This window comes from Cygnus olor, chromosome Z (assembly GCF_009769625.2).
Source record: "Cygnus olor isolate bCygOlo1 chromosome Z, bCygOlo1.pri.v2, whole genome shotgun sequence".
NCBI lineage: Eukaryota > Metazoa > Chordata > Aves > Anseriformes > Anatidae > Cygnus > Cygnus olor.
This window is the reverse complement of record NC_049198.1, coordinates 23,723,376-23,867,204: the sequence shown is the minus strand read 5'-3', so window position 1 is coordinate 23,867,204 and position 143,829 is coordinate 23,723,376. Positions and strand designations below refer to the sequence as shown.

The 143,829-nt window shown below is 43.2% G+C and overlaps 3 protein-coding genes across 6 annotated transcripts; 1 reads left to right on the top strand and 2 right to left on the bottom strand.

The window, feature by feature from the left end:
- Positions 1-45,023: 45,023 nt before the first annotated feature.
- MTX3 (metaxin 3) lies at positions 45,024-55,140 on the bottom strand. Of its 4 annotated transcripts, none has more exons than XM_040541473.1 (9): positions 54,943-55,140; positions 54,403-54,472; positions 52,776-52,852; positions 51,124-51,216; positions 50,226-50,408; positions 50,000-50,076; positions 48,959-49,116; positions 48,455-48,543; positions 45,024-46,990 (listed from the first exon to the last, which is right to left on the bottom strand). In XM_040541473.1, the coding sequence occupies exons 1-9, from the start codon at positions 55,021-55,023 to the stop codon at positions 46,916-46,918; spliced, it is 903 nt and encodes a 300-aa protein (XP_040397407.1). In that variant the 5' UTR covers positions 55,024-55,140; the 3' UTR covers positions 45,024-46,915. The 4 variants fall into 4 exon arrangements, with proteins under 4 accessions (XP_040397407.1, XP_040397406.1, XP_040397408.1 ...); XM_040541472.1 differs by having other exon boundaries at positions 45,024-46,964; positions 54,943-55,138; XM_040541474.1 differs by lacking the exon at positions 48,455-48,543 and having other exon boundaries at positions 54,943-55,137.
- A 4,518-nt stretch (positions 55,141-59,658) lies between these two features.
- THBS4 (thrombospondin 4) lies at positions 59,659-98,594 on the top strand. The gene is made up of 22 exons (XM_040540644.1): positions 59,659-59,917; positions 64,419-64,622; positions 68,917-69,164; positions 70,200-70,305; positions 75,298-75,380; positions 75,827-75,878; positions 77,226-77,398; positions 80,399-80,536; positions 81,157-81,234; positions 84,018-84,170; positions 85,549-85,653; positions 85,866-85,973; positions 87,478-87,637; positions 88,313-88,431; positions 89,224-89,276; positions 91,406-91,599; positions 91,892-92,070; positions 92,979-93,027; positions 93,129-93,325; positions 93,835-94,007; positions 96,098-96,237; positions 98,380-98,594. Exons 1-22 carry the CDS (start codon positions 59,830-59,832, stop codon positions 98,439-98,441), a joined length of 2,862 nt encoding a protein of 953 aa, XP_040396578.1. The 5' UTR covers positions 59,659-59,829; the 3' UTR covers positions 98,442-98,594.
- Positions 98,595-101,077: 2,483 nt separating this feature from the next.
- Positions 101,078-141,565, bottom strand: SERINC5 (serine incorporator 5). The gene is made up of 12 exons (XM_040540643.1): positions 141,386-141,565; positions 128,703-128,870; positions 121,514-121,692; positions 121,154-121,236; positions 118,205-118,298; positions 116,880-117,091; positions 115,980-116,075; positions 113,024-113,150; positions 111,307-111,373; positions 108,767-108,806; positions 107,950-108,097; positions 101,078-107,653 (listed from the first exon to the last, which is right to left on the bottom strand). Exons 1-12 carry the CDS (start codon positions 141,410-141,412, stop codon positions 107,506-107,508), a joined length of 1,389 nt encoding a protein of 462 aa, XP_040396577.1. The 5' UTR covers positions 141,413-141,565; the 3' UTR covers positions 101,078-107,505.
- Between the last annotated feature and the right edge of the window lie 2,264 nt (positions 141,566-143,829).

Below are 143,829 nucleotides of genomic sequence, written 5' to 3'. Positions count from 1 at the left end.
TCTTAGGGTCCTTTCTGTAAATTTTAGGAAGTTACCTTGGAGTTCCTTCCATAAATATTAAGGCATTCTTAACCAGCATCCTATATGGTCTCTGTGGCAACATTTCAGAGCTATTTTTAGGCCCACAGTCTTGAAGATTAGTGTGCAGAATTCATCATCACTTTGCTCTGGGAGGTTCTCTTGTCCAATAGGATTTTAAATTCTGCAACCTTTCTGACAAGCAATCTAGTACTTGATGTTCCTTGTGGCTCCAGATTTTTAATTTGTGCCAAATGTAAATGTTTCTTGCTATGATATAAGCAGTGACCTTTCTCACAAGTGACATGCAGAAAGATCTATCTTCTTCTAGTTTGCAGATATTTTTTACATTACTGTGCTTCTGCTCAGTCTTTTCTTTGCATAAGTCCAGTTTTTATTCTATTTTCTCAAAAGTCATATTTTCCATACCTCTGAATAGTCTTCTATGCCTTTTCTGGGTGCTCTCCATGCTCTGTAACTAATCTGCTCTTTTTTTTTTTGTAACCTGACATCTATGGTCTAATACAAGAAATTAAGACCATCTAGCATTGAGTCAATAAGCCTTTTTTTTTTTTTTTTTTTTTTTTTTTTTTTTCCCCTTAGGTCTTGTTTCTGTTTATGTACTTCCAGAAAATATCTCCCTTTTCTGCAAAAGTGCAAACCTTCTCTGCTTACGATTCAGTAAAACCTACAGAGCCATTCTTGAAACACAGCTGCAAAAACAATTTTTCCAACCCTATGTGTAACTTTATTCTTGCCTAATTTCAGAGTATTTGTGCTTATTCTTCAGAGTTGCACCCTCTTCCTATTGTCAAGGTCATTTTAGGCTCTAATTCTATCTTCAAATAGCCTTGTGACTTCAAATAGCACTTCTGACTTAGTGTCATCAGGCTCTTGAGTAATTCCCGTTCCAGCACCCAAGACATTGAAGTTGCTCTGGAATAGCCATGAACTCATGAGTCTCCTGGCCTCCACGTCCTGGTTATTACAGGACTTCATGTTCCATCTAGGCACTATATAATACATTTATATAATAATAATAATATTAATAATAACAACGTAAGAATTTTTTTGAGAATCCCTTTTGTTGTCATTTCTGGTCACCTATTGTCCATAAGGGGGCAATATATGGCAAGAAGAACAGAACTGCTGAACTGTGGGAGGGCTTCTCAGGACCCCAGATTATGCCTGTCTTTGGTTTTCCTGCTGGAGCAGCTCCACTTCACTTCACCTAGAAGGTACGTGAAGGACCCCAACCCTGTAGTGCTATTGTTTTCAAAACCAACATTCTTTCTGCTGGCTGTTGAGAAGCTTGTTTCATTTTGCACAAATATGGCCTTTGATTAGGATGGCTATGCTATTTTTAACATTTTATTTCCTGTAGAGGATGAGAAGAAAATACTTTGAAGCAAACAGAGGGCAAGAGATCCTTCCATTCTGATATGCCACATCAAGAACCATTACATGATAGCTGCAGAAGGAAAGATCATGCAGAGCAGGTCTGTGCAGTCTCACTCTCTTTCCTGTTAGGCACAGACCTAAAGCTGTGAGGAATCAGTCCATACCCAGAGGGGTCACTAAGCTGAGGTCAAGGGCAGTGAACTGGAGGTCAGGAATTGTACTTATTAAGCAAATCTCTCAGACTTTTTGGTTAGCTCCATCTGCTGCCATCTGAAAGTCCACTCTGAGCAAATTGTACTTGTTAAGTATTTTGGTGGTATGGTAATGTTTCTGAACACCTGCCAGGAACAACAGCAAAAAATACCTTCACAATGCTAGTGACTAAAATCATTAGCTTTTATAGAGGCCAGCTTCCCAATATCATTCAAATGCCAGGCAGAGTCAGCCCTGAGCATCTCTTTCGGAAAATGAATCTGCTTGCTGAAAAATAGCACAAGAAAGGAGAGTAAACTCGCAATTATTCTGCCTTTCCATGGAGCTGGGGATCATGGTGTGGGTGATAGCACATATTCCTTAGGCTTGGGATGGGTCATCCAGCAGTTGTTGGGTTTATGCCCTGGTGCTACAGGGTTGTAAAAAAAAAAAATTTTAGTCTCTGCGATGGTGACCTTTCTGCTCTGCACTGCCTCAGCCTCTTCTTCTTTTGTGCCTGGCTTCCTCTCTAGGCAGCAGCAGTCACCACCAGTGGAACTCAGACTTATTTCTCTGTTTGACTTTTCTGTTATCACACTTACCATTGAGTGACCCAAGAAAAGCAAATTTTAGTCAGGGCAGGTTCTGTGCTGACAGAAATTGAGCCCTGTAGTGTTTTTGGCTGAGATAGAGTTAATTTTCTTGATAGCAGCTTCTATGGTGCTGTGGTTTAGGTTTGTAATGTAAGTAGTGGTGATAACACACCCATGTTTCAGTTGTTGCAGAGCAGTGCTTGCACAGAGCCAAGGCCTTTTCTGCTCCTCATGCTGCCCTGCCAGTGAGGAGGCTGGGGGTGCACAAGGAGCTGGGAGGGGACACAGCCAGGACTGCTGACCCTAGGGGGCCAGAGGGTCCTGTAACATATGGGGTGACAATCAGCAATAACAGCTGGGTAAAGGAGGGAAGGGGGGGATATATGGAGTGATGGCTTGTTTTCTTCCCAGCCCTTATGCAGTACAAGCCATGATTTCCTGGAAGTGGCTGAACACCTGCCTGCCGATGGGAGGTAGCAAATGGATTCCTCGTTTTGTTGTCCTTGCACACGCGGCCTTTGTTTTACCTGCTAAAGTACCTGTATCTCATCCCATGAGTTTTCACAGTTTTGTCTTTCTGATTCTCTGCCACGTCCTGCTGTGGGAGGGAGCGAGTGGCTGCACGGTGCTGAGCTGCCTGACGGGTTAAAGCACAACCAGCCCTCAGGAAGAGGTGGTATTAATGCCTGTGTGCCCAGCCCGAGCCATTAGCCCCAGTAAAATGCTGTGCAGGTGGCTGCTGCTTCTTGTTTGGTTTCACATCTGTCTGTACCTCCAAGCAGGCCCCGAGGCAGCAGGCCCCACTCGGCCTCTGTGTAGGGTTTTGTGTAGGGTTTTGTGAACGGCCCCCAGCACCCAGCCTCTGCTATGCCCAAAGCAAGACAAAGCAGAGCAAGAACAAAAGGACTCAGCTATGAATGTGTGTCCTCAAACTCTAATTGAAGTGTGTATGGTCCCCTAACTGGCTGTGCAACTCCTCATTTCAACATACTCTCTGACATTCAGGGTCAAGTGCAGGCTCTAAAATTAGAGCTAACAAGAAGATGAAGAACAGGGAGGAAGGACTAGAAGTGATTTAAAATTCTAAAACTGAAAAGATAAAATTTTTCCTTCATGAATTTGGTATGAACAACAGATGGTCCTCAAAAAAAAAATAATCCGTCAGAAGAAAGGAGTCTAGGATGAGTCTGCATCCTGCTTGTGCTGCAATGGGACCATGAGCAGCTGAGAGGATAATGCAATTGTTTGTTCTGTTGAATGGAAATGTCCATCCTACAGTGGTTCTGTCTGCAGAAAAATAAAAAAGCTCTGTTTTTTAATTCAGAGTTCCTTCCTTTTTTTTTTTTTTCCTCTGTAACTAGTGTGGCACACATTGCAGCCCTCCTTGTGCCACTCACATTATGTGATACTGAAAAACCCAGCCAGTTTGAAACCTTGGGTTGACTTCTCAGGGAACATCTTCATTAATAATCTATTTGTGCAAGAGCTAGACAATTTCTCTTTAATGATGTTTTTAACAGGATTGTTCCTCAAATAAAGCAGTGAAGAAGAAAAGGCAAATAGCAAGATCTTTTATTTTGTTGACCCTAAAATATATTTCCAGCCCTCCAGACATTTGCTTAGGCATACAGTGTGCTGTTAAACAGATGAATTGTTCTTCTACAGAGGTGTCTCTGTAAAGTTTAGCTGTTGTTAATGAAAACCTTAGCCTCCTGAATGTTAAACACATTGAAACCAATTGCATTTGACCTGTGAGAAATTATTTATCTGCTTAAAAAAAATAATATTTCTCTCTCCTGCTCTCTGACAATGCACAAGTGACATCTGATACAGTTTTTCCTTGAACTCTCTGCTAAACCTTTACTGAAGTCAGTGTTTTACCTGCTTTGGTGGGTACCCCAAAATTTGTCAACAATGAAAAACATCTTCTCCTCTTTTTCTTTTGTATTTATAGTCCTCTTAAGCTGCTTCCTAATCACCTGTGAATCATTTTGAAAGTGGAAGCCGAGCAAGTGGTTCTCTTGTGGTACATTTTTATATCGAGTAATAGGGTTATTAGCAATTTATGCCTCCTTTGATCTTTCTACATCCTTCTATGGCAGGTCTGTGACACTGTGTTTATATGGAAGGTTACTTCTAGATCTAACATACAAAACCTATGTCAGACTGGACTGGTTAAAAGCTTAATGTTTACCAGATGCCAAATGGAGAATATTTTGAGGCATTTCCTCCTAAATAAAGGTTTGGCCCCTCCATCCTGCAAATCAGAGGATGCTTCCTCAAAGCAAATTCTTTCTACTCTGGCTTTGATATTGTGTTTCGTATTCTCCCTTCAATTTGTTTCACTTGGCAGTACTGAAATTACAGGCCAGCCATGAACATGTGTTCAACTGAGACAAAGCACACAGAGTGCAAGAGTCTTGTTGAATTTCATGAAACATTTTTCGTGAATGATCATCCTGGTCTCTGGGCCTTGAAACTCAGTGAAATGACAAAGGTCTACTTTTTCCCATTGCTTCTGAGCCACTTGGACAGATCACTGTCATTTTGAGGGGAACAAAAGAGAACAAGTTAATTTCAAGCACGTGGGAAAGAGAAAGACCTCACAGTTTCATCCAGAGGTGCATGTGTCAAATTCAGACTGTAGCCATTAGAGAAATACTATTCAGAGACTATTCCCTCTCCTGCAGAGTCAGTCTTCTAATTGCTCGAATCTCCTTTATGCCATAGTAAGATCTTGACACTTACAGACTAGCTCCTGTTTTACCCCACTGTCAACACTATATTCCCACATTTTCAGGCATCCAATGTAGTGGGAACAGCAGGCAGCACAATAATATTAAACTAAGAACAATAATTAGGAAATATTCTATTAGCTAGAGCATTTCCCCAGAGGTAGAGGAATCTGGCTTTGATGAATAATAGCTTCTGCATGTTCTGTGGTTTTCACCCATTAGCTGCTCCAAGTACATGTGTGAAAAAGGGTCTTTGTGCTGGAAATGAAGTATTCAGAAACTGTATTTCAAAATGTTATCAGAAAATGTTTCTGTATACTATAAAAGTTTCCACCCTGTATACGTACTTGCTGCTGTTCCTGCTTTGCGGTAACTTCTGCATGAGGAAAGACCATTTTTGTAATTAAATAAAAATAACACTTGAATGTGAAAGATCTTTGCTGTTTTTTAGAACATTTTGATTTCTGGAAGCAGACCACCTGCTGCGTAGGACCCTCAAGTCTCCTAGCTAATAATCTCCTCTCCACTTGGGCTTATTTTAGCTATTGCCACTTGAAACTTTTAATGGTTTCAGACACCTACTGCCTTAACGCAAGTTTTCCAGCCCCTCTCTACCACTCTGCCTGTTCATATATCCGAGGATTATAAATAGTTTTATTTGTAAAATGGTCACTGGAGATGGAGGTGGAGAGACAGGAATAATCTGAGAGTAAATAGATTGTTAATTCCCTTCTGAGCACTGAGCTGCTGATTCACTCCCAATCAGTTCCCACACAGCCCAGGCTGAGTCAGCCCAGAGGGTGTTGAATAGTCAAGAGCAAAGACGATTCAGAGGATAATGGTTCTGCAAAGACCAAAACAGAAAAGTGATTCAGAAGAGGGAACTAAAAGAAGAAAAACATATACTGGAGGGAGGGGGAAAAAAAATCAAAGGGGAAATAAAAATAGACAAGCAGCCCCTGCACTGCCACCCCTGTGTGGGAAACAAAGGTGTTCATGGAGCTCAGAGAAGAAACAGAGGTGAATGAAAGGAAAGAAGTGGATGGAAGAGAAGATATTAAAAAAAAAAAAAAACAAAAAAACAAAAAAAAAAAACAGAAATAGTATCAGAGTGAAATCATCAGGGGAGAACCAAAAAGGAAAAGGAGTGTAGGCAGAAAATGGGTTCAGAGCAGGGAAAACTTCCAGGTGTCCTCAGCCAAGCCACTAACTTCCCATCCATGTAAGCATTCACACAAAAGCTTGCAGACAAAAATGTCATACTATGCATGTCCATGGAGAGGAAACAGCAAGTATGTGGCCCCTACGGTCAAGGACTTTCCATTCTTTGCCAATTAGAGAACATGAGATAGAAAAACAAAACAAAAGAAAAAAACAAGGTTTGTGTGAGAAATGGGCACTCCTGAAGCACACTCACCCAGATTAACATTAGGCTTCTCTTTGCATTTCCTGGGAATTCAAAGAGGGGTGCGAAGCTCCTGACTTGGATGCTCTGAATCAACCCGTGGGACATCGCCACAACCTTTGGTGGCTGTGTGACTTCTCTCCCTCCTCACACTTTGTTCATGTGAAAAGCAAGTAGCTGCTGCAGTGCTGTGCCTCCCACAGCAGTGAGCTCGCAGCTTGCATGGAGCACATCTCAAATACATTCTGCCACAGTAACACAGCCTCAAATTTCCTTCTCCCTAAAGCTTCCTGTTTTAAAATAGTCTTTGCATATTTAATCTGTGCTAGTTTAAGGAGACCATAGGGAAGGCTTGTCAACAAGAAGACAGAAGGAGAGTGTTAGTGAGAGAATATATTGCCTTTCACCTGGCATATTTAACACACAGTAATGGCTAAGATTTAGGCACAAACTAGTGGTGCTGATGCCATAGCTGGAGGACAAGCACTTAAAGTCACATCCCTGGATACATGACTCTTGTCTGTGCAGAGCTATATGGATGATGCAAGGCCCACTTGACCAAGGTGCCTACGTTAGAAGCATGTTTACCCTCAGATACACGTGGGGTGAGTGGACAGAGGAGGTAACCAAGAGGATAATTCAGCTTTCAGCTGGCCTGTTTTGTCTGCATGCTCCCCTCAGTCTCCTCAGTGAGTCTGCAAGGAGACAAGAGCACTCTTCCCCAGCCTTATCTCCTCAGCCAGATGATTAAAGGTAGGAGGGGTTAAGCCCAAGTCTACAAACCCAATTTAAGCACCAAAACAGGTGTTCAGGTTAGGTTGCCTAAGTTCCTCCAAGAGTATATTGACCATTCATGAAAGAATACAAATGGTAATTTTAAGTAATGGTGATATGAATTCTTGAGTAAAAATTAATCTCACCTCATTGCTCTAGGGATCTGGGATAGACTCAGCATCCACTTGAGCCTGCTGTGTACTGATTTAACACGCAATGCTTTCCAAAGCCGATGGAAAATAAAATAACAGTTCTGGAATATTGTTCATACCATCACCCTCTCTGCCAAAGGGACAGACTTGTATGATTGTGGTTTATTTTCTGGCAAGCTCTCTAGGCTTGTTTAGGGGAGGCTGTTTTACTTTATTTTTGATGTGTATTCCCATCAGATAAGGCAAACTCAGAGAAACACTCATCACACTTCGAGTGAAGAGCCTTGATCTTTGAGATACCCTCTCTCTCCTCACGGACGAGGAGCAGTTTCCAGGGTCTCAGAGCAGCTCTCTGAGAAAATCTTGTGGAATGGAGGTAGTTGTTATATCTCTGAGACTCCAAAAGAGGCATCCAGTGTTGTGACTGGTGACTTGAGGAGTTTACCACAAGGTGGCTGTAGCCACAGAGAATATGACTGTAATGAAGGACCCCAGAATGTCAATGCCCATCAGCCTCACAAAGCCTCTGACCAGCTGTAGATTTCATAAGCATTTAGTCTATTTTTGATTTTGTTGCCACAGAAGCAATCAATCTGGAACAAGCAAACATGGAACACCTATGAAAAGTTCTGTCATGGTAGTGGGAGAGGAAAATGGCGAGTTCTCCTGTGCCACCAGTACAGGCAATGGGCACTGCACCTGCCCTCACATGCCTCTGTGTTTCTGCAACATGCTACTCAGTGGAGGGAGTCAGCAGCAGGAACAAAGAAACACAGCTCTTCTGAGAAGATCCTTGTGTTAATGCTTGCATACTCATTTCATGGGACAGTCACACCAAAACAGTCCTCTGAAGAGAATTTTTGTTTGTTCTGCAAAAACAGAGGGTGCTGGTGACAGAAGAACAAAACCCAAACATTTTAAATAATGCGTCGCAGGTATGGCTGAGTTGAGGTGTGCTTTCATTGAAATATCGACATTGTCAATGGCATTTCTGGAGAGTGAGCGTTGGTGCAAAGAGATGAAATTGCATCATTTGGCAGACACAAGGTGACCATCAGCATCTCCACAACTCCTACATGACGTAGGTTCTCAGGAACTGTGTGAAGAGCTTCCTCCACCCAACACCACCTCCCATGCCCAAGGAAGCCCACACCTATACATGCTGCTGTTACTGTTCAGAAACTGCAGCCACAAGCCACTGCGGATCTGCAGCCAACCAGTCTGGGATCAGAAGGATGTATCTGAGGTGAGAGATACTGGAGCTGCACCATGAAGCTCATCCACCCTGTGGGTTATGGATAGGAAGACTGAAATTGAAGCTGAGTTTGAGAGAACATGGCATCCTGTGACTACTTCTGGCACACGTATGCCCATTGCTAACCCTACCATTGGAGGCACTGAGTGTGTTAACTGCAGGGAGCATTCCCCCTGTTCCAGCAGAGCTAAGGAACCATGGTGGAGAAAGAAGGTCTCCAGATGTTAGACACCGAGGTCCTGGGGGGCACAGGGACCTGCATGCTTCAGCCACTTTATATCCATGAAAAGCAGCATTATGCTCGAGTGCCTTCAGGAGCTTCACAGCCCAGCAAGGGGGAAACGCACAATTAACTTGGTGTTATCATGTTTTACTGAGTAAGTGGAGAAAAGAATGCCCACAGAATTCAGGGGACAGGGAGGTTTCTTCCTCTCCTCCCTCTTCTGAAAATGAGTGAGACAATAAAGAGTGCCTTTGGCGGCTCCACAGAGGAAATCGCTTTTGATTTTAGACATCCTATTTTTACCTCATCGTGAGAACACCAGCTAGGTCGCAAATTCTCCAAGGGATACAGTAGTGGAAGCAAATTCTCCCACCCCACAAATATCAAGGTGAGGAAATGGAGCTGACACAGACAAGACACAGAGAAAGTGCAGGTGCAGTGCAGACGTGTAACAATTTTTTTGTTCTCTGATAGGTACTACCTTCCACTGGCATATGAAAAACATGTTTAAAATGAGTTATTTGGTTATTCTGCTCATATGAGGATTTCTGGCAAGTTTGGGGCTTTTAAAGCAGTGAATTTACTGTACTTCATTAATCTGGTACCATTTACTAGGTCATTGATTGGTACAATAAAAGACAGCGCCAAGAAACAAAGGCAAGCAGTAAAAATCTAATAAAGCAAATGTTACCTATTTTTACATGACTGCTATTGCACACAGTCTGAAACCTGCCAGAATGAATCACTTCAGAGAGAAGATGAAATCTTTTGGCTCTTCTTTTTTGGAATAAAATAACAGTTGCTCGCTTCAGTCAGTTTTCACATGGAAAAGGCACACGCAAGTTGTACCGTCCTCCTCAGCTCTGGACGCCTGGCTGCTGGTGTGGTGGCACAGAAACCCTTCAGGCCATCATGCTGCCTGTGCCCACATGGACTAGGTTGCATGCCATGATAGCAGATATGTTGCTTGTCTCCAAATTCAGATGGAGCTCTGCCAGCTCTCTACAAGGTACCCTATTCACGCCTCACCATGCTACAGGCCCCAGGCAGTCCTTGCTCAGCTTGTACTCATACATGGGCAGCTCAGAGCCACAAGGGCAGAGCAAGGGGCTCCAGTTGTGCCTGGGCACCTCTCTCTCACCATCATGTTGGGTGCTTTGCTGTGCTACTTAACCCCTGCAGCAATTATCTTTGCTGCTCTCCTCACAAAGTTGCTCTGCGTTGACTTACCATCAAATCACAACTTCATAGTAGGGACAGGAAGAGAAATGGAGGTATCTACACCTTTTGAACAATGCTACAGCAATAGGAAACACGTCAGTTTGATTTTTTCTCTCTTTTCAGAGGTTTTATAGCTCTTAACCTGAATATGATATACATTTTATAACTTACATGCACGAACACATGCCTAACTTCAGTGGACTGTTCCCATTGGAGTTCAGTCTGTGCTTTAGTCAGTTGCTTAATCAGTGGCTGAAGGTTAATACAGAAACATTGATTCATTATATAAAAAGAATTACTAACACCTTAGCACACTAATAAACTGCTAATTGGTTTCTGCTTATTGCACTGATAGGATTTAAGACAAAATCAGTATATTTGCAAAACATTTTGGGATCCTTATTAAGCAGAAATGAGTGGACTTTCTCTGACTTATTATGTTTGACTGTAAAAATGATGTTTGTTTTTACTGATAGTGTAATTAATTGTGTCCAGGTTAGTTGGAAAGCTTTTTCTGTCAGCTAATGAGTTAACGCATTGAGAAAGTCATGCAAGCATGTTTTTTCAGTAGCTCACTGTTTGGTGACATAGTTCTGGTTTGTGTGTATGCTTGACAGATGTGGACCTGGAATCTTACTGGCATTTTCTTTTGAAAAAAAAAAATCTTAAGAAGGAATAATGATAAGCAGATTTTTATATATATATATTCTGCCTAGAAGGCAAAAAGATTTTGTCTGCTAAAAGCATTCATTTTCTGCTCAAAATGGGCCATCTCAAGAGAATGCAGATACCACGTGCAACTTGCGAAGCTTGCATCTTAACATGAAGACCAGTGGAGATCACAAGAAGACTGAGGGGAGAAAAAGACCCCTCGGGGAAAAAAAAAATAAATAAATAAAGTGAAACAGGAAATGAAGGCACACTCAAGATAACAAATTAATTTGTTGGGACAACCCCTTGTCTATTAGACAGCTTCATCTGGAAAAGACCAACTTCAAACTTGTCGTCCAAGAGTATCCGGCTTGCAATTTGTTTTAATTCTGTTGTTCTGATGAATTCCCTTACATAGGGATGGTGTCTTATGACCTGAGGTAATGCTTCCCAACCCTCTGGAAAGAAGATTGGCTTCAAGGAATTTGAATCCATTATGTGCAAGATGTTTGATTGTCTGAAAACTGATTTTACTTCATCAGAGGACAGAAAATCAGATTCCCTCCTTCTACAACATCGTACATCAGTTTGCTGGATACCTGAGGCTAGGTACTTGAGTTACCCAATGCCACACTGGGTTTAGGAAGTCAGTTAGACTACTATGGGGGTTTTGAAGCAGAAATATTTTTGCTTTATGTTCTCAGGTGTGTTAAAGACTTAGGACATTGGGCAGTTCAGAAGGGCAGAGAAACAGTAACTGAGAGCTGAGCTAAGCCTCCAAGTGAGAGCAATGGGTGCTCTGGGGAAGATCAGATCCTGACGTGAGCAACAGCATTTGGAAAACCTCATTACAGCTCCTCTGTCTTGGACATCTTCAGAAAACACCCTCAAACCCTGACTGAATCTGCAGCTAGATGGGCATCAGCATTTGAATAATGTTCCCTTTCCAAATGCTGAGAACCCCCCAAGCTTGTGCATACTGTACACCAGCACACCAATTAAACTATTGCATCATTTTTGGAAGATGAGAGGATGCTGACTTGAGTGGTAACATGGGAGCAAACCTATCCTTCCCTTGAACTGATACAGCAGAAAGCAGGACTTCAGAAAAAAAGGTCTTCTTTCAGAAAGCTGCTCTTCTGCACACAGGTTCGATTAAAGAAAAAAAAAAAGTGAATGCTCTCCATTGTACTTATCTACTTGTTGTTCTCCAGCTTAAATTACACATTTTATTTAATTTATTTTTTTTTCCTATTTGACTGTTGTCCAGACTGAACACTTCTTAACACCCCGCATTTCTCACTTAAATGGGAAAAGTTCCTAACTGGAATGCCTCCCAGAGGAAGATACTTGAGGTTGGTGTTATTTCTAGCAAAGAACACTGCTTAATAGGGCAGTGCTAAATGGGAACACCAACCACTCATGGCTTTTGCTTGCCTCCCATTCCGGCTGGTGCTGCTGGCTCCTGGAGGCTCTTGCTCTCTGCTCCTCAGATGCCAGATCTCCAGTGGGCCTCAACTCTGAGACCAGCACAAAAGCTGCCAGTGGCAGCTCTCTCTTGTGCTTTCAGCACTGGCTGTGAGTGCTGGGCCCCTGTGCTGGAGATGAGCGGGGGAAAGCCCCGACCCCATATCAGCTGGGGCCCCCTCAGAGCTTCACTACTACAGGGAACCACATGCCAGTCAGTGGAGCCAGAGGCCGCTCACAGGCTGCTCCTCCTGTGCCAGTCGCACAGATTACGAGCACTGCCACCTTTCCACGCTGCTTTTCTTCCCTGTGGGAGTGAGGATGTTTGGCGTAGGAAGCACTGTGAAGAATCTGCGTGGCTTTGGAACAGTTTCTTCTCGCAGCAATTTAACACTCCGTTCCAGCTCTCCCACTGAGATGAGCCAGCTACCCCACTGTAGCCCGGATCAGGTTCTAATCCTGCCACATCATCAGTCTAAATGGGGAGAAAACAACGTTTATTGGATTGGCTAAGCTTTCAATTAAAATAGATGGAATACTAGAACATTACAAACGCTTAAGCAGTAAAGTGAGGACAGGATAAAAATGAATGGTTTTAGAAATCAGCACTGAGAGAGAAAAGAAGCTCTTAAGGAAACCCAAGAGCACAATACATCATATCTACCAGGGAGAAAAATAAGCTCTAGGAAAGGAAACCATATTATTATGATGATAAAAAGAACTATGTTAGAGTGATTGTCTGCAGACTCCAGCATCAAAATTAGACTAAATCATTTCTTTTCCCAGAACTGTGAAAGAGCGGTTTCCTCAACAAGAATAATGTGTTTACCAAGTATTTTTTGTGCTGTTTATTACTGAGCCTTTGCAGAAAAGGGCTCTGATTCTTTTTTCTTGGAAGACAGCACTTGCTAAAGTAGCACCTGATGCTTCCCATGACCCATCATTCAGGAGGTCTGTACACTAGCAGAGAAATGATGTTCACAGTCTGGAAATACTCCTGGGTTTCCAGAAATCTACAAAGCATCTCCTCTTTGCATGTGTTCCCAAATGACTGACCTTCATAATATATGGTACAGGTTGCTGAGAGCTAGGAATTCATGCTGGGAACTAAAGCTGGATCCCCTTTAGTAGCATGGGGATGAAGCAGCCTCAAGCAGCTGTCTCATTATAGTTCAGGGGTTTGTAGTAGCCAGATGAGATCATTCAAAAGAAAGCACTTAAATAACTAGTTCTAGAGACCACTGAACAAACCCTGCCCAGTCGAACAGTCCTTGAAGTCTAGACATAAATAACCTGGATGGCTACACTATACTTGATATGACTGGATAATCATTGGTATGTGCATAGCAGCACAATGTGTGTGTGGCTTTTACTTTTGGAAAGCAGTTTGAATGTATCAGTGCTGTATCATATACCAAGCAGTGAACAGCTGAGGCCAGAAAGGCAGCAAGGACGGAGCAAATGTGCTTGAGCATGGTTAGCTCCTGCTATGGCCACCCAGAAAGACACACTAGAGGCTCTGTGTGGAATGAACAAGGAGAAGGTGCCCGATGAAGAAGTGGCAATGTCAGAGTAAGCATGCTTAGCACAACGTGGTTAATCTCAATAGTCTGTGAGTACTCTGCTTTAGCTAAATCCTTGGATTGTTGTTGTATTGAACTGGACTACCCCAGGCTCCTTGTTAAAACCCAGGACTGCTCATCTTTCTGCCCCTGTGGTCAAACAAAGCTTTGCAAATAAACATATATTCCTCTGAATATGAATCTCTCCCCACATATATGCAGTGGGGGGAGTATCCTCACTTCTCTCTCCTACTTCTACAAAAATGCATCTCCTTTGTGAGCTCTGATCTTTTCTTTCTTTCTTGGCTATGATTTGTGCAAAGAAAGATGTTCTCCTGCTGCAAATTCCATTCTGCCTTAGAACCTGCTGTGGATTAATTACCCTTCCTCTGTCACATCCACCTAAGCCAAGCAACAGCAGGAACAGAGGAAGGGGATCACGCAGACTTTCTCGGCAGAGTAAGCATGAAGCAATGGCATGATTCTTTTAGGTGTTACCCATCTGCTCCATCCAAGGGATTTGATTTTTGTTTTCAACTCAATTTCACCATCCATGGTATGGAAACATTCTGACCATAGTTTTCAATTGAGAGAAAAATAGAATTTTAGTTCCCCTTTTCAAACAGCCTGATCACCCGGATCACCTCTTGCTTCTGCCACCAGCCTAATGAAACCAAAATATTCAAATTGATGACCAGCTCTTCACCTGATCTCCTTCTCTGCAGCATGGCCAGCAGGTAATGTAGTCTGCTGGGAAGCCATCTTCTGAGCACAAGCAGGGAAGAGAACCTGAAAACTAAAAGTTCCTGCAAACCTTCATACCATGTAAAGTGCACCAGCCCAGACTCACAATACCTAGAATATGTATTATGTATTAGAATTGAACATACCTAAAAGTGTTAAGACCTTTTAGATCCTAACTGTTAAATCTTTTATTTTTTGTCCATTTAGCACAGACATAGATGTACATAGTATCTAAATTTCAACCTTTTCCCTCCGGTTTTTGAGAGCATGTTGACCAAACCTTCTCTTTAGAAATGCCACAGAAAACTCAAGCTCTGTGCTACCTTTTAGGTTGCTCCCTACAATAAAGTTCCCTGTTCTCAGTTGCTAACTGGCTGCTGATTGGATTTCCTTCCTTTGCCCTTTGCTTCCTACCACCTAGAATTCCACCTGGTTATACACCTCAAAAAATTAGTGCTCTCCTGTCAGCGTGCTAGCTGCCTTGTAAAACTCTCCACACAAAAGGTAAAAAACTTAGGAGAAAACAGTGACCTGGATTTACAAGCTGACAGACAAAGAAGATGAGCAGATATTGTAAAAAGATGAATGTCTAGAAAAATAGAAAGGGAGGGAGTTATGCTGGGACTAAAAGATAAATTGTTTTTATCTTCCATGCCAACTGATCACAATTTTCATTAAAGTAGTTTGAACTGATGCTGTGGAGAAAAAGTGGAAAGACAGAAAAAAATGATTTTTTTTTGTCAATTTGGATTTGTATGACCTGCATAGGATATCAGAATGGAGAAGGAACTTTTTGCACTTAATGTGTTCTGTAATCAGTTTTTGTACTAGACTTGGAGAACAGGCCAGAGTAGTGAAAAGAGTCTACATAACAAGAGTATGCAGGAATTCCCCAGGAGCTGAAATTTAACTGTGGCAGTCTGTCAGCAAATAAAGCATGCCCCACAAATGACTGTGCTAGAAAGAACACGAGCGAGAATTCCAGATACTACAATATGATAGAAAAAAATATGTATCACCTTTCAGGCTTAAAAAAAACAGAAGCTGCAATTTTAAACCTGAATAGCCTCTCAGATCCCCAGGCTTTACTGACAGAGACCTAGTAGAAAAATTGGGAGATTATCAAGAACGTGGTCTGGAATTTTGCTATGGAGCTTAGCCATAGAATGATGGCCACTTCTTAATATTGACTGCAGATGTCTGATATCCACAATGGGATTTCATTGCAAACTATGGGTGCAGTTAATTCAGTTCTGTTTGTTCCAGTTGTCAGTAGTCTTTGTGTTGTGGATGATAGAATATCTGCTGTTTTTAAAAACTTCCACTAGAGATTCAGTTCCTGTCATAGCACATAAATATTATTGCCTTTAAACAATTTTAACCCAAATGCAGTTCTGAGTCACAAAGACAAGAAATGACACTGGTAATCATAAGCAAACTCACAGCATCTCAAGGAAAGGATACTGAATGTTTTGGACACGCAGAATTGCTTCCACTTCTCTTGTGCAAGACAGTTCTTGAGAAGACTGTCTGAACACCATTCTGTGAGTTCCTCTGAGTCAGGCCTTCTCCCCTCGACAGAGGACTTATTCAGAAGAACGTGAACCTAGGAGGAATCTCTAGAAATGGATACAAGTGGGCTGTCCCACAGTGGGCTTGTGGACAAAAGAAAAGAAAAAAAAATGTTCTGGTGAAGGGCATGGGTCTTAGATGAGGTGTTGGTGTCCATGGGTTGCAGGACATTCTGTGGCAAGAGTGAGGGTACAGGCCTGAAAACTGACCTTGATGCTGCCTTATTTTCTTTGTTGGTACAATATCTGCTCCAAACAAAGCTCTGCTCCATGATGAGGGTATTTGAGTGCTCTCTGCAGTACAAACAGTGGTTATTTTTTGATGGTTCATTCTGAGATCTGTGAAGACAGTGAGCAGTCTTTAATAGGAACTGTTATTTTAAAACAGTACAGTGGTTCCCACGAACCATCAGCTTCACCCATTATTCAGAATTTATTGAATGGTTACTCAAGAGTTACCACAAGTATTTTTTTTTTCCTTATAACTATCAAATCCTGAGGTTGTCTGATTAAAGCCTATGAAAGTCGTCTCAAAATATTCTCTGCACTAGGATTATAACCCTGTTTCTGGGCTAGGTTTAGTTGCATTTTCATCCAAGTGAAGACTCAATTTGTTTCTATTAGACCTTGTGCTTCTGGGAAGACACTAGGGTTTTTTATCCCACAGATATTTTTAAAGGTTTCAGTGGTATTCCTCTTCCAAACCAGGATGAAACCAACATCTTCTGGCATGAAAAAATGATTGTCTCTTGTGCCCAGAGATAACCAATAGTTCATGAGCTCAGCCATATCTCTGAAGTTTCAGTCCCTGGTACTCTGATACTTAATTTTTCACAGAAATTTAAACAACATTAAGAAAAGATGATCAAGATGGTCAAGAGGACTGAACTGTTGGAGCTGTCAGAGATCTCATCAGACCAAGGTTTTGGGCCAAGTGAGCTCCAGCAGTTCTTTCTGGTTGACGCTGTTAGATGATACTACAGGTGTATGAAGAGGAGGCCACTGAATTCTTCTGTTGCGTCTCATACAGAAAAACTCAAACCAGCAAGATGCTGGCTACTCTGAAGTGGGCAGGTTTTGAGAGAAAATGTTTCTTCAGAAAATTCCTCTGCAGTTCTCATACTGCATGCTCAGCTGTGTTTCAGCTAGATGTGTTTCCTAGGGGCAGCTGTTACGAGTGTTGCCTAGTACTTTTTGTTGATCCAGGTTTACATCAGAATTTGTTGAAGTCTAGGTAGATCACAATCAGCTGTCTGACTGTTAAAAATTATCCTGCCTAAACCTTTGTAGATTTGGTGTGTCTGTGTCACAGACTTTAAGCAGAATTACCTATGGCAGGATGAGGATTTAACCCTAAGACCGTCAGTGCACTGTTCTGGTATTTTGCACCCATAGCTACTGAGCTGGCCCTGTAATGCTGTCTAGGGCAAAGGGATTGCTCTGGTGAGCAAGAGGAAGTCTCTGTATTGTTTATTTTTCCCTTTAATACGGACATGCATTGCTCTCTCTAGCAGTCCCTTTACTTGTAGGTTAGAAGAAAATAATACAAGACAAGAACAGCTTCTTGGATCTAAGCAGTAGCTTCCCTATGCTTCCTGTCTATTCAGTCTATACGGTGCTTGTGACCTGTTATGGAAGTGAAGATACAGAGAATCTACACTTGCTTAGCTTCTTACACGTAGCTAGCTGTATGTTCTCTAAGCATTCTTTGCCCAAGCTTTGATGCCTGATAATCAGCTGAACAGTTTGCTTCAGGCATCCATCTATCTCTGCATAACTTTTATTGCACCCATCAACAGAAAAATGCTCACATCTGCTGCAGTGACTTTAGGCTTGGAAATGACATCAAATACAGCTTGCAAAATGTGGTCAATTTCAAGAAATCATCCTGCAGTAAGGTTAGTCATGACATTCCTCTGCAAGTGTATCACATGGGGGACTTCACTGGTCCTGACATACTTCTAGTGGTGGCATCTCAGGTTTGTCCCATTTTGGGTCTGCTCTTCTCTTCATACATCAATCAGAGGCCCTAAAAATTGCAGCTGGCTTTTCTGGGTGATGTGCATTTCTTTCATGTAATTCTAGTCCTGCAGCCTCAACTGTTTTCAAACTACATGTTACAGATGGGATGGCTTCCCTTACCTAAACATCATACATACAGAGTTCCACTCCCTTCTTCTCTTTAGAGAATTGCACTTTCCTTTGAAGTATTTCTGAAGCCCATGTGATACACAGTAGGAGGTCATACACAGTATTTATTTCCTGTGTGCTTCTGTCACACACACACAGAAGCAGAGTTAGGCAGAGGCAGAATTTCCCTAAAGTTGTTGTCTCAGCAATACTGATACTGTACACCATGGTGGTGGTTTTACTTGGGTGGGCAGCTGAGCTCTACTACAGCCACTCTCTCACTTCCCCTTCTCAAAGGGAAAGGGGAGAAAATACGATGCAAAGGGCTGAAGGGTTGAGATAAGGATGGGGAGATCACTCAGCAATTATTTTGATGGGCAAAACAGACTCCAAGTAGGGAGATTAGTAAAATATATTGCCTATTACTAACAAGCTAGAGAAGTGAGAAACAAAGGAAAGAAACCAAAAACACCTTTCCCCTATCCACCCTCTTCCACCTCCTCTCCCCGAGCGGCACAGGGGAATGGGGAAAAGGGGCTGCGGTCAGGCCCTGATGCTTCGTCTCCACCACTCCTTCACGGTCACTCTCTGACTCTGCCCCTGCGTGGGCTCCTCTCCACGGGCTGCAGCTCCGGCCCGGGGCCTGCTCCTGCGGGGGCTCTCCATGGGCCGCAGCCTCTTCCAGGCCACATCCACCTGCTCCACCAGGGGCTCCTCCACGGGGGGGCTGCAGCGTGGAGATCTGCTCCATGTGGGACCCATGGGCTGCAGGGGGACAGCCTGCTCCACCAGGGGCCTCTCCACAGGCCGCAGGGGAACTGCTGCTGCCTGCCTGGAGCACCTCCTGCCCTGCTGCTGCACTCACCTGGGGGTCTGCAGGGCTGCTTCTTACTCCTTGCTCTCCCAGCTGCTGTGTAGCAGCATATTATATATATATATATATTTTTTTTTTTTTTTGCCCCTTTCTTAAATATGCTCTCCCAGAGGCACAAACAACATCGCTTATTGGCCTGGCTCTGGCCAGTGGTGGGCCCCTTATCTAACACGGGGCAGCTTCTAGATTCTTCTCACAGAAGCCACCCCTATGACCCCCGCTACCAAAACCTTGCCACGTAAACCCACGACAAGCACTGAGATTCATGCTGAATAGGAAATAGTAAACCTCCATTCACCTGTGCAGAGACTTCATGCAGGCATGCTTCTTGCCTTTACAGCTGTCATGGATTGTGAATCATCTTTGGTGAATTATCTGCCACTCCAGCTACTGAGGAAAGCAACCTTGACCCCTTTCAGCCACAGGCTGGGGATCTTCACTGGAAAGGTTTCCAAGTTTACTGTTATAATCTAACAGGCATAAGCTTTTCATCGAACATAAAAAGGGCATTGCAGATACTGGCCTATGGATGTCATCTCTCAAGAGGAGTTCTGACATTCAGTAATGATCTCAGGAATGAGGCACTGATCTCCTTTGCTTGGAATCTACTTCCTTTGCTTTGATTTACTCATTCTTCCAGTGAAGTTGTTCTTATTTTTGTGATGGTCTGTCAGACCTTACCTTTGTTGGGCTTTTCTTTCTCATAGCTGCCTCTTCCCTGCTCACAGATTTAGAGCACTTGCTCTGCATACATCTCAGTGCTAAGTGAGCCAGATCCCAGAGGTATGTCCTCTTGTTACTTCTGCTTGCTTACTTCAGACTACTTGCCTTACTGTCAGCAGAGACATTTGTCCTGGTTTCAGCTGGGGTAGAGTTAATTTTCTTCCTAGCAGCTGATGTGGTGCCGTGTTTTGTATTTAGGATGAGAAAAATGCTGCTAACACACTGATGTTTTAGTCGTTAAGCAGTGCTTACCTTGAGTCAAGGACTTTTCTGCATCTTGTGCTGCCCTGCCAGTGAGGAGGCTGGGGGTACACCAGGAGCTGGGAGGGGACACAGCCAGGACAGCTGGCCCAGGCTGGTCAAAGAGATGTCCCATACCACATGGTGTCATGCTGAAAAATAGAAGTGGGGGAGTTGGCCTGGGGGGCTTCCGCTACTCAGGGTCTGGCTGGGCATTGGTCGGTGGGTGCTGAGTGATTGCATTGTGCAACACTTGCTTTGTATATTCTTTTCTCATCATCACTATTATTATTGTTATTATTATTATTACATTTTCTGTCCTATTATACTGTCTTTATCTCAACCCGTGAGTTTTTGCCTTTTTTTTTTTCTGACTCTCTCCCTCATCCCACTGTGGTGGGGGAGAGTGAGGGAATGGCTGTGTGGTGCTTAGCTGCCTGCCAGGTTAAACCACAACACATTACTTTTTCTGAACTATGGCACTTTTCCCATTTCTTTATAAGCACTTTCTCTGTGTCTTTGTATCTACAAACTAGTAATGAGTTATATCAAGTGTAAAGCTTGATTTTTGGCATGTTATTTATTCTTACTTCATTCAGTAGCTGATTCCATTATCTACAGGAACATAACTCTCTGCTCTTCAGCCTTTTCTCTGCTGTTGCAGTAATCTATCCCATCCTGTCCCCTCTCCCACCCCTCTGTGCTGTGAAGTTGACTTTTCCCCCTAGCTGTTTGTGTTGGCGCCTCAGGCAATGGCATTTCAGCACCAGCATTCTTTCCAGGTCAGGAGCAGCAGGGACTTTTCCTTCTGACTGCTTCTGGTAATTTTGTACAAGGTGAAAAGAGATGAGTGTGTGCTTTGAGCTCCCAAACCCGCATTGATTTACATGTTTGGAGTTACAGGTCTAGACAACCATTTGACTAATGACATTTTGAAAGTGCAAATATGCATTTTTTTTAACTCATCTTCTGTCATCCTTCTCGAGCAACAGGCAATCAAAATGTCTCACAGGTGAGAGCTAGCTCCCATGGCCTCCGGATACAACAGGTTGTCAATTTTTATTTTCTGAGGTCTGCTGTTGAAATATTGGTGAGAGAAGCAACTACTTCTTAGTAAAGCATAAGGGGTGGACAACTTTAGCTGAGGTTCCCAGCTATAGATTAAAGTGTTATCTACTCCCTGTGTAGGAAAGTAGTGTAACAAGACAAAGCACAAGACCCTGTGAAAGGTGAGTGGTAAGTCTCTGCCTAAGCTGCTTAAACACCCTGAGACTCTCACACATATTTATTCCAAAACAGCAAGACATACAGGCAAATTTCCTTACTATTTTGTTTCCCAGTTTTAGGTATCTTTGCAGCTGTAGTCTGTTGCCCTGCTGGCAGAGCTGGAAGAACAGTGGCACACGAACCAGGCTGTACTTTCGTTGTATTCGCCCTGGTACCAGAGCACAGGACTTCTGCTGATGAGTAGCCTGCACTGCTGTAGCTTTATCAGAGCACAGACTCCCTGGTCTTGGCATAAACAACATATTCCTCTGTGTTTACCAGCTTTACAGCTTTTACAGTCATGTCCTCAGTTATGAATAGAGGCCATTCTTTTAACTCTTGCTCTGTTGCTTCTTCTTGTGCTTTCACAAGTGTATCTGCATTAACACTTACCTCAGAATTGTAATATTTCTGTTACAAATCTCTGCACCTGTCAGTAGGTGTCAGGATAGCTTGGGGGTGGTGATTTTCAAAGGCAACCATATGGTAGGTTTCCTCACTAACTAAACCTAGACCCACATCACACTAACGCCAGTATGGCCCTCTTCTGGGTATTTCACTGGTATCTGTTTTCACAAAATACGGAGTAGCATTTTATATTCTTTAAGAAGCCACAGATTCTTTATACCTATGGAAGGCACTAGGTCTGGAGGAGGAGGTCTCTTCTGAAAAGTGGCCAAAAATGAATTTGGAGGAGTGTGCCATTAGGAAACCATGCTTCTGGTCAGTCTATTTGCTGTGAAAATCCAGAACTGGCTTCTCTGCTGTGGCTTCAGCCGGGACGTGAAGCAGACATGACTGCCTTTGAGATGAGACCTGCCTGGATTGAGACCAACAAAACTCATTTCTCATACATAAGCCAATAGTCCCCAGAAGGGACTGTGCCATATGATGTCTCCAGTGCAACAGAGGAATGCAATCATTTTCAGCAAACAGAAATGTTGGAGTACTACAGTGAGTAGTAATACTTTCAATCTGTTAGCAGAGCTTTCTTCATTCTTTAAGAAGATTGTTTCAGTCTCCTGCCTTAAGCTTTTGGGAATTGTCACTGGCCCTGTCTTTATCTGAAAGCTGCTCCAGTTTCTGCTGGTATGTGTGTAAAAGCATATTTCTTGAACACAGAGCTCAAAAGATCTCTTTATAAGCTCCCAAGCTTCCAGAGAGTGTCATGAAGTCACTGTGAGACATACTCTCCAAAGATGTTACATGAAAAATACCTGTTTCCTTTTATTATGGATAGAGGTTATAGCAAAAAGACTCTGACACTAAGTATAGTGTAAGTAAATTGATTACAAGCAAAAAGTTTCTAGCAGTATACTTACTTTATGGTTTTATATAAAAGCATATTACCTTAATTAGCTATAAAAACAAAATTAGAATCATCTGCAGGATTTTGCAGTAATTCATTTAATTTCCTGTTTTCTGTGTTATTTGATTTCTGTAGTACGACTGTTAAGAGAGGGAAAAAGCATCAACTGCTTTTCTTTGAAGATGGTACAGGAAACTCAGGAAACTTAAATTTCAAATATTTGCCAGTTCATAAGAGGAATATATTTTACCAAATCCATCTACATTCCAAATAGTGAACTGACTCTGAAGAGAGCCATGGCGACCAGCAGCCCCCATCTGTTTTTTAAAAAAGGAAGAAATAATGTTCTTTCCATATGTTGAGGGCCAGGAAAAAAAGCAATATGCAGGATGGTTGTGTAACAGTGTCAGTAAATAGGCACCTACCACCTTTAGTGTATCAAAATAGTTGAGGTTTTCTCCTTCCCACTGCCTCCCAGTCCCACCTCCACCCCAATGTAAAGATCAGGCCTTCACCAACAAGTTCTTCCCTGTCTAAGCATTCCAACTGTTTTCCTTCCCACACCCCAAATCCAGAGCCAGAAAACTCCCCTTCAGGGAAGCACAAGGATGTTGTTAGGGAGCAGTGAGGCCATCGTGTCAGGTTCATCTACTGAAACATAGGTAAAGGGGTCTAGCTTTCCACCTCGAGGTCTTCAGCAGCAATGTACTGTCCCTATGGAAGACCTTATGTCTGTACAGACCACAGTCTCACCCCTGTTACTATAGGGATAATATGCCTTCCTCTGGCTTCTGGAGTGCTCCAAAAAGGAGGCAACGTAAATTCAGCAACATGAATAGGCCGTAAACTAATTCTCGAGGAAACATTCATATTGATTTTCCTTAAATGCTGATGCATTAGAAATAGTGGCATCCATAATACACATGGCTTTATTTTTGCATTACCTGCTCCCAGGGCCCCATAACACTCATGGTTTTGTGATACATCCAAGTTTCAAGGTTAGGAGGCAAGAGCTTGAGCACAATTTCACAAATGTGATTCAGCTCCCTTCCACCTGCAGAACAGTTTCAGCAACCACCCCCTCTAAGCAAAGTAAACCTTTCAGGAGCTGTCAGACATTATCCAGTATTATCACCACTTGGGATATCAAGGAAAAACCCTAGCTGCCCTTTTCAACAAATGCCTGACTCCTGACTCAAAACACACCCTTCTGCATGGGCTTCATCTTTGCTCCTGGAGAAGAAAAGCAGCCAACGAAGAGGAAGTCTCCTCGGAGGGCTGCTTTTATCTAACCTCAAAGGCAAAAGCTTCAGAGAGCAAAGGATTAATGAGCTCATTAGCAAACCAGTTGCATGCTGCTACAGACAATAGCAATATCTGATTTCAGGCACTGAAACCTTTTGATTCTTCTCTTATTTGTAGGCCAGATCCTTCGAGCTCTCTACCGTTATACAAGGCCTCCAGGGCCTTCTGGGGCCAAGCTGTAATTGTAAGGCTGAAATATAGGTCTCATACATGCGGAGGAACCATAATTTCAAGAAAGAGACTGGGCTGGGCCAGCTAAGATACAATGTCTTGGTACTGAAAACCCAAAAGAGATGCTGTGACGGCCCAGTCAGAGCTTTTCTAAAAGTCGGGCCAAAGAAAGGTCCTGAGTTTGTTTCTGCCTGTGTTAGAGCAAATCGGTGGCAAAACCACCCCTCTCAATCTTACAGTTTCCATGGTAGTGGAAACCACCGCAGCATTACAAAGAGGTCCCAGGAATTATTGTCCCCATTAAGAATAGAGTGCCATACTTCTGGTTGAGTTTATCACGCTTCAGTGTCTGGCTGTTGAGTCTGATTATGCTATTCTATGCCAGCATGATGAAACTTAACATCCTATTTATGTGCCCGTGAAAGTACTCCTAGACTATAATCAAAGTACCTCTAAGCCACTTGTTTTTGCTAAGCTACACAAATTGAGCTGCCACAGTCCTTTACTAGCAGGCATTTCCTCATCTGTTGATCATTCCCCGACTTCACTGTGACAGCCTCTAGTTCATCAGCATCCTATTTGAGCTGCGGGCATCAGGAACCAGCTGTCACTCCAGGATTTGCACCAATGTCAAAGACAGGCACGCAGTGAATTCCTTGCAAATGGATGCAGACGTATTTTCACATCCTTCTTTAGCCTTTGTGGGTCTCATGTCCCACAGGGAGCTCACAGTCACCCAGCTGTCTGTTGGACCCCACATCCTTCCTAAAAGTGCTGGGATAAATTTCCTTATCCTGCAAGCCTACACTCTACACTGCATTCTTCAATGGATGATTTGCCATTTAGCTGCATTCAAATATACTCAGCTTACCCCACACAGTCAGCCTGTCTAGGTTCCACATGGTTATATCTTTATTTTGCACTCCTTTCCATTTGGGGGTATTTTTTACCATCTGTGCTGCTAACAGGCAGTGTGATCAAAAATAAAAAGAGTATCAGTTATTCAGCCCAGGAACAGCAGGGAGGGTGACTACTCCTCAGCTCCCTCCTTTCCTCCTTGCTTTCTCTCTCTCTCATAGCTGCTGCCATTTTGGCTGAACATAAGGGCTGTTAAAAAGGAGGACAGAGCATAGCAACGCAAACTGAGAAAAGAGTACTCTGGTTTGCATCGAACGTGGACACAAGCATGTGGGATCTGCTCCAGAGCCGCTCCCCTGCACTTGCCTCCGTGGAAACCACGAGGGAGGCTGTGCATGGTCACGGGGTGGTGGCGTAAGCCAGCTGCAACGCTTGAGTTTGCTTCCTCTGTGGCCGCACAGGAACACCTGAGCTTGTTTTAAGCTCTCTAATAGATTGTCCCCAGCAGCTAGCCATGTGGGTTAAGCGCTGCCATGCTGATCCAGGCTCACTAGTAAGCTCTATATTGCCACGGCTGCTGTACTACCGCTATCCAAGCCCATCCCTGCAACTGGCAAAGCCTCAGCCGCATGATAAATATTCAGAGGATATTCTAGACTGAGTAGTGTTTTGTTTTGAAAGGTACTAAACACCTTGCAGAATTAGAGCCTGTATGATACACATCTATGTCTTTTCTCATTTGCCTTTTGACTAACAAAGGAATTAGTGTCAGTATGAGTGTAAGAATTACAGAAAGCAGAACCAGTTATATGAACTTGCTCGAGTCTCTTCAGTTTTCAGACAGTTGGGGATTGTTATGTTCTCATCAGAATTCATCCAAATGTCATCCTTGGTTTGCTTCTTTCAGAAAGCTACTACACTGTGTGTTTAAAATGATCCTGTGGATATGTTGTTCATCTGAGCTAATTAAAGCCTGTAGACTAACAGGCACATTTTGCTTCTTTTCTATCAACAAATGCCAGAGAGGTTTTATGTGCGAAGATGTATGATAGGTCTTGGGGTTATATTATGATAACTTTATCTGCAATAGAAGGGATAGATCTGAGCTGGAACATATTGCAAAACTGATTTTAAGAGTTGTTTTTTATTTTGATTTTTCAGTAATAGCATAACAATTTTAATTCCAGGAAGTGGGAAGGAGGAACACCTTTTAAAATAGTCTTAGTCTTAAAAAACTGTTAATATTGAGCAGGTCAATGTTATCATTTTTTTTATTAGCTCTTTCAAATAGTTTTTGGACAGCTCTTGATATGGCTTTGTTGTTTTGTTTTGTTTTGTTTATAATTAAAATCAATTGGGGTTATATTTGAAAAATGCTGGCCAGACATTTACTGCGTCTTTGCCTTCGAAATCCCCAGTGACTGGCTAACTAGATGAATGTCTTTGAAAACTCTTTGTATTGTATGTAATGACTTGTTGAATAAGAAAATATAATAACTGATAAATCTAGTCTAGAAAGTGTCCCTTTATGCACTAGTCTAATTTTTTGTTGTTGTCACTACCTACATAACAGACTACAATAAGACTGCAATAGTTTGAATGGAAGTACATGTGAGGCTGTTTTAACAGCCAAACCCAGAGTGCTGTGGAGCCACACTTCTATTAAGATTTAAGAAAACTGCTCTGATTTTTTCTTGTGAAAAAAAAAAAATGTGATCCTCTAACTATTGTTATCTACAATTTGCCCTGTGGGCTGCAGCCCCTTTGGAAAAACAAGTGTTGTTCTCTATTTGGAGCATGGATCAGCAAAGGCTATTCTCGTAGTTTATATTAAGACCAAATTGGAATGAAATGCCTGTGTAACAAATTAGATTTATAGACAGATGGATAGGTTAGACAAATAGATGAATTGGATAGTGATCCAATCCCAGCTGACATATGTTGAATCAATATTAAAATAGCTCTGTTAAACCACAAGGCTTTTACACTGCGTATGTTGACAGGAGTTAATGGGTGGAGAGTGAAGGTAAGCATTTTCCAAAGCAAACTAGTGGGGCAATTTTATTCAGTGATGAGCTCAGTAAGCCAAGGACATTGGTATCCTGAAACAGACAACGTTTGCTATTTAAGAACATACAGTACTGATACAGATTTTTCTAGTTATCCTGTAGATTCAGAGTGAAAGGTCAGAAGCACTGGATGAAGGGAGACTAATGCATAGAAAATCCCATTGCTTCTAATGCTATGAGTTAACTGCTGTGGTTGGAGCAAGTCTTCCTTGTGCCCTGGCTGGATGACAAGTGTTTGGAGCAGGGTTTGAAAGAGGTGCCCCAAGACAGGTAGGGCTTCGTGGCACTGGCTATGGGAGGGAGACGCATTGCCACATAAGGATTCTGACACCCCTACAAGCTCTTATCTATTTGGGGATTTGTCTCATTTAATGAGAAACACTTGCTGGTACTATCTTATTCATGGGCATTTTGCCTCGAGCATCTGATCAGCTGGGGTCCTTTTGCACCAGGCTGCAGCAAATTATAGTCCCTCGGAATTACGTTTCTCTCCTACTGCACTCAAGGGGAACTTTCTCTCTGTTGTCAGTAGGAACAGTAGCATATCTTCCCATATCAACCCATGCATGTCCTTTGTGGTGCTTTGCTCTCAGGTAGTAATGCATTGCCTGGGACTTGATCTCAGTAAGACAAGCAAAGACCCGTGATGAGAAATAATGTAATTGGTGGCTGTGCCAAGGTAAAATAACTAGCTAAGGGGAAAAGTAAGAAGCAGTTGTTATCTGAAGATGAGCTTAAACCCATGTGAGTGCTTCTGCATTCATTTAATAAGACTGTACAGGGTTTCCATTAGCAAAGAGTTGGGCCTTGAGTATCACACTTCTTCTAGGGTAAGAAAAAACAAAACAAAACAAAAACAACAAAAAAGTAAGTCATGGATCATAACGAGCAATTTTCTGGATTTGTGGTGCACAAGCAGAATTCATTATTCATCATCTTAACCACACAAATCCAACACGGGGTGAGCTATTCCCCCCTTTCTCTTGCCTCAGGAATGCAAACCAGATTTAAAAACAGACACACACTGCCATTTGGGTATTTTACAGACATCTGGTGGTGATCAGAGACCTCTATGTCAGTTAATCCAGCTCACAGCTGGATTAATTCTAAGACAAATATCTTCCATGACTACTGGACTGTTGAATGCCGAAGGACATGGGTAGGAGTGAGGAAGTTTCTTATTAAATTGTCGTCAGCTGGCTGTGCCACACAAAAGGGACAGGCACCCTAAGTCCCCAGGCCTGGATGAGTGAGGTGTCTTCAAGTACTTTTGTCCAGTCTTAAGCTTTCAGCAGTTGCCACATCTAGGGGTACTTGGTGGTGTGGAAATCACTCCTCCTGCACACTGTAGTGTTAAGGTAGCCCTGCTACACCATTCTCGTGCAAAGCCTGGAGATAGGTCTGGATATAAGAAAAGCAAAAGGGGGATCACTGTGCATAGGAAAATTATCCCCCGAGGCCAGACAGAGAGAAGGATATTCTGTTTGAAAGAGCCAAGCCTGGGGTGGATGAGCTTTAATGCTAAGCTAGGAGCCTACCTCCCTACAGCTGCTAGGTTTGAGTCTGTTCTCTGGATTGCACATCTTGGAGCAAAACGTCTTGCTGGGCAGCGGAGGGAGGAATCTCTGCTTTCAGCAGTTACTTCAAGGTACCTTATTAGTCCTACAACAGGGGTTTATGATCAACTTTGTGAAATGATGAGGATTTCTCAGATCTGTTTTTATTCTGCCAAGGTAGAACTGGTATAGGGATGGTCTTGAAAGGCCTTCTAAGTTTACAATAGGGTCTTCCTTCTAGGAAGAAGTTCCAAGTTGCTGCAGATGATGTAAAATGTGCACCTGATAGCAGATGAAGTGAAAAGGCAGCAGAGTATTTTGGCGAGGTGCAAGAAAATGAGAAACTGCTGTTGACTTTGCCCAGGTGGCTTGTTTGGGTCTTCATCTAGTCAATAAGCAAGGCCAAGAGGAAATCCCAGCAGAAAATACATGAATTCCCTTTTTTCAAGGCATCTCGAATATGTGACAACACTCTCAGGCTATTATTTTTTGGCCTATTTCATACCGGGAAAAATCTTTAAATGCAGTACAGACAAATAAAGTACAGCACACAGAGTCAGTGAGAAATCAAAGTATAAGTGAGAGTAGCACATGGCCCAGTGTAGGCGACTTATTGTACACAGGTATATGTTTGTCTTCTTATTATAGCGATTGCCAAACTGTGGGGTCATGGAGCAGCTGTTTAACTCAAGATGTGATAATCGTTAAATGCTGAGGTAGATGGAAATGATTGTCATATAGCCATGTTGATTAAGGAGGCTCTTTGTGCCTTGTAAGATCTAGAATCTCTTGTTTCTCACCATCTCTTCTAATTTAGTTTTCTATGCAGGGTTTTTACAATGTGAGAAGTAATTAGAAGTAAATATGGAGGTTTTCTCCATCTGCTCATATTTTAAATCCACAGTCGGTCAAACCAAGCATGCTGAATTTGCAATAGGTTTTACTCTCTGCTAGGTACAGTACAATTCAACTATAGCCCTTGGAAAAAGGTTTGCAGGAGGAGGCAGTGAGATTGGAATAGCACTGTTCCCCAAACCCCAGCACTCCCTGCAGAGTGATGAATGCCAGGGCAAATCCTGCCATTTTCAGTGTGTTTTCTTGCAATGGAAACTGCATCTCTGCTGTAGGAGGGGATGGGGAGCTGGGGATGGAGTACATGCATGGGGTGCAGCAAGAGAACTACTGTGGATCTCTGCAGCTGCAGTCCCGGCAGGACACTGCCAGGAGATCTGCCACCCCACCTTCCTCTAGTGCTGGAGGACTTGCTGGCTCCACACTTTATAAACTCTCTGCAATGGAGTCCAAAGCAATCCATACCTGAAGAAGAGTATTTCCCTTTCCTGAGTTCAGTACTCCGTTATATTAACTAGACTGGAAAGACAGTCTTGTCCTAATGAATAATGACCTGCATTTCTGTCAGAAAAATGGTAAGGGCTTATAATGTGAAGACGAATAGTTACGTTCACCTCATGAAAACACTTTGGTTGCCTTTCCAGTTACTGTTAACTTTCCAAAATTTTGAAAATTGCTTACGTTTGAGAAGCATAAAGTTCTTGCCCACAGCAGGGACACAGCTGAATGGTTTTATTTAGGCAGAAGCAAAGGGTGTTTTTGTCAGAAAATGCTGAGTGTTTATACAACAATCAGCCCTGCTCAGATGGCACATCTGCTTTTTCAGAGACTGGCAGAAATGCTGTCATAACAGCAAAATTTTGTCCCCAGAACCTCTTAAAAAAAAAAAAAAAAAAAAAAAAAAGACCAGCTGCAAAATTGGTCACTGTCCCCATCTGGAGGGAAGTGGCTGCCTATCATAGCTACTCTGGCCCAGAGCTGTGCGACTTGGCTCATGTGGGAGAGCAGGACTGCCACTGCAAACACAAGAGACTCTGGAGCATGAAGAAGTGACCAGGCAGATAACACAATATTGAAAATGTTGGCCAGGAGCACCTGGAGAGACAGAGACTGTCAGATTCAGATGTGATGGCACTTGTGCCTTTCTTAACTAGATAACATGAGTGTCAGCAAGGCAGTAAATAACAAATGTAAGTTCTAATTGCTCTGAAAGATCTCTGGTTTCCAAAGGATTTCGGCAGGAATAAAGCTTACGTGTTCCCCAATCAGATGTCTTTCTACTTGATGATAAAATAATTCTTTCTTTATTTCTTTCCGTAACCATTCTTTGTTTTTATTTTTTTCTCTCTTTTTAAATCTACATGCTGGCATATCAGTAGCATTTATCATTTCCCATCAAGGTACAGCTGCCCTCAAGCAAGTTGGAGCCTAGGACCCTGCAAGCATGTGCCAAGAATATGAATTGTTTACTGGTGTTGTGGACCAGAAGTGCCTTCAAAAACAGCATCACAAGGTCTACAAATTAGTGTTAAATGCTTATTTTCCATTCAGGTGTTTCTCAGTTCATTTCAAAAAAGGTGACTAGGGATCTCATTTTGTATCCTTTCAGAGGGCTGGTCTGGGGAGGATGGAGATCCTGCTCAGTCAGTCAGAACAGCAACTGCTGAAGAGAGTCAAGGGAAGCAAAATTCCTGAACTCCCCATCTAACAACCCATGAAATGCATCCTCCTATAATTCACTGTGTTATTCAAACCACTCTGACACCACAGGGACATCCAAATGATGGAGCAGAGCCCTGCAGTGAGCAGTGCACACTCTGGACACAAATCAGCCAGGCTCATCAGGCAGCTAGGTCAGTGCATGGGTGAATTGGGGCTTTTCTAGAAACAGCTCAGAAAAAGATCCATCCCTTAATCTAATTTCCAACTGGGGTGACACACTGTCCCCAAGAAGAACATGTTGCAGCACTTCATGGGCTCTCAGAGGCCCTCACCAAGGTACCTCATCACAGCTGCACAGAAGGCCGCACTACGGAGTGGAGCATGAACCTTGCTGTTTTTTGCCCCTGTGCAAACGAGAAGGATCTAAGAGGTTATCTCTCTTTTCCATTTGGCTGGAGTGAACATTTTCAGAGTCTGGGAGGCAAACTGGTAAGCTGGTGGATTGGAGCAGGGACAAGGGTCAGAGCTGCTACTTTTATTCCCCAGAAGGAATTCTACAGAGCTGTGTAAAAGTGAGTGAAGCCAGTGAATTTTAGCCACCTCCTTGTGAGAGCTTGTCATTCATGCTGTTTTGAAATGCTGTAAGGCAGGGCAGGCTGGCCACATCTCTGGGGGATCAACCGTGCAAACAAGAGGCTTGGTCTTACAGACATACACTGGCATGCAGTGTCTGGGTGGCCTGAACTCCAGCAGGAGGGACTCCAATGTCTCACGGCCTGGGATGCAGCCATGTGCACAGCACCAGGCTATAATTAAGCGGCAGTGAGCTTTGGCCTTGTTCTCCCTGCAAGCTAGCTTCAGAGCTCACCCATACCTCAGCTCCCCCATGCTGGTGGTATGTGTCTTGTGGCTTGCAACCACACAGAGAGTATGGGGTTCCCAAGGCTGTGCATACTGGTTGTGATTGCTGTCATGGCTATCATTTAGGTTTATCCACTGCTAGTTGGGGAATAAAATTAGAACAGAGATTAGATACAGCTGAGGCAATATCTGAGAGGCAAATAGCAAAAGCTTCTAAAACCCCATACTGCCAAAGATTTTAGCTGTGCACTCAGTACCACCCCACATAGTTGACAGGCTGGATGTAGGCATGCTGGGCCAGAAGTTTCACGGTATGGGAGTCCCACTGCTGTCAGTGCTTCATTGTGAGGAAGGCCCAGATTTGTCCCAGTCCTTGTGATTTCCAGGGGATAATGTGATCACCGGGGTGTAATGTAAGCAGCCCCATGGAAAGAGATCTGGGGGTTCTGGCCAACGGCAAGTTGAACATGAGTCCACAGTGTGCCCTGGCAGCCAAAAGGGCCAACCATTTCCCAGGGTACATCTAGCATGGCATTGCTAGCCCGTCAAGGGAAGTGATGGCTGCGCTGGTGCGGCCTCACCTTGAGCACTGTGTGCGGTCTTGGGCACCACAATATAAGAAGGACATAAAACTATTAGAGAGTGTCCAAAGGAGGGCTACAAAGGTGGTGAAGGGTCTAGAGAGCAAGATGTATGAGTGGCGGCTGAGGTCCCTTGGTTTGCTCAGCCCAGAGCAGAGCAGGCTGAGGGGAGGCCTCATGGCGGCCTGCAGCTCCCTCACGAGGGGAGCGGAGGGGCAGGCGCTGAGCTCTGCTCTCTGGGGACAGCGACAGGACCCGAGGGAACGGCATGGAGCTGGGACAGGGGAGGGTCAGGCTGGGTGTTAGGGAAAGGTTCTTCACTCAAAGGGTGCTCGGACACTGGGACAGGCTCCCCAGTGCAGTGGTCATGGCAGTAAGCCTGCTGGAGTTCAGGAAATGTTTGGACAACATTCTCAAACATATTCTTTAATTTTTAGGTAGTCCTGTGTGGAGCTAGGAGTTGGACTCAATGATCGCTGTGGGTCCCTTCCAACACACTATATTCTGTGATTTTATGATTCACCATTATGTCAAAGGATGTCCAAGGTGGCCTGCTGAGCCTTCAGGTGGCTTCACAGTTTGAAATGGTTCAGTGACAGGTTCACACTCATGCCACAGACCAAAAGGAGAGGCTCAGTGTTAGTAAGCAGCCGGGCATGGCTGCCTGAGGAGCTCTGTGTTGGCTTTTGGCCAGTGTGTTGCATGCCAGCACAACCACATCTGAATCATAGAATGGTTGAGGTTGGAAGAAACTGCTGGAGGTCATCTGGTCCATGTGCACTGTTCAAGCAAGAACACCTAGAGCACATTGCCCAGGTTGCCTGCCACATACAGATTTCCTCAGGCAGTGCTGTCGCAGGGGTAGCACCTCCTCCTAGCCTCCATCCAGATGGGGAGCTGTGAGAGTTTCAAACAATTTCAGCTGGATTGCATCTATGCAAGACAGTAACATTTACTTACAACAACAACATCCACACCCCAGTGCTTGTCTTCTTCTGTATATGAAGCAGGACGGTATTTGGATGAGGCCTTCGAGGGTGACTTGCACGCTGCAAGTTGTAGTGGCACACTGACAAAGCAAAGGCAGCTTTGAAGGAGCACAATGAGAATATGCTGCAAGTGATGCTGTCTTTGACACAAAGCGTGAAAGAGAAGCCCTCACTGCTTATTGCTGTTCCTCTTTCAGCAGGGCCTTTCTCTCTATGGGAGTGAAAATCTAGTGAAGCTTTTACATTAGGATGTTAGCTTGGATTTACTGGGTAGATTTCAGCTCAGGCAGTTACTATCTACCTCTGCAGATTTTCCATGCTGCTTCAATTGGCTACAGAATGATTTTTCATTTCACGTTCAAAACTGATTAAAATAGTTACTTCATACACTTGAAGAATTCCTGTATTTAAAACCCAGTGGTGAGTGAAAGGAAGTTATGTAGCATATACTTGGATCAACTTCAGTGGAAGCTATTACCATCACGACTGGGGTTGCAACACTGAACAAATCCATGCTGAGTGGAGCAAGACAGAAAAAAATGGAAAAATGCGTCATTTATAAAATGCAGTGTAGAGCTTACTGTGTCCTACTCAATATACCTCCAAATCATGACAGAAATCTATAACAACACTTTATTAATAGTAAATGTTTAGTTCTTGAAATAGTTACTTGTGCTTTTGCTAACTGTAAGAAATCAGGTATCTCTGCTGAAAATAAGCCAATGAAACACAACTTGGTCTCTATAGCAGTGGCCAGAACCCATTCTAGATGCCCCCTTTTTTGTGATACCCCAAGTGGAGAGACTCCTCAGCTACTCACATTCCCTCATTTCACCAAGTAAACTTTTTTCTTCTCTTATACTCCAGTTGTTGAAATTCATTCACCACCCTCTGCTCGAAACTATTTATCCTTTTCCTCCCACTTTTCAGAACTGTCATGGTTATCAGCTCAGCAATGTGTAATACAGATTCTTGAAATCTGATGTCATCTTGCTTGGCATATGTTACACCCTCAAATAAGCTGTTGTGCTGAATAATGTACCATATGTATATTTTTAAGGTCCTCCCAGAATTGTAAAGCCATATCAGTGCTCTGATGGTGTGCTGCTTGAACCAGGATTTTTGTCCTTCTTGTGTAGAGCTTCCAAATCTGGTGCTACCAACTGAAATATAACCCTCAGTTTGAGGGTGAACTCTCTTCTATGCAGCATACTGCTCTGCCTATCAAGCCCTGAAAATAAGTACTGGGAAAAGCCTACTGTGATGATCTGTTGAAGAAATAAATTGCACTTGCTTGCACATGCACACTTGTCCTGTAATGCTTGAGGTGCTTCTTTGGCTGGGGCTTTTGCTTACATGTGGTCCATGGAGGTGTAGGACAGGTTGGGAAGTGGAGTGGAAAGAAAATAAAGCAGTGAATTTCAGCCTTCCACAGGAAACTCATCACAAAGAGATTAAAACCCAAAATGGTCTTCCTGCAGGGTTTCAAAAGGCACTCTAGGAAAGCCTCCTCTTTCAGAGAACAGTGTGGAATCAGGTCACATCACCAGAAAAGATGTGGAGCCACTTCCTTTGAGTTTTTTTGAGATTCGGCTAGACACAACCCTGTCTGACCTCATCTGCTGTCAGCAAAAGGCCTGCTTTGAGTGAAGAGACAGACATGAGACATTCAGCAGCCACTTCTAACCAAAACTATGATGATGCTGCATGCTCGAGGAGTCTGATCCCCTGGCCTACAAGGCTTCAACCCATGGCCTCAAGTCAGGGAGGAAGGAGAGAAGGAAAGAGAGTGGCCAGGGCATGCAGGGTGCTCCTGCTCCAGCTTTAATTGAAGATCTCTCCAGAACATCCCATTCTTAAAGAAACTTCCATAACGTCTTTTCCTGGAGGAACACAATAATGATGGCACGTTGAGCAGCAATCTCAGATTGTTACTCATGAACAGAAGGATCAACTTTAATGAACCTGTTTCACTTCTCAGCCTTAATGCTTTTTGCATGAATGTTACTGGCATCATGTGTTTAACTGATTCAAATGTAAAGACTTCAAAGCCATTAAAATAAGCACAAGTCTGATTACCATTGTGGTTTCTGGTTTAGAGTTAGCAAAACATTTTTTTTTCTTTTTTTTTTTTTTTTTCTGGATTCCATTTGCACCCTGTGAAAACACTAGGAACAGATGGTTTACTATCCAAGTTTTACAAGCAGTTCAAACAGGAGTAGGCACCCTGCATGCTGCAAATGTTTATAGAGGTTAAGCGTAATTAGCCCCTGCAAGTCCCTGCCAGCTGCATTAAGTTAGTGGTGAATATGGGGAAAGAGCCTAAGGAAATACAGCTTTATGAACATATTACTCTATTCTATGCAGTATTTAAGATTAAAGCTAAAGAGCTGACTTAGATGAAAAAGTCCCATGTCTAGAATAGAGACTTCAATTTTCAAGTTAGGTTATTTACTGATACTTCTGACCATCGAAATAAATCTTTAGTTTCATTTCACTCTGCAGATGGGAAAGGCTCTCACAACAGTTGCTGGTGAGAGGTACTCTAGTCTGGAGTACTTTTTGTTAATTCTGATCTGTTAGAGCAAGGAGAAGCAATGGGAAGATTTTATTTGCATAGTAGTTCTTTGGGGCAACTGAAAAAGTATCTTTAGTGTTCTTGCATCAGTTAACCTTTATGTATTGAAACTTTCCTTGAGCAAGACTGAGAGAGATACTGTTCGAGACTTATGAAGCACAAAGCTTTATGCTGATAAGGAAACTTAGGACCACAGCTTTAACTATACCGGGGGTGAAAGGCAACAAGGTCTTTCTTTGTTAGTTGATTTCTAGATGTGTTTGACTTCCTGGTATATTTTTCAAGCTCAGCAAGAGCTGTACATCAGTAGAAACCGTCAGTCAGTAGAACGTGCAGCCTGTTAGTTTTCTTTCTTGTTTGTCTAAATGAAAGATCTAATGAGTAGCATGCTCTCCCTTGCAGAGGAAATATTTCCATCACTTTCTCTCAATATCTGAAAATGTGAAAGAACTTCATTCTCAATCTGTTAAAACCAGTATAATGACTCATTTAATAGCCCAAATAGATCTGCTCAGAAATCACTACTGCTCTAGAACATTTAAGGTATAGGCTCTATTTCATTAGTGTGTAGGAAAATTGACCTGCAGGAAAAGCTTTCATATTAAATAAATGCCACTAACTAAGAGAATCCATGATACAAATGGAGTTATAAATTGGAAATTTGGAGAGATGTGGTATAATGGGCTCTAAGTTGTAAACAGGCTTTGTCACACAACCTTTACATTGCATTTTTTAAACTAAGCCATGCGTGTTAGTGCCTATAAAATGTCCTATGGACAGTATACTGGTTATTTATAGAGTTAGTGATTCAAGAGGAAAGAATTTTTTTTTTCTGAGACAGAGCTGAAACAATGTGACACTCTGGTCTACCTTTAGGACACAAAACCTAGGGCCTGATCAGCTGGCCTCATTTACATACAATGGATCTTTGTTTAATATACATTGAATTTTAATATGACTGAGAACTTGACTTCTGGAATCTGAACAGAAGTGAAGTGCAATAATTGCTTGTATTATGACAGCCAGCATTTTGTTTCCTGGGAAAATCTGCAGCCGCTGTACTCAAGGCTTGCTGAGAACTCAGAGTTGTTGTTATGACAAGGCATCATCAGGTTTGGCACTTCCACAGCAACCGAAGTTCTGCTCTTCTTTCCAAAGCCTTAAATACTTTTAAATATCTTCTAGAAAAAAAAAAAAAAAAACTCACAGCTCTGCCTCATATGCTTGACTCCTCAGGAAGGCAGAATATTAGAAGTCACAACTATGTTCAGTTTTGAATGAAGGAAGAGGTTTGGAAAGGAAGGAGAATAAAATGCACTTATGCTCCAGCAAAACTAATGTTTGTTGAAGAAATTCAAAGCACAAGTATTAACTCATTATGAAGTAACAAGATAAATGCTTCTATCAAGACACAGTCCATTTGGTTCTCTGAATCATTTTGTCAAAAGCCCTAGCTAATTCTTACCATTATACGTCCTGGGGAATAGAATTACCATATTAGTTCAACAAACAGTGAACAAATGCTTTAGAATATATACCTGATAGCTCTTTTGAGGAATCAACCAAAATTTCAGCTCTCCTTTCTAATATTCCAAGTAACTTTGTCTTGTGCTGAGGTATTTGAAAAAGGATACAGCTAATACAAGGTTCCTGGAACATCTTGGAAAACGTAGGCAGTGGCGTTACAATCTAGTCTGACTCTAAGTGATGAACAGGTCCTTGTGCAGGATCCTTTTCTCGTATTTACAGACATGCTGCTTGCTGATCGAATGCTTCCATTGTGACCATGCTCCCAATACAGTAGCCTTCTTCAGCTCTTGCTTGGTAACTTCTGTGGAGCAATACTGTGTGCTTTAAAACAACTTCTTGGCTTTCATCATCGCTGGGTACAGTTCAGAGAGTGGTAAAATGATCCCATCAGCAGCTAGGCCCTCCGAGGGCGTCGTGGCAGTCAGTCTCCAGAGGTGTACATCAGACTGGGAGATAGAGAAGTCAACCTTTGGAAAACCTTGTCACAGTACCTAGCTGATATCTTCTGTGGCTCAGATAGACAAAATTAAGCCTTACAGACATAAGACTATTCTTTGTCTTCTTTCAGTGTATAAGAGAATTAGTGGGGAAGTGTTGAAACACAATGAGAAATAATGTAGGAAGTCCTAAATGCATATTGTTTTGTAAGGGTGATACTATAAGCTGCAGCTGCAAGCAATAATATTGTCCCTTTCAAAAAAAAGCTTTCCTCAAGGTTTTGCCTAATGTCAGAACTCATGTCATTTTATTCTGAGAGTTAAACAAATGTAGTGCATCCATTTCTTTGCAAAAACAGTATTTAGCTCACTGTAGCCTCATTTGTGTGACAAAGGAGAGCCTAGGAACACTCCTGATTCTCTTCTGAAAGGCAGTGCCTCCCCCGACAGAGCAGCTACTTTCCCATGATGTACCCCAAGTCACCAGTAACTTCTTGCAGAATTCATCTACTGACAGACTGGGAAGGTCCTGAAAAAGGGTGCAGATCAGAGGAGCAAAAGCAGTGCAACTGCTTATGTCATGTCAAGCTACCCCGTTTGTTTGAAGTCCGATGCTGTGACCTTCTGCTTCTTCAAAATGCATGAGGAAAAAATTAGTTTTGTAAAAACATGGGAGGGGAGAAACTGGGGACAAGTTAATATATGTTGTCAGATGTGATTGGAAAAAGCAAGCAGGCAAATCTTTAAAATGAATGTACATCAATTCTTTAAAGGGTATACCACCTTCATACGCTGAATTACCTAAATTTTTGTGGGAATTATCTCAAACCAAGCCCAAGGGAGACATGTGGTAAACCTACAACTGAAGTAAGTGTTACTAAAGCTGAAAATACAAGCAAGTTATTAAAATCGCAGACCATAGTGAACTGACTGAAACAGAATGCAAAGGATATTGATATTGTTAAGGACTAGCTGCTAACTGATCAATGAAAATCAGGTGCTTTGTATCCTGTAGGTAACTTCTAGGAGTGTAGCCTCTTTTATTTCATTCCAATGGTCTTTGGAAGAAACGTGGTCTGCTTTTATTCTGTACCCTTCCCCTTGTGGCAATACACAATTTCAATAATGCTTTAACAGAGCAGCAGATGCAGTGAAACAATGTAGGCTCTAAGGCTGTCAAAAACCTTTTATATAGCTTGACAATTCTGAGAGCAGATGTCATTCTGGCATGTATTGTTTCTTTCTCCAAGTGTACATTTTGTGATACAGGAAATAAGACAATCCCCTTTATGTCAGTGGATAATTTTCTTACTCAAATGGTGAACAAAGCATCTCTCAATATTGATTTTTCATTTACGTCTGTCTTTGCCAGGTATGAGAAACCAACAGGCATGCAAGAATTTGGGGTGCCAGAACTGTGAGTTAGAAATTTGAGTGTGGAAAACACAGTCGTACGCAGATGTGGGCAGGACTTTGCTACAAATGCATGCCCTTACTGTGAAGGAGGTAAGGAAATCTTCCCCTACTCTGCCAGATAAAACACCAAACTCATATTCTGCAAAGGTTTTCCAGGCTACAAATTGCTTCAGAAACTCAGTGTGTGCTTTAACACAGCCCTGGAAACTAGCCCCTCTCATTTCTTAGGAACACCCACCTCTCCTGCAATCAAATGAGTCACCTGGCCTTCAGCACACTCCTTCCAGGAATCTGGCCCACTCAGAAACCCAGCCACACAAAGCACTGACAAGAAACAGTGCTGAGGACTGTCACCATCTTGGTAAAAGGGAAAACATGCTGGGCAAATATTCTTTACAACATCTACACTGACCATTAAACAAAAGTTCCTAAAATTGCCATGGATTCTTTGTGAATGGTTTCCTTTATGAACTATATGGGCCAGTAAAAATGACTTGCACTCTCACTTTTCTGTCACTGATATTCCAGCTTCTCTCATGTAAGCTCTGCATCAGGCTTGATTCAGAGGTGGTGCTTGTCATGGCTATGGGTGAATTCCTGATGCCCAGAGAAGAAGGAAGGACATCTGTATTTCCTTCTGTCCTACTGCCAGCTGGCCATTAAATTCCAGGGCAAAAGCTGTAAAAGCAGTCATGGGAACATCTGCTTTACATGCATTACATCTTCCCAAACACAAGCCAGCAACAAATCACATGGACAGCTTGCAACTCAGCGTTGTCTTTCTCAGCCTGGTGAGACCTCAGGAGAGCAAAAAGGGGCTCAATGCCAGCATCAGGACATGTCACTCTAAGTCAGGGAGCTTTTACATCAAACTGACTTGACTTTACTTAAGCATGATCTAAGGCTGATCAGAGAGAAAGTTGAGCAGGTAGCATCAGGAGGAATGGTGGTCATGACCTACTCTTCCCACTGTCTTTCACCGGGGGACTGTAAACCCAGTTACCCTCATTCTCCCTGGGGTCTTTGGTGGCATTTGACATCTATTGTACACAGCTGCAAACACCACAGAACCCTTGGAGACTGCACTTGAGGCCTGCCCATCACTGGAAGTGGTATCTAGCAGGCACCATGCTGCCTACAAGATATTCTTCAGGCAGAAAAGTGATTATCCTGACTGCTTCAGTCCTTTTGAGCATGCCACTCTGTTGCTATGTTCTCTCTATGGGGTGCCACACCACTTTAACACAGTCTTTCTTCTGTGAAGACAGATACCTCGCTCAGCTAAAATAAGCAGACCAGATAAATAGAATAATCCTTGTGAGCCACTAGGGAAGCAGATAGAATAGATAGGAAACTGTTTTGTTTTGTTTTTTACCCTATGAATGTCTGGGGTATTTCTGAGTTTTTATATCCTGCACTGAAGTAACAGGACCTTTCAAGAATTTTTGAGAAAAATAAGTTATCACTGCCCACTGCCAAAAAACTACTAATCCACTGGCTTGGTATGCTTGCCTAGAGCTGTGGAGCAGCCTGGATGAGTTCTCACTTTCCTTAGTTCAGGGCAGAGAGTTGAAATCCCTCTCCCATGTAATCACAGAGCATCAGCTATTCCAGGGAAATTTGAACCTGTCCCTTATCCATCAATTCCCCTCCTCTTCTCCGAGTTCCTATCTGGGTACGAGCAATCTTTCCTGCCTGAAATACTGCATTTTTTTCTGAAGAATATAGAAGGTCCAAACATTTGCTTTTTCCAGCAACACTTTCAGCAGAACAAGAGTTGCTGGCCTTGGAGGTGCTGCAGCCCTTCACCTCCCCAAGGCTGCTGCTGAGTGGTGGAACATGCTGCTGGAGGAGTTTCTGAGGATGCCTCTCACTGTGACCACAAGTAAATGCAAAACTTGCTGGGAGATGCTGACCTGAACACGTGCAGCCCAGTTTTACCAAATACTGATTTTGTTTTTTAATAGTGAGAAGAAAAACTCTCTCCCTCCCCCTCTTTTTTTTTTTTTTTTTGGTGACACTAAGACACCCCACAGCTGGATCCCACATGAAAACATGAAGACTTACCCTCTAGTATCAGACTCTTTATTGCTATGGTATTTAAAGGTAAATATAAGCAGAAATGACTGACTGCACGAATGGAAAAAGTTTGGAGAAGAAGCCTTACTTGGGATTTAAAATAAAAACAACTAATGGGCATAAGAAAATCAGCCACATTTCTTTGAAATAATTACTTATTGCAAGAATTTGCAAGTGCCAAAAACCCTGTAAGAACATGGGTAGGCAACAGCAGCTATGTGGAAGTCAACACAGAGTGATGCATCAAAGGTAAGAGGGCAGGCAGGGGGATGCTGTTGGCAGCACAGTACGGAAAACAGCCTGTTCCTCACATAGCAAAGGGCAGTTCCCAGCGTGACTATTATTATTACTTGCACAACTTTCACTGTTCCAACAGCTAAATCAGCTGGCAGTAACTGACAAATGATCACCCATCATGGCAAGAATACAAGGGAAGCTGGACTTCTATTTCCTTCACTTGAAGGTTGCTTTGTGTGAGTCGTAGCTATGCAGACTTCTGCGCACACTCCCTCCCTCACCTTTACGCTCCTGGAAACAAAACCCATGAGGTATTTGTGTGGACTGGCAGGCTGCCTAGCCACCCTTATCAAAATGGCTTGGCAAAGCTGAGTTGAACACCGGATGCCTACAAAGGGGCTGTAGGCACTTAATGAGCCCATACCCAACGCATGCAATTTCTCTGCACTCTTGCTTTAAGTGAAGGAACAGAACATTCTGTATTTTGATAACTGATTACATTACCAACAGACCCATATACAGCACTTTGGCACTGTAAAAATTTTGAACATTGACATTCATGATGCAAAAAAAGCATGTGGTTTTAGTGAGAGGGAATGAGGAAAAGGGAGCTTAACAGTGCTGCAGAACAGCCTTGTGCCATAAGCATATTTACTGCTAGATCTTATTTGCTGTGGAGTTAAAGTTGTGCCATCATTAATGCATGCTCTCAGCTTAGCTTTTAAAGAAATTCACAGTAAACCTAGCTCATCCAGTCTTGCACTGGGCCAGACCAACCTACCACATTACAAGTAATTTCTTTGTGTATTCTTCAAAACATGCAGAAAAACCTGGGACTTCCCTGACCACTTTGCCCACTAGTGGCTATTGAGGCTGACCTTTATGGTCACAATGTCATCTTATGCTCAGCCACTTCTTGCCATCCCCAACAAGGATTAGCCCTTTCACTCTCTGCAGGCAAAGCCATACAGAGGTGCTCCCTCACCTGCTTCAGGGGAGAAATGCTCAGTGAGATGAAGCTGCTTAAAGCTGCTACTCAGCAGGCACACTCCCAGCAGCTCCCAACAACATGGACTGGTGCATCCATGACAGCCAAAACACCTGGACCAGCAGAGTGGAAGAGGGCAGCGTTTCCACTGGCACAGTTGGGGCTGGATGAGAACAGTGCCATGATGCTCAGTGGAAAGCTCTGGGCTGTGTGCTCTCGTATTTGACCAGCCCAGCCCTGTGGAGGACTCTTCAAAATCACTTGTGGTGCTGAACAGCCTGATCCTGCAACGGTATCAGTGCAAGTGCAAGCGCATTGAAATTCATTACCTCGGAGGCACTGGTTAGCACCAAGAGGGGTTAGGAGATATTTTGCTGAATCAGGATAACCACTAACAACAGACTAAAGTGATTTCTGAAACTGCAGGTTAAAACCAGCACTTTTTTTTAATGCAGTGTCTTGTTAATCAACGTGGTCTTTACGTGAGGGACTGGACAACTTGCTGCCAACAGCGCAGACCAGACAGATTTCATCTACCACAATTTGTCACACTGGTGTAAAAAGTTGGTTTGCATTTCTCTATTTAAAAAAAAAAAAAAAAAGACACCATGAATGATTCCTACTGCAATGCCAAGAATAATCCCAAGCAAGAGAGGAAACCTACTCAAGCAAGTCCAGAAACAGTTTTAGCCAGGAATCAAATACAATTGGATTAGCAAGACTGATGTGACTTTACCAGTGTTTAAGTGTATGAAGTAGACTAATGTACCCCAACGGTATTCTGAGAGGGAAAAAAAATAGATTTTTAGAGCTATCTTGGAAACAATAAAAAGACCTTATTTGTAGCAATTCATTCATAGCATTTTTCATATTTCTTCTTCAGGCATATGCATATTCCTGCAACCAGCTCACAGAATAGCCCTGACAACATCTACACGCAAGCTTTCAGTACAAAATTGCCTGCGAGTAGGGGGTGTTAAATTTGCAACCTGCCAGAGCGGTTCATCCCACTTAAAATTGGCAGCCTCCTCCATGAGAGAAAGTGCAGCAGGCTGGATGAGTTGCTGTAGAGGTAATAACCTGTTGCCAGCCTGCACCTTCAAGGAGGGTGGAGGAAGCCTACCAGCTGCTGTGACAGCAGCAATACAGCAGAAACACGGAGGTATTTCCTGCATTTACATGTTGTGGTACATGCACAAAAAAAACCCACAACATTATTCCGAGAGTGCAGAGCCGCAGTACGCATACAAGCAGCTGTTCTGCACACCAAGCAAATCACTATGAGGTTTCATGACCCCACTGCTGCGGCATGGCCAGAAGGGCTGACTGCTTATGCTTGCAGACCATCTGCAGTCTCAAGCAGTAGAAGAAAAGCCAATCAATCACTGCAGCCAGTTTCCACCCAGTTTTGTAGCAATCTGCCTCTGAAGTTGGAAGCTAAGGCTTCCTTTACATGCAGCAGAGATGCACACTTTCAAGACTGAATTAACTTAGCTATTTTAAGTAGCTACTGTAAGGAGATGAATCACACCTAAACTCCACCTTTCTCCACTAGCCAGAGAAAGAGCTTTGGCTTACTTCGGATGCAGATAGCTACTTTTACTCAAACTGATCCCACTCTGGACTTGTAACTGCCCAGGTTCAAAACTTCAGGCACACAAATACAGCAGTAAACTACTGGGCAAATTTGAGTTGTCAGGCCAGAAATGATACTTTCCGCATAAAGGAGTTTGATTTTGAATTGAGCTCAGATGAAAAGTAAAAAAGGAAGGAAGCACACAGCTGTGCAATCACACGGGTTGTCTGGGGTTGTGTATACCACTGCAGGCAATGCTTTGCTTTAGCCCCGTTGTCCTACCCCATCCAGTGACTGAAGCTGTCAAGCAGATCATGCTGTCTCACCAGCAAAGGGTCATGTTAGTAAGATTAGAAAACCTGTGCTACTCCATACTGCCACAAAAGCAATTGTGTTGGAAAAGAAAGGGGTAGTATTGAAGAGTTGTAACTAAAATTTAAATCAGACATTATGGATACACTAAAATGTTTGCCCAAGGAAGCGGTGGCATCACTGTCACTGGGGGTTTTCAAGGAAAGGTTGGATATGGTGCTTAGGGACATGGTTTAGTGGGTGACAATGGCAATACGGTGATAATTGGACTGGATGATCTTGGAGATCTTTTCCAACCTTAATGATTCTATGCTCCAATTTCTTGTTTTAACAGTCAGCACTTTGTTCTTGTTCTTTTGGTTTAGGTTTTTATGGACAAGATAACACTTTACACAAGGAAAAAAATATTTAAAAAAATCACACCTGACAATCTGCATAAAAATCACTACCAAAACTCCAATAAAAGTCTAAAATTTTAATCTTGGAACAATGACCTTTTTACAAAGAGATTTCAAAGACTGAGTGTACATATTCACAAAAGCAACAAACTAAGGAATGTTATCCATAGCCATGTTCATAAATAAAAGATTCTGAAAAGCAATGTGACTTGATCTCATTTAAACCTTGTCAAGATACAGGCAGTAAAAATTTTATACATTTGACTTACTTTTACACTTACTAGATAGTCAGTTTATTCAATTATTATGAGCCTGAAGTAGATTCATTTCAAAATCACAAACAAGTATTCTAGTAAGAGCAAAAGCTTGAACCTTAAAGTGCTTATTAGACACCCGACATTTTAGGTGTAATTAGGAAATGCTAAAGATAAGATTATTACATTCCTTAAATAGAGTCTGAAAGTATAGTATGTACACAATCTACAGTCTTGTCTGTATAAACAGTAAATAATTTACCTTTGTATCTCAAATGTGACTAGTAATGAAGGGAAGCTGAAAGACTACTTTGATTTTGCTAGAAAGAAAGAAAAAAAAAAACAGAAGTCATCCTATACATACAATCATCAGAATTCTGTACTCAAAGTGCTGCCATTTTGGTCAATCCCCTTGACTACTTCTGTTTACACCACTCATGGAGCACCTACCAGTACATTACCAACAAGAATTACAGCAGATCTCTTGTGACAGAATTGCTTAGGTCCCTAGAACAGGCAAGGCTTCTACTAAGAGGAAGTGTAATGAGACATAAGTCCCTCAAATAAACAGAAGAAATACATGCTGCAGTGTATTACAATTTGTAGTGAAAAAATAACTTTGAACTAGACTGCCAAAAAATAAAAATTTAGATGTCTTATAATTTAGCTTTTCAGTGAACTGTAGCGCTTATAAGAAGTAAGACAAAATTAATTAGAGGCATCTGTGACAAATTAAAAAGCCTACATCAACTTTTTTACAAACTCCTAATTAGTTCACTTCAGTACAGAGCCACAGTATATTTCCTAGTCAAGTCTCTCACCCAAATCAAACCTTTCCATCTCACTACCAGCCCACTGCAATTTTGACTTAAGGTTTTGCAGCCTGTGGTATTATCCCGCACACAGGTTAAGCCTGTTTCACACAGGACTAATACCAGGTATCTGTGAAACATCAGTATTGTGCCTCACTGTACATGTACATGTACACTGTACATGGCACACACACTTCTCGACATTTCCCCTCTAAGCACAACTTGACAAGCTTTCAAAAATACAAATACCCTTAAAACACAAGAAACAAGAGTGTTCATGGAAGTACAAGAAAAAAATATTTAACTTCCTCTCATTGCTTTTCATTTCTCATCTGCTGAGAAAGGCAACACCTCCTTCTTTTGCAGTCTTTTCACCAATTTTACAACTGGACTTTGTAATTTTTAGGAAGATACAAAAGTACATCCACTCACACACAGTAACGTGATTACAGTAATATCAAAAGCCATAAACTAAAACAAAAGCGAACAATCCATAAACATATTGGAATTGCATAAAAAGAGAATTTTAACTTTTGGTCAGCATTTCTGCTAGGCTAAAGGCAAAAATCTGCTGTACAAAATAACCTTAACATGTGCAGGAATAAGCCCCGTGTTTAAGACTTTGCTTTAACCTCAGCTTAGTGTGTGGTCAGCCTGAACTACTAATTTTCTTAAAATAACAGGTAGACAGTACATTGCAAAGCTGTATTTCTTCCCTACGTGTACCCATGAGCAGATTCCTCCCATGCAAAACCACATTCATGTGAAAAAATTACTGTGTAGTTCAGAAGAGTTGAAGGCGAACACATGCGCATGGGCACAAGAGCTGTCAAGGTGACAAACGATTCAATGGACTTTCTTCTCCACCTGCAGCAAGCTTCAGTGTTGTTAGCTTTCGAGGGGGGTGCTGTGGACTCTTACGAAGGTTGTCATCCATCTGCAGAGAAATAATGAGAGCCGGATCTGGCAAACAGTAGAATATAAATTATGCCATTAGTCTATTTGTCAGGACTTCCATTAAGAAGTACACTGGTTTGTTGGGGTTTTTTGTTTGTTTGTTTGGTTTGTTGGTTTTTCGCCTTGTTATTTCAGCCCTAGCCAAAACAGATGTCATGGTTCCTTTCCACTCCCAAATACCTGCTTTTGTTAGAGCCATTTCATGCTATTAGCATACGGCACATTAAACCCAGGGCAAATGGGAATGCTTCTGTTTGAATCGTTTCATCAAGATTACCGAAGAAAGTAACATTGTTACCTTCTTCTGAGAGGTCAAAGTTTCAATTTTTTTTTACAATAGCCAAACCCTGCTAGAAAGCAGATCAGAAGTCAAATTGCTAACATAAATGGATACTTTTGCATGATCAGCACCTTAAAGGAACAAATCTTTTTTTTCAAATTAGAAATGGTCTTGTAGGTGTTGAACGAATTTAGAATAGCTAAAGATTTCAAAAAATATTTAATAAAGAGACTGTGATAAGACCTTTTCAAAGACAGGTTAAAGCTTGTCTCTGAATATGAAGATTTTACATTTTTACAGGATATCACTCTAATGCCCTATGTGTACTGATGTATCAAAAGAAAAATGGCATGTAGCTACTACAGAATAAATAAAATCACAGAAGACAGCATAGGCGAGATCTTCAAAGATTGTCTAGTCCATCGCACTTCCTCACGGTACTATCAGCTTTATCTAAATCACATCTGATAAATGTCTACTTTACTCATTCTTTAAAACTTCCACAGCCACACTTCAATACCATGTAGAGATACAATCAATACCTAATGCTACAGAAGCCATACATAATTAATGACCTATTTGATACTCCGATCTTTTTCAGAAAGAAATGCCTTCTATCCTAGTAAGAGCTTTATACATAATTACTTTACTGATGGAGACAGAAGTATTTTTAACATAAGTTGCACAGCTGTTGACAGGTGCTGAGTAACAGACTTGGAAACAAAGTAAAGAGAAATAACAGCCAGACACAGAACAAGCAGAAGGAAGGACTGTATATTAGTGACTACAGCATTCAGCTGGGAGTAAGCAGTGAAGGGTGTAGGTCTTAACAAGACCAGTTTGAGTTTTGCTCAGAATTTTTCTTGCTGAGGTCTTGCAAGACCATTTCTGACTGTTGATAATACATTTGCTTTCCCCCTTGCATGGTATGTGCACTCACAGGTAGACACGCTTCTACCGTTTTTATGCACATTTGCAAGACAATGTTGATTCTAATAAACATACTTCTTACGTACAAGTCTTCATTAATTATTCCTTTCAAATTATATTATTTTCTTTCTACATCTCTATACAAAGTAACTCATTAGAAAAGAAAATTAAACTAAAATGTCCATTGTACAGTTGCAAGTGGATCTGTAAACAAGCACCCACAAAGAAGCAGGAAGATTAGAGACTGAAGTAAAAGTAACCTTTTCAATCAAGTTGGATTCCTTATTTACAAGCTGTGTGAGTTTCTGCAGATTAGCATCTGCGGTATCCTGTCCAGATGGAGAATGGCCTGGAGGGTGAAGGTAGAAAGATGAAGAGTGAAAAGGCATTTACAAAAGCTTTTACAGCCTTAAAAAGAAACAAACATCAGAGAGAAAGTTCATTCAGTATTTTTATCCTTTCTAAGGAGAATTTAAGTGGAAAAGCCGTTCTGTGTCAGAGAAACAGAAGCACTAAGCATTAGCCATAGCATAGATACAAGTGCATTTTGCCAAGGCTTGACAGGCTCTAAAACTGATTATTAAACCTTGCCTTTAATTTTCAATCTTTTCTGCACAACTATAGAAGTTATTCTACCTCATTTCCTCACAGAAGCTTCAGCACAAATTATACAAAATCTAATTCTGCCTTAGTTACATGTGGAAACCACCATTTCTAATTCAAACAGACCATACATGACAAAAAGTGGAAGAGAAACATCTTACCGGAGACAGTTAACCTAAAGTAGCAAGTTAAAATATCATCACAGAACCGACACAGGTTGGGAAGCTGTTTCAAATGTTCTTGCAATTGTACTCTGGGGAAGCACACTTTATAAACTGGTGCAAGAAAACCAAATACAAAGGCATCCAGGGTAGTAGGCCTGAAAAGAGTGACAAAACAAAACAACACAAAACCAACGTGACTGAGGTGAGACTTTAAGAACTCTAGTACATAATTATTTTCTGCATATATCAAACAACTCAGGATAGAATTTGGTCAACTTTTCTGGCATTCCATCATTTCATATCTGATAAATGCTTTGTACAAATTATCTACTGATTTCACCACCTTTGAACTAGAGAGGTGCTGGCAAGCTGAAACAGTAGCTTCTGCATTAAAATCCAGTCGTGCATCATGCACACTGAAAAACAAGCCACTCTTAAATGCATTTCTGGCATCAAAAAAAGCCAAGCAAATAAGATGGATGCCACTGGAACAGGATCCTCTCCCATGGAGTGGTCCAACTTCACTGGCTCAGGGAACAGATCACCCCTCTTACCGTCTCTTGGTGCTACACTATTGACAATATCTGCTTCCTGTTTCATGTACATATAAAGAACAGGCTTCCGAGACCTACATCCTCTTCCCAAGGAGGTAATAGTGGTAACATGTCAGGCTTCAAGTATTTTTCTACACAGAGGCACAGGAGGTGACATTTAGTGTCTAGAAAAGAATTCTCTAGTCCTACACTAACTCATCAAGCACCCCACATGAGCAGCTGTAGGCAGCATCTGCTGCTCTGTGGAAAGATGCAGATAAGGGAGCCACTGGATTAACTGAGTCCAAAGATCTCATTTGTGCCCTGTTTACTCATTCACACTTATCTGAAAGAGTAGAGTGTCAAACATGAAACTACTGTGTAACACCTTTTAACATTCTTAGGTTAAAAAAAAAAGTGTAAGTGTACAAAGGGTCATGTGGTACCTGTTTTATTAGCCATTAAAAACAAAACGAAAAAAAAAGAAAAAAGAAAGCATACTCACGTATTTCCAAAGAAAAACTGAGATGTTCCCAACCTCTTAGACAGGAGATTTAGGCATTCTTTGGCATCCCTGTATATCTGATGAGACACAAAACCATCTAAGAGCCCTAGCTGTAGTACAGGCTAGTATATACAGCATCACACACCATTTGGCAGTGTGCTAGACTATTTCAGTTCTAGTCTTTTTACAGCACCAAGTTATGCATTCTATACCACACAACACATACCTGTGCTTCCACTTCAGTGAGACTGTACAGTGGAGGTCCCCCCTTGGTCAGCAAGATCCTGTTAAGAGCTTCCCTGGACATCTTTCCAGGCAGATACAAACTCAGTGGGAAGGGAATCCTCGAGGCAAACCATGGCTTTGTTACACTGCAGTAATTTTCAGCCTCAACCCAAAATGTGTGCAGCTACATCAACACAAGAAAGAATATCACTGGAATTTGAGCAAGGACACTAGACTTCTCTTATATAAATCTTAAAATAAAAAATAATATATTATGATGAATTTGAAAGCCTTGCAGGATAGCTGAAGAAGCTAGCCTATGATATTACCTGGTCAGAATATTTTTGCCTATACAAATTCAAGTCCAAGTCATTCAACAGACCTGAAGTTTGAGGATTTTTATAGCTTCAATGTACTTACACTAAATTGGTGAGGGCGTGTGGCCATGTGTCATTTACTGAACTGAAAAATGAACTACCGGTGGGTATTTAAATTTCTTAAAAGTTCCCACTGAACAGTTCAAAAAGCCTTCACAGTTGTGCACTCCACATCAGACATACCACATCTTACTCAAAACTTTTGAACAAGGATCAAGTGAAACAAAAAATGGCCAGAATAGGCTGCTTTCAGGATACTGTTTCCCAAAAAATATCTAAGAAAAAAACACATTAGAGGTGCCATTTTAAAATGTCTTTCATAAATTCATTATTATTACTTCACACCTCCCACACACTTTTTTTCCTTTTCCAAAGTTGCTAGGCAGTCTTTTCAAAATTGCACTAATAATGCAAATACATTCAAGCCAGGACTATGGCTGACAGACTTCTCTCAACTGGACGCCTGTTGTAATATTCACTTATAAACATTCTGGCCATTATAAAATATTTCCCAGTATTTACCAGAGCAGGAAGCAGTTTCTCTTCAAGTAGTGCAATATAAGCCAGTGTGTCAGCTCCTTGTTTTGCAGACAATTCATAATCAGCATTGTATTTCTGTGAATTAAAACAAAAAACAAAACAACAAAAAAAAAGTACAAATAGTGTTACACAGAACTTTCCAGAAAGATAATCAACACAACACAAAAATTCTTCAAACTTAACAGTTAGCAAGTTAGTAAATACCACAATATTTTTCTGGACAAAAAGTATGCAGGTAGACATTTTTTTTCCTTTACTTCTTCAGGCTAGCAATGTCAAGCACAGCTATGTACCTTTACAACTTCCATTTTAACTGTCCCATTCTTTGATTTTTGGGTCCTCCCATTGTCAAAATAACTCTTGTGCCTACTTCCATTGCTTTCCAAGCATCTGCCCAGTAACACAGAGGCAATTTTTCAGTACTCAGGGCTGTAAAAAACAGGTGGCAAATCCCCATCCATAAGTTTGAGGAAGCACCTGGCCCTTAACTTGTTAAACATAAAAAACCAAAAGCATTCCTATCTTTTAATTACCATTCCATAAAGTCAAAAATTGGATGCTAATAATTGAAGACGCCAACTGCACAGCTAAATTAAAGCAGTTACAGCTACCTGAGCTCTTGATTCCAACAGAGAATCCTTTTAATGTATATTAAAAGGGTTGGTAGGTTTTTCGGGAACTTCATTAATTTAGAAACAACAAAAGGTCAGTGCTGATCCACCTTATTTTTAGATATCTGAAAAGCATTCCCATTACTGTTATACTTTGAGTTAAAGAAGGCATTTTTTTCCCCAACATGAAGGAATCTTTGGTATTCAAATGGCTATGAAACTTCTGAATTTTAAAAAGACTGTCTGAAAACCCATCTCAAATGCTCAGTTTTCAGATTCTATTTTTCTCCCCAAAAAGCTTTAAACTTTCACTAACATGCCATTCATCAGATAATCTTCTTGACTAGGCAGGAACTGAATTTCTAATGTAAAGGCAGAATAGTGGGCTGGAAGACCATCTTAGAAATAAAATGATGATACCACGCTTTATAAGACTTTTTTATACTTCGTGAAAAAATGATGTTGTATAGCTTTATTCTTTGTGAATAAAACATTAGGAGATCTGCAAAAGGCAGGCAAAAGTTGACTACACAATAACATTATGTGCATCAAGAAGTGCTTGCAGACATTTTTACACAACAAGCTACAGAAAAACTACGTAAATTAAAAACAACACTTATGTATTATCCCTCAAAACAAACAAAAAAAAAACCTGTGCAATGGGAGATGATTACCCATTTGAACAGTTAAAACCATACTTCCCTAAGTGTGATCTCCTATGTCTGCAAAGCTGTAACAATGTTAATGTATTATAATTAACAGCATGATGAATCTCAGCGAGAAACTGCTCAGTTGAGGCCAGCTTGTTGTCCTTTTCAACAAAGGGTTTTCTCATGCCTATTTTTAAATCTTTCACATAACTAACAATCAAACTTTCAAATAGCAACCTGTAATCCACAATTTCACAATTCTCATGTGTGTATGCAAAACAGGAAAGCACTGGGTTAGAACTGGGTTCCAGGGTTTTGGAAGTCTGCATCAGTCTATATGGAGTACATGTAGATTCTTTTGAAAGCAACCTACCTGCTTCCTTAAGAAGTTTAGTATTTTTGCTGGCTGGGAAATAACAGTGTCTTCTGATATCAGGACTGGTACATCTCCTAGAATGCACAAATGATGCAGTCAACTGAATTTATATGTAATAATTATAACATAACTGGGAAGTGACAAGTCACTTCATCTGTTTTCCTTTCCTCCATAGCATACTCAGATCTCCCAAATATGTATGTATAAACTAGGTTATACACCACTGAGTTCCACCAAGATCACAAACACGCTTAGCATATTGTGGCCTTTGTTAATAACAATACATAAAAAGGGCCCAGACTGAAGCTAATGTCAACTACTAGCTATTTGACACTTTGAGAACCAGGCTACTGGTATGGATTTCAGATATCCATCTTAAGACAAATATTCCAACCAGTCCAGATGCCCTCTCAACTCATTTATCTCTAGGCCTATCCTTCCTTCTAGTCCTATTTTTCTCCTGCTCTTTGTCTCCCAACCGCTTTTAACCACCTGTTTTCTCTAGCCTTGCTACAACCACTGCCCAAGCTAACACTGCATAAATGACCAGAACTAAATAAATCCCTTCTCCCAGAAGCATATTATTCTGCCTTTACTCATTAGATTGCAGAACCAAAGACTATAAAATCTCTGTAGCAGGAACCACCTTATAGCGCATTCACAAAGTACCTACGACAATGATGAGCCTAACATGACCTTGATGCAAAATACTATTAAAATTTCATTTATAAAAGACACATATTATTTGGGTGTTGTTTTTTTGTTGTTGTTAATTTGTGGCTTGTTTTGTTTTGTTTCTTGGTATGGATTTTAAATATCTCGACTATGAAAAAAGCAACAGAACTTTTGAGAGGTATACCCAGCTTGTTCTTTGAATTTCTGCTAGCAGAACGTAATAAATCAAACACCAAGAGGCAAAGAGCCAAATTCTACGTGGACATGGTAGTGCCTAAATTGAGGACATAGTAAGTTAAAGTGACAGACTACTTTAGCCTTGCAGTGATTTTTACCTCTCTGGAATATACCAGGACAATAACCTAAATGCTGAGCAAACAGATAAGGATTGAGTAAAGGCATGCAACATACTTCATATCCTCTGACACCTTCAACCTTATCTTCAACCTGTCTGGCAACTAGGTTGTTACTCACCTTTTATGATTCAACCTCTGTAACTCTGCACAGTATTAAACACCCCAGCTGATGTAAATTACACTCTTTGGGACTGATATTCTACTTCCAGCCTGTTAAATTATGTATAATTAAAGAACGCTGCTTCCATATGCAAGTCTAGTTACTATCACATAAACATGCAAACTGCTTTCACTATACCCTCTATTTAAAATGCCTGACATTCCTGCTTTATTGATTCTCCTCTGCTTCACCCATACACATTTTAATAAAATGCCCTTTAAGGCATTTTATTTATGTCTTCCATTATTTCACCCCTGAAAAACCATCACGCTCAAAAAGCTGTTTATCAATGTATAATGGATACAGGAATAGCATAGGAAGGGACTACGCATTAACACAAAACCAAAGGAAACTAAGAAAAGGAAACTTTGAAATTAGAACCCACATTTATAGAGTGACGAGGATTAAACTAATAAAAACGCAAACAAGGTACCTTTTGGAGTTCTCCAAGAGTTATTTATAGTATTCACTGTCAGAGGAGCACCAGAAAATTTAGCATAAGCCTGCAACAGATTGCAGAAAAGAAAAAAGATGTAGTCAGCATGTGCAAGAAAAGTGTACGACAGCATTTTAAAAGAGCAGGTCACGATAAAACATGAGCATTACAACCACTTGGGTTGACCAAGCAACGTTCACCGGCACTACCTGCGCCCGCTGTGTTTTTGGACCGGGAGGTTTTTAAGGATTTTTCTCGGAACTTCTAGCCGAGACTTGCGCTAGCATCAAGGGCACGAGTTTTGTTTCGGCCAGCGGCGACCGGGGCATGCCGCCCCCCACTCCGCCAGGCCCCTCGCCCCGCACAGGCCGCGCCCGGCCTCAGGGCGACACGGGCGGGCGCGCCCCTGGGCGCCTACACCTCCTCCTCCTCCTCCTCCTCCTCCTTCTCCTCCCCGGCAGCCAGCAAGCCCCGCGGCGCCGTTCCTCCCTCCCCGCCGCCCTCCCGTGGTGGCGGGCGGCGGCCCCCCGCCGTTACCATGACGGTCAGAGACTCCGGGTGCAGGGACGGCAGCCCCCAGTCGCCTCCCCAGCAGCTCAGCTCCATGGGAGCCGCCATCTTGTCGGCCAGCAGCGCGCAGCGCACCGCTGCTGCCCTCGCATGGCGGCGCCCGAGCGCCCCTGGCCGCGCCGCGGGGAGAGGGAAAGGGGCGGAGGCCGTGAGGGGACGGAGGGCGGCTTGCCGGCCGTGGGGCATCTCTCCGGTTGTGCCCCGCGGCCCCAAAGCTGCTCGAAGACGTTTCCCTGCCTGGTGAGAGCCACCCGTGAAAAATTCGGTGCTGAAATTGCCGCGTCGCCAAACCCCAGCTGGTTACTTGACGCGAAGTTACGGCTTTCCACAGGAACGAGGACGTTGACTTTTCATCAAATGTAAGGAAAAGACGTCAGCAATTTGGCTTCAAAAATAAGGAACCCTGACCATATTGTACCAGTCTTGACCAAGTTACAATAACAACCCGTTCACTGTATTTTTTTACAGTGGAAATTTAAAAATACGGTGTCTGTGCTTCACTTCATCATTTGCGCAGACATGCCACAGCACTATTTACTGTTAAAATACTACATCAAGTAAAATGTTTCCATCCTTCCCACACAAGGAAAAATACCACAGTGCCTTAAAAACAAAGACTGCACTGACCACCCTTATTCAGGTCTACCGTTCATAAAGAGATGAGGAGACCAAGGTCAAAGCTTCTTCCTCCCTGTCTCCTCAAATCTGTGGTTTCAGATCTCTGTGAAGTTTGTGGCAGAAAGTGCAATGAAGAAAATCTACCACATGGACCTGAGATCGTTCAACTCCAGTTTATGAGGAACGTGAGAGAAAAAAAAACATATCCGTTTTCTTTCCTCAGAAGAATACACTATTGGGAATATTAGCAGTAGTGATTTGGTTTTCTAATGGCTATTCTACATTTCCCCCTGTAAAGAGGTACAGATTCTAAAAGATACCTTTCTTCTCCTCCCCTCAGAAAGCAGCTAACTCCCAGTCAGTACTCCCAGGTTCTCTGCTCACGGTGGTGTCAGCTCGCTGAGGTGGGCAAGCTAAGTAAGACTGGCTCTTACCAGCTGCAATCCCCAACATCTATTTCTCTATGGAGGACGAACCAGCTTATGGCTCTCCTTATGGCAGGTTGCAAGAATGCTTAGAGGTTAACAGGAGAGTAAACTTCCCTTGTGTTGCCTTAGGGCCTAATTCATCTCTGCACTGTTCTGTAGTCCTGAGCAAAGACAGGAAAAAAAAAAAGGCAATCTGCATCTTCCCTCCCCCATCCTGAAGCTTTCCAGGAGCTTTTTCCTCTTGGTTGCCTGAGTGGAATTCCTATTAGTGTAAATGAAAAGTAAATAGGTATGTGGATGGATGCTTTAACTTGAAAAAGTGAGGTTTCTATTTGTGTTTCTGAAAAAGCAAAACTTCCTCTGAAACTTTGAAACCTCATCTTCTACACAAACTTTTAATGAAAATGTGGCAGAATCAAGCCCTTAAGTGTTGACATAAATATAGAAGGATGTGGCTTAGAGATGTACTTTACTGAAATTGCACTTGCATTAGGACTTCTACATCTTAATTTCCCATGTATCCTGACTTTTAATCATCCATATAATTTCATAAGCAGTGAGTCTCCTGATGGTTATTAGGAGCAAAATATGACATCTGAATTAAGCAGTAGGGATTCCTTCCTACATCCTCTACCCCATCACTTGGAATTCGAACAAGCTATGGACACTCGCAAAGCAAAAACTATCACGTTGGCAGCTTCTCTGTATTCTCTACATTTAGAATTTTATCATTTTACATAAGATAAGCAGGACAAATATTTTATCACTTGAGGTTTACTTACTTGCAGATCTTATATAAAAAATGACAGTCTTACATTCCTATGAGAAAATTCCTCATAAAAGTTTACTGGCTCTGTGAAAGTTTCTTGAAAATAAAATGCCCAATAACCACTTTCTGTTTCTTGTCCAAAATATTAACATCCGGTAAGTTAAGCTGGAGTTTGTTCTTCAGGGAATAAAGAAGAATGAAAAAGCAATAGATAATATTCTATTGTTGTTATTGAAAATGATGGTTAGAAGGTCAAATTGTCCCATCCAGACAGCAGATAAACATTATACTTTGTGAAAATCCCTTAAAGAAGGTTGTGCTTGAACACAAAATCTCCTTCAGTCTGTAACATACTCTAGTAATAAAACTGAACATGGAAATGAAAACTTGAAAAATTGCAGTGACCTTTTTATGTACTGGCTAGGTTCATTTAAACATGGAGTTAAACAAAGACATTGTGAACTTACTCTGCTTTGTTTTATTATGCAGCATGCTCTGTTTGCCACATTTTCCTTCAATGGGTATTCTTGGTGAATAAGCACAACCAGAAAGCAGGCAGAGCAACAACAGAATTTGGCTCTCACTAATCTAATACTAATGAGTATATAGTGCTACAAACGAGATCTTCCTCCCATAGGGTTGATTTGTATCAGTCCAAAAGACCCTACGGTAACTAAATCAGAAGTAGAAAACAAGTTAAAATGATGTATTAGATATTTTTGACAGAGAAGGGAACTTTTCAAGAAAATATTTCCTACATTTTGATAAAGAAATTATAGGGTAAATGGTTGTAAATAATTGATAGTCTTCCCTTAGATAGGTGAAAGCAAAACTTTACCATCCTTTTAGCATTTTTTGTTTCTGTCAGCTCTTGTCACTAAATACTTTAATATGCAGCTGTGATGATTTTGCAGAACTTCAAGATGTTTACGTGTCAGGTGTTTAAACCTGTGTTTTCAAAGAATGCTTTTTTGTGACTAAGGGTTTGTCCTTCATGCTCACAGAATGTAGAGCAATATCAACGCTGCTCTAGCTCCAGGTATTAGCCTCTCCAAAAATTCTGTGCTGTCTCCATCCTCTTGCTCTGGGACAAGTTCTGGACTGAAACTTCCTTCTGGGAAGCTTGTGGCACCGTAAGTCCTCACTTTTTCCTTTTCCTTTTTTTTTTTTTTTTTGTTCCATGTTCTTACCTCCTGCCCTACTCCTCCCTGTCTTTCTTCCTGCTCTGTAGCGCTCTGCACCCACTGCTCTGTTTTTCTCACTCTGCTGTGCTGCTCTCTGCCAGCCTGCTGGTACCACCACATCATCCTCTCACTTCCACCACATGGGCGGGGATGGTGGGAGTGAAACCGAGGCACTTCTTATTGCATGGAGACATACACGTAAGAGTAGTGGGGTGAGGACGTGGGAGCACATTGTGCTGGGACACACTGGTTATGTGGGGAGGCACTCTCCAGCCTTGCAACAGGCAGAGAAAGAAACAGGCAACTAACTGAAGGAGTGGGTCAACGCTTACATGGATAGGCTAAGGAGTACAGTGTGTTCAGTGGTATAGGATATATGCCACAAGTGAGGGCCACTAAAGGGTAGGTGGAACATAGGCCAGCTGAAGGTGTTTGAAAATCCCACTGCACCTGCGTTGGAGAGGAGCCCACGCCTGTGTCCTGTGCAGCCATGCAGGCAGACCCTTCCCTGCGCAGCGTGCTGTGTCGTGCCTTGCACACAATGAGCCCCCTGAGGGCTGTTCTCTTCAGTGCTTGTTAGCTGTACGTGCCACCTGACATGGCTGAACACTAATCAACACTACTTTGCTCTTTAACATAAAATTTTCCTCCCGTTGTTGCTCTTGTTTTTGTGATGTAAATAGCATCAGACAGCTCCTGCTATTCCAGCTGTGTGCTGGGCCGCAAGCTGGCAGGGGAGCAGCCATGGCTTCATGGGTTTCTTCTGATGTGGCAGAGGTTTGTCTGCGGGGCTGGGGGCTACACAGGGACACATCGGATGAGGAGGGGAGCACAAGCAGGTTGGGAAGTTTACTGCGTGCTGTTAGTTCACTGCGTGCTCCCGACTGGCAGAAGAACCTGGCAGCCACCCGGTCCCTCAGGACACCTCTTGCTTTGCTGGCAGAAAGTGTAGAGGTGGGACAGCTTGCCTGCTGGGTGGTTTCATGTGGACGTTGAACAAACTGCTCAGCCCCAAAGAGGCTGGCTTGCCTGTTCCCTTGCTTCTTTAAGTGTCAGCAACGCAGAGGCTGGAATTTTGTGGAGGAGAAACAATGGAGTAATGACATCCTGGGGGAGCACATGCAATACTGAAAATCCGTGTAGTTGAAAGCAAAAACTATCTTTGTGTTCTGTTTTTTAAACTTAGTTTGGATGTCATCAGATATCATCAGATCCGGATGTCTGTTAACAGAAGGAATGTTTTTAAGTAACCTCAAGCGCATCAGTTTGAGCTCTCCCAATATTCCCAAGCTCCCTAAATGGAATGGATGAGGCCAGGCTGTATGCTCTTCATTGCGACTTCAAGGCTCTTCCAGAAACCCCGTTCGCCCCGCTCTGCCACCTGCACAACCCCTTCAGTTACAAAAATCGGATGAGTTGAGTTCACATCAAGACCAAGCCCCCACACCGGAGCCACCTGTGCCCATTTTCACTTCAGACGCGCTCCAACTTGAGGGCTCCTCAAAGGCCGCGCTCCACCAGGGACCCCCACAGGATCTGGAGCCGTACCCAGCCCCTCGCCCCCCGGCACACACCCAGCCGGCTGCTATCCCCGGCTGGGGCCCCGCGGGCGGCCCCTTCCCCACCTCGCACCCCGACCCCCTCCGCCCCACAGCGGCCGGGCCCTGCCCCCGCCCGCCCCCTCGGTGCGGGGCAGCCCGGCCAATAGGCCCGCCGCTGCCCCTCCCCGTTAAACAGCGGTCCCGGCGCGGAGCGGCACGCCGTCCTACCCTACCCTACCCTACCCTCCTTTCCCTTCCCTTCCCCTCCTTTGCCTGGCCCGGCTCGGCTCGGCCCGGCCCGGCCCGCGGCCGCCATGGGGTGCGATCGCGGCGCCGCCCTGCTGCTCCTGCCGCTCGCCCTGCAGCTGTGCCCGGGCCGCGCCGCGCCGCCCGCCCCTCGAGGTAAGCGCACCGTGCTCCCTGCCTTAATAACTCCTTTATTCGTTTAGCCTCCCCTCGCTCGCAGGCGGCTCTGGGTTTGAGCCTCCCGGCTGCTGGCTCGGGGAGGGGAACGCGGAAAGCGCCCGCCAAGCCTCCCCCCGCCCCTTCGCCCCGCAGGGGTCGCGGTGGGCAGGGGGAATCAGGTGTCGCCCTCGCTGCTCCATCAGCCGGCGTCTGCCCCCTCGAAAATCCGCAGAAATTGTGGATCTGGTGGTGTAGGGGTGCGGGCAGCCGCCTTGAGCATCCGAAGAGCGCTTTGCGGCTGCGAGATGCAGACTTTCAAGTGAGGGGTGAACTGCTAGGCTATGGAAATGCGTCGAGAAACTCCAGTTTGTAGAGTACATCTTACACAGGAAAAAGATACTGTCTAAATCCAGCCGTGCTTTGTACAGCTGTGTGATGTACGTAGTAGGTCAGCACCTGCTTTGTTTTAGAGCGTGCATCAAGCAAGTTGCCGGCATTGTAATCAGTTATCCCTTGGCTCGGCAGGTGAAGCAGATCTACAAGAGAGGTTAATTTGGCTGAAAGCCTGCATTAAAATCACTCTTGATTAGAAATATTTCAGACAATTAGTCGTCATTGTTTAAAAAACAATTCAACAAAATTAAGAGTTTTTTTCAACAAAATGATTTTTTTTTTCCCAACAAAATGAAGAAATCCAGTTTGGCAGGGCAGCAGACAGTGAAAGAGCCTGCTCTCAGCCTGTGAAATCTGTAAGCTTGTCAGTCTGAAATCATTGTAGCGGGGTCGGGGTTTCACTCAAGTTGACTAAAGGGTCACTAATTATTTTGAAAAGTGCTGAGCAGTGGTGGAGCGTTACTTATATATGTACAGTTATCATGGTTAGTTGTGACTGGAGAAGAACCCTGGAGGATTTCTGAAAGCTGGTGAAGCATGGCAGCAGCATTAAGGGAAATAAGGGTCTTTTATTTTGTGCTCTCTGCTCTCCTGTGTTGCTAACTTATTTTTTCCATGTCCCTTCCTGACATGTATTTTAGCTCATATCTTCAGAACTAATCTTGATGTTTTTGGTCACATCTCCAAGGATTGGTTTGCAGCAGTGTCCATGTGTAGCTGATCTCTTATTACCGTTTTCATAGGAGGGTGAAATGGTCCCTTCAAACAAAAAAAGAAAGAAAGGGGGGAAAGAAGGGGGAGAAGATTTTTGGGCTGTGCTATGAGTGGTCTCAGTTCAACCTTGTGGGTACACACATTGGCACTTGTGCTCTCAGGCGTGCCCAAGCCCTTGCTCTCACTGCATCAATTGAAACCAGATGCTTGTGCCCTCCAGCTTTGGCAATCCAATCTTACCAGTTTGTTTTCAAGTCTGCCTTTCCAAGGAGAGAAATGAAAAGATTAGATTCTTCTTAAAAATGAAATCTGAAATCCTTGCAGATCTTGTTCCTTCCAAACAAGCAATTGTCTCTGTAAGGTTTAAGAGCTGTCTACCTGCCAGCTCAACTTAGGGTGGAGAATGAGGTTTTCTTAACCCCACTGTTCTTCTGCTAGCCACTTCTGCTAGCACATGTGTAACTTAAAGCAGAGGATAGATTCTCACACCTCTACATGCTATTAGTGAAGATACCCCGAGAGAGGGTTCAGTAACATGGTGCCGAAGGATCCAGATCAGGCAGCATGCCTTATGGAATGCAACTATCAAGCAAACTAATTTGAGCATTCATTTAAATATACAAATTTAAAGGAATCAATTACGTTTTTTGTAAGGTTAGGCAGAAGTTTGCTGGTGTCTAATCATTACTTTTGTAATACTCCCGTGTTTTGTATGAAATCAACCAACAGAACTAGAAGGACTGAACAAAATGTGATAGCTAACTTTTTTCCTGTCAGGCTTAAGTGCTGTGTTCCAGTGCTCCATTTGAGGACAAGGCTGTATAGTAATGGTTATTGCCTGCAAAATAGTGTTGTACAGAGTAGTGAGTTGCATTTCAGTCTTTTGTTTGAGGAACTATTTTGCTTTCTGTGGACCAAATGTGCTGAAATACCCAGCCTTTCACCACTGCTGTCTGGATCACTGGTTTCAGTGGGAGCCATGATTGTCCTGGGGTGCTGTAAATCTGAACTGAATGAAAGGGAGGGAATTTGTCCAATTCGTCTTAGGTATGTTTCTTAGTTGTTTAACAACAATATACAAGGGCATGCAGGCCAAGGGCCCGATCCCTTTTGCGTAGGGTGATTTGGGTGAGGAAATTGAGTGCACCCACAGTAAGTTTGCAGATGACACCACGCTGGGGGGAAGTGTCAATCTGCTGGAGGTTAGGAAGGCCCTGCAGAGGGACCTGGACAGGTTGGGTCAATGGGCAGAGGCCAATGGGATGAGGTTCAACATGGCTAAGTGCTGGGTCCTGCAGTTTGGCCACAACAACCCCATGCAGCGCTACAGGCTTGGGGCAGAGTGGCTGAAAAGCTGTGCGGAGGAAAGGGATCTGGGGGTGCTGATGGATGCTCGCCTGAACATAAGCAAGCTGTGTGCCCAGGTGGCCAAGAAGACCAACGGCATCATGGCTTGTATCAGGAATAGTGTAGCCAGCACGACCAGGGAAGGGATCGTCCCCCTGTACTCTGCTCTGGTGAGGCCGCCCCTCAAGTAGTGTGTTCAGCTTTGGGCCCCTCACTACAAGAAGGACATCGAGGCCCTGGAGCATATCCAGAGAAGGGCTACGAAGCTGGTGAAGGGCCTGGAACACAAGTCCTATGGGGAGCAGCTGAGGGAAGTGGGGTTGTTTAGTCTGGGGAAGAGGAGGCCCGGGGGAGACCTCATTGCTCTCTACAACTCCCTGAAAGGAAGGTGTGGGGAGCTGGGGGTCGGCCTCTTCTCACAGATAACTAGTGACAGGACTAGAGGGAATGGCCTCAAGATGCCCCAGGGGAGGTTCAGGTTGAGAATTAGGAGACATTTCTTCTCAGAAAGAGCAGTCAGGCATTGGAACGGGTTGTCCAGGGAGGTGGTGGAGTCACCGTCCCTGGGGGTGTTCAAGGCAAGGTTGGACGTGGTGCTTAGGGACATGGTTTAGTGGGTGACATTGGTGGTAGGGGGATGGTTGGACCAGATGATCTTGAAGGTCTTTTCCAGCCTTAATGATTCTGTGATTCTATGAAAATTCTCAGAGTTGTAGGATCCTTGGACTCAGTATGGGTATTGACTTGAGCTATGATCTGTATTTATGCTTTTATGAGATGAAGGGAAAAACATCTTCACTTCTTTTTTGGAAATGACATCAGTGTCCAAATGAATGGATGCTTCAGAAAGAGCAATGGAAGCAGCACAAAGATGGGCTATAATTTAAGGGAATAAGGCTTACCATATGGCTGTGGGTAGGACCATGTGCCCATATCATTGTCCTCTGAGCACTCTTGAGTGCACTTCAGCTCATGGTGTATGGAAACACTGGGTTAGTAGGATGGCCTCAGCTTCGTAGGTGATGGTCTGTCTCTGAGGGAAAAAGATGGCCCAGCTCTGATAGGCCTGTTGGAGTGGCAGTGGTATGCAACTGCTAAATATGCCTGTATATTTAAATAGTGCTTGTGTATAGTCATTTATCAGTCTTCATTGGAAGGGTATAATGTATATACTACTCTGATGGCAGCAGACTGTAATAGTTTACCAAGAAGCCTCGTTAAATAGTTTGAGTTTGGAGACGTCATGGATTCAGGAACACTGAGGAATAACCCAGCTTGTTGTTTCAGGGCCATGAGGGGGATAGCTGGCATACTTATCAGTATAATACTTAGACTCTTTGCTGATGTATTGTGCAAAAAGTAAAAAGAAAAATTGGAAACAGCTTTCACTGTGCCTTCAGGGTTATTTTTTTGTCAGGCCTGTCTTTCTTTGTTATCTGTGCCAGAAGGGAAAGATGAGTCTTATTTATATATTATATCTTCTCAGAAGTCAGTGAAGTGAGAAGGAGGCTATGAATATCTTATTACTTACCTGGCTCTTTAGCATTTTAATTGATGCCCTGCAAATGTCATCAAAATATTTCTTAGGATAAGCACACTGGAAATCTGTCTGAAAATTTTGATGCTGGATTCTGAATGTAATGAAAATATTCATTTGAATTTATGAAAGCAGAAATAGTTTGAAAAGCTTTCTGTTGAGGTGCATCGCAAAAGACATGAATCTTGGAGACCTACCTGGAAGTATTTGAGAACATCAATTTGAAAACTATTTCTGTTATTCTAAATTATCAATAATTCCTTTACAAAAAAAGTCACAGAAAGGTAGTCGGTTGCAACAAAATCTATGTAATATTTTCATATTATTCACTTCTGTTTTCATATTCCTTATTTTAGGAAGGACATTTTGTGTGATTTTAGAATATCCATATGGAAATAGAGAAGTGTGCAATCTTCTACAGGGTGGTGTGGGGATTAACAACCTTCAGGTGGAGTTCTTCTCTGCTCATTATCGTATTTAAGCTGCTGTTGAAACTTTATTTTTCAGTTATTGATCTTCTTTCATATTCCAACAAGAGAGTGGTAACAAACTTCCTGCAACAAGCACTTGGCGATCCTACGCTGAATGAAGTGTTCTTGCTCTCAACATTCAAACTGCAGCCAAAGAGCACAGCCACCATATTTGGCCTGTATTCATCAACTGGAAACAGCAAGTATTTTGAGTTTACGGTAATGGGACGGATGAATAAAGGTGAGTTGTTTGGAGTAAGTAGGGGAAAACTAGTATGGGATCCGTGGTTATTGGTGTGTCACAGAGGGATGTTGAAAATAGTGCGACTGACCTTTGTGCTCGAGTCATTTCTGTTGAGGGTTGTGTCCTCTTAGCCCCTCCTCACAAGGCACAAGTGTTGGCAACATCCACTCTCCCCTTCTGCTGCCTCCCTCTCACTGGATGCTGCTTTCTCCTGGGCAGGGAAAGCTGACCTGACAGCCAGCTGGTATCTCTGCTCTACCACACAGCTTGCTTTGAGTAATGCTGAGAAAGTGGGGGTGGGGACAAAGTATTGGAGAAAGGAGTCAATTTTTTTTCCTTCTTTTCTTCCCCCTTGGGACAATCACTGGTTCTTATTACTTAGGAATGTGAGGGACAAACACACATGCTGCCTCATGCATACGAAAGGTCAGTTCTTGTTCCATTGACCCTGGAGGTTAGCTGTGACTACGCAAGACATTCCTAGCACTTACAGGATCTTTTGGGTGAATTAAAGTGTACGTTCTTAATTGATTGAAATTGGTTCATTAGGAGGCAGAGTAGAAACTTCAGTAAATTTTTAGAAATGGATAGTTTTCATTACTCTCTAGACCGTATCTAGGATATATTGCAATATTAAGGTTCAGTGAAAAATTATCAGATGATGTAAATTATTGTTGCTCCATTGACTTCACCACTGCTATGATAACTTGCTGCTGTCATTATTATAGTCAGGCAGCTGACTGAGCCTATATATGAGAAACTACTGAAAAATTTCAGTTTAGATATAGGAAAATTATTCTATATGCTGAAGAAAAGCACAACTTTTATTTGGGAAATGCAGGGAAATGAGTTGGATAAAACACTAGCAGTTTTATCAGGTTTACCAAAGTCCTTCTGAGGTCAGAGAATAAGAACTTTTCTGCTATGCTTTTACTGAGGGCAGGTGAGATGTGGTCACTCAGTCATAACAGTAACTGTAGTGCAGTTCCTAAAACTGTTTACTTAATTGCTAAATAAGTAATATATCACACATACTTTCTCTCTATTCCTCACTCGTGCATGCACAAAATTATGCCTGTAAATGTTACATAGGAATGCATACGTATATACACGTGTATGTAAATAATTTTAAGCTCATCACGTGTTTCAACTTGCAACAATGCCTGTGTGACTGATAGTTACTGATATGCTATAATTAACAGACTTAGGAAGCTTAATGGTGGAAAGTTGCATGGTTTCTCTTGGTTTTGTCCTCAGTATATTAGTGTTGTATTTGAGAAGTGTCTGTGACAGGATTGTAGCATACAGATGGACAACGTGAAGAAGCTTCTACTGTCAGTGACTAGTGCCATTTTTACTCTGAGTAGTTGTGGGGATCTTGTAACCTACCTGTTGTAAAGGACTGGTTGAACATAGGGAGGCTTTTCACAGCAAGTCTGTTCTACGGAGGTCTCTTTGCCTCCTTGTTATTTTAGTGCACCTTGTTTAAGACGTATGGCACCGTGCGAATAGTAGGCAGTGTTTCACAGTGTTTTCACGTGTGATTTCTCTGGAAGTGTCAAGTGTCCCATATGGCTACTTCATACAGTAACTTAAACCGCATCCAGAAGATCATCACGTGAGCTGAAAGTATGGAGCGTGGGGGCTGTTTGTGATCCTCTCAAGGGTGGAGATCGTCACTTCAGTGGTGAGCCAATGTTGGTATCTTAGCAAAACGTAAGGTTTAAATGTCTGGGCTTTTGGAAGGGTGCATACAGCCGTTCCTCTACGTGATATTTCTGCTTATGCACCCAAGTCTTATCTAAGTAGCCCAAAGCCAGCCTCAGTTACCTTTTAAAATGCTACATATGAAAACTGCATTCCCCATGGCTTGCTGATGTTCTGTTCTTGTTGTCATAAACATGATAGTAAATATGTTCATAATACCAAAATGCTTTTTAAAGCACAAACCTTATATAAGATTTTTTTCCCTTTGATTTTTTTTTTAAGTCCGTACTGAGGTCTTGCTGGGCCCAGCATTAGCTTACCTATGTGATGTAATAACTTTTGCAATGGTTTCTATCACCATTTTATAGTCTTATTGATGCAAGATAGGTTGAGTTAAGATGTTCTAGGTGTATCTGAATTGCTGGGCAACTCCTTAACTTGTTTTGATTAGACCAATGTACTTCTTGGAGGCAAATTGCAAATGAAGTCCATGGGTTTCTTATCCTTTTTGAACAAGTCCTTTCTGGAAAAAACAATGGTAAATGCATAAAACTAATATAATTTAACAACTCTATGAAGTGATACCTACTTACTGTCAGGATTAGTAGTTTCATTGGAAGTCTGTTTCTTAAATAGAGCAGGTGAGCCACTTACCCTCAGGAATGTCAGTGTAAGAAATCTTAGCAGCAAAAAGTTAATGCAGGGGCTTGGATGGGTTAAGTCTTATGGAGGCAGTAGTCCAGCAGAAATCTCCCTTTAAAAGCCTACTCTAGTTTACCAGATGGGTATTTGGCTTTGGCTGAGGAAGGAATACTTGATTGTTCATCCAAGCCAGATTGCTGCTTGTCTTGAAACTGTTCTGGCAGGGTCTGTTCAGAGCCCTGCCACCATCTCCTCCTCCTTTCACTTACTGCTGCACTTGGTCACTATGAGTTCCGGGCCCAGATCCAAGGACCTTGCTTTTATACTACCCAGTGTGCATAATATTTACATAAGTAAAATGCCTGCAACCTACTCTGTCTTGCCAGATCTTTGAGCTGGCCAATAAGTGCTAACTTTTAGCAAGTTACTGGTGACCTCATGCACCTTTGCGGAAATCTCAGCACTGGCAGCGTTTTGACATAGACGGCAGTGAAAACATTCCTGATATTGATCACAGCTGCTGAGGCTTTAGCAGTAGTGTAAAGTTGAAAGAAGGAGACATACCCAGCCCTGTTTATGCTGGTATAAATCTGAATTATTTTAATCATTAGACCAAGCAATTAAAGATTGTCAGGCATCTTCTGAGTTATTGGGTACATGTCCCATACTAGCTGAAATAGCATGATGTCAGAGGACACATTACTAGTTGGAAGTTGAGAAGAAAATTTGTTACATGAGTAGAAATGGCACGAATTCAGTAAGTGTTAGATTAACGGCTTCTCTGAAGCTGGTAAGAGCTTTTTCCCTCTATTCCACAATTTCTAGTTGTCCTCGTTTCAGTGTAGGCATTTCTTGAATATCAGAGTATGTGTGAGCTCTTGCTTGATGCAGTAGTGGCAGTGCTCTGTGAACTTCAAATGGATGTTGAAGAGAGCCGGCACTTAACTGCTTAGGTGCACAGTGTCTGTGCAGCTTGACTCCTTAGTGCACGGAACTGTTGCCATGAGGGAATAAAGGACACGCAGAGCTGGCGATCAGTGGGATCTTTAAACCAAGGTCTATTTAACACTGCAGAATTGTTATATGCTGTCTAGATGCTCTCAGCTCAGTGTTTCTGCAGATAGCTGTGTGCGTTCAGAGATCCAGGGAGAGATTTTTGTGGAGAGAAATAGCTAGTCGGTCTAAGAGATTTTAGCTTGCAGATCCTAGCTTACATATCCAATTTCCTAAGGAAGGAGACATTTTTAAAATACTATGCCATATGTAAGAGTTTTTGTTTATCTGCTGTTGAGGTTTTGATGGTGCATTTTATTTCTATTATCTGTTGTGTGAAGTATCAAATAGGTAATTCAAAAAAGCCTTAAAGTAAGAGTGAGGGGGGGGGATCAGTCATCTTTAAGGATGGGGTGTTTCTTTTCTGCATTGTATTTTGTTTTCATTTCCGATTTGTTACAGTAAAATGCAGATTATCTCCTTGGAATCATGCTTCCTTCTGTTTCTTCAGTGATGCATTTGGATACACTGTCAGATGGCTTTGTTGAGTGCAATATGCATCACTGAAGCTGATTTTCTAGTTGTACATTTCTGCTACCAAGTATTTCTAGGACTATCAGATCTGTACCTGCCAAAGTGCTGACTGCAGGCTGCTAGCTATAACTGCTACCTTTATCACTCTTTTTTAGCACCGTGTGTCCTTTAAGGTGATGAGTTTCATTGTTTAAGCCAGTTAAAAAGGCTTGGGCAAAGCAGTGGAAAGCATCCTACAGGCAGCAATTCCTTACAAATGGGGCGTCACACAAGAGTTCTGGTAACTCTGCTCTGAGAGTTCACATCCCATTTATTCTTACCACGTCCAGAGCAATTACAGATTTCCACAGGATCTTTCTAGATCAGACATGGATTATTTGCTACCGTCTGATAGTCATTCTGTGTTTTGTACCAGTGGTACTTCGCTATCTGAAGAGTGATGGGAGGTTGAACTCCGTGATTTTTAGCAACATCCAGCTGGCTGATGGGAAACCACATGCTGTCATCTTGTGGCTGAGAGGTCTGCAGCAGGAATCAAGCACAATAGAGTTGTATCTGGACTGTCTGCAAGCAGGTGCCATTCAGGACCTGCCAAAAGCATTTTCAACTCTGCCTGAGAGGTCAGCAGCAGTAGAATTGCACATCTTCCAGAAGAAGCCACAGGTGAGCAGGAAAACTGGGAGCAGGGTGAGCACTTGGAGGGACCATCAGAGATCTGCTGGATCACTGAATCCAGATCTCTGAAATAAATGTAAATAAAGTTCCCTATTGAACAGCTGAAATCTTAGCTTCACTGAACCCAGTAGTAGTTTTACTATTCATTGTAAACACAGTTTCTGGCTTTTTTTTTTTTTAAATATAGCCTCCATCACTTCTGTTTAGGTGCTTCCTGGGGACCGAACTTTTGTAAGCTCTTAGCTGATACAATAAGGGCAGCTCTTCATGAGCTTCTTACAGCTGTTGAGCAAGGGTGAGTAACCTGTGGCTGGTTATGTGGTTCTTCTCTTCATGATAAGCCACGTGGACTTTGAAGACAAAAGTGGCAACTTGTGTGCTGCCAGCAGAGTGTCAAAACTCCATCTATTTCACTACAATAGCTTTTCTGCCTCTGTCTCCCAACCAGGGATTGGCATAGCCTCCTGTCAGTCCTATATCAGTAGTCCAAGGTAAACAGTATCCTTCTCCACAAACATTTTCCATCACTGTTAATGCAAAATTTGCTTTAGGAGTTGCAAAGGCATTCTGCCCCCAGGGTGCCCCCAGCTCTGTTTCATTGCAGACTTGAAAATGGGGAATCACCAAGGAGCTTACATACTTGATATGAACGTAAACCTGTTTGAGAGGGGGAAGAAAGACTGCTTTGGATTTAGTTCAACAACAACAAATTGTGTACCACAGATATAAAAATAAAATAATAAGAAAAAAAACTTCCCACTACGTGAGATTATATGAATTGTAACAGTGGCGGGGGGGGGGGGGAGTTTGAAATAAAAACCATAGCTATGTGAAAATCTGCAAGGCAAAAATTTGGAATTTTATTACAGTTGCAATGGTGATGGGTGGTTCCTAAGGGAAGACATAGCTACATGCTTAGGAAGTAGAGATCCTCTCTGAAAAATTAATCTGCTCTTTCCGATATTTTGCATTATTCCCATTGTTGCAACAGAATTGAGCTCTCACTTTTTGTTGTGACTCCAGGTTACACTGGATGAGCTGAAGCTGGTAACTGGAGGAACACTTGCCCAAGTGGGGAACCTGCAGGACTGTTTTCTTCAGCAAATTGAACCTGCTTCTCAGTACAATGGTAAGGGCTGCAACCAGGAGTTAAAGTGGTTCATGGGGATACCAGTGCAAACAAGTCATGCTGGTGAATATTAAAAATGTGGATAAACTCTATAGAGAAGTATGCTAATTATTTGACCAAAGTATAGTCATGACAATAGTCCATGAATATTTTAGAAATGGCTCAATTTGGAGAGAAAACAAACACTGTGTCCAGTGATAAAGAACTGTTGACATAGTGGAGAAGGAGGGTCAGATGATTAGAAGAGGCTTTTTACTGTAGTTTTGTAAGATGATACTTCTGTGATTGTGGTCTGTTAGTGTCAATTTTTGTGGGTCACCTAAATGCTCTAGAGATAGAAAGGACGAAGCACAAGGGATTGCAGGGTGTGTTGGTGCTGTAGTTACAGAGCCTGTGCATCTGTGTGGAAAAAGCCATTGCAAGGCTCCCACTAGTCCTGCCACAAGTTAGCTGACGTATTTGATCACCTGCTGGGCCAGAAATCTGCTGCAAAACCAATTCCTTTTCTTCCTGTACTATGTATGGTGGAGACCAAGCTGGGTGGAGGGAGGAAAGGAAGGAACAGAAGCTGTTGGGATTCCTGCAGGGATACATTTCTGCTGCATGCAGTCCCCTGAGATTGCAGTCTCAGGCGAGGATGCTCTCTATCTTCTCAACACAACGAACCCAGGCTAGACTGCCCCATCTGTACTCTTTCCTCGTCCCTGTCATCTGCCTTACTGCTGTGGGTGTGAGGGAACTGAATGGATTCACACTGTGTGCAATATGTTAATATGTGACAACAATGGGGGGAGGGAGAATAAGTGAGTTTGAGACTTGAAATAGGATCCGTGTGAAATTCCCTCTCTCTCACACTTTCCTGTCCTCCAGGACAGGCATTGCTACTTTAGATTAGAGTAGATTTGATGTGATTGGGTGAAAAGATGCAGAATGTTTATGTGAGAGCATTCTGGGTGCTAAATAAGAGTATAGGAATCAGTGCAGTAATATGTCTTGCCTTGCAGCTGTATAAATCCTCTGTTGTACACGCTTCTGTTTTCTTGCTCCTTAACATATGTGCAACCAGTCAAAAAAATAAAATAAAAAAAGTGTTTTATCATCAAAGGTCTGCTTTTCTTTTTCCATAGATCAACAGGGACTTGCACGTACACAGGAAGGGCAATTCAGTGTCTCCTCCTGGAAAATCTCACATCTTTGTGAGCAGTGTTTCCAAATTGTAGACTTGCAGCTTTCTCATTTGTCTTTTTGCTCATTAATCAATAATATGAACTGTAGCAATACAGAGAGATATTGTTTCTCTCTCTGGCTGTCTCCACCTGACTGAGCTATTTGAACTGGCAACTCAAATTCAGTTGTTTATAGCCTTCAAGTGGATTTAGTATCATGTTAAAACTAATCTAAAACAAGAAGAAAGAAACAACTCACCTAAATATATTCAAGGTCTTTATAGTCAAATCCACCAAAGGAAAAGGTACAAATGTTCCAATGGCAATATTAACTCAGCTGCCTTACACTTTATATATGCTTCACAGTGCCCTTTTACAGGAGCAATATATCAGATAACCACAATTTTGCCTTTAGCCAGAAAAAACAGCAATGCAAATGCTTAGCTGCATAGGGGTATGAGGCCTGTGTATCTTGGTAAAAGCATGATTTTCACGTTAATCAGAAAATAATGGGGAGAGCTTTGGACCTGAATAACTGTACGTGCCTTTGACTGCCTCTCTGGTCGTTGCTCACTGCTGTGGCAGCAGCATTCCCTCCATGCTCAGCTTGCGAGGCTGAAACACCAAATCAGCGTAGCTGAGATCTGAGAATATGATGATCAGATAGATATTGAACATGTATTTGGGTCTTCTCACATGTGCAGGAAAATACACTGCAAGACGCACTGATTTTGGTAGACGAGATCAGTGTGCCACATGTAATCAGCATCAGAAAATCACTCAGGTTGGAAGATACCTTTGGAGGCCATCTGGTTCACGTAGGGTACCTGAACTTGACATAGTATGTTTTTAAAAACAAACAAAAAAAACTGTGTTGCATGAGATCAAAGGGGTATTTTTGTTGTGTTTATTTTATTATCATTCTTTTCTCACCTAGCTACTGTGTACCAATATAGACCTACAGGGAAGACTATGAGCAAGAGGAGTGATAGTGTTGCATTCCCTGAATTCCCCAACAATTCATGGGAAACAGCTCTGTTACTTTTGGTCTTTTCTCCCAGGTCTCTGGTTTTCTGTTTAGTATTGAGAACTGGCTTTGTTGCAAGTTTGTAGCCTGTTGCATAGATGTTTTGTGAGTCCGTACAAACTCTGCACCCACCAGTACTCAACAGATGTTTTCTATGATGAGTCTGTACAGATTTGAACAAATGTCTGCTGGCAAAAAGATCGTTACAAGTCTGCGGAGATATTTCCTTCTGTTTAGTTTTGAACCTGCCTCATCGTAATTGCATGTGCTACTTCTATATGAAGCTTCTTTGGTAGTAGGTTACAGATTGACAAGACTCTGCTATCTGTCTAACTACTATCATCAACTACTGTAATCATGGCTGGATCTCTAATTTTGGCCAAGTAACCAAAACCTCTTTAAATGATGCTTCAGGACTCGCCTTGTTGAATGGTCTTCAGTGCGGTGCTTAAGCCAGTATCTCTCCCAAGAGGACTAGAAGATGGGCCAGTAGATCCGAGGCATTTCAGTGGCCTGCAGACATGCTACCTAGTGTTTGTGTGTCACCCTGCATGGGTTGATTATCTGAGCAAGGCAGCTGGGCACCTGCTCCAAATGCAAGGGCCTGTAGAAGATACAAGGAAGAGAAGGAGCCTGTCATGACCTCAGACTTGATGAGAATAAGTGGGTCAAGGGACTTCAGTTCCCTCTTGGAGAGTAATTCTTCAGATCCATCTCTGAATTTAATAATTGTCATGAAAGCTATTCTGTTAGGTTGTTACTGACTCAAAATATAGAGTTGGGCACTCACTGTGCTGGGGAGATGCCTAAGCAGGTGGGGGCATGGATGACAGAAACTACATGGTAGGACCAGATAACCATACAGCTTCAGTATGTACGTGTGGCTTACCCTGCTAACTCCTGGGAAAAGCCACTCCACAATATGCTCAGCAGCTCTCTGAAGGGCCTTTCCAAGCTCTGACCATGGACAGTCAGTTATTCTGCTAGAGGTGGGGCTTACCATAGGACTTGGCTTTAAATGTAGGAGGGAAAATAAATGCTATGATCAGTCATCTGTTTATGCTCCACTACCTAAATTTGTAAACAGGACATGTAGCTCGTGTCAGTATAACCTATTTAATCCACCTTAACATCCAACATTCCGCCAAAGTGTACAAAATTGATCAGTTTTTCATTGAAATGCTAGCCAAAAAAGAAGCATCTAAAATCTTGAGATTTTTTTTGCAAGTTCCAGTCAACAATGCCTAGACCATTCTTTATTTATTACAACTAATATATATTTTTTAATTAAAAAAAAAAAAAAGTAAAATAAGAACAAACTCCTGCATCTGGCCTGACAATAAGTGGGCCAGGTTCTGTGATTGGATTCTGAAATACTCAGAAATTAATTCCTGCTATCTTCCTCCACAGATAAAAATCAGAAAAGGTTGGGACTAGAATAGAGGCAAGTCCTTGAACAGGTTGTTCCTGAGTCTTTAAACTTGTTTAGTGTTGGAAAATGGAAGAAATCTGAAATGAAGAAAAAGTAATATATGAGGAGTAGAATAACTTGCACTAGAATATTTGGAAATATTTAGAGACACTCTGAAGTACCAAACGTTGAGGTAAACATTAAGAAAAGTATTTTTCATACAGGCTTTTAGTACTCTGAAAAGCAATACATGAATAAACTTCCCCGAAGCCACTGGGCATAATATCAAAATATCCTGCTTGCTTAGAATGCGAAACAGCATGTATTTGTGATGGTTGTTTTGACATACAGACTTTGAGAAGTAAATAATGGGAAGTAAACAAATAGCTGCTTGAGAGAGCAAGAAACTCAGAAGTGAGCTACGGACAGAAATTATTGTGCTAACCATACTCTTCTATTCGTCCCTGTCATTGGATCAAAACTAATGTTTCGTTTAACAAATATGAGTTTTGCGTGAAGATCATGGGTCAGGTTTGCTCTTTCTTTACAGCTCTGTACAGATCTAGCTTTTGGTCTTTTCTATGAGTTCTTTAATTTTCTATTTGGTATTGAGAACTAGTTTTGGTGCCAGTTTGTAGTCTGTTGAGTGGATGTTTTGTCAGTCCATACAAATTCTGCACCCACCAGAAGCAAACACAGCTGTGGAAATGGTGCACAGAGCAATGACCTGCCTTTTGGAAGAAAAGCCAATGGACAGTTGCAGTTATTAAAACTGCTGTTTTGGTCAGAGCGACTGCTTTTGATGCATAGTCAGAGCTGCACGATGTGTTTGCTCAAAAAGTTGGGTAACATCACGCTGGAAAATGTTCAGGGGTTGGTTGTAGTGATGTGGAATACATTCGCATAGCCTAAGTTCCTATTGTATGGACAGATGCTTCATGCTCCTGCCTTGCCCCGCTGTCTCAAATGGATTATCACAAAAGTACTCCTTTTCAGTCTTACAGTTTCATTTAGGGCCTCGTGGGAACTTGTAATGCTGGTAGTATTAGTTGCCAGTGTTGTTAGATCTTAGCAGAGAGCCTTGATGCTGAATTAATGATGGAAAAATCACAGACTGCTTTTCTCTCTGTGTGAAAGAAGTTTGTGCTTTCTCCACCTCTTTCTGTGACATACCATGAAGTTCAGTCCAGAAAGGTCTTGAGTTCATGCAGATCCCTCTGTAAAAATTGGAGCTAGATACTACCTTTCCCCTAAGTATAGCTACAGGAGTTAAGCAACTGGCCTCCTTGGCTTTTCAAGGTGCTTCCATCTTATTTTTCAGAAACGATCGTGACAAATGAAGGAGTTATGTGCATTGTGCACTCTTTTTCATTGCTGTTTCCCTACAGGTGATTTTAATAGGCAGCTGATGAGCCAGATGATGCAGATGAACCAGTTACTGGGTGATGTGAAAGACCTTCTGAGACAACAGGTACTGTATAAGGACTTCAGTGTGAAATCTCCCATGCTTGTGACTCTAGTAGGGTCAGTGGAGAATTCACGTAAGCAGTAAGATTTTGTGTAGAGTTCATTGCCTCAGGTGTTTGACATAGTGGAGAAAAAATAACCAGATAGTTTCTGGTACAGGCCTGTTGCACAGAATTGAACTTAAATTTATTCCAGTTGCTGCTTGGTCTCAGTACTGGATTTGCATGGCGGCTGTTAAGCGTGTCATTCTTAAAGATCCTATTGATGGAGGATGAAGTGAAGTACAACCATTATCACTGTTAGCTTTATGAAATACAAAGAGCATCTCATTTCAAGATACAGAATATGTGTTGCGTGATCTGAGTGGCATCCTGGGAAAAATTGTAATAGTTCTTCTGGCAAACTGGAGCTGCCTGTATCCAAATAATTTTTATTTTCTATATTCTCAAGGTCAAAGAAACAACTTTTTTGAGAAATACCCTAGCTGAGTGCCAGGCATGTGGTGAGTATTCCTGAACTGCTTGTAAAAGGCAACCAGATGAGATGTATGGTCATTTAAAAACTAATATTGATAGTATCAGTTATGTTTGGTTTCTAAGAAGTATGTTTAGAAAATCCTGTGCTCAAAATTCTAGATATATTGGTCACAAATTTAGGATAGATTCTCATTAGAGAAAAAGTTTTTAGTTTCCATAGATCTGGCAGTCACTTAATGGGGTATAAATACCCTGTAAATAAAGCAGTGCTATCTCACGCTGTACTGTCAGTTCTCACTCTGCCACAAAGGTGTGCCACGTGTTCCTGGGAACGGAGACATTGCCAGTCAATTGTCTCATGAACAGTCTTAGTAGAAGCTGAGGAATCAGAAATGCTATGCAAAAGCTGGTGTACGTCAATCTGAGGCAGGTTCTGGGTAGTCTACCTGAAACTAATCTGGTTCCAGGTATGTTGTTGTTGGTTAACAGCAATAAGATCCAAAGGAAAGTTTCCATCTTTTCACTAAATGGAAGAAGTAAATGTTACAGCATGGCCCTTCTACACAGCTGTAGGACATGCACACACTCAGTATAAAAAGAGAAAATACTTCCTCACTGGATGGGGTGAAGGGCCTTAAACTCATCAAGTCTCTTAGCTGCTTGCTTCTCCCAAGATAATCAAAATTCTCAATATCAAAATTCTGTTGAGCTCCAGCCAGGTTAAACTTCATGTACAAGTGCCAAAGAAAAAGTCTTTAAATCTTGTACAACTGCAAAGATGCAGCCCATGCATTGGTACCAGGGTTCAGCACCAGCCACTCTCGGAAAATCTTGCTTTAGTCCAGTGCTGGTCTCTGTGTGTTTTAGCCTACATGTCCAGCTGTGCATCCATGGTTTGCCAGCTGCTGCTGCTTTATTTCCCTTATTTGTATATTGTCAAATATGTTTTTGCAAAACCATGGCACCGTTTTTCTTATGAAATTGTGATGTTGTTGATTTAGCTGCAGAAATACCTTGTACTGGAAAACTTTAGTCCTTTGGGCATCCTTCTAGCCATCTGAAGTTGCTGGCTTTCAGCTTCCTACCCTGGCCAGCAGCAGATCTGTACTGGGACTAACCTAGAAGGAGGGCCCCCAAGTGTACCCAGGAACCAAAACTGCCTTAATTTTCACCATCTGGGGACACAGCAACCTGCTGGGCTGTTGCCAGCATGAAGTCTCTTCAGCCACAGCACAGCTGGTAGCAATGCAGTGCAGAAACATGAAGTCCCTGCTGAGCAGCAGCCTGGGGATCTCTTCAGAGTGCTTGCCAGCCAAAAGCCATGATGGATGTTTCTCTCAATTGCTAAAACTGCTCTTCTTTTTGCTTTAAAGGTTTGGGAACTGTGAATTTTCCAACTCCGATCCCTAGGCGCAGCAAACCCAAATGCGAAGCAAGTTCCTGCTTCAGGGGAGTCAGGTGCATGGAGACAACTGAGGGATTTCAGTGTGGCCCCTGCCCTGAAGGGCTCACAGGGAATGGAGTGACATGCTCAGATATCGATGAGGTAAAATAGTGACTTTCACTGAATTAAAAAAAAAATAAAAATAAAAAGCAACTGTCTCATGTATAGCAATGAGTTGCTGATGCTTGCTGTTTGCAGCATTTGCTGACTGCATGCACAGTGTGCATATTAATTCATTCTGATTTGATTCTACCTCCCTATTTTGCTGTTGTTGCAGCTTTATGGAGGTTATACATGTGAAAACTTGAAATACCCTGGTGGGTTGAAAAATTACGTAAAGGAATTCAATGTTTTTGTTTTTGCTTTAAAAAGGCACTTTTGACATAGGTATTTCTATTCCACAAGAAGATTCTGTAGCGTCTGTTATATGCAGAACTGCAGAAGTACTTCTTGTTGACATGGGCTTTGTATCTTTAAACTGTAGTGATCCTGAGCTGGCCTAGGAGACCAAAGTCACCCCTAACTGGAGCAGTGTTTTCAGCCTAACCTTAGATGTCTGTGACAGAAAATAAACACTTATTGTTTTACTTCTTTATGGATCTGACGAAATCTGATAAGGTTGACTTAAATCTATTTTTTTTCTTATGATATGTTAGCAGTTCAGAGCTTGCTTGTATTGAGGACTGAGTTAATAGATTTACAACATCTTAAATGATTAAATAAAAACTGTGTTCAATGAAATGTGTCACTTGGTATACTTAACACGAACAACAAACCATTTACAACTTCATGTTTTTTCTGTGTGATGATTTTTGCCATTGCCCTCGAGTGTTGTTTTTTTTTTTCTTGTGGAAAAATGGATGTATTAGGCTAGGGAACTAGGTCATTAATTGTGCCTGTACTATGTACCTACCCAATGATGGCAAAGAGCAACAGCAATTCCTTTTTTCTCTTTCCTAGCTAACATGAGATATGCTTTGTCTGCTTGTTGGGTTTGTTCCTTCCTGTAGGCCAGCAGCAGAGAGGCTGCTTTATGCCCAACTTACGTCTGTGAAAAACACTGGGGAGAAAGTGGGTTGAGTGTAGCAGTTTCCTGAGTTGTAGGCGCTGTCTTTTATTTTACCTCACATGGCATTAACTGTGTCTCCTGCAACAGAAGGTGCAAAAAAAAAAAAAAAAAAGGAAGTTCGGAAATTCTGAAATGTGAATGCAAGAGGTGAAGAGCTGAGGCAGCTGTGGCATGAGTTTCATGCCAGGCAACCATTGTGGAAAAACTCAGGCCAGCTGAGATAGAGCCCATAAGTATGGAAGGGGTCTACCTACTGATCCATATTCAAACTGAGGCAGAACTCTTCCCTGCTATTTTTAGTGTTAGAGCACTTCTACTCATGATAGCCGTGGTAGGGAAAAAAAACACAAGACTGATGTAAAGTGTCCCAACCTTAAGATTAGGTTTCCCTGAGTGATTAGGATCTGCCACTGGATGTTTACTTACCTTAAAGTTCCTACTACCACTCCACAAGGCAGAGCAGATCTCTTATTAGAAAGAGCAAGGATTTTTTTCCAAAATGATGTCATACAGTCTTGCATACATGAGGACACTACTAAAATGCCAAGCAGTGTGGTGCATTTTGTTCACCAGAAAATACCTCCTGTAGCAGGTGGATTTTTGCTTATGTAAGCAGAGGGAGAAAAGAGATAAATGATAATGGCCTTATTTTGTGTAATAAAGGGTCTCTGAGTTAGCTGAAACTGTAAGGATAGTCATACATTTTTGAAAGTGCTTTAGGAATCTCTTCTAGGATAACACCTTTCTACTGATAGAACTATTTCTGTACTTCCTAAAAAAAATGGCATTTAAAAAGGAGTTCACATGCAAATCTGAGAAAGTGGGAAGCTTCTAGATTTCTCTAAGAGCTGCCGTCATTCTTCCAGAGGCTGTTAACATCTCTGCAATAAGCTCCCTTCTTACTCATTGCCATCTTGAAGAAATTACTTTCGTATGTTGTATTTTGTGAGCTGCAGCTATGCTCTGTGATGTAATTTGAGTGCCCTCTCCTGGCTACAACAAAAAATCCACATTAAATAGTTCTGTAACGGGGACAAAATGTCTGTCCTGGGTTTTACGTTTTTCTTATGCTAATTGCAGACACACTTCTGTCAGACCTTTCTGTCCAAAATGCTTGGATTTCTTTGGCTTGTTTCCCCCTCATATTATAGATTTTTTTTTTCTGTTAGTGATGGAAGGAGAAAAGGCACATTTTAAAAAATTTTATTTCTTCCTCATGTTTTTATATATTGTTGTCTCTAAGCCATAAGCAGTACGATGACATGCTGATGTTTTTAGTACTCTTACAAATAATACCTGCTGGCTAGTGTTGATACTTGAGAGGCAGCAACACAGGATGTAGTTCCTGAAACGGCACCCACAAGGCCACTGAAATGGGGTCACAACCATTCTGTGATACCACATGAGGTAACGAACTGAGTAATGTCTTCAGTCCACGGGTGATGCTGTGGGTATGTGGTATGTTGGGAGAAGTGCTGAGGGTTGCCAGTGGGCCTCTGGTCTAGGAATGTGTGGGTGCTACTGACACAACCCTGTTCATCTGGCTCACATGTGGTTTACTTCTGACTATATTACTTCTGAAATTTGCCCGCATACGTACAAGGGAAAACGCTGCTGCTACTTCAGTGTGTACAGAACATAACTGCAGGACCTTTTGTGGGTTGCAGCCTTGCTGCTTTCCTGATAATGTAGTCTGGGCCCTTCTAGGGAGAGTCTCATCCTCCAAAGGAGCTGAACCTGTCCAACAAAAGGAAGGCAGAGGATCAGAACTTAGGGCATCAACTGCAGGCAAGAATGGAAGGTCGTAAGTGTTATTTAAATTATGGGGATAGCTGAAGACCTACTGGGGTCAGACATACCTGATACTTTTCTCTCCAAGCCAACTGTGAACAGAAGACAGAAGAATATCCAGACGTTCGCATTTAGCATTGCCTAGGCAGGCTGACTGTGAGAGGTCTATGGACGTAGTCTGTCCGGATGTTACTGAAGTGCGAACCAGTGTTTGGTTGATTATTTTTTTTTATTATTTGCAGTGCCGTTACAGCCCTTGCTTCCCTGGAGTGCGTTGTGTGAACACTGTACCAGGTTTCCGATGTGAGACCTGTCCCCCAGGATATACAGGACAAACTGTGCAAGGAGTGGGACTCAGCTATGCCAAGAGCAATAAGCAGGTGAGTGGCAGCATCTCTGCAGGAACCTCCGTTGCAAGGTGCGGGTTTAAATCAGTATTACATTTTATTTATATTTCAGTCATTCCATGGTTACCTGGTATAGTTAGACAGAGCTTGGAGTGCTTCAGTTAGAAGGTCTTAGGTTGTGTTTGTTTGCCTTCGATGTGAGTATTAACAGTCTAATACTCAGGACTGGTTTGGAGGCAAGAAAAAAAGTCATTATTTTTATAGGTATCTAATCAATTTTAAAGAGAAACTACGTTGATCTTTGTAAACTTATTCTGAACTAGGAAGAGTGGTAGGAAAGGCCTGTTTTGCTGTTGTTTTTTTTTTTTTGTTTTGTTTGTTTGTTTTTAACATTCCTGTAGTGCCCTACAAGGGGAACATAGTTCTTATCTAAACTCTTATGGTTGAACCAGAAGCCCATCCTAAGGTTGAAGTTTCCTATATTGCACAGTGTCTCTTCAGGGTTGGTATGTGTCTGGAGATCCATCCAAAAATTGAGCCTGTGGAGTATGTGTCTACCATTCTGAGAGTAGACAAGCTTCGGTGACTTTTCTTCAGACTTAGATCTCAAGCTAATGTAGTTTTTGCTCTATGTTGTTTTGTTTTGTTGCTAGGTCTGCTTAGATATTGATGAATGTCAGAATGGTGGGCATGGACTCTGTGTTCCAAATTCCCATTGTATAAACACTTTGGTGAGTAATTTTTCATTTGTGACTATTAAAAAAAAAAAGATTGTTTTAAAATTCATTGAAGCTAGAATGGGATTCTTGGCTCTGATTCAAGAGCTGAATAATATAATCTATTTGTTGGCTTCATCTAAACTAAAGAATCCCTTCCCGTTTCCGTGACTAAGAATGAAATAATCAATACTTGATTTGGTATTGATATGTCTACCTGAGTTGTGTCCATATCCCTTTCAACGAGGAATGGCAGTAACTTTTCTTTCCACATCCTCCAATTACGTGTGTTTATGAATCTGTTATGGCAAGGAAACTCCTTTCAAATATTGAATCTTTGCTTCCCCTCATCTCTTCCCATCTAGCAACTGCTGCAGCAAGCTGTTCCTCTGGATGCTCTTTTTATAGGAAGTCTCCACTTCACTAGGATATTTTTTGTTGTATTAGTTATCCCGCTATATAAGCATGGAGAGGAGAGCTGCAATTCCTACAGCCCATTTAATACCTATAAATATTAAATCCACATTTAATACCTATAAGTGTTAAATCCAGGAAAACAAGCATAGCATGAATAGAAATGGTTTGAAAGATGTTAGGATCCAGTAGAATGGGTACACAACCAATTTAAGGCTCTGAAGCAATTCGGACGCAAATAAGCATTCATTTAACTTACAGCACTGTCAGATGTTCTTCTGCTAGAGCTGGCTGTATAGAGCAGACTTTGTTCATAACAGGAGAGGGCTTAAAAATAACCTACAGGTGTAAAGGTGCTCCTTTTTTTTGCAGGTGGGTGTTGTTGAGGCTACCAGCAGTGTTCCAAGTGATGTATTTTCCTTGCAAATAACCTTGTCTTTCTAGGTTCACTGTTCACTGTTTTCACTATTCAGTATGTCTCTCTCTGTATATGTATGTATTCTGGTATCTGGAGTGCTTCTCTCACATGTTGTATCTTACTGCATGACTAGCCCTCTTCTGGCAGCTGTCAGGCCTGGTTTGCAGAGGGCGACAAGAGGTCTGCCAGCTGTCAAACAGAGCAGCGTGGGTTTTTTTGCTCCTGTCTTCCTTTAGAAAGAGCTTGGTCTAGAAATGCAGTCTCAAAGTCTGGTTTAGTGCATACCAGAGCTTGACATAGAACAGAATATACTGAGCAAATTTAGCATGCTGCAGAAGATACTACCCTGGTGTCCATCAGGAGGAAGTGCGCATACTGTTAAGTTTTGCAAAGGCCATACCATCTGCATGGTCCAGTGACCACGTTGCTGTCCATTCATCTGTATGTCTTTCAGCCTGAAAGTTATGAAAATGGCATAAAGTTAAAGTTTGAACTGAAGTTAGCTAGGAACACAGGAAAAAAAATAATGCCCAGTTGAGTAGTAAATTTTTCTCTCTCATGCTGGACTGGGACAGTCCTGACAGTTCATGCAGCACGCTTTGTATGGGTGAAGTCATCTGAAGCACCTCAGTTTCATAAAGAGGTGGATAGACAAGTTTGTCAGAGGACTGTCTACTTCTGTTCTTTGACATATCAAAAATAATTATAGATAGAATCACAGAATATTCCAAGTTGGATGGGGTCCACAAGGATCATCAAGTTCAACTCCTCCACACAGGACCACTCAAAAATCAAGCCAGCTGTCTGAGAGCGTTCTTCAAATGCTTCCTGAACTCCATCAGGCTTAGTGCCATGACCACTGCCCTGGGGAGCCTGTCCCAGTGCCCGACCACCCTCTGGGTGCAGAACCTTTCCCTAACACCCAGCCTGACCCTCCCCTGTCCCAGCTCCATGCCGTTCCCTCGGGTCCTGTCGCTGTCCCCAGAGAGCAGAGCTCAGCGCCTGCCCCTCTGCTCCTCTCGTGAGGGAGCTGCAGGCCGCCATGAGGCCTCCCCTCAGCCTGCTCTGCTCTGGGCTGAGCAGACCAAGGCACCTCAGCCGTTCCTCATGCATCTTCCCCATTTGACCCTTCGACTATCTTTGTAGTTCTCCTTTGGACACTCTAATAATTTTATGTCCTTCTTATATTGTGGCATGCAAATTCTCTATAAGGAAGAAAGGTTATTTTCAATTCTCTTTTGTGTGAGAGACAAAAGCCATATTCAATACCTGAAGAAAGTCTCTTCTTATCAGCATTTATCTGTTTGTAACTTTTTTAGTGATTGTCCCAACACAAACTGAAATTCCTTGGCTTCGCTTTTTTGCATCTCTTTATGTAAGAGAGTTGCACAAATATAACTCAAAAATATATACATGTTTCTAGGTAAACCACTGCAAAAGGTTGCATGTATGTTCTTACTGCAGTGTAAATGGAGATGACTGTCTTTGAGTCATTATTTCCTTTCTAAAGAATAAGATTTAGCTCAGATTGGCTTAAAAACATCCAAGTTTGAAAAAAAATAATGGAGCAAAGACTAGATGAACTTCTTGTCTCTCTTTGATTGTTGTTCCCAGTTCAGTTTAGATAAGTAGTCAGGCCAGCTTTACACTGAAATAAGAGCATCCAGTCTGAATAATCAGATGCTGCTTAGAATTTTACACAAAGTTTTGGCTATTTGGAAGTAGCTCAGAAGGAACAAAAAAATGGTCTCAACAGTTGAGCATGTTTTACAGCATGTACTGTGGGAGGCAAACGTGGATTTTGTGTGGAAAGAAAGCTTGTTCACAGTGGAAAAAGGATCAGGGTATGAAAAACAACACTTGCACAGCACAAGTTGTATGACATGAGTCTTGCTCACAAACTTTTTGAAAAAAAAAAAAAAAACGTTCAGTTAAAAGCATGACTAATAACTCTTTGTTCTTACAGGGTTCTTATCACTGTGGCCAGTGCAAATCAGGATACACAGGAGACCAAGTTAGGGGATGCCAGGCTGAGAGAAGCTGCAGAAGTCGAGCCCTCAATCCATGCAGTGTCCATGCCCGGTGCATTGAGGAAAGGAGAGGGGAGGTGACATGCATTGTGAGTTCATAAATTCATGCATTTGTACAGTGAAAAACAGCCTTTTTTAGCCTGGAATTGAGCTAGTGAGCTTTGTGGTCATTTTATCAGTATTGTTGGGTTTCCAACCGAATTGCAGCACAGTGGCCCGGACCAGTTATGAAAATAACTGAACTGAGTCTGTCTGGCATTTTTTTTCTCCTTGCAGCACATCTATAATGCAGCCATACTTATGTGCCATATTTACTGTGCGGGCGGCTAGAGTTTGTATGATCAGATTTTTTTGGGAATGGCATTTATAGACCTTCTACAGTCTCCTTCGGAAGGACTATCGAGTGTCACTGTACAAAAGACATCACAAGGGCAAATTCCTCCCCTAGTGCTCTTCTGCATGCAGGCTTTTCAGCTGTGTAGCTGTAATTAGGGATCCTGTCTGCATAAGCACAGTGCCTGTATTTGTCTGCTGATTTTCCAAATGTGACTACAGATTCTAGGCACAGGTAGGCTGTACTGGGCTTTCCAGCCCTGGGAACAGAAGAACACTAAAAGGCATATGAACTTTTATTGTAGGAGTTTAACTGAAGTATATTACGTATTTTTTCCATGTTGCGAGGGGAAGCAAGAAGCTAGTCTTGTGTCCTAAATTTGGATACAGTACATGCTTTTGCTGGAACTTGCTTTGGTCTCCTTTTTAAGAACATCTATTTCAAAGAAGAAAAAATGAGGATATTTTAGGTTCATGCTGTAATGGAAAGATGTTACTCGTGTTAGGCAAGTCTTTGTTTTAAGGAGAGGCCAGAGTTTAACATGAAATTCTCTGCATGTATGTTCAGTTACAAATTAGGGACTGTTTTGAAACAATACCAATTTCATCGGCTTGGAGAAAATTGTATGAAGATGTCCTTGCTTTGGTGGTGCAAACTGAGTAACTGTCAGAACAGTTTTCTTCTAAAATTTCCTGTAGTTGCAGATTTATTCTTGAGATACTAAATAAAGCACCCATCTAACCATTGGCCCCTTGCTGAGATGCTGTGTGCACATTCTGCCTAGGTCCTGCTTTTCTGTCTTTTCTCCATTCGCAGATGAAGAATCAGAACTGACTCCTGTCAGGTATCTGAAATAAATCTATGGCTCCAACTGAAATCTATAGGTGTTGCAGGTAGAGTCCATTTAAAATAAAGCCTTAGCTTATTCTGGCTGTTTGTAGATACAGAGAGCTTGAATTAAAGATTTTCTGTTCACATTGAGAGTTGCTGGGGTGTACTTCATTTTACTACAGTGACTGTTTGTCCCTTCTGCATGTCAGCATTTTCAAGATTGATGCCGAATTTCCCTCTTGAATATTTCTGAAGTGGCTCATTAACCTTTTGGTAGTACTACCATGGTGTTTTATTGATAGTGTGGCATTGGCTGGGCTGGTGATGGTTATATTTGTGGAAAAGATATTGACATTGATGGCTACCCAAATGAAGAGCTGTCTTGCCCTGCTGAAAGCTGCAGAAAGGTAAGAAATTCTTTCTTAATTCTATAATAATTCAGAGCATGAAGGGGGCTGAGAAGGATGACTAGATGTATTCATCCTTTTTCAAGTTACTGTATTCCTGTGGATAAATTGTTTCATTTGATTAATTAAAACAATAGTAGAAAAGCTGATAATTTTATATTTTCAGTGACTTTAATCCATAGAACACCAGACATATCTCACTTTTTGTCTAGGACAACTGCAAATTTGTCCCAAACTCTGGACAGGAAGATGCTGATGGTGATGGGGTTGGAGATGCCTGTGATGAAGATGCAGATGGAGATGGCATTCCCAATGACCAGGTGCTGTGTGCAGAACAGGGTACAGGAGTCTGTGCAAACAGAAGAATCTCACATTACTGCAGTATGCAGTGATTTTGAAATCTGGCTTGCTACTATTTACTGAAGATTATCTCATACACAACACTGTCAGCAGCTCTCTAAATCCTACTTTTTTCTTTATATAAAGCTCCCTTTTATTAGACCTAAAAAAGAATACACCGAAAAAACTAGGGCTACCTCACCTATCCTTAGGTCCCACTAGTTTACGCTATATTATTATATTTCAGCATTGAATTTTACATCTTTTTTTATACAGAACTTGTCTGCTTTCACACTTTCCCATAACATGGCCTTTAGGAACATTACTTACATTAGCGTCTTTCATTTTAAAGATCAGTTTAGCCTGACATAACATTTCATGAGGGATCCAACCCTCGCCCCCCCCAAAAAAAAAAATTAATGGGTGTCTTGCCAATAACTTGAAAAAGCTTTGGATCATGTTCTGAAAGAGAAAGAGATTTCCATGTGGGGATTCTGCTGCAGAATGCACCAGAGTATAAATTCATATTGTAAAGGCTCGTTTCCATTCACCTCATGTTCTCACGTGTGTGGTGGTGTTCTACACTAAGACCCTTGCGTGGTATTTTTTCATGCACTTGCAAGGAAGACAGCAAGGATGCCCTGTCCAGAGTACAAATGCACATGTGAAGCTAGGGCAGGCTAGCAATCGCAGAAGGCAATCACAGGCTGTTTTGCCACAGAGACCAACCCTCGATTCTGGTAGTTTGAGGCACTTGGTTTTCTAAACGTTCTAGAAGGAAAGATATTAAATCCTCCTTCAACTGTGAATCCCTATGCAGATTCAGCCCTTTCACAATCAAGTAACTTCCATACTGTTGATAAGCTCTGTTTTGCCTCTTGCTCCACATGTGTGAGAAGGTCATGGATGTGCTAGATGAGGGAGACTGTTTACACCTCTTTGAATTTCAGTTTTCCCTGTATGCCTTCTGATGGGAAGATATAGTCAAGAGCAGCTTGTATGACAAAAGAATAAGACTTGTACCTTTTTTGCATCAAAAAATCCTAATTTTCCAAGTGTTTTCCTTTTGTTTGAGTCTCTACCAGAAGGGGGCAACCATCTCTCACTGAGAGTATCTACCAGCCCTATCAAGGTGTCTGAACTGCAACTTTTGAGAAGAAGGTCCGTGTAAGGAAGCCAGGGCATCAAAACAGGTTACTCATGTGAACCCATCCAAAATGAGAATCAGAAGTCAAAGTTATAAATAAAGCGTTATGGTACTCAGTGTTCATGTTTAGTGTTTCCATGGTGTGGCTCAAAGTAGAACTTTGAGGGGGAGCCAGTGAAATCTGGTCCGGAGCTGATGTTCACATAAAATATCCAACTGCCCACAGTAAATATTTCTCATGAAAATAGAAATAAATGCAAGGGTTATGTAAATCCACTAAAGTAGAAATGAAAGATTCAGGGTACGGTTCATACCTAATTTAGATCTATGTCCTGCAGGATAACTGTGTCTTGACTCCCAATGTTAACCAAAGAAATAGTGACCAAGATATCTTCGGAGATGCTTGTGACAACTGCCGCAATGTCCTGAATAATGACCAGAGGGACACAGATGGTGATGGGAAAGGAGATGCTTGTGATGATGACATGGATGGAGACGGTTGGTAATTCCTCACTTACAGCTTCTCTGATGTTCTTGAAATTGACCCAGAAAATGCTATGCATTAGAAACTTCCTGCTACCAGCTGCTAAGCGTCATGTAACGTGGTGTCTTTCTTCATGAAACCTCTGGAAGTATTTTTTTTAGATTAATTTATATCTTTTAGTCTCCATCTGAAGCACCGAATGCTTTATAACAGATAAACTGAGCTTTGTTTCATGTGTAACTTAAGGTCATTGGTCATTCGGTAACTCCTTAAAGGTGCAAACATGTCCCAGAGATCCAGCTCTGCCTGTCTCAGATGCTCAGGAGCTACAAAACGTATTATTTCCATTGCTGTAAGAGGCTTGAAAGAATTGGAAAAAGTCACAGCCCTTCAGATGTAATAACAAAGATAAAATGTTCCATCCTGTAATATGACACAGGGAACAAGACAGAATGAAGTGTGTGTAACTAATGAAGTATGTGTGATTGGGTTATAAGCTGTTCTTCGGCAAGATGTTTCTAACATCTATTAAATGAGCGGATGTACTTCTAAGAAAGATTTGCTATGCAGATTTATTATCTCATTGCAAGATTAAGCGGTTGCTGAAAAGGAATAGTGTTTTTACTATTCTTCATGTTTACCTTGTCCATAAATTGCTTTTAATTAACATCCTATCCACTTTCTGTTAGGTATTAAGAACCTTTTGGATAATTGTCAGAGGATCCCCAACCAAGACCAGGAGGACAAGGATAATGATGGTGTTGGTGATGCCTGTGACAGCTGCCCTACAGTCAGCAACCCAAACCAGGTTAGCAGGCAGAAAAAAATGCCCTTATTTAAGGGTAGGGACTGCTGAGTTCCAAAAAGATGCAAGAGAATGAGGCAGCCAGTGTTTATTTTTTATCAGTAGGTATTCAGGAAGTTTTGTGGAGATTCAGCTGCTTCTGTCATTGAAAATAGGAGCCACCATGTGTATTCTAGTATCTTGGGATGTTGTTAGCATCTCTCCCTTACTAGTATCTTCAGCTGTCAGGCTGTAAAATGTAGGCCTGCTCCAATCCCATGGAGTGCAATGCCACACGCCGCACAGTGGCGTGATATGGTTATATTCAGTATTTCTTTAATTAGGACCAAATTTAGATGTCCGTCCTTAGTAAAATTTTCACTGCTTGTAGGTGAGAAGTCAATGAGACTTTTGATTTGTTTTGAATTCTGATTAAACCCTTTGAAACTACTAAATGCTGGAAGCTTTAAAGAAACATGGTAGATTTTTGAAGCCACGTAAGAGATGAACCTCAGTTATTTCCAGTTGTTGAAGAAATAAGTTGGCACTTATTTCCAGTTGTTGAAGAATCTTGTTTGAACTACTCATCTTGAACTACTCCAGTCTAGTTTACCTCCGCTTATTCATTGTATGTTTTTTTCTTTAATAAAACCGACTTCTTGGTTAAATGAATGATGCAAAGAAGAAAATAGGTTTTACAAAACAAATGTTTTTCTGTGCTTTTATTTTTAATTGGTTATGTTTTGTTACTACTGCTGTTTGAATAGATGCTCTCAACAGCTGATACTGGAACTTCCTCTGTTTTCTTTTTTGCAGTCTGATATTGACAATGACCTGGTTGGAGATTCGTGCGATACCAATCAGGACAGGTATGGTGTGTCATGGCTTGTAACAACAGCAGGGAAGAGAACAGGCTAGTTGTGAGCTGAAGCGTTCTACTGATTCTTGGAGAACTGTTATCCCTCATATTAGGCAGCATTTGATTTCAATACCTCCTCAAGGGGGTCATTTCAAAAACAATGTTGTGATTTATAAGCCTTGTTGGTTCACTTCCCTGTAGCAGTACAGTAATGGAGCCCTTCACCTCCACCCCATGTTCACACACACTTCCTGTGAGTTCCTGTGGAAATGACACTGATAGCAGTGTCAGGAATCACACTCTGAGTACCGCTCAGAGCTTCATAGTGAGGGAACGTGCTCTTTTTTCTTCTTTTCTACCTTTTTCATTCCTCTTTCGTTTTCGCTTTAGCAGAAATTTCACAGTTAAGGGCTATGTGTTTTTTCCATAAGAACACAGTGTTTCAGAACTTTATTAGCATGCGCAAAACATTTCCAAATATACCACTTTGCTTTAGGCACAGCAAGAGTGGCAAGGCTTCTCTACGGCCTTCACATGCCCCGACTGTTCAGGGGAGCATATCCTACGACAAACTGCATAATGCCTGTCTGGAAGCAGGTTCTTCACAACCACCTTTGTGGGCATCAAGTCCTCTCCCATGCTCCTCACTTGAAGCGAGGGGAAAGGGAAGTGATAAATCCTGTGCTGACGCAGCCAAGCTGCAAGGTCTGACCTTGTGGCTCTTGGTGGCTGCTATGAGTTCAGGAGCCTACTTCCCCACTTCTGCTGGGAGCACTTCTGGGAGTCTTGAACCACTAGCTGATGAGGCCCCCAGTGCTTCCGAGCTGTTCTACTCTTAAGTAAATACGGCCTTGTTTTTTTTCCTGTTTTCAAAAAGGGACATGTCTTTTTTCCTCAAACCTAACTAATCCGCGGGAAGACTCTCTTTGGTAGAATGTACTGTAGTCCTGCCTGAGTTTAACCTCTCAATAGATAGACGTGCATGGTCCTCACTGTATTTCCACTTAAGGACTTGAAGGCATTACTTGCTCTGATCTAAAATTAAAGCACCTTTCTTAAGTAGGGAGTGACAGGTGGGGAATATGCATAGCTGTAAACTGCAGCGCTGCCACTTTTGCTCTGCCTCTGCTAAACCAAAGGGTACTGAGGGGAAACATGTCCATTCTGCCAGAAAACATTTTGTTTGTGGTGTGTGTGCAAAACACGCCTGACTTCAGGCCATTACTGTGGCTGTTATCCTCATCTCTGGGTACAGGTCTGAAGTGTCCCTGTACCTCCCCTAGGGAATAAAATCTCATCAGGTCAGTGCACCCAGAATCCTAGAAATGCAACAGCTGTCACAGCTCTTTGACTAAAAAAAAATCTGTTGGAAACAAGAAGTACAAGCCCCTCCATCCCTCCTTTTTTCTTTTTCCCAGTGGTTAAGATGTACTTAGCCTTTGAAATGGAAAAACAAGGCAGTCATTTCATAACTTCCCAAACCCTTTCCTATAGTTTGTGTCCCTGTTACTGGCGACTCTTCATGTAACCACCTGATGTTTTTTGTGGTGCTTGGGATCTGCAGACTTCTTACTGCTTAGCTTCCCAGGGGAAAGTAACGTAACAAAACATGGTATGCAGGAGGTTGAAAGTGATGCTTTTTTTTTTTAAACAAGTCTGATTTCTGGTGCTCACACAGATTCTTTCGTAGGTTTCACTCACACTCACGCATTCATAAGCACCGAGACACTTGTAGACGATATGGACAGAGATGCCAACTGTGGACCTCTTGCTGTGTCTCCTGAGTGCATTTTGATCGGTGACAGGGCACTTGTTGGATGCGCCTTACATACTTGTTAGGAGCGGGTGTCATTTGGGATCCTGGCTGTGGAATCTTTTCCCAATCCCTGTAAGGCTTCCTTTTGTTTTCCTTATCTGGGTAGCCTTCATCCTCTGCCACCTTACTGTATGGCCTGATTGTTCCTTGTCTCTTTGCTGTTCAGCTGCCTGAGTGACACCAGGTCACAAACCCCCCCTCATACATTTCCCAACTCCAGGGGTACCTCTGGTGCATGTCCCATTCAGGTACAGGTGCTCTCCCCTGTGCAGAGGCAGGAGGTGATGCTGGTGTGCTGTTTCTTTTTGTCTCCGTGCTTGCAGCGATGGCGACGGGCACCAGGACAGCACAGACAACTGCCCCACCATCATTAACAGCTCCCAGCTGGACACCGATAAGGACGGGCTGGGTGATGAGTGTGATGAGGATGATGATAACGATGGCATTCCTGACCTCTTGCCCCCTGGCCCTGACAACTGCAGGCTGGTCCCCAACCCAGGGCAGGAAGATGATAACGGTAAGTTGGGCTTTCAGAAGCTGGTTTGGTGCTTATGCACCACGTCTTTCCCCAACACACACACTTAACCTGGCCCAGTTGCCACTTGCACATGTGCTCACTGCACAGCACTGTGTCCCAGGACTGCCTTTGGCCAAGGCAGAGCTCCTCGGGTCCCATCCCCAGGCATTATTGTGGTCATCAGGGCTGAGACTCCATCCACCTGCTCCTTGGACACCCTGATCCAGTGGCTAGGCCAGGTGTGGCTACCTGCTGCACCATAAATCTGCTCTCGCTTCTCTGGTGCGTACAGGTGATGGAGTTGGGGATATCTGCGAGTCTGATTTTGACCAGGATACAGTAATTGATCGGATCGACGTCTGCCCTGAGAACGCAGAGATCACCTTGACAGACTTCAGGGCCTATCAGACAGTAGTGCTGGACCCAGAGGGAGACGCACAGATTGATCCCAACTGGGTGGTTCTGAACCAGGTAAAAATACATCTCTCTGGTCTTTGTTACCTGCCTGAGAAAGATCATTTGAAAAGCACAGTAAAACTGTCGCTGTAATTGCTGGACCTCTCGCAAACAAGTGAAAAGTGGAAACTGCTTGTTGGTTGACTGTTTTACAGGTGTTATAATGAAACAACTTTTCCTTCAGTGCATGACAGCTTGAAGCTTGATGCTGCTAATGAACTAAAATAACTACAAGCTGGTTGACTTGTGCTGGGTGAATTTCACTGCTGCCAAGACGGCAAACATGAGACTTCTGCGTCACCCTGCTGAAATAACAGTCTCATGAGTCCTTTCTATTGTTTGAAAGTCTGACCTGCTGTATAACAGAGCATTTACTCCTAGATAGAGTCCAGTAAATGTTATTTACACTGACACATTTTAGTCTTCAGGAGGTGAATGTGTTCAGAGTCACAAGGAATGGTCATTTGACTCCCACTGCCAAGTGGAGCTGAAATACATAAACCTTCCTTAGCCCCATCCTGGCAGTCAGTTTAGTCTTAAAGTCTGTGGTCAAATTCTGTGAGCTAAGCTTTGCAAAAGCCCTCTTCCCCCATTTGTTTTTTCCAGTCCCATCTCCAGGTCTGCCCAGGCTTGGTGATTTCAGGAGAATTGGGAGAGGGAGGGGAAGTACCAGAATACCAGTAAGTTCAGTCCCGCAGTGGGAAGAGAAAAATCCTTCCTGCCTCTGTGCACACAAGCAGCTGAAACATTAGGATTTGATTATAGCTCTCATTTTAATTCAGAGCTATAAGTGTTACAGACATGTTATGAGCCAAAGGAGGAGACGGATGGAGGGGGTGCTAGCAGGAGGCCAGAAGGAGCTTGACAGGCTTAGCCAACGCAATTCGTCACACACACTAACCACCCTGAATTTAATCTTACAGGGCATGGAAATTGTGCAGACTATGAACAGTGATCCTGGCCTTGCTGTTGGTATGTGCCCCTCTTCTGAGATTCAGGTTTTACAGCAGAAAATCTTTTGGCATGCAAACGCATTTTCTGCAGGCTTGGTTTGAACCTGTGTGTCCTCTTAGGTTACACAGCTTTTAATGGTGTCGACTTCGAGGGCACTTTTCACGTGAACACGGTGACAGACGATGACTACGCTGGTTTTATTTTTGGCTATCAAGACAGCTCTAGCTTTTACGTGGTAATGTGGAAACAGACGGAGCAGACGTACTGGCAGGCGACTCCCTTCAGAGCTGTGGCAGAGCCTGGCATTCAGCTAAAGGTACCGGTCTTGCCTCCTAGCTGGGGACACGGTGGTCACAGCCTGGCAATGCCACCCTGCCAGCCCACTGGCACGGGCTGAGCCCTCGTGCTGCGTGTTGGCAGCTCTGCCCCTGGCCAAGCCATCAGGCTGTGTGTCAGCAGTGCCTCCCGACTGCTGTTCTCCCCTGCAGTGGGCATCAAAACCATGGTCAGACTGCTGCCACTCAGCTCTGCTAACAGCACCGTTTTGTAAGGAACTTCATCACCAGTCCTGCCCCTGCTCATCAGCTGGAGCATTTAGCCTCTGCTCTGATTATTCTGACGGTAACTGGTCAGATTGCTTGCTTCTCCTTAGTCCCAAGTGCTCATTTATTATTCCGTGCAAGCACTAGCTGTAGTTATGAAGGCAGTTATGGGCTCGTGAGTGGGAGGGAGGGTGCTTCTGCAGACCTCCCCACTACAAAAGACTTAGAGCTCCTGGAAACAACATTCCTCTGTGGTCAGCACTGGAAAACTATATTTCTGCAGGCTGTGAAATCAAAGACAGGCCCTGGTGAGCACCTCCGCAACTCCCTCTGGCACACGGGGGACACCAGCGATCAGGTCAGACTGCTGTGGAAGGACCCCCGGAACGTAGGGTGGAAAGACAAAGTCTCCTACCGCTGGTTCTTGCAGCACAGACCCCAAATTGGATATATCAGGTAAGACAGGAAAGGATTGCTAAGGTAACTACGGATTGTATGTCTGCTTAAACTGTTTTCAACACCTAATTTAAGTGGGAATCTGAGAATCCGCAGTGTATCTGTGCTTTGCAGTTACGAAGCATTATAACAGGTCAGAATTGTGAAATTCCACCTGCAATTATTTTCCTAGGAAAGACAATTGCAAGCCAAGCCTGTTTTGTAACTGATGTTTTGTACTATGTGTGTTGTAACTGCCCTACACTAATAAGCCATTTAATGGCTTTAATACCTTGTTTTCCAAGGTACTGCTGGCCTCTGACCTGAAAACAATGCATTCCAAAGTTTCTTAAGCTTATCTTTTAGTTGGAATTGTAGCAGTTTGTTTTTATATTCTGTGATAACAGAAATGAAGTTGTCCACTTAATAGCTGTGATTCTATGATCAGTAATTATCATGATGTGACAGATTTGAGATTGCATAGCATGTACTCAGAAAGTTTATTTGTTGATGCTCTTAAGTGCATGCTAACCAGACTCATTTTGTTATTTGAAAAAGTAAGTTATTTAAAACAGATCATCATTCAGAAGGAAGAGTTTGATTCTGAAAAAAAAAAATGAAAAAAATAAACTGCTCCATCATCACGAGCTCAGGTTTTGCAGCCTCATAATAGAAAAAACACAGGGAGGTCAGTTGTTCTTCAGGAAATCACCACCCTGCAGCTGAGATGCAGTATCTTGGTGGTGTAATAATTCCCCTTTTCTGGTGCAGAGCATCACCTTCAGCAGTAATTGGAGTAAGCATGTTTGATTTAAGAACATTTCTACTGTCAGTCGCTGTGTCCTAGCCACTGGGCAGCAGTGAATAGATTTTGGGTTTCCTTTAGGCCAGGCTGTTTGTGAAACTGCTTTACAAGCGGTCATCTGCCTGTGGTTGCAGGCTTTCTAGCCAGCCTAATTAACAGACCCTGTAGCTGAGGAAGGAGGTAATGCCAGTGTCACAAAATCTGTCGAACTAAATGCAGTCAGGCTTTAAGCAAGGCTCTGCCTGCACTCTATCCACAGCTCACTGTGGTCTATTTAGGCTGGATGCCACGGACCATAATGTGTCTCACAGAGCTTTTCCGATGCTACAAAGAAGCCTAGGAAAAAGACACTTGAGCCAGCCTCTCCCATGGAAGTTTGGAAGAAAACAAGCTCTGTTCATTGTACAGATACTTCTGAATTGCCTCAGCAAATCAGAAAATAAACTCAGGAACATAACAGGAATTGTTGTTTTTTTTTCATATGTTATGGAAAGACGTAGGAACTTTTTTCCCCTTCACCACCCACTATTTTCTTGCATGTTAGGCTGGCTCCTAACACAACAGAGCCCTCATCCAAAATAGGGCCCTCCAGGCTCATCATGCAGTAAGTTGTTTACCTGGTACCCCAGAGGCTGAGGACTTGGCGTATCCAGCCCTGTGATAGCTCAGCTGGCTCCAGTGTGCCCAGTGCAGGGCACGTGCTGGAAATCTGGCAGGGTACAGCTGTTCCCAGAGTTATTTGGGAATTTGCTGACAGTTCTTGTAACAAGAAAGTGCCAGATCATCAAAACTGTTCCTGGAATTAATGATCTTCACATTTTTAAAGAAATCTGATGGTCAAGGAAGCAGCTTTAGGATTCTAAATGGTTTGTTTGAAATTTTGCCTATTAAAAAAAAAAATCTAGCTTCAAACTGCATGAGACAAAGTCCATCTGGTCTTCTTCAGCTGACCTAACCTGATTCCCCCTTTCGGCTATAGTGATCAGCTGTGGACTGACACAGGACTGATGGCAGGGTAAAACATTCTTCTGACTTTTGTTGGATACGTAAAAACAACTACCACCAAAACACAAAAACCTTCTCCCATCTGAGCTCTTTCCTGAGTGCAGCAAAGCTCCACTCCCCCGACTGCAAAGAAGCTTGAACTGCTTTTTCTTCCCTATGCTAGCTGAAGGCGGGAAGGCATGTCCAAGGCTAGAATCAACACGGATTGTTAATGACAAATGACACTAATAAATGATACTACTTTTATAAATGGTGCAGCCTTAGAAAAGATGTAACACAGATTCTGTTTGCTTTCACTAAGGGCAAGATTTTACGAAGGCTCTGACCTAGTGGCAGACTCTGGTGTAACTATAGATACCACGATGCGTGGAGGACGGCTTGGAGTTTTCTGCTTCTCTCAGGAAAACATCATCTGGTCCAACCTGAAATACCGCTGTAATGGTAATTTTTCTCTTTTTTTGCTAACAGCTAGCAAGTGGCCACAAAGAAACGCTAGCATGGCTTTAGGATTAAGCCATCTTGCATCTTCTCCTTTGATTTTCATTTACAAGTTTTTCACAGCTGTGAAACGCCTCCCCTGACACCAGCAACGCCCTGCAGCCCAGCCAGATGGGAACTAACACCCCACCACTGCTCCTCCCAGAGCAGTCACTGCTGCAGAGATTGTGCCAACTAAGTAGTACAGCTGTCATCAGAGAATTAAAGTGTTATTTAAAACCAACCAACCATGAGGGTTGTACATGCACAATATACTGAGGTCATCATATATGGAGGATGCCTTAAGCTCTGAATGCAAGGTGAAGCAAATCCAGAGATCCGCTAGGATCAGTCACCAGACATCAGTGTCGCTTGTGTTAGGGTCTGGTTGCTCCTGTCTGGGGGTGGACAAGATGCTAAGATGGCCTTCCTCCCAGGGGAGAATCCTCCTCAGACTGGCGGAGCACACTGTCTGTCCGCTTAGGGTGAGACCCCCCACGCTGGTGTAGTTTCCTTGCTCTCTGTGGATCCCAGAAGCCTGGATCTGCGTTGGACACAGCTGCTGCACGGACAGGCCCTGGATCTGCAGCTTGTGGTGGGGATGGACCTTGGTTCTCGAGCACTTCGTGCTCCTAGGCTGGTGCTTGTGGAAACAGGGGGACAGCAAAACAGGAACTTCTAGACAGATTACAGTGCTTACAACTAAAGATTACTTGATAAGAGTCTCAAACAGTGTGTGGTTTCCCAGAAAGCACATTTCAAAGCTGCCACTAAAGTTGCAGATACTTTTCCTGGCAGTGAGCAGGCAGTGGCTTTGCTGCAGGCACCACAGTGATTCAATAAAACCACTCAGGGAAGCCTCCGGAGTTCCCAATCATCCCTGGACTTTTTGGATAAGTTCTTATAGTTGCAGAAAAAGATTGAAAAGAATTGAGCCTCAGAAAAGAAGTTATCAAACCAACAGCTGAAAAAAAGCAGAGGATTTGCCACTTTTTTCCTAAATTTTGTGTTTACTTGGTTATTTCCTTTTCTTTTTTTTTTTTTTTTTTTTTTTTTAAGTTTAGAGTCCTGCTCTGTGTCAGGGTGGAAATAACCGGATCAGGTGGCTCAGCTTCACTGCTGTGACTCCATACTTGGGTACTGCTTTAGCTTTCCCATTGGTTCTGTGGCTCTCCAGGTGAGATGGTCTGTCATCTGGCAAAGGGACACTGCAAATTCAGCATCAGTCAGAACTGCCATCACTCTTACAACAGCGACTCACCCATCTCCAGCTTCTTTCATCGATTTTGAAGTTTTTCCAACATTTGCTACTGGTCCTCAGGTTAATGTTTCTGTCTGCTCCTGTGGCATGGAACACCATCACAGGGAAGCTGAAGTAGGATACATGAGAAATAGAGAAGCTGGTGCCATGAGCGTATCTGGGGTGCACAGCAAGATGCCTTTTTTCTTTTTTTTCTGTCTTAGAATCATTTAGTTTAGAAAAGACCTCTAAGAACACCTAGTCCAACATTTAACCTAGCACTGCCAAGTCCACCATTAAGGCATGTCCTTAAGCCCCACATCCACACATTTTCTGGAGACCTCCAGGGTTGGTGACTCCACCACCTCCATGGGCAGCCTGTTCCAATGCTGCACAACTCTTTCAGTGAAGAAATGTCTCCTAATATCCAACCTAAGCCTCCAAACCTCCCTTGGTGCAACTTGAGGCCATTTCCTCTTGTCTTACCACTTGGTGCTTGGGAGAAGAGCCTGATCCCCACTTTGCTAGAGCCTCCTTTAAAGTTAGCTTTTTCACCTTTCCAGTCAGCATTTATTAGTACAAATATAAGAGTGGAAGCCACAAAGTGTTTGGGTGGGAATAAGTACAATGTGAAGATTGATGGTACTCCAGTGTGGGCTGGCATAGTAGCACGCACACTGCCTTGCTAGTCTGTCCATGCTTTTCAGTGGCATATGGTAAAACTGAAAAGAGTCCCAGTCCATTCTGAATGTGTAAACAAAAGAGAAGGCATGTTATGTAAAAACATAGTTGGATAATCAATTTGTGTAAGTGTTCCTTGATTTTGTTGGAAGATACTAAAGTTTTCCATATTTTCCTCTTTTCAGACACCATTCCAGAGGACTTTCAAGAATTTCAGGCTCAGCAATTTGGAGTTGGGGATATTTAAGAAGTAAAGGCAAACTAACATTGCTATTGCAAACAATAAAACAGTATATTTTAAATCCTTATATGATTGTTGTAAGAGTGCACACCGCAGCTTGTTCTCATTGATGTGATGATGTCAGACTTTTTTTGTATAAAAGTGAAAATAAAAATGAGACAAAATATTCTGGGGTTTCAGTTGTGTTCAAATTTTCCCTAACGTCTAAGGAGTGGTGTGTGATGTTCAACGATACTTAAAACATTCCCAGGAATAGTTGGAATTTACTGCCATTTGGGGTTCAGTATTAAACAGGCTGGTGAAGAAAAGGCGATTTTGCCTGTCTGGTCCATGTCAGAGACAAGAGTTTGCATTCAGCCCAAAGTGGATGTTAGAAGAGAGGCGGGTGCTGCTTCTCAGTAGCTTTTCCAAGTCAGCTTACGCACTGGTTGGAAGATGTCCTTTAGAGGAGTTTAACTTCTTCCAGACTTAGTTACCTTTAGGGGACTTGTACTCTGCTCTGGTGAGGCCACCCCTCGAGTCCTGTGTTCAGCTTTGGGCCCCTCAATACAAGAAGGACATCGAGGCCCTGGAGCATGTCCAGAGAAGGGCTACGAAGCTGGTGAAGGGCCTGGAACACAAGTCCTGTGGGGAGCGGCTGAGGGAAGTGGGGTTGTTTAGTCTGGGGAAGAGGAGGCCCAGGGGAGACCTCATTGCTCTCTACAGCTACCTGAAAGGAGGGTGTGGGGAGCTGGGGGTAGGCCTCTTCTCACAGGTAATTAGTGATAGGACTAGAGGGAATGGCCTCAAGATGCCCCAGGGGAGGTTCAGGTTGAGAATTAGGAGACATTTCTTCTCAGAAAGAGCAGTCAGGCATTGGAACGGGTTGCCCAGGGAGGTGGTGGAGTCACCGTCCCTGGGGGTGTTCAAGGCAAGGTTGGACATGGTGCTTAGGGACATGGTTTAGTGGGTGACATTGGTGGTAGGGGGATGGTTGGACCAGATGATCTTGGAGGGCTTTTCCAACTTTAATGATTCTGTGAGGCTTCCTGAAAGACCTCTGTTAGACCTCCCTACCCCTCCCCCCCACCCCAGAAATTTAGGAGTACACCATCACATTCTGTAAAAACAAAATGCTGGCCCCAGGGAGTTGCAGTCAGCTCTTACACAGTGCATGCAACTTTAAGGGTGGGGAAAAAAAAAAAAAAAAAGAAGGTAAACGCAGAATCCTCCACAGTGGAGGATTCTAACTCACACACACAAAGCCAGGCATGGGTCTGCTGCCCAGTCCCTGCCCTGGCCCCGAGCCACGCTTTCTCAACAGGTACTACAATCTTATGACGCTAAATCATTAACTTAAACAAACAAAAACCACAAAGAAACAAACACTGAATCAAGCACTGGCAATCATCAGGAAAGGACTGGAAAACAGAAAGCCACCCCAAAAAAAACAAGTTGTCCCACTGGACTATACCAGTCAATGGGCAGTGAGGTTGGACACCACGTGCATTTCTGCCACGGGCAGAAATTTCATGCTTTTTCAAAATGGAGCTAGGGAAGGAAGAGAGGACAAGCTCCAGGGACAGCTGAAGAGAATGATACTGCAGGCTATGGAAAAATTGCTTTTCAAAAGGACAGGAGTAAACAGTACTTCAGCCTAGGGAGAAATAAATAAATAAAAAGAGGCAGGGGAAGAACATGGTGAGGGTTTTAAAAAAATCACAGGTAGCCCTGAGAAAATGACCAGCCATGGTTGTTGCCCAGTGCAAAAATAGAGTGGGAAATACTGAGGTTAAATGATCAGTCTCAAAAAGAGGAGGTTCCTGTCCTCGCTACCATGAGAACACCCTTAAGGTTTAGGATGCTATCGCAGGCTTGTGACCCACCCTCTTCTAGCTGTACACAGGCTGTAACTGCAGTCATGCTCCCTCAGGAACAAGAGCACAGACCATAACAAAAAGTTGTATCCTCCCTGTCATGCATTTGTGTTTTCCTGGCTGTAGCACCTTCCGCAGGCAGGTGTCCTGTCTGAGTGGTCTGGGGGCAGCGCGGGCAGAAGCAGGTGAGGCTGCACACAGCTGCACGGTGGGCACAGAGCAGCTGCTCCCCCGGCTGCAGCAGCCACGGTGTTCGGGAGCACCTTGACCCTTCCGCACCAGGTTGCCACCTCGGCGCTTGCTCTCTGAGCCCACGCCCCAACCAAGCTCTCCCCCACTGGCTACGGGACTCAAAACACGTTGCCTTGCTCAACTGCTGCCCACAAGAGCCGGTCACAGCCCCGACAGACAGACGTTTTCCTTTCAGGGACCCTGCACTGGGATGCCAGAGCTCACGAGTCTGCTGTGTTGGCACAGCGACTGCTGAGTGGCCCGCAAATTCAGGAACTGCAGAGCCCGGCTCCTGAACCACCACCACCACATTGTTCTGGACTATTGTACAGCAAAAACAGAGCTCCATGTGTGGCCTCTGGCAAGCCAAGACCTTGCAGTCCCACATCTTCACAGCCGGGCACACAGATCCTCCTCACCCCCACCGCCTGCGCCGTCGGAGCAGCAGCTGCAAGCGCAGCGCTCTGGCCTTCGGCGTCCTGGGGCTGCGGCACGCCGGCCTCGCGTCTCACCAGAGGTGAACTCCTCTCAAATTTTACATATCACAGCACTTCGTTTCAAATGTAAGAAAAACTTTATTTATTGGTCCATTAAACATTAAACCTATAACAATACATTCACTCAGTATACAAAAGGAAGTGTCCATAAAAACCATTAACATGCTTTAAAAAGGCAAACGCTGTTTTACAATTTAGTTCTGAGAATTCTGAAGTCTACCAATCCTTAAAAGTCAAAGCGTTACAGTTATACGGGTCACAACACTCACAAAAAATGTTAAATAAACTAGCAAACCTCGGCTTCACTGAGCTATAGATTAATAAAACAAAACCACACATACACACCAAAGAGTTCCCTTGAGATATTAAGAACCTTGAAAAGGACTAATTAAAAACCCTTCACCATTAAGAAAGTGTTTACATTTTCCCTAGTTTGCATCCAGTTTTCAAACATGGTATACATGAGACTAAACACCACTCATTTCTGGTAAATAAAAACAGACAATGAACCATATGTTCCTTGTAAATACCTTCTCAGCTTGTATACGACAAGTTGAAAAATTTCCTCTGAACATTGGTTTTCTTCACTTTAAGTCTGCGTGGATGTCCAACGACATCTAAGCACCTGGACGCGTATCAGCAAGAGGCAAAATAAAGCTAAGGTATGAGTAACGGCACATTATTTTCCTATAGCTTTCCCAAATTTTCCTTGGCTTCGGACTGAGACTTCTTTGGCAAAGACACAGCCCCAGTGCTGCACCCCACAACTCTGAGTAACACGGGCCCTGGCAGCTGCAGGCTGCTGGAGCCGTGTCAGGGCTGACAACTGCAGCTCTGCAGACGTCTGTGCAAACGGCTGGGTGCTGCAGTGGTGCGAGCTATCCGAGACTGGCAAACGGGGGGAGCCAGTCTGGTTCATATTTGAAATAAATCTGAAGTGTTTTTTTTTTTTTTTTTAAATAGTATTGTTGAACAGATGTGGAATGATTCTAAACCAGGGTTGGGGAAAGAAAAAACAAAACAACACAAGTGGATTTTTGAAACCTACAGAGCTTCTCCTGGCCTTAGAAAGGAGATGGCAACGTGATGGCCTCCTGACCCACAGCCCCAGGCCGCTACTCCAGGCACTGCGCCGTGTACCTGCCTCCCCCCAGGGAGGCTCGTGCACTTTGCCTTTGGGACGTTGAAAACACAGACACACCAGTTCCCAAGCTACGTGTCCTATTAAGAGCACAAAAAGCGCACGCTTCCTAAGCATCTTGACCCCAGCATTCCCTTGTAGTCAGACGAGACCCTGGGTTCAGACTGCCATTTACAAAGCTGAAAGCACAAAGTGAAGCTCTGCTGCCCTGGTTACGTGTTCTCCTCCCACCAGAACCTGCAGGCCACCTCAGGAAAACAAAGATGCATTTTTCACAGAGGAAAGCTGATCCGTGTACGAAACTATGATCCTCGACTTTGCTTCAACACTGCCGGTTGTCCTCTTACAAAAAGGCAAGTATTGACAAAAGCTGGCAAAGAAGTCAGCTCCTTTCTAGCACCGACCACATCCCAGCAGCAGGCAGCAGAGCAGGAGTCAAGCAGGCTTACAGCACCTTCAAAGAACAGACTCAGAGAGAGAAAGGTAAATAAAATGGGGGGGGGACGCAGCTTGCAAGGAAGAGACTGCATCAAAGCCCTGAAGGAAAGACTTTTTTTTTTTTTTTTTAACTGCAGATAATCTCGCTCATTTAGCCGCATATGTACAATCTTGGAGTATTTTGCTTCACCAACTCATTTAGGAGAAAAGCGTAATGGTTTATAGCATAAATTCTTCGTAGCATGTTTTAAAACCAGCCAGTGAATTATTTTGTTACCAGTTTGTTCAGAGATCCCAATGACGCTGTGGATTGTTAGCCCAGGTTACGGCAGCGTTATCTCGAGTTCCCCAAATTCCTGGCGCATTGGTCAAAGCCTGAGCATCGTGAGAAGCCAGCTCCCCTCCCGCCCCCCGCAGTGCAATGGTTGCTCCGTTCCTAGCAATGCCCCAGCCCAGAAAATGCTGCGCCAGCGGCTGGTGAAGCAGTTACACGTGCATAGCTCACAATGCCAAAGCGCTCCAAGGCTCGAGAAAAGGTGCTAAAACACAAAATAAATAAATAAATAGACACGCAGCGTTCACGGTTCCGCGAGGGGTGAGCCCTCTCTCTGGGCTACGCCTACATCAGCAACACTCCATTACCCGTTTCAGACAAAAGCGGCCCAAACCTAGCCAGGATTCACCAGCTCAGCTGGGTAAGTATCAGCTTTTCGATCCCCAAAGGAAACGCCTGAGGGACAGAGCGAGAAGCATCAGAAACGCAGAGCTCTGATCTGCGATCACAGTGCCGCTCCTCACAGAGCATCCAGCCGCACGCTGCGAGGAGCGGGGTGGCAAGCAGCAGACAGACGTGCCCATCTGCTTTCTGCATGTTTTTCGTAAGGCTTTGTGGCCTCACTTGTTAGTCCGGCTGTCTGGATTCAGGGACTCGCTCTCCGAGTCCATCCCACTGATTTTATCCCCAACAAGAACCAGTCGCAATTTCAGCTCCAGGTTGCCCTCACAAGTAAAACTGTCCCAGCCTCAGGCAGCAGTGCAGCAACGAGGTTCGACGTAGCCTTCCTTCTGCTGGCAAATTTGAAAAAGTAGGAAAATGCCAATATGTTACCCCATTTTCCCAGCAGAACTAACTTCTGCCAACATGGACCATTCCTCCAAAAGTCCCCTAAACAATGGCATTAGTTTACATTCGAGCTCAACTAGAGGAAACGTAGCACAGGACATGTTCTCTGGTCTTCCTGTCTTTAGAACAGCAGTTTCCTCACTTCACACAGTTCGAAAATAGCAGGAGCCAGAAGTGCTGCACTGCTGTCTTATTTCTGGGAACAAACTCAAAGTACAGCCACGGCGCAGGGCATGTGTCGGTGCAGGAGACACCGCACTGCCTCGAGCAGAACAACCTGCCCTTTCAGTACGGGGGTAGAAAGTCCGACAGCTTACAGTGTAAGTGTCAGCAGCAGCTACTCATTTACTTACAAAATCATCAGGCTGTCTGAGTTTTCCCAGTTCGTCTTCCACTGCACTGTAACATCTGAAATCAGTCCCACTCCAGTGGTTTGCCAAGCACAATTGTTCGGTCTTCCACATGCACCACAGGTCATCACCACACCTTGTACGCACCGGTGTCATGTACAAGGCAGCAGCACCGAGTCACAGGCTCAGCCCAAGTTTTCCAGTTCCAGTGCCACCTGAATTACTAGCTCTCACGGCAGTAGGTCCAAAGGCACTTGTTAAAAAGATTATAAAAAGCCCATTTTTGTCAACTGTTCACAATGTATGTTTTGGGCATTGGAATCTTAGACACTAGCCCATGATTTGTGTAAAGCAGTTGCATGTGGGAAGTTCACAGTACAGATTTCACAACAAATGCTAAGGCTGTAGGATTTGCGAGGCCATCAGGAGCCCGTGCCTCACTGAGGAGCTAGAGGCTTTGTGCACCAAGGTGCTAGCGATTATCAATTCCTAAGAAAGACCTGGAGACCCACAGCTGTACCTTGGGGTCTCAGCATGGACAGACAGGTCTTTATAATTATTGTCTGGGTCATTTCCCACAGTGTTTGCTCAGAAGCATAGGAGGCAGCATAGTCAGGCACTGCCGAATTCCAACACTGTGCATACCTGCAGAGATCTAAAGTCAGTAGCTGGTGGAAGGGAAGGATGAAGGAACAACTCAGCAAGACAAGTGCTGTGCAAGAAGAACAGACTCAGGCCTCACTGCGGATTTTCCTCTAACAACCCTGTTTCCTCTGTGCAAAACCTATTTCCCTAAATACAAACTACAAAAAATGAGCACAAGGAGGTACCTTGAGTTTTTGTGTAGGAAGATGCTACCTACCAAAAATAAACATTTTTGTAAACAAATAAGATGTCGTACATGCCTTCTTCTGCGGAGCTCCTTTCCCAGATTGTTCTGTTACAAAAAACAATGTTAATTTTAATAAAATACGCTTGGCTTCTCATACCACAGCATACGTGACACGAGAAGGCCACCCCTAGGAGCCTCTATACGTTAGGGATCAGCATTCACATTCACCACGCGAGAGGCAAGGAGCTGGGCTGTCTCAGTTGCAGCTCACAGTTGTAGCTCTGGATCAAGACTGTTTGTCAGATAACTGCTGCCAGTTATGTGAGACAACTGTTCCTCATCACTGCACAGCCCATGAGCTCTTATCTTGGAGATGGGGCAGATAAACGCGTCCTGATAGCGAATGCATTAACAAAGGCCTTCCTGCTGCAGCAGGATCTACATGGCTAGACTCCAAATGCACGAGGGGATACTGATGGACCCCATGCTAGCAGAGCTCTTGATGAGACCAGGATCTCAGAGCATAAGCAAAATGCTTATGACAAAAAGAATGACATAAACCTGCCACCATCTCCAGAGCTATTGGTTGCGCTTCTAACTCAACATCAAAGATGAGCTTCAACTGATTTTTTTCCCCCTAGGTGAAAATAAGGAGAAGAGCAAGGGGTTCACCTCTAAGCAGACTCCTTTCCTCAGACTTCATACTAGAGGTATTTTGAGGGTCCTGATCACTGGGGTAGGTAATATAAGTATGCAGAACTGCGGACCTGTGGATTTTGCTCAAGGTAAGAGTGCTTGGAGTTGGGAGGATCACATTCCTAGCAAGTTCCAAGCAGGACAGAAGCCTTAGGATACCACAGCAAGACGTCAGCTAAAAGTGTCAAAGAAAACAGGAGCAGAGCTGAGATTTGTTGCATTTTAGGATTACTCATCATGTGTGCCTTAGCTATCAGTTATTGCAACAGAACAAATAAGGCATGCAAATACTTTGGCCATCTCTTTGACCTCTATGTTGTGCTTTTGTTTTGTAGAAAGCGTTGAGTGAGGATTTAAGGCTCAACCATATTAAAAAAAAAAAAAGAACCAACAAAAAAACCCTGCTAAATTGGTTGATTTTGTTTATATCCTGCACATTTCACATTGTATGTATATATATACACAGAGAGAGAGAGAAGAGAAAGACTCTGGGACTAATGTAAGTCATAAATTTTTCCCACTGGAATGTAGATAACTGAAGTGGGTTCGAACTTATTCAGCACTTAGAGCAGCTGAGCTGTTGTTCTACCACCAAGTCATCTGCTTGAAGCAAACAAAAGCGATATGATAGGGCTTAATATTGTCAAGTCAGTCAATTGCACTAAGGCAGCTACTGTCACACTTGTGTTTTCTGGTTTTGCTTTCCTGACTGCTTACCCTGCTGTCTGGAATAGGAGTTCTCCAAAAGAAGTTCAGTCTCCATGAATTAGTCAGTTGTCTATCTCCTATTCCAACAGCAAAACAAACATCAACAGAGGGTATAAAATTATAGCAGTTAGGAAGAACACCTTCCAACCAACGCACAGGCAGAAAAGGAAGACGATATACTATAGTCCTTTTTCTGACTACCACTGCATTTTAAATATTATCAAATTAGCAATAGAAACAGAACTGAAGACCCTGGGAGATTTTTAGGAACAGGCTGAGACAGCAGGGTAGAAAAGTGACTTTAAAAGGGAGTGCTCAGCTAACAGAAACTGGCAGCGCTCCGGTAAATAGCATTTTATCAACAGCAAACATTCTGAATAAAGAATGTACCATATTAAATCCCCCTACAGTACACGAACTTTACAGTTACTAATCTTAATCTGGCAAAGTATCGTTTAAGAATCTGTGTGTAAAACTCTCCTTTTGTTAACAACTAGACCAATTCTGAATTACTTAAAATATTTAGGTGCCTGTTTAAGTTAAAATAGGATAAATACTCTATTATCAATGGTACATTCCTTTCTCAGTCTAGGTATACAATAACTTAAAATATATTTAACATTTTAAAAATTTTTAGAAGATGCTTTGGCAGTCAAATTCTTGCATATTCTCTATTTCTACAGAAGTATTTAGGTATCTTTCTGGAAAAAATTATCTGGTTGCTACATACAAGAATTATAGGCTATACAAAACAGCAATCCAAATAATCATTGCTAAAGACACGGTGAATAAAAGAGTATAAAAAGGAATGCATTTTGCTAGAAGATATTCAACATTCACAGGAAAAAGATACATCTGCACTGTATTTTTTTTCTGTTCTTGCCAATGAAGTAAAAGAAAGATTGTCAGTTATTTGAAAAGTATTTTGCCTATTCCAGTTTATGCAACAACCACATTTCCTATACTATACACGAGTGTTACAAAGTTTTGGAACAGATTTATCCCCTTGGGCAACACTTGTTCCTGACAATTAAAATAGGTTAAAAAATGTCTTCAGTCATTTTAGTCTGACTAAAAAGTTAATACCTGGTATATTATGGTAACTGGGCAATAGGTTTCTCCTCATTACAAAGTGACTGCTGTACTTTATTTGTAACAGGAAAAAAAAAGTAAATATGCAGTAGGATCTTCTGAGTGTTCATACTGAGAACTGTCTGGTTGGGCAACACAGTGGAGCAATAAGAGTCCATAAATATAGAAAGACACAAACCCAACAGGAGACCATCTTAATCCAGAAGATCGACCAGGTTCCAGTGAAGAATTTTTCAATTTGAGCACTTTCATAGCTGTTAAGGGAAAAAAACATGCAATAAATTCACCATTCATATCTCAAATTGTAGCATCCCCTGTTTTTTCCAGGTGGGTCACAGACTTCAACTAGGTTATCCCAGCCATGAAGTAGAGGAGAGCTACTCTTTGTAGAGCAAGGCCTTACACAAAAATACCCCAGGAGAGACTTGCATCCTCTCTCCCAGCTTCTTACTTACAAGAGGAGACACACTAATGGCAGGCATTCCCGTTCAGATATCTCCTCTCAATGCAATACACATTAATTTCTCAGCTTTAAAAGAAATGCACTTACTGGAACCAATGGGTTACTGTCATCATTACATAGAGTGAAGCCAGGAAGAAAACAAAGTGGAAGTAAGCATAGCTGTACACTGTGCCTTTCTTCTCATCGTAAATCACGGTCTGGCCTCCCCTTTTTTCAATGTGCTCTTCAGCATCAGCTATAAGAGACAGGAAACAAGAAAACTTTTGCAAATTTAATGAGAACTGAAAACAGCAGCTGGCATCATGAAGAACAGAGCAAAACGTCTACAGTGTGATTCAGCAAAGCGTAATACAGAGCAATACTCAACCATTTTCTTGCCCTCAGGGCTTGAACCTAACCCTTTAGTAAAACAAACAGTAATGCCACTGAAAAGCTGCACTGCATCATGTTCCTGGTCTACTGGCTGCTTTTTGAGTATTTGAGCTATTTATATTGCTCTACCTGTAGGATATTCTCCTGGCAAGTCCAGGTTGATATGCCTGATTGTACCAGATCTGCAAACAGGACACTCCCTCCTCAACTGGAGTCCCTGTAGCACTGCTGAGCCAAAAATCCCATAGTTGGTCACGCCCACAAGCATACAAAGAACAGAGATTACTCTTTGTATGCTGCATTAACAAGACACCCTTTAAGGAATTATTAACTTGCCTGTTGTTTTAAAACAGTATTGTTATGTCTCTTACTTTCTTCCCTAGTCTAACCTTGAGCACTTCAGCTGCTTCAGTTTGACACACTAAAGAACAAGATGACACAAGAAGCTTTGTCTGTGGCTGTGTCCTTAACTCTCTTTGGTTTGGTCTGGAAGCCACTGGCTAGATAAACCGTATAGTGCAAATGTAATTACCATCTCCATCAGGCACACAGCAAAAGCAGCAACGAGCTACCTGTGGAATAAACAACAGGAAGGGTAAGAGTCTGTGCAAGAGCAAAGAAGCAGAACAGTTGGTGAAGAAAGGCCTTGTTATGGCTAAGTTACAGGCACTAATTTAGCAAAGTCTGGTTTGTATTTCCAACTAGCACAAACCTCAAATTAGGATTTGCCAAATTGTTCATAACAGCAGTTTCTAAGCTTTGGAAAAACCTGCTCAGTAAGAGTTGGAGCAAATTAACCATTCTTTAAGAATTATTCTATTCATTTCATATAATTCAAGGTCAAGTACTGGTAGTGTTACAGTTCAAACAATTTATGATAAAATCGTGGAAAAGCTATAATAAAGTGGTTGCAAATTAGTAATTCACAGGGGACTAACCTCTTCAGAATTGCATCTAAGTGCTCTTTAAATAAATACTCCACTGAAACAAAGATACAAGGAACTTGCAAAACCCTGCTGCATGGGTTGGGAATCAGAGTAATAAACACATAAGTCTGAAATGTATTTATCTTTGCAAGGTTTTGCTGAAATGGAGCCAGAATGAGTACAAGCAGAGAGTGGTTTTTACTGTTTCACTTAAATTATCAGTTTTTAACTGATTGAAAAGGGAAAGCTGAAATTGCTGAAGGGTCAGACGCTCCTTGTGTTGATTGGTAATGTAAATGGAATAACGGTGCAGACAGTATAATAAATATATAACTAAGTGCATTTCTGCACCAGACCACTGTACGAGTCAGTACGTTCTATACTGTGTCATCAACATCATTTGTTCTGATAAAATTCTACTCCAGGATTTATTTTTTTTGGTGATCTGATAAAGACAACGAACTCCAAAAATCACGTACTAAGTCTTTACAGTTTCTAAAAGAAACAAACTAGTTTTTACCCTGTATGCCTATGATTGATTACATGTATTCACTGGGTTCATAAATTTATGAAAAGCCAAAAAGCTCTTTTTTTTTTTTTTTTTTTTTAAAGAGACTGTCTTGAGAGTTTAAGGAAAGCTCTTATTCCGTATCTCAATGGATTAAAGGGCTCTTTCCACTGTTACGCTAAGCCTCACCTAACACTGTTAGCCTGAGTTTCCCTTTGGCTGTATTAAGATTCTGAAGCAAGTCCTGGGTTCCCTCAAACCTTTTAATTAGTTGCATTTGTCAGAAATTAAGTCCTTGCACACATGCTGATGCTAATAGCAATGCTGGCACACATACAACTAGCCCTTCATCACGCTTAACTGTCTTCTGCATGGACACTGAAAGACTTTCTGTATACCACAAGCAACTGCTAAGTTATGTTTATATTCGTGTTTGGGAAGACAAAGGCCCTTTATTACAGAGAAAACAATCAGAATGCAATTAGTTGCTCTTTGCCAGTCATTTCTTTACATTTACATTCAGTGGCTCTTGTACTGCTCTTTAAAACCAAATGGTGCAGAAATAACCCCATTGGCAAGTGTCGCAGGAGAAGAGCTGAACCATCCCAGCAAACGGGCCACATCCTGCAGTTCACCGAGCTGGTGCTCCTCCTGCAGCAGGGCACATATCAGCCATGAAGCCACAGGGTGATGCTACAAAGCCACGGCTTGTGTGCTTTTTCCAGAAGCAAGGAGAAGCTCCTGCAGCCCCTGACATGCTCCTAAAGCTAAATGCGTTTTCCTTCCTCCTGTCCAGCTGCCACAAACAGCAAGTTCCTCATTATATGTTTCTGCATTTTTGGATTCTCACAAACACTTAAACTTTTTACTTCAATTTTTCAGGCCTTAATCAAACTGCAGGTGCAAGTAACAGCAGCAAAAAGTGAGCTAGCAATGCAGATCCATCCCCCACACAAAAACACACACTCAATGTGTGACACTACTAAGCTTAAGTATGGACTAACTGTTACATAGCAAAAAAAAAAAAAAAACAAAAAACAAAAAACTTTCTTCCCCAGTATTTCTGGGTATTGCTTGGATAACTAGGCCAAATAAACAAGCAGGTAGAATGAAGAATTGTGTTGATGAAGGAAAACATGGATGAAAAAATAAAATTTGAGATATAATTATAACTAAAAAGAAATTAAATACTTATGTGCAAAAATAAAAACAAGATGATCTTGGGATCGTAAGTGCTTGTTATGTTGTTGCAAAACCAAAAGCAATCAGGATCTAACGTGTTCAAGAACTTCTTTACCTAGACAGCTTCTTAGTGTCCAGCAGATTTTTTCTTTGAATGAGAGGATGTGAGCTTATGAGGAGCAGAAGATTTACAGGAAGTTTATACAATGCTGTGTAAACTGTACTGAAATAATTTGCTGCTCTTGCATAAAGGCACTGCCAAGGAACCAGCAAGAGCTGCAGAAAGGCCAGTGTGGAAAAATATTCTGTCAATTCCAGACCCAGAGGCAAGTAGCACGTGTGCCAACAACCTTTTGTTTTTACGTAATTACAGATCACCTGGCCATGAAAACAACAACAAGGAAAGCACACAAGGAAGTCTGCACAGAAATCATGTGGGAGGAAGCAAGAACTCACTTCGGTTTCAGGTGCTGCATATATTCCCCTCAATGCCTCAGAGCTTGCACGTGTTGTTGAGGTCAAACTAGGAGCAAAAGAAGACCGAGTCAGAACATTGGCATAAATATAAGCCTAGAAGGGTGATTTTTCACCACCACAGGAAACATAAGTAGTCTACTCCCACGCTTACGCATCAAGCACTAAGCATGTGAAAAGTTTCTTCTGCGTTAAGTATAAACCAGCCTGACAGAAAGCCACCGACCAACTCAGACAACCTTAAAAGTAGGTCACTTCTGAAAAGTGGTGAATTCATCACCAGCAGACACCAGCAAACAGCTCAGCACTCCAATTAGCATTTCAGATGAGATCTCCCCTGCTGTGCATAACCAATGCTTTTATATAAACTTCACAGCCATCAATTTTGCTCAGCATTCATAAAATGCTTCTCTAAAGGCTTTGCCAGAGAAGAAACCTGTCACTGGCAGGAGTCAGTTTTCAGAAGTAGTTTACCAACCGCTATTGTCAGTGTTCCAGTTGCAGAAAATCACCTTCCTGCATGACTGTAACTGTCTGGGGGGAATCCTTCCTGGTTTCTTCTGACTAGAAATATTTCTTAGCCATCCAGCCTTCCCCTCTCAGGATGTGTAAAGAAAATTTCCCATTACCCACAAAGAGATGTGTGTTATGCTTTGCTGTACACACTCATCCGTAGTAAGCAATAGGTCAGAACATTCCCCTTGATGGCCCTCATCTCCTCAGATAAATGGTGCACTTCTCCAGCAGGCTACCTGAAAGTCATCCACATTCCCCAAACACCCTCCTGTTACATCGGAAATACTGTTCTGCTGTGAACTAGATCTATGCAACCAATCCAATATTTGATATATGAACTAAATGGAACAAATATCCATATTTGATGGCAGAAGAGACATCATGCTATCTCTTCAGAAAACCTCTCACATTCACTTCAGAATTATTACAGAGTCTCAGTACATCAGCTCTGAAGTGGACTCAAAGCAGAACCTGCTCAAATACCTGCAGTACAGGCAGTACTGTTTCCTGACAACCCACACAGTCGTAACAGTGATACATCATGTTTTTATGATCAGCAATTGTTTTCTCCCCTGGTGTATGGCTTAATTCATTGATACAAGCTGCAATAACACACAGCGAGCAATGTAACTGTATAGGCATGAACAGATTTTAGAGCAAGACATTTTTGTTAAATCCTTACAGCAGTCCTGCATTCATCACTTGTTCAAAGGAAGGCATAATCCCTCCCAAGCAGGTTTTTTGTTGTTGTTGTTGATGTTCTTGTCTCAAAGACAGCAGAAAAAGTGATAGTGTCCTCTGCCCAGACACTACAGAAACCTCAGATACCTTTTTTAGATGGAGCTAACTGCACGAAGTTATTCTTAAAGAGAAGATTAAATGCAGAATCAAAGCTCCTTCAGAATGTTTGCCTTCATGGACAGCTGGAAACTTTCTCCCTCCACCTTTAGATGTAAATTGCTCTATTTGGTTTTAATTCAATGAAATATTTGTTTCAGGAGTTATATTATCTTGTTCGACATTTTTGTCCAGAGCATCCAACCATTCTAAAATTAAGGAGAACAGGAACCTTCCAGCTCAGTTCTATTTCTCACCACTACTTTGCTTGAGAACTGCTATAAGCCTTCATTAGTTAGATGACATTGAATTTGCAGCAAGGTTAAGTGCAGACCCCCAGACTTACCAAGAGTATAAAATGCAGCCAAAGAGAATGGTAGTACCCAGACCCGTAACCAGGTTTTCATCTCCATGCAGGCCTTGGCTAAATTCAGGAACACAGATTGTGATGTTCTGATTGTTTTCATCCAGGACTTCACAGAACAAAAATGAAATGAAAATAACTGTTACCAATGCTCATTTCAGTGCATTTCAAAGGAATGTTCAGAGTAAAGATTTTCAGGGAAATATTTTTATTACTTCAGACACTGGGTAGATACATTTCAGGTGTTTCCATCTACCTTTTCTAAAAGTCATACAGAATAAATTCTATAAATCTGACCTAGCAGATTCTGTGTTTTGGGGAAAACACTGCAACTTAGTAGGGTACTAGAGCTTCTTACATGACTAGAGCTGACAAACAAGGAAAAACACTGTCTTGTGAACTAAGAAATAAAAATCTGGAAGTTTCCCAGCCCTTCATGCAAGACTACAAAGCCATATAAAACTGAGATAGTATGCACCTGAGATTATAAATTTCTTTGACTGCAGGTGTGCTTTGAGGACAGCTATGAAATTAACAGTCAGAGAAAAGACGTAGCATGTAGCTGTCCTGTTCTCAGATATACAGAAGACCAAACACAACGAGTTTGGTTGCAGACAAAATTTTACTTCAACCTTTAAGCAAATACTACTTCTAGGTTCCTGAAATGAAACCAATTTAGTCCTCGATGTTCCAAGATGTGTCTGACCTTTTGGTGTCTGCTTTGATCCAAAGCAGAGTAGTAGCCTAGCATCACCCCAAAGGAGCTTATTCCAGCTGCACCTTATCTCAAATCAAGAGATTTTCATGCCAACACTGCTCAAAGCAAACTGTATTCCCATTGCCTCTTTCCTTCCACTGTATCCCCATTGGGGCAGCATAACTGTTTGGAGGGCCAGAGGGCAAAATACAGCTAAGACTACACCCAGGTTAAAAATAAACTTGAAATCAGTCCCCTGACCTGGTTCTATGTAGGACTGCATAAACAGCGTTATCAGCAGACGACAGGGACAACATAATGCCAGGAGCAAAGAAGGGAAGACAAGCCTTTAGGGAACACTTTGGCAAGAGACACGCAGAATCCCCCAACTATGTCCCATTAAGGGATACAGCAGCTGGGCAGGCCGCTGTTTGGCAGGCCTTTTAGCTAAGTCTGGCATCAAAAATCAAAGGCACACTGCGATAAGCACAGGTTCAACGGCCATTTCCTTTTGTTTGCCTTTTCCTTCGAAAGGCCTTTTGCAACTATGCTTTTTAGATATTGCAAATAAGTATTTGTAGCTTACATTTCCTTTGGGCCTAGTTTGTGAGACAGCTTACTTGGAGGTCCCTGCTTGAGGCATGAGTCAAACCAGGTAGTGTATGGCAAATCTGAGTGACACGGTATGGGACACCTTAGTAAGTGTCAGCTCCAGCATGTGCCACAGTAAAGAGTACTCGAGCTATTACAAAAGTCAGTATCATGAAGAGAGGAGCAAAGACAATTAGGAACAGTCAATTCAGGGAGCCTGAGACAACATGCTTGACGCAAACTCTGCCAAAGGCAATAATCACAGTTGCAATACATACCAGAAGAATCAGAGCATTCACTTAACTACTGAAAGCTTTGATTGTCACAAGTATGAAATAACACAAAACCAATGATTTAATATCATACATCACTTTCTCCCCCATTTTCTTCTAGACTGTGTCAAATCTCATGAGTAATTCAGATGTCATCTAAATGAGTTTCTATATTCATTTGAAACTGCTGCTTATGTTACATAAGTAAATCTTCCACCAAAACAGTCTGTTTTTTGTTCTTAGCTCTGGAATACATTTGCGTATGTGTCAATGTTCACACAGACAAATGTGAGAGAGAGATTCTTCCCCTCTCTCTCCCTTTTCTTCTGGGCAAGTGTCTATAAGACTTCTCCTTCCTGCCAATGTACTTCTACTTATTGTTGCTTCAGCTTTTCAACACTAAAAGCTCAGCAATAGTAACGAAGGTCTTTTTTCATTACTGATCTGAAATAAGAGAGGTCTTCTGTAAGTGAAAAGCATGTTCCCTGTCCAAATAGGTGAATATAATGATTAAACGGGAAAAGGAAACCAACTGATTTGCACGTGTAAAGTCTTGATGTGTTTTTGCACCACATGGGACTTAAGATATTAGGGAAGTTCCCTACTTCTGGTTTGCTATGTGAACTGTTAGAATGTGTGGAGTATGGGAACTCTGCTGAAGAACAGCGTCACCTCAAAAAACCGCAGCGTAACTCCAGGTCTTTTCTCAGAATGCTTCCTTTCAAAATGAAAGATGAGCAATAGTCAAGTTTTTGTTCCATCAAGAGTCTAGAGGAGCCTAGAGCTAAGGCTACTTAGCACAACAATCATAGGAGAAAACAAGTGATTTTAGCAACCATTCTGATGGCCAACAGAGCAAGAAGAGAACAAAGTTACCTGGGTGCAAGGTACCTACTAATGGTGGTGGACCTAGTAACCTTCTGGATAGAGCTGGTCAACCAGCCTCTTCCAGAGGCATGTAACAGCCACTTCCATTTGTCCCAACTCTATTTCCATCATGTGACCAAACATGTTATGTATTTAGTCGTGTCCTATTGTATGAGCACATACACTTGCCATACAAAGAGACAGAATGCAGGGCTCTGGGAAACTTATCAGTAGTAAACAAACTAGAATGACTCTGGTGCAAGAGGTGCAACCCACACACGGTGAGTCACAGCTCCCCTAGACCAAAGCGTTTAAGGTACAAGGGAGAGCATCCATTGCACAGTCTCTCAAATGCTGCAAAAATTTATTATCTGCAACTTCTTTTGCACAGGCCAGAGAAGATCAAAACCAGCACTCCTAAATTCCTCACTGCTAAGGTTTGCTAAAGGCCTTCTTGCTTTTAATACGTAGCGTGTCTCAAAGGATTTACATAAAGCAGAAGGTAACTTACTGGTTTCTGGTGGCTTGCTGGATAATGCTGAGAAAGTGAGGTACATGACATAGCAGCTGATAACTCCTGACTGCAGCAAACCAGAATGGGGCTGGCCTTTAGAAGAAAGAGGACAAGAGATTATTTTTGTGGATATTTTAATAAACTGAAAAATAAATTCATATCCCTTAAAGAAATGCACACTAGTACCTTTTACATTTTACTTAAAGCAGTTCATAAGTCTTTGAGGCAGTTCAGATATGTTTCCTCTGGCAGGTAAAGAGAAAGGAGCCTGCCCTTTAGTTCTACTGACTGTTTTAGAAAGGCATTAAAGATTCCCACATAAGAAAAGAATCACCCCTCTGCTCTTGCCAAAAGAACCAGCTTTCCAAAAGCTATTGACAGACTGCCATAATCTTTTTATTCGCCCATAATATTTGTTTTGGAGCCACTCAAGTTACTATTTCCAGGTCCAATGTATGCAAGATACTAACAACATGCATAAAACATACCAGAGAAGCATGAAATACTGCTGTCAGCTGCTTCGGACCCAAGCTTTACAGATGGTAAATCAGAAGCAGCCAAAAAGCAATGCTAAAACAGAGGTAAAAGGGTTTTACAGCCTTTGCCTCAACTGTTATTGCTGCAGGAGTTGTGTAAACTCCTCAACACATTACCAGACATCAGCATTTGAGTGTTCTTTACAGTATAAGTGCCTGATGGCACACCCAAAACATCTCACACCTAGCAGACAACTTGATCAGCAACAGCACTTCATAGTGTAGATAAGGGGACAGGGACAAGAGCAGCACTAGCTCTGAACTATCACGAGCCTTTCTGCCCAGAACATGGCTCATGCTTCAAGGCACACAACCATGGCAGCACCCGAAAACCAGCAGGAAAAGAGGTCAGCAGACTCACGATTCTGGACACAGGGCGATATGGCTACCAGCGACACGAAGAGGCACAGGCCACCATTGACACCGATCAGGACCTTGTTGTACATGCAGCCCTCTGAGCGTGTGTAGAAGAGAGCCATGAGGACCAGGGCTGCCACAGCAACAGAGTACAAGACGAGAGTGACCAGGGCGAGCAAACCGTTCCACATCTGCTTGTGGTTTGCACCTGCAGTCCTGGGGAGACAGAGACAAGCACCTTATCTTTATCTCCCTTTCCTAAAAAATAAAGTTCTAATAGTTGAATAGTTTATATCAAACACAAAAAACAGTGCTTATGTTCCTGAAGCACATGTGTATCACTACACTAACACAGGTCCTTGCAAGGTTTCTCCCATGAAACTGAAAGAAATGTTCCTTAGCATTAGTGTTTTTTCTGTGAAAACATGACTTGTTTGAAAAGAACATCTATTGTAGAGACAATGTTATATGCTGCTGCTGGAAAGTTTTCATCCACATGTTTGTCATATAAGGAGATCTCACCACTTCCTACATGAAAATGGGTATCTAAAAAAGCCCAAAGGCTTGCTGATACCTTTCCTAACAGTCAGCATGCTAACTGAAAAAAGAGAAGGCTACAAAGGCTGTAGGGTTAAGAAATGAGAGACAGGACAAGTTGTATGGGGAGGCAGGAGTTCCTGTGTGTATGTGGGAGAACAATTTCAATACTTTAATGCATGATGAGAGGCTAAGGGCTAGGGCGATAATATCAAACAAATTAAGTCAATGCCAAAACATGATATATGTGGGTTGATGATGGAATCTTGCATGTTTAGATGAAAACAAACAAGTTAGAGAGAAAGTAGCAGTTCTCATGACCACAAATAAATAAATAAGTCATTTGATGTGCATTAAGCTGACATCAAAAAAACAGGATTTATCAGTTTGTACCACTGCATACAGGCAGTTTCATTGTTACATTTTGCAAATCCAGTTTTATTCTCTTGCACCACTCTGTTTCTTGCCAGCTGTGTTTTCATCCGAAACTGGAACAGCTTAAAATAAGAGATGTTTGCATCCCAACACGCTACTACTTACTAGAAGCCGAACAACTGAGGTTAAGAAAGGTTAAACTGAGGTTCAGAATAGAATAAGGAGGAAATACCTCCACCTGGGAAGGAGGACAGTGGATTAAAAAAAAAGATGCACAGATCTTAACATCAACTTTAAAGTATCTTTCAGAGATTACATCCACACTACTTTTAAATGCTGTGTTCCTTTGTTCCAAGAAATGTGTTTTTCGGGAGTCCATCAGAATATTACGCAAATAATTACTTGCCCAACACATACCAGTTTTTGTTCCATTTGTGTGCAAACTCAACAAGCAGGATGAGCTGAATAGCAATGAAAAGGAAACCTCCTGTTGCTCCTACATAGCGCCAGGCTGCAAGGCAGAGAGACACAAAATAGGTCAAACTGCAGTCACCTTTCCCTTGAGAGAAAATGTAGTTAGGTCTATCAAGTGAAGCTATTACACAGCTTGAGTATCTCAGGCCCACAGATGTAACAGGTGATTAGAGATTTCATCCAAAACATCAGCTCAGCTACCTCAAGACTGAAGTTGAACTCAGCTTGCAATGCACTACACCTTCAAAATAAATCTGTAAGGACATTTGAGACTCCCTAACCTAGAAAATTTTTGTGGAGACAAAGTTACTATATTCAGACAGAAAATACTGAAGCCTTTATTTGTGACTGGTTGGGAGTGGAGGAGGCCTCAAGGCATTTAGGAGAAGTCTAAACCCTAAAATTGCAAGGTACTGGAACCCAGTTCTAAAAAGGGCAATTAGTTCCCTTGATTCTAGTACCACAGAAAAATAAAGGCGAGGCTCATCTGTTTACAAATGCTGTCCTGAGCCACTCCCAAAGAAACCAGAACACTTGGTATTCATTGACTAGTTTTAAAACAGGTTATTTGACTACTTAACCACTGACCTACATATACTCTATTCTATACTGCTTGGATAATTTGGGCAACAAATCCCTTGTGTGCAACACCACGAGTCTGAGAAAATATTGATACCTATCTAAATGCTTAGCAGCTTGTGTTGCTGTACAGCCTACACATGACTCCAGGTATGCAGCTGATTTCAGTGAAGAAGACTGAGGAAGTGCATTAGCAAAGTTCATATTTTACTTCCAGATTAAGAAAAAAAAAAAAAAAGGCTTAGCTTGTCTATGAGAAACAGAATAACAGAACAGCCCAGATACACTACCCTTAGCAGATGAAGCAGAGATTTTTTTTTTCAACTGTACAATAAGTTCATTGTCAGAAAGCAAGCAAAAATGCCACTTGTCTGGTTTTGCTAAATGAAAAAAAATCCATTTGACTAGCATGGTGCTCTTCAAACAAAACAAAATAGGATGAAAAAAGGAGGTAAGAAGCTAGCATGCAAAAATACATTAAAAATAGGGTGTGCCTGTGTATTTTGAAGAGGTGGTGTAGGAAAAAGCAGACAACCAATGCAGTGAGTAATTACATATCTAGACTCTCAGTTATGATCTCCCATTGCCACAGGACACTGTGGCACGTTTTATGCATCCATCACAGATAAGGTTAGCACGGCCAGAGTGGACGTAATGCTTCAGCCCCCACAAGCCTAGCACATAATGCCCCTCCTCCATGATTAACAAAATGCTAAGTATGGGAAGCCTGGGAAGAAAATTTTACATTTTTAGAAGAAAACAAGCAAACTGACAGAATGGTCTAAGAATGTTCTTAGGCATAAAATACAGTGCAGGTTTCTTGATAAGAGGGGAAAACCAAGAGAAGACAAAACCACACAACACCCAGACCCTCTGTAAAGCTCAAATTTAAGGGTTTCGTGGAGGACAGTTTAGCAGGATGTGTAGAATACTGCTTTACAGAGAAAAGTCGAGATCTAATTTAGGGATGAAAGCTTGTTATGCTGCATCTCCACACTAGGTTAGACTGCAGTTGAGAAACAGTCAACTAATCAGCACAAAAAAAATTTTGTTTCACTTCTTCCCCAAACACTTCAATTCTTGATGACGTTTTGCCATGGAAAGAGTCACTCACAAAAATGACAGGGAGTCTTGCTTGCTCATAAGTATAACACATTGTACCACTGCACCTTTCTAAACCAAGCACTCATCAGCCAGTAAGGACAAGCACATAGGGCCATCACATGTCTTTGTGGAGAAAAACAGGGATAAGGACCCCTTCACATCTGGGGTATCAAACTGAACCAGTACCAAACACAAACAGCCTGTAAGAGCATGAAGCTGAAGTAAACCTATCAGTGGTTTACTTGAAGTGTTTTTTACCGTAGTTTCCCAAAGCAGCATGTTCATAGTACATCTGTCCCCTATATTCTCTTCCCTTGTGTTACTCCTTCCTCTTACCCCTTTGAACACCCAGAGAAGATTGGAGTTGAAAGAATGCATACCCAGAGAGCTTCAGTGGAAGCAGGTGGCAGACAGACAACTGCTACTTTGCATGACTGAGTCCACCCGTTTTCACCGGCCCAGACCAAACAGCTTAATGGCTTATAAGCACCGGGCAAACCAAAGAGCACAAACTCACCTTGGTATCATAACCAGGACTTTTGCTGCCACCCCACAAGAGGCCTCTGAGAAGTAACCCACCGAGACGGCATTTAAACACTTGCCCAGCACCAGCATGCTTGAGCAGTGCCAGAGTGTCTTCCAAAACTGGAAATGCATCGAGCATAGCACTCTGGGCTGGGCACTTGCAACAGGCCACGGGAAGTCTAGTTTTACATTATTAGGTTTACATCACCAGCCTGAAAGATAGCGATATCCCACATTCTTTTATGGTACTGAGGGTTTCCTGCCTGCACGTCACCGCGTCCCCCAGTAGTATGGCTCTTCTCCACGACATAGCATGGTCCCCAGCTGCTGTGCTGCAGCAGAGCTACCTGCACAAGCCAAGCTAACACGCGTCTCTGTGCTCTCAATAGAACAATTTCTTCTGCATCACTGCAGTCTCTGCTTCTTGAAGAATTTGCAAGACAGCACTGCAGCTATTTTACCTACCCTCTTGGCTTGCTTGCGGTCAGCACAAACAATGAATGGTTAATCTTTGTGTGTGTGTGGTTCCTCACAGACAGCTCCAAATACCCCTTCTGAACCTGGACTATACTGGCTTCACTTGAAGAAGTACAGCCATACCCACACTGATCAGACCTTTATGACTTAAAACCACCCCCAGGGTAGTACAGAATGAAGCAGCATAATAAAATGAGAAGTCCGTACCATTGAGGAAAGTGTCCTGATCAGGAATGAAGAATGCTCCTGAGCACATTGCTGCCAGAAGTAGAAGCTTAATAAACCAGAATCTGGACAAGAGCAAACAAAAGAAATCAACTGATTATAATGGGAATTAGAGGTCTTCAAAACAAGCACCAGGAGAAATCTCTATTTAAAGCCCAGCAAGAGAAAAAACAACCTTTGTTGATTGATTGCTGTTTAAGTTTGTTTCCACTTGGCTGCATTATATCTGACAGAAGCAGTGATATCAAACTCTTTTTTTCCCTGCCTAGTACTACCTGCAACTGGAAAGTAAGCAGCACAAACCGATAAACAGAAGTGGTAATCAAACAATCAAATACCCACCCGTTATGAATATAAGCTCGGCAGCTTTTGCTGTTGTTAATTTTGATGGTGAACAAGCAGAAGAAAAAGAAGAAGCAGGCCATTCCAAAACAGACTTTGTACACTGCGGAGTATCCCACCAACTTCTCACACATTTCACCTGCTTGAATTCCCTTGCACATCTGCTCGTAGAAGGGAATCTGAAAAACAAAACACATGACAAACTGTTAGGCAGGACACAGGGCTTCACATACCTATGCATGCGTAAGTCGGAGCACCACTGATTTTTCACTGGCTTCATTTAATACTGACATCTTTCGCTGTTGATACCCCTCGGCCTGGATTTAATGCTTCAAGGGACATAGAACAACGTAAAACACAAGGGACTGGATCTTTCCATAGCCTCGGCTGTAAACTACTCCCGGATGGCTCTCAGGTACAAGTCCACCTTGCCTTCCTCCAGCTCTATTGGCTTAAACCATCCCTGCCCCTTACCGCAGGGACCTTCTCCCTTCTTCCTATGCTTTATAACAACAGACTTTGTTTCAGTAATCCGGCTTACATAAAGCCATACTGGCTGCTTCACCAGCCAAAGGGGCCATGCACTGGGACACAGGGCAGGAAGCTCTGGCTTGTGCTGCCCTCAATGAAAGTGTAGACTGAAGCACACCCAAGCAATATGGGAGCAGTGAGTCCCCTTCCCTCCATTACAGCTTCTGAAAGGGAGTTGTGCCAGTTGCCCTGATTTTATGTTAAAGTAACAGAGAGGCAGGAAAATTCCACTTTTCTCCTGACTTCGTTAAATATTTGCCTTTGAGGCTTTGCCCTTGCTGTGAGGGGAAGGCAAACAGCCGCGCGTTTTGGCCTCGGTGTCACCAGGGCGGGTGTGACACCGAGCGCTCAGAAAGCAGGACTCTGTGGACAGGTCCCACTCCTGTGCAGTGCCTTTGTACAGACCAACCTCCCCTTCCCACAGCCAGGGTGTCGAGCAGAAATAGAGGCATTTAATTAAAAAACCACCAGTTGCTTCAAAGAAAGAAGGGCCTTTCTGTATGCACAAAGTGCTCAGCCGAGGCTGGTGAGACCAGTTGAGCAACACATCAAAACCTTTGGAGTTGATCACAGCTACCTGCATGGGTAACTGGGAGAGACAGAGGACAACGCATGCCAGGACAAAACATTGAACAAATAAATAAATCAGGCAGATGAAATGGGAAATCGGGTGTGAGAAAGCGTTCAGCCAGGCCCGATTTTGCTTAGGAAAAATATACAAAGATTGTGGGCAACATCATCCTTGAACATTTCCAAGAAAGAAGAAAAGATACTCATGTCTACTTCCTTCAGCAGGCTAGTAAGTAAACAAAAACAGGACAAGGGAACAACGAACACGGCTCAACAGCCAGTGATCAGGCAGTGTTCCCAGCCGGGTATAGAGCCATCAAAGATGCAGGAAACATGGGATCAACACATAGAAATGGATTCAAGCTGTGCCACCCCGAGATGCACTTTCAGAAGTAACTCAGAGATGAATAGCCAATGCTTAAGAAGTTGCACAGCAATTGAGCAACCGTGATTTAACTCGCATCCAAAAATTTTAGAGGGCTCCTGAGAAACCGGCTGGAGCATCAGCAATGCCTTTCTTAAGTCCTGAAAGGCAATGAAATGTCAGACTGGCCAAATGTGCCAGCACTCAAAATGAGCAAATGGATCGGGTGAAATAACTAAGAGACCTATCTATGCCACAGCAATGCCGGGGCAAGCCATAGGGCCACAGCAATGCCAGGGAAAGCAGCTGGGCTGTCAGTTAACTCTTTACTTGTAATTACCATCAATCAGCACAGATAAAACGATGCATGGTATTGAACTAAAAATATTTCTGAGAAAATCAGACCTTTTGATATAGATGATAATGCTGATTAAACCGCTAATTTCTGTTAGATCTGGACCAAATAATATTCTGATTACCGGTTTTAAAGAGTAAAACAACAAAAACAGCACGGAACCTAATTAATTCATCAAATAGCTAGTTAAAAAAAATCTCTGGGTAACTGTAAATTAGAATCTTCTTTAATTGGATATGTTTCTACTGAGGTCTAGAAGGGATTCTTGACCCTATATGTTCTTTTCTCTATTTGGTAGTAATTTCTTTACACAACAGGCTGACAGAAAACGCATGGATTCACAAGAACAAGGGCTTACTTTGTGCCTGCACAAACAACAAAGGGCTCAGCCGTTGTGTAGCATGCACAACGCTATACAGTGATAAATGATGGCCACAGGAATAGTCCTGCGGGACCAAGCATCTTTTCCAGAGACCACTGATCCCAAAGTAACAAATCAAGAATAAAAACAAAGACTTGGGACCCCAGCAGATAATGAACACGAGCACAACACTGAGGACAAGAGGGTGGATGTAATGAAAAGGGCATGTTTTCACAAGAGGATAATCTACTGCTGCGAGCAATTTATCAAGCTTTATGCGAGTTCTTGATCACTGAAAAGTTTAAAAAGACATTTTTGTCTTGAAAATCTCTCTCTCTGAAATATGTTCAGCTGCCAGAACCTGCCCAGCCTGTGTCATTTAGTACTCTTTCTAATTGCTGAGTAGTTTTGCCAGTTGTTAAAGTCACAGATTAATTACTTAGCTGATCTTGATGGAGTGAAGTATTTACCTTTCTCTCTTTAAAAGCAACATAAGTAAATTCCCCTGGCCTCCGAGCAGGGGACAAAGCATTCCAACTGCAGTAACTCAGTATCCACTCAGATAACGTGAATGCCTCTGTAGCTGCATGCACAATGATGTTATCAAGTGGGTATTTTTTTTTTTGAGTGCAGTGAAACAGAAAACGGCAACATCTACAAGAACAGGGTCAGATTGCCCCGAACTTGCTTTGCCTTCGGTGCGAGTGTCTGTCCTCCTAAATTACTGTGATGCTGCAGCGAGCTGATGCAGCTGTGTTGTGTCCAGGCTCCAGCTGGCTGGGTTTGGGACACCTCCAAGCTTGGTCTGTCTGTGCCCAGTCCCATGAATGCAGGAGGGCAGAAAATGGCATCACAGGGCAGCAAGAAGGAAGAATTGTGTCGAAACAGGCCTGAAGAGCCAGAGAAACCAGAAAGAGACTGCTTTCCACATGGATGTCCTCATCCACGAGAGGGTGGAATGTGCCAGGTGAAATTTGTTATAGAAATGGAGAAAGCATTAAAAAAAAAATCATGTGAGTAGACAGAGAGTGGGGAAAAATGCTGGTAAAGCCACTTGTCTTGAACAGGTGGACTGAAGAAATAAAAAACAATCTGACCAAAGCATGCATCAGCTTGCATCCATAGCTAAATTCTTACCAGAAATAGATAATGGACAGTTTCTTTAAAAAAAATCAGTTTTGGCAGCAAATTTAGATTTTAACATACTGTAATGGATTTAAGGACAAAGATATAAACCTGGCTGAGGAAACAAGTCTGAAAGCATGCTCTACCAGAACATGTAACCACCCAGAACTGAAATGCTTTCACACAACTGAATTAGTTTTCACTGGTATTTGCTTTCCTGAAATCCTCTTTTCCGATTTTCCTTTCCTTATTTAAATAAGGCATGGATATTTTCAGGATGAAACCACAGGTTTTGAAACAGCTTTGACATTAAGAAAAACATTTAAAAAAATCAAAATAGTATTTTGACCGACTAGAACAATTCTCTCCCTCCTTGTGTCAATTATGCTTTCAAAGCCTGCAAAGCAAGGTTACACTTCAACAGAATGTTTGAGGGTAAAGCTGTAGCTGACTTTCAACAGAATAAATGGAAAAGCACATACCTGGATCAAGGCACAGAATGGTTTGGGTTGGAAGGGACCTTAAAGACCACCCAGTTCCAACCCCCCTGCCATGGGCAGGGACACCTCCCACCAGACCAGGTTGCCCAAAGCCCCATCCAGCCTGGCCTTGAGCACCTCCAGGGATGGGGCATCCACAGCTTCTCTGGGCAGCCTATGCCAGTGCCTCACCACCATAGAAGGCCCTGGATCCTGATTTACTTCCTTTTGGAACAAAGTCAGATCTCAACACGGTCTTGTATAACTGTATGTTCACCTTTTCTGCCTTGCTGTCCCCATCGCTAAAGCTCTCATGTCTTGATTGATGTTGTATCCTATCTTTTGCCTTGATACACGACCTTGCTCCTCTGAAATCAGTTCTACATGCTCCAATTCAAACTGCTTTCTTAGTAAGAGCCAACCACTCCCTCCCTATCTGCTTCACTCCCTATCCACTCCCTCCCCACTGCTTCTCGTTTTTTCCCCAGAGATCAAACAGAAATGCCTTGGTTTCTCTGCAAATTTTTTCAGAATTTAACTCTCCAGGTTCTTGTGGTGTCTCATGAGCTCAGAAGCAGATCAGAAGATGGGGAAGAAGTGTGAAAAGAACAGAAAAAAAAATCACCAAGAAGACATCATCTTTTATTTGTTCAATTCTTTAGGCTCACCACAAAAACAGATCATCAAAATACTGCCAATTAGATTAGGAAGCAAGGTTTTGAAACCATAACCAGATACTCCACAGGTACTGTATCCTCCCACTGACACATGGCTTCCTCTGCCTGCCAGCTTTGGGGAGGAGGTGGAACCTGGGACACTGACTTGTTTTTCCAGACATGTTGCAGGGCATAGAGCAGGTCCTGACTCTGGGCTGGCACCTGCAGAGTCTGACACCTCAGAAATGGAAAACCTGTCTTAAATGTATTTTACTAGACTGACAAAGGGGGCAAATGAATACTGCTGGACAAATACAAACATATTTTTTAAGTCTTTCTTTAAGGTGTCCATCGGAGATGTACATTGCTGCTACTTCCTCTCAAAATAACTTCAAAGGTCCAAAGGCTACAGTGCTACAATAAATACTTTTAGAACTACTTCAGACTTGGGAACTTAGCGCCAATCAACAAAACAACTGAAAAAAAACCTTCACTGACAAGGGTGAGATTCCTTTCACTTAACATCAGCATGATTATTTGATTTCTAAACTGGTAAAGCAGACATATTGTTCCCTGACAAGCTGATGGTTCCACAAAGCACTGCACTGAAATATTAAATGTTACTTTAATATACAAATTTTTAAAAAATCAAATTAAAATGAATTAAAATTCTGTCCCCTTTCAAGAAAGAGAGCATGACGTCTTCGAAGCATGATGCAAAGTATTTGCTTACAGCTGTGCTTCAGGATCTAGGAGTGCTCCACAATCCAGCCAAAAGCAAAGGAATCACTAAGTGACCACCATTTTCAAAATACAGTTCGTCATTGGGAAGCTGAGACCAGTTAGTCTGGGTAGATATTTTGAAGGTGCACTCTACTACAACTGGGTTGAATTAGCTTCTGGAGTCTTTGAACTTTTAAACAGCCCAGAAAGTAATTATTAAATTAGAGAGCAGAAGAAGAAAGACTACTTTCAGATGGTCCATTTCCTATTCAAAGTCACCAAATGCACTAAATTAAGAAGGCAATTATCTTTCCACTTCACACTAACAGCTACTCTTTGTGCCATTTCTTCCTACACTGAGCTTTAAAGGCTAAAAACTGGAAAAGAAACTTGGCAAGGCTGAAAAGCACGTTATTGAAGGCTGCTTGAATCACTTTTCTGTTGGATAAGGAGAGAGGTTTTTTTTTTTGTTAGGGATACAAGCTGCATTAAAACCACACTACTGATGGAAAACGACTTTATGAAATTTGGATACGAGCATATAGTTTGTCTTCCACATACTTTAGTTCCTTGGATTACTCACTTTATTGCCAATCTAAGCATCTAGTAAGTCAAAGTAATTCCTGGCAAGGAACTTCAGCACACACATATTGAAGAGTTTTTAAGTCACAGCTCAGGGATGAGTATCTTGTCCGTACTGAGCACTCTTACAGGGCTGTCAGCAACTTCTGGTGATCAGGGGTAAGAAGGCAGCACTGTGATAGTCCAAGCAGTGTCATATTAAATAAAAGAAAATTAGCAAAGAATGTACAAAGAGGGCACCATGGGATGAAGGAAAGGTCACTGGCACAGAGCACAGAAACCCTCAAAATAGTCCCTGCATAAGCCTCTTGTTTCATCTGCCTTGCAGGCACAGGGTGTTACCACCAGCTTCTGGACCCAGGATGCTGCAGAGGGATGCGTTTCACAGGTAACTGAAAGTTAAAAGCAGGGCATCAACTCAACCAGCAACAAGGAAATAGCCTTAACTGCGCACCCACTGGCACTCCCCTCTTGGGACAGAAAACACAGAACAACTAGATGCCCACATCAATCAAAGCCTTCTGATCCTCCAGGGAAAGCACAATGACAGCGTCAAAGCAGGCCTGATGCCAAGTTTGGTGCAGAAAAGTTTCAGTCCCACATTCCTTAATTTTAAAAAATTAAGTAATCCAGCCATTGTTCCCTCTACTTTAAAGCAGACTTATTTTCTTGTAGTTTGTAGGGGGTGAGAGAGCCTATTTGCGCTACTGAGAGCAACTTGGGTGGCTTAAGAAACGAAACCAAAGACGTGGAACAACAGGTCTAGTGTCTGACCTCAAGCAGGCAGAGATTTAGCTCAGGAGAGTTACATATTAAGACTCTGAAAGAAACTTGGGTTTTATAATCTAGTTTTAGCCACAGCTCCTTTCATGCTTTTTAATTAAGAAGACAATTAGAGCTGAACAATGTCTGCTGTGGTTAGAAGCCATGTGAACATGATGACTCAAAGCACGCTGAAGAAAACCCCTTGTACAGAACCCACTGCACTGAAGTAGTCTGTCACATAACACCAAGAACACAGAATTAATATTATAAATGCAACCGTTGAAGAGCTGTTTTCTAATTGCTTTTTCTGGTACTAACCTAGTTACCAGAGATGAACCGAACATTCAGCTAAACCAATTTATGCTGCTACAAGATGTCTTGAAACTACCCACGCAGAATACCTGGGGTGGGTTTGCTGGAATGGGTTTCTGCACAACAAAAGAAGAGGAAGGCTGCTAGTCCTGTGATCCTGGACTCTTCCTGTTGTGAAATACACTTGAAGGCTGAGCAACCGACAGGAAGAGAGAGTCTGAACGTGCACTATCCTTCTTGTCCGGGTCTGGAAGTGAGTGGGTGGAGGGAATCGACTGCTCCTTCTTGAGCAAACGCCCTTGTATATGAAGAGACAGAGAAGGAGCCCCGTTTCCCTTCAGGAGCAGGGGTGGATCTCTTACTTACGCGTGCTTTCATCTCGTTAGCTACTGTCGTCGACATCATGACACAGCAGATGATGGTCACCAGGATGAAGTAAAGCGCGTACATGAAGCGGGTGCTTGTTGACTGTTTTATCTTGGGGCAGCATCGGCAACACAGGGAACAAGCGGCAGTGCCACAGCAGCAGGCCAACTGGGAAGGAAGACACAAACACAAATCATTCTATCATCACCGCTAGGTTTCTGTTGCGAAACTCACACAGGGAAACTGGGCGACTTCCTGTAAAACTCCAGAGTTTCTTAAGTCATCTCTTTCCAGCATATCAGTATTTAAGTGGAAGCAGGCTGTCCTGTTTATCCAAAGTCACTAGGTCCAAACACACCAGTTTCTAGTTCTCCCACACACTAAGGATGAGGACAAGGAGGTACTGCTCCTGATTTCTTAGCCCTACTCTCTGCCATCCTGTACAGCTCATGGCCCTAGCACGTTCCGCCCAACAGAACAGGCACTGCAATGATCAGGCTCTACGGCCTGCAATGTACGCTTCCCCTTACATGGTGAAGAAACACATCTGCACAAGAAGAGCACAGCCTCGAAATCTGTTTGCTTTTAACACAGAGACAAAAAGGAATTCTGTTCCTGGGACAAACTGGAGATGGGTTTTGTTTCACAACAAGCCGTACGGATCCATTTTCAATTAACCAGAACCATACTGTCCTGTTTAAGGTGCTTTTCTGGTATGTATGTACATATCCACCCCCACCACCCTCATTATTTGGCTATGGGAATTTATATGCTATTTAAGACTTAGAGCACATTAAAATGGAGGAAGGAAAGATGCTTAAGCAACATTTCAGGACAGTTGTGCTCGAGGCTTTATAAAGAGGTAACAACTACAAAAGCAAATAAACAAAAACCACACTGGCAGTTCTAAATATCTTGAGCAATAGAGAAAGAGCCTGGAAATACTTTGCTTGCTGCAAACAAAGCAAAAAACATCTGAGCTTGAAAGACCCAAAATACAATGGCACAATCTTATAATGAAGAAAGCCAGAGAAAAAATTCATATTTACAGTTATTTAGACACATTTTTCAAAGATGAAAGCGGTGATTCCATGTGCAAGATGAGAAGCATTAACACAGCTACAAGGGAAAATAATATGGAGTCACCCTTCAGCTGATATTGTCTACTATATTCAAACACTAATAGAAACAGAGTTGGTTATGTGTTTTTCTATTTCTCTTCTTCCTGCAACTATCTGAGGACCCACCAATTCAAAAACTTAAAGGATTCCTAACAGCACTCCTAAAAGCACATAATTTCCTCATTCAGCAGGGGAAAAGACACCAAACAAATCCTGCGAAGGATTTACCTTGGGGCTCATTATTCCCTTGCTGTTGACAGTATCATTAACTTTCAAAGCAGCTGGACTTCCCTTCCCTTCCTTCTACTTTAGGAAAAGTCATATATAACAACATAAATGCATTCGTTATTTCTGTACATAAGGCAGCAGTGTCTCTGGCCAGGCCCTTCTTGCAACAGGCAGCAGCTTCATGTGACTGAGCCCAGCAGACATGACCACAGGAGGAGGTTTGAGACATCAGCAGGCATCCAGGCGCAGGGCACCTCTCCTCCAGGTCCCGCTGCAGACCCAGAGCACCCTCAGCCCCCAGCACTCCTGTTTTCGGGGACTCCCTGCGGCTACTGCTCAGTGCAGGGACTGTGCACTGGTGGTGCTGGGGGCAGCAGGTCAAGCCCAAGGACGCTCGCCCTGCTGTTCCTCAGCCCTCAATGGGAAAGCACGGATGGTCAGAGGAGCCAGCACCGAGGACTGCCTGACCCGGAGGCGGCGGTGGGAGTTTCGTGTGTTTGTTTGCTGACGTGTGTCTCTGATGAGACTCCAGAGTCGTGCTACCAGCCCGGCTGATCAAAGAGCACCAAGCCATTCTGATGAAGAAGTGTCTTTAAAAAGGCTCCCAGCTTATTATTTCCTTGCCACTATTATCAGCTGCAACACCCAAGCTCAGACTTCCTGCCTGCAGCCCTGCACAAAGGGTGCAGCGAAGGAGACCTTGCCTCGCTTCACAGCGGCTGTTGGGTTTGCAGCGCAAACAAAAAAGGGGACAGAACAACACGGCGCTCGCTCTGCCGTGCTCTCGGTTCATCGCTGCATCTTGTGCCAGACGAGACAGGGGCCTCAGAGCGAGCAGCTGCTAAAACTGCTGCTGCTGCAAAACAGAAATCCTCCCAAAAACACAAGAGCTCAAGCTGTGTGGGATAAACAGAATGGGCCCGTGTTGGCACCAAAGCTGGAAATTAAAAACACAACGTGCACAAGCACATCATGCAAGTATATTTTCAGAACAGAAGACAATGGCAGCCGAGTGAAATTAAGTTAACTTTTACTGCACCATCTACAAATCCAAGGCATAAGGAAGCTATGGTGAGGTACTGACTCATCAAGCCAATGGAAAAATAGTACTTCAAAACAAAAACGTGTCAGAAAATTATAATCCGTCCACTTCAGAATTGTGAAAAAAAATATAAGATTAAATGTCCTTTCAATCTGTATCAACCAGATCCAAAGCATCCAGGATGAACTTCAAATGCTGGCCGCACTCACCATAATGTTAAAAACTATACTGGAGAATGAAAAACGTATGCAGCTTTGGCATTTGTAAAAGTGAGAGTGGAACATCGTTTTCTTAAGTGCTGCAAAGCTTTGCCAGTGAAACCTCATCCATGTCCAGCAACATGTCTGCTATTCCAGTCCTGGGAGTCCTCCAGTCCCTCAGGCTGCTATTTAAAGCGACAAACACGTAAATAGAATATATAGATCATTTGCACATTGCTCCACGTTATCCAGAGACTTTAATGATAGCTTCTAATAGCTAGCATGTAACCTGTAAGTTGACAGTATTTGTGAAAAATAGCAGCACACCCATCTTATTTCAGACACACTCCTCTAAGCACTCTGAATAGCCATGGAAACCATAGAAAGTTGGTTAGGTTGATCAGCCACAGTCTCAAATTTTATTTTTTTTCTGTTTTAAACTCAGGTTATGTTTAACTACATTCCAGAGTGGACTGTAATGAAATAAGTGTTATCCAAAAATAAATGAAAACTGTCTCTGTCCCAGAGAGTAATATGCTGGCAGCAACCAACTGACCTGAGAGGTTTCAAAGATGTTATCCTTGGATGACAGACTTCACCGTTCAACTCTGCAATGAGTTCTCCTAAAAGGCTGGTGTTACTGTGCAGCTGAACTATGCAATCTCTCTGATGCCACACGCCTTACCCTGGCATTGCCCATCTCACCTCCCTCTATCTTCCTGACTGCTGTGAGGTCTGCCCAGGGGCTCAGGACCTACAGGTGCAGAGGTATAAGCCAGCAACGAATTCTCTGCATGTTAAAAAAAAAAGAAACAACTGGGCTGTGAAGAAAAGCAAGCAGCATCACAGATCTTTGATAGATTTAGATTATCATTAAACAAAAGCTCCTCCAAAGGCTGAGCTCTGCCGAACAAAGACACTTCTCAGTTTTCTGAACAGAAACAGGCCAGACAACCCAAGATCTGTGACCTCTGCGTGCAGGCAGGCCCCAGAAATCCTGGTGTGTACCTACAGAGCTCCTCCAGAGTCCTGTGACCCCTCCAAGCCCTGAGTCCCAGGGAGCCCAAGGCAAGAGCACCGGGAAGCCTGTCTGTCCTGACAGGAGGCTGCCACACGTGCAGTGGGTTCTGGCTTTAAGTCTCCCTGTTGCAAAGACAGCCAGGAGTCAGGCAGTCAGCATGAGCACGCACAGCCACCCCGGCTCCCTCTCCGCTCTTACTCACATCTCTCTGTTAGGGTCTGACAATATTTACAAGCACTGCACAAATATTTATGCTTTCCACAAATGTTTCCACAAATCCACCGCCTTCACAGCGCGGGACATCCATCTGCTTGGCTTGGTGCTGCCCGCCAGGAGCTCACGGGGCGCGCAATGCTGGCTTACCTGAAGCCCTGACGTCGGAAAGCCCGCTGCCCCCGCGCACAGCGCAGCGGCTTGAGCTGTCTGGATGGTGGCTGATCTGACTGGCTTCGCAGCGGCAGCTGTGCATGGTTGTGTGGTAAACTACTCAGTTAAAAATACTGAAAGCAGAGCTTCACAGGTGTTTCTTTGGGCGGCAAGGTTGGCATCAGAGCCACCAGATACCCCCAGCCCTTCTCCCTGGCCAGCCACTCGCTCCTGATCCTGCACCACCGCTGCAGCGGCACTGGCAGAGTTGTTTCTGCTGCTGTTGGTAGCCAAACAAAAGAACCAGACAGCTTTAAAAAAAAAAAAAAAAGGCAAAGGAGAGAAGTAAAAATGACTTATCAATTACATTCAGCTGCCTGATGGGATTTACTGTGCAATGACAGAAACAATTTACTATTTCAACTGAGGGGAGAGCACGCATGTACAAGGGGAGGGCAGAGGTAAGCACCTCACATCACTCCCGTGTGCTTTGCCCAAACCTTCTCCGAGCTGGCATTTCGGTGGTGGCTTTCTGCCATGCCATTTGAGACGAGTGCAGCAGGCTCCTGCCAGGTCAGACGGACAGACAGCGCCACATCCACGCAGCCAGGACCAGAAGCAAACAGCACAGACTGCCCCTGCCCGTGCCAAACGCTTTCTGAGCGCAGGCAGGAGCGGATGCATGTGCGTGCTCCCATCTGATGTCAGCGTGGGCAGCAGCTATGGTTAGTAAGGGAGAGAGGCAGGAGGACAACACAGGGTGAAAGCAGGTTTGCCAACACACACACGAGCCATGTGCTCCCTACAAGTAACGCTCCACCAACATATATTTAACATCTGCCGCACCTGCAAGGCTTTGCAGGATCCAACCTGACACATCGGTGGAGTGAGACAGGACGGTAATGTTAGCCCCACACATAGCTATTTACACACAAGGCTGAGGAGTAAAGTGGATGTGTCCTGCCTACTGCTTTTGTAGACACCATGACATTTTTAGAAGGTATTTTCCAGCGATGCTTCCAAAAAAATCTCAGAGGTTGTAGAAAATATTTTCCATAGCCATTAAAACAAAGCGTATGTCCGTGAGGAGTTTTGGGCTCACTGCCCAAAATAGCCTATGGTATTTTTAAAAGATACAAGCCATAGGGACGTACCAAACTTGTCACAACAAAGCTCTCTTCCTTTTGGGAGACTTCAGCTGAAATGGTAAAAAATCAAAGCAAAGCAGAGTTTGTTGGAAAAAAAAAAAAAAAGTGCATTCTTAAATGAAATGAAGACCTAACAGCGTGTCATTTCTTCCCTGCTACACGACCACCCGGGCAGCACGATGGGAGACCGCACGCTTGCTGGCCGTGCCAGAGAGCTGAGGAATGTGCCATGCTGAAGCTTCTTTTCACCAGGGCCAACAACAGCTTAGTTTTCCGTACACTGTTTGATTACTTGACCACTAGCGCGATCCGGAGCCGTAAGGCTTGCAGATAATGCAGTCACTGATCTGTCAGTGGCAAAGTCTACCGAAAACACCCAGGCAGCTACTTGCACAGCTGCACGAAGCGTGCAAGCACTGATCACACGGCTTAAGCCAAGGGTTCTGTGACCAGCACACCAGCCAGTTAACTAACAACCTATTTTTATGAGCACGCCTCACACTGTGGACTGTGCAAAATTAAAACTGACCTCAGAGAAGCGTCACGCCAGCACAGACGCTGCCTTAACACTGCCTTCCGGTGAGGCTTTCGTGCCCTATGCTGAGCTCCCAAAACTGCAGGCTCCTGCCCTGCACAGTGGGTCAGAACGGACAAATAGCCAAGCAGCAGGAAGCAGACCAAAGCCTAAACGAGGGAGCGGCATCCAGGATAGCTATGCCGATAGCCAGAAATTGGGTAAGCTGCTGGCAGACGCCGGCAGACGAAAAGTAAAGCAGCCGGCTGGACTGAGGATGATTAGCTTTTGTCTCCGTGCTCAAACGGTACTAAGCAGTGACTCAGCCCAACATTAGCAAATAACGTCACTGCAACGTTTCTAAATTAAAGACTGCTCAACTGCTCTTCTCCTGACGATTTTGGAAAATTCAAGATGATTGTTTAGTCTGACCCAAGCATCGCATGCATCACATCACCCAGTTCCCCAGTAGTATAGCTATTTCCCAGTTATTAAATTTAGTGCAGACCATCTGGATTTGACAGCATAGGAGATGAGCAGTCTGTCCCTCCTAGTCATTACTTACATCTCATTAAAAACAGAAAAAGAAAAAAAAGATTTAATTTGTCTGCTACAGTCCTCAGACCCTGGTTCTCAGTGAGGTTTCTTTCACTAGCTCAGTCTTTTAAATACCTCGTCTTTTCTCCCTGCCCATCAAAGGAGGGGCCCAAACTGAGCACCCCAGGTTTCTCATCTGAAGGCCTTAAGACATCTCCTCCCAGCAACCTAGCGTTTGTTTCACTGCATCCCCAATTCCACAGCACCTCCTGCAAAGCCACGGCCGCAGGACCAGCACTGTCACACCAACTGCGAAGAGCAGAGCCCATCGACGCAGCCTAAGTGGGGGCAAGGCTCTGCCCTGCAGTGCTCCCACGAAAGCACTGATGAAAATGGTGAACATCCTGACCCTTCTTTGCGCTGAGCCCCTGATGATCAGGTGCAACCTCTGCTGGGCGATGAGTTCGGCTGCGCTCTCCTGCCACTGCACATTTCACTGTTTTCTCACCCGCAGGTTGTTCCAGCTTGTACATCAGCCACTGCCCCGCCATCCACAGCAAAGGAGCTACGAGCAGAGCAACTGGGAGACAAAAGACTTATCAGCAATGGCAACGTCTGATGACAACGCCAGGCCATCACTTCATACAGCGAGCAGATCTTCTCCAGGTTAGCTCTGATGTTTGAGACCAGGAGTCTGGCGGCACACAGGCACAGCGTGGTGCTTCAGCAGGGATGGATGCAGAGGTCCAAGAACACGCTAAAGGGCTTGAACCTGTGTACCAGGGGAGGGAACAGGCAGTTGAAATTAAGTTTCTTCCTGCAGTGATTCAAAGGCATGCAGCTGGAACTGCTGCTTCAGTTCTGGATGAACTGACAGCTCTGAGCTGTCCCACAAAGGTGCTGTGTTTTTAAAAGGCGCTTTTGGTTCTGAGTGGGGGGAAAAGACATATTAATACCTCATGCAAAGTGACAGAAGCCAATAAATTTGTACAGAAAGCTAACTACTTCTCACCACATCAAAATAAATAAAAACATTTAACTTTCAGAAACATTGCTAAAGACCTTCCAGTCACAACAGCCAACTTCACACCCACTTCCAGGCTGGCAGGTTCCAAACGGAGCCTGCTCCTCTCTTCCCATTTCCTGCTTTCGGAACAGGACTTGTAAAGTACAGTTACAGCAACTTCTTCAGAAATGCCTTGAGTAGTATTCCTAAACTGCTGCTTTGCCAGTGACTGTAATATATACATATATTTAAAAAAAAAAAAAAAAGGCAAGGAAAAACACACGAGTCCCTTCAGAAAACACGAGGAACAGTTTCTCTTTGAGAGATGACACACTGAGACGTTTTGGGTCAGTCATGCTGTACAGAAAGAGAAATGCAAAACTTCACATTTTCAGGCCGTGAACTCTTTTATACGCGTAAATATTTGTGCACGTGCCGTCTCTAATTGCCGGCAGTTCCAATCAGGAACGGCAAACATCAGTCCTCGCACAGACACGATGAATTAAACTGAAAGTGAGATTGCTAGGTGTGTCAGGACCCTCTTCCAAACAAAGGCAGACTCACATTCCCACCACTGCTGTCACCCCAGAAGCTCTGTCTGTCTGTCACCCGGTGCCTCACACTCAGCACAATGCAGCGTTCGGGCACCACCTGCACTGAGAACTGCCGAAGGCTAAGCCTGCTGCTGGGAGAAGAGAAGCGAGAGCGTGCATCCAGAATTACAGAGACGTGGTGATTTCACTTCAGATGGAGGAGCCTAAACCAGAGACGTCGCTTTCCTTCCACAGCACTCAGTTCAAGGAAGTCCCTCAGAACAAACATACTCTCATTGCTGATACTGAAGTTTATTTCTTGACTGACCTGAACAACGCAGAAGGTCAAATTCGGTAGTCATAATGGTCCGTCATGCCCTAGAAACCCAGGAAGGCAGGCATTTAACATGTCAAGACCTATTACAGCCCCATACAGCTGAGAAATAAATGGGAGTGCCATTAACTCTGATGCGAGAAGGATTTTATCTGCACACAGCTAAGCCGAGGACCCAGGAGGTGTTTGGGATGACCAGCTCCAGGCGAGACCTCCAGCTTACACCTGCACTCGTAGCCAAGGCTTTCCTCTCACCCAGTCGCTGCCCTGAAACAAAAACATCTCACACTGACAACTGCGACTACATGCACTGCGAGTCTCAGCAATGAAAAAAACACCCTGGAATACCTACGCTTGCAAATGAAATAAAAGCAGCAGTAGCATTTAAATCCTCCCACAGAAAAGTGTCACCTTGACTTTGAAGGTAAAGGGTCTGTTCTTACACTGCCTTCACTCCACAGCTGTAGAGGAATGGGTATTTAAGCTGTTTCTTTAAACATCCAGTGCAATCAACTGACAAAACAGGATGTGAAAGGAAAAGGCTGAACAAAGTTAAGCATCAATGAGAGACTAAGCAGGAATGAGAGAGTATACTCTGCCTCTTAGGCAGTGCCAGAGAAAGGATTAGTTTGAACTCAACCCAGCAATGCAAGCATCAAATAATAGAAAGCTTACGTGACCTCGCTGTCTTTTGGTAGCTTCCACCTCCCTTTCCAAACGCTTTTGGGTCCATCAGCAAATTTTATCCAGCTATGAGAGGGCAACAGGGCCTCAAAGATATTACTTCCTTACAATTTCCATGAGAACAGGCAAAAGGGCTAGCAGAGAAAAATGATCTCTCAACCCTGCACAAAGACAAGGCTGCAGTACTTACTGGAAGGGGAAATCAACGTTAGATACCAACCTCAACACACACAGCTGTAGGAAACCAGGCGTCGCTACTTCAGTTGTTCAGGCAACCGTTTGTTTTAAAACAAGAACCTACGTTTTTGCAAATGGGGAAAAAATGTCTTTTCCCACCCCGGTTTTCATAGGTGTGTTTAAGTGGAATACACTGCAGTGCTCCAAACCAGACCTTGGACAGCTAGCTTTCTCTTCAGCCATGAGCAGCAGTGCCGGTGGGGACAAACAGAGGGGCATGGAAAGGCAGCTGGGAGAGTGGGATAAGGTGCACTGGGAAAAAAAAAAAAGGGAAAAAAAAAAAAGAAAATTGGTGAAGTGCGTGGTTCAGGCTTAGCAAAATCAGCCTCACCCAGTAAGACCATTTGCAGCAGGCAACACATCACCCGGGGAGCTCCAAGAGGAGCAGAGCCAGCAGCAAGCCCACAGCATCCTCGGCATCCCGGTTGGGGACAAGGCAGGCTGAGGTGACAGAGCTGTCCCTTGCAGCCTCCCCAGTGAAGGGATGAAGGGGACGGGGCTGCCAAACCCCTCCTGGCAGCACTGCAGGGCCTGGCAGCCCCAGCACACATAGGCGCTTCCTTCCCTTGCCCCACAGACCACCAACCCCATCAGTCTGAGGCTGGCCTAAGCCATGACTTTAAATAGGGCTTTTTTCGTATTTTTGTTTTTTAAACCCTCAGCATTAGAGGTCTGGGTATAAAATAAAAATCTGATATTCTACTCGTGGCACATCTTACTTCATTTACTACATTATAGGACTTCTAAGTGGTGAACAGCACTAAAGAAAGCACTTGAGATTTAACAGACCTACAAAAATAGCTTTGAATGCTTTATAAGCTTTAATAACTACCAGTTCTAATTGAAAAATCCATCTTCTTGAACAAGCCAGTTGGAGCATACTGCCCCCTAAAAACTAAATGCTAACTATTTAAATTACATTTATTTAACTCTGGAAAAAAACATATTCATTGTAATAAAGATTTTCCGCAACAGCTGCTTTTCTTAACCATGATCTCAACTTTATTCTCTTGAGAATAACTACTGAAGAAAAGCCAAATGTAAAATCCTGTTTCCTGTCAATTTAAGCAGATGTTTTTATGTAATCAAAAGCATTGTGGAGGCCCAAGCTAGACTGTATTCACTCTGCATTCTGAAAATAGGTCCACCAAAGAAACGCTAGCAAACGAAGAAACATTAGCAAGCCCATTACAGCACAAACACCTAAAAATTACAATTTTCTGCCAAATAGGTTTGCACGTTGTACAATAAAAAACAGTGGCAGAAATTAGAATTTATAAATGACCAAGAGAGAGACTTGCTTCCTTCAGAGCAAGTTCCCATGGTCTACTTGGCAAGGATGCAAGTTGCACAGTAACGTTAATTGAGATTATTTAAAATAACTTCTGTTAGTGCAAAATCAGCATAACCAAGGGACACTGAATTTTGGCAGCTATTCCTTTAACAACAGGAATCTGGGCCGAGGAACCTGAATGCATTTATTCAGACAGGCATCATCGGATAGATGTTCAGCACAGCTTGGTCCAAGCCCAAAAGAACTGATAAAACTCCTTGTCTGCTTCACATCAGGAAAACTTGCTGGCATTACAAATGGAGAAATTGATAGTCAAGTGATGTTAACCCGCAACAAAACTTTGATATCAGCACTTTCACAGCTCACGAGGAGGACGCTGAAGCTCCCAGTCAGTTCTAGGAGAGCAGACCTACAGAAACACAGCAAGGCAGAGACATGCAGGCCAAAAACACTTTTTTTTTCTGTTGTTGTTACAACACAACACTCCAACAAAACAAACACCATGGGATATCACACATTAAACTAGCATTTCTTAGGCCAAAAGGAGAGAGCAGCATAAGGGCTGTTTTTCAGGACTCACTGTATAAAGTCCCATCTCTCCTCAAGCATATCATTGCTGTTTCTGTAGGCAAGGTTACATCCTGCAGAACATTTAAAGAGAGGCCAAATTCCTCCTCAATTTTTCAGCTTGATTAACAGTATTTGTAAAATGCCTGAAGAAGTGTAGTTGAGAAAGAAACTTCTACCCCTTCTTGTTTAATATAATTAACACACAGGAATAACAGCCTCCCCTCTATCAAGGTTGGAACTCATCTAGCTGTGAACTCAAAGACCATTTTTCTTTTTTAAAAAGTTACACTGTACACTATTGAAACATGATTTATGTCATTTATCATCTTAATCTATATGTAAAAAGGTTATCCACGCTAAGTTTGCTGGTACAAGTCCAGCAGTACGCCGTATTTAGCGCAGATAAGTCTTACATCAAAAATAATGTTTGAGCCAGCAGAATACATCTCCCCAGGGTATTGCATAATTCTGGCACCATGACTGCATCCACTTTAGGGCTTTTGCTTAGGCTCCAACATCACAAAGGAGTTCAGCTTCTTTCCAGACTCCAAAGTGATGCATCAGTGTCAATAAAACACATTACTACTAGATATTACTACACAGCACATTGAGAGTGGCTCTAAGAAACCTTCAAAGTTCAGTCATACTAAAGTCATGCCATTCACCATATGAACCTCACGACAGTTTTGTCCTCCTGGTTTTAAGATACTTCTCCAGGAGCTTCACCAAAAAAGCAATGAAGGTGTGAACAGCCATGAACCTCCACAGTAGCTGTGCCTACTACCAGCACTTTGTTCTTTCCACGCTGTGGAAAAGACTGAGCAGGTCTAAACCTTGCTTCAAGCGCTGCCAATGTGTGTGAAACAGCAGCCAAGGAATCATAAAGGTGGGAAAAGACCTCCAAGATCATCTGGTCCAACCATCCCCCTACCACCAATGTCACCCACCAAGCCACGTCCCTAAGCACCACGTCCAACCTTTCCTTAAATACCCCCAGGGACGGTGATGTCCTGGGCAACCCGTTCCAATGCCTGACTGCTCTTTCTGAGGAGAAATGTCTCCTCATTTCCAACCTGAACCTCTCCTCGCACAACTTGAGGCCATTCCCTCTAGTCCTATCACTAGTTACCTGTGAGAAGAGGCCGACCCCCAGCTCCCCACACCTTCCTTTCAGGTAGCTGTAGAGAGCAAGGAGGTCTCCCCCGAGCCTCCTCTTCTCCAAACTAAACAGCCCCAGTGCCCTCAGCCGCTCCTCACAGGACCTGTGAGACCCCTCCTGAGGAGCAGCATTACCCAACGCAGACACTGCTCTCACCCCTGACACCCAGCACTCCTTGGCAAGGTGCAGGGGGGCTCCGGAGGACGGGTGTGCAGAGACACGCTCCGCAACCCTTCAGCCCGCTGAACCTCGGAAGAGCCGCAGCCGGAGGGACAAACCTAAACTGTGTTTCCAAGCCTGAGGAAAAAAACGATTTTTTTTTTTTTTTCCAGATAGCTCGCACAAAAGCAAAATAACAACCAGAAGCCGAGGGCGGGCAGAGCTGCCGATGAGGCAACCTCAGCACAACCCGGACCGCCAGGTGTTCGAACACGCCAAAGGCTGCCGTGAAACGAGAGGACGACGGAGAGCTCCTCGCCTAGAGGGCAGCCCCCCCCGGCGGTCCCAACGCCCCGCGGCCGGGCACCGCCATCTCGGGGCGCTGCGAGCGGCGCCGCTCCCGCCGCCCCGGCTCCCGGGTCGGGCAGGCCGCCCTCCCTCCGCGCCCGGCTCCCGGCGGGGGCTGCCCGCCCGCAGCGGGCAAAGCCGGGCTCCCCCCACGCCCCACGCCCCTCGCCCCTCGCCCCTACCTGGCCGGCGCAGCAGGGCGCGGACATGCCGGCGGCGGGTCCCGGCTCCGTCCCCCGCCCCGGTCCCTCGGCGCCTGCCTCCCTCAGCGCGGCGCGGCGCGGGGCGGCGGCCGCCCCACGCGGGTGCGGGCTGGGCTGGGCCGGGCCGCGCAGGGCACCGCGGCGGCGGGCGGGGCCGCACCGCCTCTGCCCGCCGCCCTCGGCCCGGCCCCGCCGCCCGCCTTCCGCTGTCGTCAGGGAGCGGCGGCCCCCGAGGCCGCCCCGCTGCGGGGACCGGGACCGGGACCGGGACGGGGCTGGGGCTGGCACCGGGGGCGGCCGCGGGCGTGCGGCAGGTGCGGCCCCGCAGCCCGGCGGGTCGGTGTAGGGAGCGCGGCAGGCCGGGTGGCTGCGCCGCCAAACCCCTCGCGTTCAGAGCGCCGCGGCGCGTCCCTGCCCGTGCTGCGTGCACCTGCGGGCTAACGCCGAGCTCCTTCGTGGGACGGCCCGAGGGCTGTGCCTCCCGGGCGGGGCCCAGAGCCCTGCCGGCGGTTCTGGGGTGCTTTGGCCAGCGTCGGTTGGTAGGAGGCGAGTAAGGTGCTCACCCGCGGCTGAGGGTTTAGACCCACAGAATTCCGTGGGTTGGAAGGGACCCTAAAAACACCCTGTTCCAGCCCCCTGCCATGGGCAGGGACACCTCCCACCAGACCAGGTTGCCCAAAGCCCCATCCAGCCTGGCCTTGAGCACCTCCAGGGATGGGGCGTCCACAGCTTCTCTGGGCAGCCTGCGCCACTGCCTCACCACCCTCTGAGTGAAGATTTTCTTCCTGTCATCTAATATAAATCTCCCCTCTTTCAGTTAAAAAAACCATTCCCCCCAGTCTGTATTTCCCCAGGTCTTCCTTTCTACTCTTTTTAAAAACTGGAGTGATGTTTCCCTTTTTCCAGACACTGTGAACTTCATCTGACTGCTTGGACTTTTCAAGTATGATGGAGAGAGGCTTGGCAACTCCATCTGACAGTTTCCTCAGGACCCTGAGATGCACAACCCCATGCAGCGCTACAGGCCTGGGGCAGAGTGGCTGGAAAGCTGTGCAGAGGAAAAGGACCTGGGGGTGTTGGTTGATGCTCGCCTGAACATGAGGCAGCAGTGTGCCCAGGCGGCCAAGAAGGCCAACGGCATCCTGGCTTATCAGGAATAAGCGTATCAGGAATAGTGTAGCCTGCAGGACCAGGGAGGTGATCGTCCCCCTGTACTCTGCTCTGGTGAGGCCACCCCTCGAGTACTGTGTTCAGCTTTGGGCCCCTCAGTAAAAGAAGGACATCGAGGCCCTGGAGCATGTCCAGAGAAGGGCTACGAAGCTGGTGAAGGGCCTGGAACACAAGTCCTGTGGGGAGCGGCTGAGGGAAGTGGGGTTGTTTAGTCTGGGGAAGAGGAGGCCCGGGGGAGACCTCATTGCTCTCTACAACTCCCTGAAAGGAAGGTGTGGGGAGCTGGGGGTCGGCCTCTTCTCACAGGTAACTAGTGATAGGACTAGAGGGAATGGCCTCAAGATGCCCCAGGGGAGGTTCAGGTTGGAGATGAGGAGACATTTCTTCTCGGAAAGAGCAGTCAGGCATTGGAACGGGTTGCCCAGGGAGGTGGTGGAGTCACCGTCCCTGGGGGTATTTAAGGAAAGGTTGGACGTGGTGCTTAGGGACATGGTTTAGTGGGTGACATTGGTGGTAGGGGGATGGTTGGACCAGATGATCTTGGAGGTCTTTTCCAACTTTAATGATTCTGTGATTCTATGATCTGGGCTCTGTAGACTTGCACCTGTTCAGTTTCATCAGGTGATCTCAAACCCAATCTTCACTCACAGTGGGAAGGATTTCGCTCCTCCAGTCCCTGCCTTGAGGCTCAGGGACTTGAGAGACTTGAGTTTTGTGGTAAAAGTGAATGCCGGTGAAGACTGAGGCAAGGAAGTTGTAGAGTAGCTCAGCCTTCCCCTTGGTTTATTGTGGGGAGTGCACTCTCTTTAGCCTTCCTCTTCTAGCTAATATACCTGTAGAATCGCTTCTTCTTATTATTATTTGCAACCTTTGCCAAGTTCAGCTCCAACTGTGCCTTGGCCTTCCCGATCTCATCCCTATACGTTTGAGCGGTATCCCCATATGCTTCCCAGGCCACATACCCCTGCTTCCACTGCCTGTGCATTTCCTATTTGTGACTCAGTTTGACCAGCAGTAGGTCCTTGCTTAGCCATTTTCCTGCCTTCCCTGCTTGATTTATTACACATGGGGATCCAGAGCTCTTGTGGTCTGTGAAAGGTATCCTTAAAGAGTTGCCAGCTCTGATCAGTTCCTCTGTCCCTCAGGGCAGTGTCCCAGGGAATTTCATCCACTAGTTCTTTAAACAACTGGAAGATTGCTCTCCTAAAATTCAGGGTCCTGACTTCACTGTTTGCCAGCCCTATATCCCTCAA

What these genes read in the sequence shown, in the direction of transcription:
- MTX3 (XM_040541472.1), bottom strand. Translation starts at nt 55,023, where the DNA reads ATGGCGGCTCCCATGGAGCTGAGCTGCTGGGGAGGCGACTGGGGGCTG. An exon ending in TAAACTTCTTAAGGAAGCAG is followed by an intron (nt 51,217 to 52,775) that starts GTAGGTTGCTTT and finishes TTTAATTCACAG; the next exon opens with AAATACAATGCTGATTATGA. An exon ending in AATCCAACTTGATTGAAAAG is followed by an intron (nt 46,965 to 48,454) that starts GTTACTTTTACT and finishes ATTTCTCTGCAG; the next exon opens with ATGGATGACAACCTTCGTAA.
- THBS4 (XM_040540644.1), top strand. Translation starts at nt 59,830, where the DNA reads ATGGGGTGCGATCGCGGCGCCGCCCTGCTGCTCCTGCCGCTCGCCCTG. An exon ending in TCTTCCAGAAGAAGCCACAG is followed by an intron (nt 69,165 to 70,199) that starts GTGAGCAGGAAA and finishes TTGTGACTCCAG; the next exon opens with GTTACACTGGATGAGCTGAA. An exon ending in AGCCTGGCATTCAGCTAAAG is followed by an intron (nt 93,326 to 93,834) that starts GTACCGGTCTTG and finishes ATATTTCTGCAG; the next exon opens with GCTGTGAAATCAAAGACAGG.
- SERINC5 (XM_040540643.1), bottom strand. Translation starts at nt 141,412, where the DNA reads ATGTCCGCGCCCTGCTGCGCCGGCCAG. An exon ending in CGCCCTGCTGCGCCGGCCAG is followed by an intron (nt 128,871 to 141,385) that starts GTAGGGGCGAGG and finishes CTTCCTTCCCAG; the next exon opens with TTGGCCTGCTGCTGTGGCAC. An exon ending in TCAGGACACTTTCCTCAATG is followed by an intron (nt 118,299 to 121,153) that starts GTACGGACTTCT and finishes TCTGCCTTGCAG; the next exon opens with CCTGGCGCTATGTAGGAGCA.